The following is a 101,717-nucleotide window of genomic DNA, read 5'->3' as shown; positions in this document are numbered from 1 at the left end:
CTTTTTCCCTTGAATTTTTATGACTTTTGTCTCATTTTACAACATTCTCGTAAAATGACTTTTCATACCATTACAGCGTTTTTCTTCATATGACTTAATTCTTTCAACTAACAAACTTTTTTTTTTTCCTCATATAATTGACGTTCTTGCAACTTTAGGACTTTATTTTAGTAATATGACAACTTTTAAGGCACCTTTTCTTTCCCCTAACTTTGCAACTCTATTAATATTACATCTTTATTCTTGTAAAATTGTGACTTCCCTAAGATATGACTGCCTTTTTTTCTTGTAATATGACTTTTTATTTTAACTTGACTTGTTCCCCCAAATTTTGCAACTTTATTCTCATGAAATTTCGACTTTATTCTCGTTTTAATACTCTGACTTTTAACTTGACTTTATTTTTGTAACTATATGACTTTTTCTTTTGACTTGACTTGTTTTCTCTTATTTGAACCTATATTATCCCTTTTCTCATAAATTATGCAAAGGAGTAAAAGTGAAAAAAAAAAAAGCAAAAACAGCAGATGTATGTACACATGCAACTTGGCTCATGTTTGTTCTTTATTATTGCGTGTGTGTTTGGCCTTCTTTGATACAGCTTTACCTGCGTATTTCCCTTTTCAACTATAATAATTTATCATTAAACAATGTAGAAATTCATAGCTGCTTGCAAAAAAATAGCAACAAAAAAGGGAAATTAATCTTGAATAACATTGGGGGGAAACACGTGGATGAAGACAAAAATATGGATAAAGGGCTTGATTGTCTTTTAAGCATTTGTTATAAATTAAGTAGTGCATCCATGTCAGAGGTCTCACACACATCAGCTTTGATCACATTTGGGACTCTTAAGAAGCTTATTAAAACTTCCCCAATTCGTGTTTTTTTTAATTATTATTATTTTTTAAATTTAATCTTCCATGTCCTTGATCAAAGTTTGAGTGTGAAAGCTCAGATGAAAAAAAGAAGAAGAAGAAGAGGAGGCTGCAGTCCTGCTTTGTCCGCCCGAGGTAGAAGAAGTGTCCCCCGGCCGCCTCTGACCCGCTCCTCCGGGGCCTGGAAGTCGGATCACAAAACCTGGAACTTCCACGCCGCCTGCTGCTCTTTGTAATCCAAACAATCCGTGTTGAAGTTGAGCTTCCATGTGGACGAAGCCGTCTGGTCCTTATAGTCCAGGCAGTCCGCGGTGCCTCCGTAGCCGTACGCCGATGCGGAGAGCGACGACGCCGGGCTCAGGTGGCTGGACACCCCGCCGCCGCCGCCGCCGCTCATGGGGCTCATGGCGGAGTTCAGCTGGTGGTGGTGGTGGTGGTGCATCGGCGAGAGGTACGAGCTGCAGTCCATGCCGGACAAGTAGGACGACGAGCCCGTGTAGCCCTGGTTGTAGCCCGATGTGACCTGCGTGTACGTCACCGGGTAGGAGCGCTGCATGCAGGAGGAAGCCGAGGAAGTGGCCATGGGGTCGGGTAGAGGCGAGATGGAAGCCGGGCTCCAGATGGACACCGGCGCCGCCGCGCTGCTCGCGGCCGGCAGAGAGGCGTTGGAGGGCGGCGTGAACTGGCCGCTCGCCCCGCTGTCCGAGCTGGCCTCCCGGACCGGGGAGGCTTTCTTTTTCACCGGCCTCGTGCTGGACGCTTTGCTCGGTGCTCCGCCTTGGCTCTGCTGGGCCTGTTGGCGGTGCTTGGCCCTGCGGTTTTTGAACCATACCTGGAAAACACGAAACCATCATAATCAATATATTACACGCCCCAATTTAAAGATGATGTGACAGCCAAAATCCACAAAATATCATGCAACAAATGTCTATTATGATGAAAAACATTAAAGCCAACTATAAAACAAGATTTAATTCACAAATACTCCGAAATTAAAATGTGTTGTATTTTATGTTTCATATATTTCAGCCATTTTACCCACCATTTTAAAGTCTGAATATGCATAATCTAAAAAGGTAAAAGCCAACCATGCAACCGCAAAACATTTAATACCCCCAAAAGTTACCCCGATGATGATAAATATTTGTTGCATGATGTTTTTCACATAAATCACTTTAAACCTCCCCCCTGCCAATCAAACCCATGTCAACCTCTGCATGTGTTACAGGTGCGTCTCATTAAATTACGATATCGTGAAGCACTTCCATTATTTCAGTAGTTCGTTTCAAAAGTTTTAACATGTAGCTTCTCTACACACACTGAAATATTCTTGATGATTTTGCTTAGCTTGCAGCTAACGAAGCGCCCAAATTCTACCATCCCACCAAATTAGAATATTACAGAAGAAACAAGAAAATGATCTTTGGCATAAATACGAGTTAGGAAATGACCTTGAATAATATATTCTGGTGTAGCCATAGACTTTTTAAACAAAAATGTAATTGAACAACTGAAATAAATGAACTTTAACATCATATTCTACTGTATTGAGGTGCACCCGAAGCTTAAGTTTTCTTGCTGCTCTCCCCCTCGCCTCACCTGCACTCTGGACTCTGGCAGGTTGATCTTCAGGGCCACCTCCTCCCTCATGAAGATGTCCGGGTAGCGGGTCTTGGTGAACAGGTTCTCCAGCACGTCCAGCTGGGCCCGGGTGAAGGTGGTCCTCTCCCGCCTCTGCTTCCTCGGCGTGCCTGCATGCACGCGCGAATGCATATTTACAACTGCAACATCGCATCGATTTTTTTTTGGTTCATTTTTTTTTTTTTTTTTTTTCTCTCTCCCCTAAATTGGTATTTATTTACCTTGGTATCCCACGGAAGGGTGCAGCAGGTCCACCCCAGGGGCGGACAAACTGAGTCCGTTGACCGTGTAGGGGGGCTGCTTCAAGTAGGACATCATGATGGCCACTGGTAACCCGGGGAGGGGAAAAAATACGATCGAACTTTTAAGAAATGTTCAATGCTGCTTTTTTATTTTTTAGTTCCAAGATGACGATGGAGGTGCAGCAACAGAAGAAGTGAGGGTCCCAAACGTGTGCAGGGGCTCTTAAACCCCTAGACCTCCCTCCCCTCCCTCTTTTCCCTCCCAGCTGTCCTGCGCTCAGTCTGTCTGTCTGCGTCCTCACCCCTCCCAAAACACACTCCTCTCCTAAAAACAAAACATTGTCGTTAAAAAATGCACCCCCACTCCCCCCTGGATCCCTCCCCCTCCTCATCAAGCATTAACATATATGCCCACAGGTTAGGCCGCAGCTGATTGGGGGGCCATTTGCAGGGACAAAGCCCACTGTTGACTGATAAGTAACGCTGATAACAATAAGAAGTTGCAAACAAAAGCCGCAAACTGAGCTGCGCCATTCAGATACAATGAAGACCCCCACCCCACTACGCCCCCCTATACCTCGAAATTTCTCTATTTGTTGGCATCAAAAGTCCCGCACATGTCAATGTGGGCCAATTTTGGGGGGCAATAATGAAGAAGCTGGGCTCATTCTGACATCATATCGACTCAAGGCAGCCAAACACCCCCCCTCCTTTACTCAATTGAACCCCCCCCCCCCCCTCCGAGACTCCTTCATCCTCCTCTCCTAATGAATTGCTCCCGGTAATTAGATTTGGAAGGTGAGACTATCGCAAAGTGTTGATTAGGAGGCAGCACTTAATCTCAATCCAAACAAACAGAGATTGACACTTTTTGTTGTTGTTTAAAAAAGTGCACATTGCAGTGGGAGAAGTTCTTTATCTCACTTACAAGCCAAATTCACATTCAATCCTATGTTTTATTTTGAGTACGTCTCGATGTTGTAGTGCTTTCATTTTCCCAGAAAAGCCGCTCCTTTTTAATGTTTGGAACGATTATAAAGCAATACAAATGAGTTATTGTGATTTTTTTTAAATCCAATTTATGTGAAATGCAATAGCTTAATAATAAGGCTCACGTTGCATGTATGAACAATTATATTTTATACACACATATACATTAGAATGTTTCACAACGATAAAACAAGCAATGTGCCTTATGGTTGCATAATGTGCAATAGTCAAATCAAATGACAAGAATCAGTCTGAGTGTGTAAAAATAATCAAACATTGTGCAATAGGCTGCCGTGCTTAATGTGGGAGTTTAAAAAAAATATTTCATGATTGGAAATAATTCCCATTTCATGATTAAAAATAAAATATTGACGTTTTATGCATACTTTTACCTGCAGAACACATACTGTGTATGTTTTTAGTTGTTGTTTTGGTGAATATTTGTGTATTTTTTTTAATAATAGAGCCAATAACGGACGCTGCAATCTGTCACTTTTTTGGTATTGTACCCTCACCCATACTGCCCCCCCCCCACTCCCCTCCTCCTAAACCACCGGTTGCTCCACATCCGTTCAATACTAATCATTATAAATACCAGTCTTTAATTATTATTGGCTTGCTGAAAGGAGCGCACTTTTTTTTTTTTTTTTTTTTTTTGGGCGTTAATCCGGGTGGCACGCGTTGGCTTGATGAGGGGGACGCCGTGCAGCTGAGTGGTGGCTGGGGGGCACGTGATATACAATACAGTATCTACAGTGGATAGAAAAGGTCTACACACCCCAAATGCCAGGTGTTTGTCATTAAAAAAAAAAAAAAAAAAGCTGAGCTGTAAAATATATCTAAAAATGTCAGGAAAAGCTTACTAGAACATCGGAACTTTATTTGAGGTGAATCAGAGGCACTTAAAATGGTGGCAGGTCTGTGTTGACTCCCATTTAATGTGAATTTGAATGTGATTGGTTGATTCTGAACATAGTCACATCCTCACTTATGACAGGGTGTGCACACTTGTGCAACCACATTAGCTCAACTTTATTTTCCTAACATGGTATAGTACTAAAATGGTATCAACTTTTTGTTTTCTTTTCTCCCCCAGTTGAGTCAGCAAGTTATACGTCACATTAATGGTGGATAAAGTTTTGAAATGATTGACTGTCTGATTCCTATCACAAAACCTGGCATTTGATAGGGGTGTGCAGACTTTTTATATTCACTGCATATGGATTTATATGCACAGTGAGCTATATATATATATATATATATATATATATATATATATATACTCTGCTTCCCTCATTTTTGCATCAGCACACCCCAAGACAAAGAGTGGCATTGTGTCGATCACACCAGCTGACTGCCAGACAGCACACACACCCAACCCCCCCCCCCCCCCACACACACACACACACACACACAAACACCCCCAATATGCACCATAACAACCGACACATGCACCGTTTTTTTTTTTTTTTTTTTTTTTTTTTTTTAAACCACTACTATTATGAATCTGTCTGCAAATACTCAGGGTCCTTTTATATAAATGTCTGTGTTTTGCAATTCCAACTATAGAGAACATTTTAAAACTAAAGTCCACCGGCCATAGAAGCACAAAAAGATCATTAAAAACGAATCAAAGGCTCACTTTGAAGGAGGAACAACTCTTCGCAACATTAAATGTAGTAGTACAAAAATAAAAATATGGATAGTTGGTGCTGATGAGTCGATCATATATGGCAGCAGAATTTAATATAGTTATATTTGTCGCCCCCCCCCCCCCCCCCCCCACAGATATTGATTATTAGTCTAATGCTTAACTGCCATTAATTATTATTTTTTTACTTTTACTCTTCACTGGTACAAAGTCACTTAACATCTCCTGATTGGTTCTTGTTTTTAATTACTCTGTAGCTGCTTTTTGCATGCACTGTAAAAACTTACTTTTGCCACTTGATTTTAATTAGCAGGGATTTAAATATATTTAAAAAAAATTAAAAGTCCAATACCTTGTTTGAATTGTCAATATTTTAAATATACATCATGTGTTCTAAATGTATTATAAAGATAGCCTATTATATACAATTAAATTTGATATTCAATATTATAGCTTGTTTGCTTTTTTTCTGCATTCAAATTTAAAAATGTTCTTTTCTAAATGTATTAAACATGCTTATCTTGCTTATCCTTCTCATTATTCAAAATATTTATTTACTATATTTGTAATTTTTTGTAGCTTGTTTATTTATTTTTCCAGTATTCTTTATTCTAAATTCTTTGTATTATTAAAATAGCCTAGACAAATTTGTGCTTGCGGTGCATGATTGAAAAGAGGTAAACTGACTTAATTTCCACCTCCTCGAAAATGATTAAATAATACTGTATATGTTTAACACATTTTAGTCGTGATGTATATGTTCAGACTAAGTAATTGCAAATGACTTTTTTTTTTCCAGTGTGGAATTTGTTGTTAGTGTTTTATAATTGTTATTTAAAACGATCAATGTACTATATTTCTATCTCTCACCCCCCCCCCCCCCCCCCCCCCCAAATCAAGGTCTACAATCTAACTGATTGTATCCCTATAATGAAGTCTAACTAGTCGTATTAGTTGTAGTAAACATGGGCGACATCCTGGTGCATGTATTCATGTGTTTTTATTTCAACTTGTGCTCCATTAAGCGCTTGAATGCCTTTTTGCCTGCAGGGGCGTCAACACTGCAAAGTTTCCGAAAAGAAACCACGCCTCCTCAATTAGCTCCCCGCGTGGACTCCGCCTTCCTCCGCCTTCCTCCTCCTCCTCCCCCACCCTCCTCATCCTCCACGCACACACTCACTGGAAAAGAAACAACTCCATTCAATTAGAACCAAATCAACTTTTACACTTACCTCAATGGTGATGCGTTCAAGGGCCTCCCCCTCTGGTTGCTGGATTCCAGTTTTCTGCCCGCTAAGCGGTTAGTGAGCACTTGACGATGCTGACTATTTATGCAGAGCCAAAGAGAGCGAGAGACTTTTCGGAGCCAATAGAAAAGCACCGTTAGCTTGATGATGCAATACCTTATTGACTATTGTCTACATTTAAATACAGAAATTCTGCCCTTTCTGCCAATTCTTCGTGTTTACAAAGTATTGATGGCTTGTTAACCATTTTTATATATATTTGTAATTATTAAAAAAAAACAACATAACTACTAAAAATGCCTTGACAAAATGAATTTTCGTCTTTCTTATTCAGCTTGTTAAACATCATCCTGACAGCTGTTTCTATTTTCACCCTCATTACAAAATTATAAACAGTATAAAAATACAGTTTACACCTCTTGTTTATATTGCAATATTAAAAATATATAATGTATATATTTGATATTTAATATTTATGGTAAATATAACAACTTACACTGTAAATCGAAACTAGTATCGTTTTTAATGTTAAATTGACTGGTTTAAAAGTACAATAACCAAATATATGATTTCCTATTAGCTTAGCATGTCAAAGGAATTTTGAAAATAAAACCTTTGACTAAAACTTCTGCCGACGTTAGTTTTTTAATTCCACATTGATATGCAGTATAGCTTTCAGGCAGGGGTGGGCAACCTATGGCACGTGGTCCATAAATACAGCCCTCCAGAGCATTTAATGCCATTTCAAAAACAAAGAAACTCAAATAAAAGAACATTTACGCCACAAATGCTTATCATATGTAATTATAAACATTATAGTTCAGTTGACCCCCTCTGTGCGTTGTGCTTATTTCCGTCTCCTTGTACCTGACCTGGGGTCATATTGATTATTGCCAATCAAAATGAACAGTTTTTGGTGTTTTTTTTTCCCCCCAGAATTTTGGTGCCCAGCCCCTCCCTCCATGTTCTCCGTGGCATCCTCCCCCAAAGGCGGACAGCAAAGCTCGGAAACAAGCTGTGCAGGTTTGAGAAGTAATTATTACGGATATTTTTTTTTAAGCCTCAAATCAACAGAAAACATTTTAACAACAGACACAGACTCATTGCGCTGTGTTCCATTACAGCCCCTTTAATGCGGGTAAACCTGAAAACATGAACTCCAGGATACCCTTTTTTTTATTTACTCCACCAGGGGGCGCAAATTTCCCTTACAAACACTAATGATTGACATGTCATGCCATTACAGTGGTAGCAATCCATTTTTTGGATTGCCCCCGAGCAATGCTGCCCTGTGCGGCCGCACATAACGCACGATGGCAGAAACTGCCACTGCTCACACATCTGAGACTTTTTATTTTTTTTGGACGTCCATGAGAGTTAACGCAGTCTAAAAGCAGTATTTATTTCGAATCATGTCCTAAAACAGCACTAACCAAAGAGCTGTCTTCCCTTCTGCTCCGTCAGCCATCTTGTCAGCTCCCCGCTGAGCGCTTTCATCTCCAGTTGTATTATATATAATTCATGGAGGGGGAAGAGAGCTCGCAGCGCCCGGGGGGAGCGTTTTTCAGCTAAACGGGCAGCCGCGCTTGTCAAAGAAAAGGTAAAAGATCTTGTTAACGCGTCTGTCTAACCTGCCTGCGAGCCAATTGACGGAGTCATGCTCTCAATCTCGGTAGATTCAAGGGACGGAGAGTGTACCTAATGAAGTGGCCAGGGTGTCGAGGTCAAATCGGTGACTCGGCCCACACGGTCGTTTCCATCTGTCCCACGCGTACAACTGTACGGCACATGAGTTTTCTGGTGCCGTCTGCACATGAGATGCGCACTGATAGATTTGTTGATAGTCATCAGGGCCGTGGCCGTATCGATAATGCCGCAAAAGAAACGACGCGAGCGCGCTTTTGGGTATTGATTTGTTTTGCGTTATTGGAAAGACTCTTAGACGGCAGCAGGGGTTTGAAAAAACAAATGAAGTCATTTTTTGGGGGCCATGGAAATCATGCAAGGAGCTAGCGTCTTTGCCAGTGGACACGTGATCAATAAGCTACACCAAATGCGCACTGCATTAAAAAGCTAGGTGACACTTAAAGATTAAATCACTGTAATAAATTGTCCCATGTCGTGTCCCGTTCCGGCATAAAAAACGCATACAGATCTACTATACTGCATGACTAGGACAGATTAATTGTAATACTTTAAAATGAATAGAATATATGAGAAAAATATAGTCTATATATTAATATCAGGTAAGGTTTAGGGAGTGTAACACTGTAAACAAATAGAGGACAGTGCAGCAAAGCCTCAGGCTGGTAAACATCACTTTCCTGAAAACAATCAAATATTTGATTGTACACACTGTTTTGTTTATTTTAGCATCTTTTATTTAGAGAATTGAATACCACAAATTTGCTTTCAAAATATAGATATATTTTATGCTATTAATAAAAACCAAGGTCCTGTACGGATCGAAGTGGGATTTTTTTTTGGGTGTACCGTTACACCCCTCGTGATTATATGGCAATGACGTACGGTACTAGTGAATGTCCTCTGTTTCTCCAGACTAGCATTTTTTTCCACATTTCGACTGAAACTAATGTTTTTTTTTTTGCTTTTGTTTTTTTAAAAACAAAGACATTTTGTGTTTTCAGCCAAAACCACACAATTCTTTGAACATTTCCCGTGACTTTATTGTATAAGCGCCCCCCCCCCCCGAAAGCCAACACCTCGCTAATGACGTTGTCAGCTAAAGACTTGCTAGCAAACTGTGAGGGATAATCTCATGCTGAGCGCTCGACGATAGATGCTAATTGTTGCTATCTGTTCAATTGTGACACACTGCTCCTCAAATGAGTTTTCTGTTACACCACTCACAAAAAGGTATTGGGCTTTCAAATATCAGGGTGAACCTAAGATGCACAATTGACCGTCTGTATTTGACCTTCTGTCACCCTTTGAAAGCACATATCCATCTGTTCAACATTTTAGTACTTTTTGCACAATTTGCTGTTCTCTAACAAGAAGCTGAAAAGCAAAATTCACAATAGGGGTTTGCTCCACGAATGGAACAATACTTAAAATATTTAATATTTCAATCCTGCTTCAAATGGAATTGGTATTTAAACAATCCTCGTCATCATGCTGACATCATGAGACCAAGAAGACCACTGACAGTTTATTAACAATTGCCCGCCATCAAAAAGGAATTGGAAACTGATTTTTCACAAAGTGTCATCAGCAGCTTGCAACAGAGAAACAGAGAGACTGGAAGAGTCACAGAAAGGCATTGTAGTGGACATCCTTGGAAATTTTCATGGGTCAACACCTGTTATGAATTTTGTTACAGAACAAGTTGAACAAAAAGTGCAAAATCATTAAACAGTTGCTCATGTGGGTTCAAAATTTTCATAAAGTCGAATTAAGTTCCTCTGTAAAGGTTATAGTGCATTTAAGGTTAATCCTGAAACTTCACCTGAAAACTGAATACAGTGGTACCCCAGCCCAATTTACGAGGTTCTTCTTCAAGTTCCATGCTGTCACGTAATTGTTTTGAACCCAGATTATCTAATTTATGCAGTAAATTCTCTGTTATCATGTTCTATAAAATACAGTGCTATTTCTCTGAAAAACATCAGGGGAAAAATGTGGTTTTCTGGGGCGCTAGAACTCATCCATGGCATTTTAATTCATTTCAAGTGTGAAAATGGATTTGACACAAGTAAATCGAGCTTGGTCATGAAAAAAATTTCACTGTAGGGTCAAGGTACCACTGTATCTCTTTTTGTCAGTTAGTATTTTGCACCTGTCTGACAGTATTTTTGCTTATTTCTGGATATCCACTCTCCAGTTTGCAGTTTAGCGGGGGGTTGCATTTCTTGTCCCTGCTGGTAGCTCGTTAACCCGCCCCCGCCCCCCGCTCTCTAGTGCAGGCCAAGCGAGGAGGCTTCATACCTGGGCGTCGGTCAGCAGGGACCAGCCCCCACCGGGAGCCCCGGAGCTCCCGGTGGGCTCGGGGAGGAGGCGAGGCGGGCCCAACAAAAACACAACCAGGCATCCGCACGGTAAACAGCCCACCTACTGGCTGCCAGCATCTGGGCTGCAGCACACACACGGTTGCCCATTCACATTCTGATGACGCTAAACAATGCGCCACAAACACCGAGTTTGTCTGCTTTCCCTTTTAAGAAAGATGAATTCAATGCCTGTATGAATTAAAAGTACAGTAAACCCTCAATACTACACTTCAAGTAATGCCCCCCCCCCCCCTTGCAGTGATGTTAGATACCTCATAATCAGAGATTTTAATTGGCCCAAAGCGAAGGTAGGGAGGAGTAATTGGTGCATAATGTTAGTTTTCCTGGCAGCCATATTCAGGTTTGTACTTTTTTTTTTTTTTTTTTTTTTTTTTTTTTAAGTGATACATAATTTCTTGCAAATTATTTTGTGGCGTTATAGCTCGTGGACCCCTGGGGCTCACCCTAACCCAGTTTGAGAACCACTGGACTGGAGTATAAAGTGAATCCATTTTCAATTGACTGCCACTGTTGTTACACTTTTCTTTCTTTTCTGGGTAAATTTGCTCTCTCCTCTCTCTCTCTCTTTGCTTCTGTTTTTTGTGTGTGTCTGCCTTCTTTTTATCCTTTTTAATTAGAGGGGCCTATTGGGCCACCGAACCAAGGACCTTAATCCCCAACTGACCAACAATGCAAAAAAGCCAGCCTTTGAACAGCCGACCTGCTACCCCCCTACCATCCTCCTCCTCTACCAATTGCTGCTCTGCTGGAACACTCCTCCACGGCTCCAACTGTCGGGAAAAGTAGCTTCTCTTCCTTCGTCGTCTCTTTTGAGGTATGGCACAAAGCAATTAAGTGCGTGAAAGAGCATTTCGAGGGCGCGCCAGGGTTCTGGTAAAGCTCTCAGTCCAAGTCTGAGGTCACCCAAGAAATTATGACCAAATATTTGAATGGCGAGGAGTGTCCCACATATTTCCGGATAAAGCATAACCGGCATTTATAATAGAAATGGCATTCCTTGAGCCTTGGCATATTTTATTTTTACTGTGGTGTTCCTCAGGAGTCAGTCCAAAGTCCCTTTTTGTTTACAGTATTTCTACCTGCTTCCTCTTTGATAAGTCAAACATACCTACTTGGCTTTACACTCTGCTCACTATTGACACTTTTCCATTGGCAAAACCAGGTAGTAAGAGGTACTATTTCTAGTACTTGGTCAATCGAGAGTCCAAGCATTCAATGCCAATGGGTGGTGTGATCGTTTGAGTAGCCGTCATTGTAACTTTTTTTGTTCAAAGGTCGTTGCTCCGCTAGAGAAGAAACACTTTTCCTCCGTACCATAGAGGTACTGTCCATTCTGCTCGCTGTTGAAAGGGTTGTACATATTCAAAAGGAGCATAGAGAAAAATCAGTCTGAAATGTACGCACAACCCCGAAGATAAAGATAAACTGGCAGAACTCAAATTGTTTTGAGTAATGAAATACATGTCAACATTGCTGATACTGTCTGGGTGACTCCACCTATCGAAGTACAAAATAATCCAATTATATATAAATATATATGTAATTTAATATTTTTCATCTATTTGACGTTCATGTACTATTTAAAAAGATAAATCAGAAGTGACTCACCAGTTACCAGGGCAAGTCACCAGCCTAGTAAGTTTAGTGTTTTCCACCACCTTGGATTCTTTTTTCACCATCTTGACAGTCATCCAAATTGGGCACCGTACAAAAGTCTTCATGTGTGCGCGACACTCTGACAAAATGGGGTTTTGTGGTCATGAATGCTAATGATAACAATTCACCGCCTGAGCTAATTTTCCTGTAATTTTGCTGATTATCTGCCAACAACAAATTGCGGCGCACAATGGGTGCGCCGACACTTTCAACCTCACCACCCAAAATGTGGACAAAGACAAACCAATAACCAACCGCTTGTTTTTTTATTTGTTTTTTTTTTTATTAAACATTGGGAGTGCTGGCTCGACTCTCCCTCACGCCAAAATGCTTGCTAATCACAGCCACCAATATTTCCATAGCAAGCAATTAGCATCTCTCTTTCATGTGGCAAAATGGCTGAGGAGCGTCAGCACAGCTGCAAAACACGCACCGAGAATAAAAGAGCAATTAAGACGTCGGGTGAGCGGTGGACACAAGACGAGGCGGTCTGCAACCGTGTGATTTGCGGCTTGCCTGGCCCCGGTAATTAGCCCCGTCATTGTGAGATAATGGACTTGGCCGCTCTTCCTTCTTTTCCCCGACTCGGCCCACGAGGAGGTTGAGGGCCGCAAATGTGCTGCTTGGCATCTGACAGGAGACATGCCTGTTTTCAAACAAACAGATATTAAATAGGGGTGGGTCAAAATGTCGTCCGCTATGTCTCGTGATTGTTATCACTCGCAGTACCATATCGATGTTCAGTACTTCCAGAAAGTATTCAGAGAGCTTCACATTTTTTCACTTCTTTTAAGTCCACGGGAATAGAAACTCTAATTGTTTGTATCTTGCAACCTTAGGTAGGTGCAGCTCCTCTTTGTTGCTACTGCCTGCTAGCACAATGAATACATGTTTAAGTAGTTATTTTCAAATTGTATTTATTTATTTGCTTTTTGTCTACCTACTCCAAGTTTCCCTTCCTCACTTACATATTCCTACTGAATTTCTTCCACTGCAGGGGGGTCTGTGGTTTACAATGCCGTTTTTTTTTTTTAACTAGGTTAGATGAATATCATTCCTAAATTTCCACTCTTGTGGTTTATCAGCGTTTTAGTGAACCCTGAATCGTAAGCTTTGGCTAAATCTATGTAATACGGGTAATTCGATGAAGCAGTTTTTTCCTGCAGTGAGGCAAAATCCTGTTGACTATTCAGGGATTGAATCATCCAACGGTAATGCCATTAGACCAGTGCCACGGATTCCTCGGCAAATGCTGTTTAATTGCCAGTAACCAGCCATTGTCTGGTGACGGCTACACACTACGCAAGTGGCGGCGACGGCGGGATGTGTATGTTGGGGTGGTGGTGTTGGGAGCGGAATGTGTGTGGAAAAAGATGGCCCCTTCGGCTTGAGCCAATCGCCATTGAGACACAGATTTATGATGGGGCTGGCAAAGTAGCAGAGGCACTGGCTTAACCAAAGTCTTCAAGAGTCTAAATGCAGAGTTACTCTTAGGCCTTTTATCACGGGATTTGCACGACAATGCGATTTCGAAAGGGGGGGGTGGGTTGTCTATTCAAGATTTTTTTTTCCCCCTTCGTATTTGATGGTTTGCAAGGATCAAGCCTCGTCTCTCACGTTTATTAGGGCGCAAAGCGACTGTTGCTGTTGTAATCGCCATGTTTATATTTGGCTTTAAGTCGAGAAATCTCCCGCCACAATAGCCCGATGAATGAAAAGTGTTGGAGCCTTTTGTCAATAAAACTGATTGCGTCCTTTTACTGGTCGATCAAAATGGTGTCAGTTTAATGAGAGTTTGAAACCGAGGCCTGCAGTGGAGGACGCAGATTGGAAGTGAGAGGTGTGTCGGTCCTCCATTGTGACGGGCTGGCCGGGAGACGGCCGATGCTGCCAGGACAGACGCTGATTGGCTTTGACAGCGTGGCGAAGCTTTTCTTTTTGGTCTTTTTTTTAATTTCCAAAAAGTAAAAAAAAAAGCCTTTTTTTTTTTTTTTTTTTTAATATGAAGTACCCCAGCGCTCCATTCACTCCCCCACTGCTTCTGTTGTGCTCGCTTCTTTTTGTTCCACTGGGGTTTTATGAAAAAAAAGCAGTGGGCTATTTTTGCTTTGTTTCTGTAGATTCAAAACTCAATGACTTTTTGTTCATGCTAATGAGGTCAAACATATCCATCTCTAAAGACGACGTTTTAAAAGTCCTTACAGCCTGAGGCGACCATCACATTTAGGCCTTGTGTCACCTTTCAATTGTTTTTGGTAACTTCCCTAGAAAGAGTCAACAAAGTAAAGCCCTGGATGTTTTGGCTCCGATTGTGAGGACCCAGGTATAGATACAAGAGACCGACTGGGGGGGAAAGGCTACTGGTCGGGCAGGGTTGAAACGATTCCGGTGCCGAGTCCAGGCAGGCGGGAAACGAGATCTGAAGCAGGTGTGGAAGGAATGAGGACAGGAGGCAAGCTGAGAATAAAAATGAAATCGGGGCCGAATTAGCGGTCAGGAATTCAGACTTGAAATCTTCTTGGTGGCTGGTTGCAACAAACTTGATGAGTGGTATCGATCTGGTTGATGTGGTTGAGTCCAAGACTGGAATCCACTGCTTTAGACCAAAATGGCTCCAAACCTGTTCAATTTCAGGCATGGGTCCTTTTTCGTGTGTCCTGTTATGATCGATGTTTCTGCCCAATTTCATGTCAATCAGTGAAACTGGCATCATTGGCTAAATGTTTTCTTAATTTTTTTTCTTACACTTTGGCCGAGAGGTGAGGTAAACCTTGAAGTGGTCGGCAGCCAATTGCAGGACAATTTAATCTTCAATTCTTTGAATTTTTACATGTCAAAGTAAAATATCAATTTGCAGCTTATAAAACATGGCAAGGTTTGCAGAAAGATGTTTTATCGCACACGTGCTAAAAGCTCAGCGAAACATAAACAGAAGGCACAACTATGTCATAGGAAGCCATTAATAAGTGCACATGTACGAGCCTGATTCAGACATCAACAAATCCACTTAAATGTGGTATATAAAGGCTTTGAAACAATATCATTTATGTTCCGGAGGATAAATCTCATTTGTTGTGTCTTTGTCAAATCCCTTTGCTGTAAAATTTGAACATAGACAACAAAGATACTTTAACCTTTAGCGCTTAGCATAAATGTTTGCTAACCTTGGTCAAAAATCTATGTGCCAACATCCTCAAATGCTGCTATCAATTAGATTTGACATCTCTTTCATGTCCTTTTGTGCATAGACACTGTGTATATTCATGGATTTGAGTATTTTAGGGATTAACGTGAGAAGGCCAGGAGTCAATGAAAAGACTTTTGGGGTGCGAGCGAGCGCCATGTAGACTCGGCTAAGCTAACTGACCATTTCCTCCTCTGAACTGCAAAGGGGTATTTGTTTTCCAGGCCAGAAGGCACAATTTGGTATGATTCAAAATGTGTTTCAATCCAAGTTGAATAACAAACAGTGCGGGATTCCTGGAGTAAAATGTTTCTATGAAGGAGGATACGGGTGGTAGGTGGAGTATCTTTTTTTTACGGAGCGATTAATCTGCGGTGCCAGGCACCCGAGGAGAGCGCCAACCTCTCGACGGGCTTTTAACGGCGGGGCTAATGACGAGTTTGATATGTACCTTTATCGCCATGCCCTTCGATGATTGCACCGTTTCATTAGACATGTCTGCCTCATATCTCACTTTGCACCAGAGCAAACTGTGAAGGGATTAATTTTATGATAGACCCCCTACCTTCCCCTTGCCTCCCTCCCCTCCCCTCAGCTCCCAGCTCCTCGCCAGGCACCCGGGAGGAATAGCGCCTTTGTCGCCCTGCCGTTTTTTCTGAGTTGAGGAACAAGAGGAGTTTAATCCTCATTGTCCGGGAGACCGCTGAGGGTGAGAGGGGGTCCTGCGGCTGTAAAATGATCCAACTGGCCTCGGCTAATCCCCTGCTAACCACCCCCCCCCCACCCCACCCCCTCACTCCTGGCCCTGACCCCCCTCCCGGCCTCAATTCATGCACTACTGCCACAGTGTCAGCCTCCAAATGATGCTCAAATGTCGCTTTTAGGACCAAAAATAAGAGCAGCAAGATTGAAAATGTATGAGGATGAGAAAGTGAGGATAGACAGTTCCATTAGAAAAACAATTAACAGGCCCTTTGAACCCACCTTTTTGTGACAAATGCCTTAAAATAATCATCAAACGTTGACGTTGTTCTCTGCTTACATTAGATGGCACAGACAAAAAAAAAAAGATTTGCACTGAAGCATCACCAGTCTGTCTACGACAGGGATGGACAACTTAAATGACGCATTTGATATTAGATTTTTCATCAGCGCTACCTGGGGGCCTCATAGGAACACGCACTTCCTCACCAGATGTATGAAAAAAATTGACATTTTAAATATGGACAAAATATGTGCATGTCTGTTGTTGTTATTTATTTATTTTTTTTTAAATCAAACCAATGGACATCAGAATTTATGCACAAATGCATGTATGAAAGAGCCACTCTTCAACAACAAAGTGTATGAAACGAACAGAAAATAATCACATACTGTGTCCCATCCCAGTGCAAAGGCCTCTTGTGCATTCATTTTAACCTTCAAAGATGGCGCAAAACAGCTGAACTGCAAACCCACATTAAGAACTCATGTTGTGTATTTTTTCACAAAAATCAACTTACTCAAAATTTTAATATCATACTTTTTGTCCCGCGTGCAAATTTTTACCTCAATAAAATGTTTGAAAACAAACAATTATATAAGATTAAATGGAAATGTATTGTAATAAAAGTTGAACAGCTGCTGTGCTGGATTCAAAAACGTTATTTGCCACTGTCACATTTTCAACATTTAATTAAGAGATTCTTTCATGTGCCACTAGAGGGTGCCCACAATACCATTAGTGATGCGAGTAGTACAGTAGCACAGTATTGTCTACACTTACGTAGACAATAAGCTAATACATTTTGAGTTATATTTTTTTAATAAATAATGCACATTAAGACTTTCGTCAGTTCAGTATTGCTATGTATGGTAGGTTCTTCATCATTGTTAAAATATTAGGCTATTACCATATCGTGGGTTAGCTATGCGCTAAGTGGTTTTAGGGCCGTATACGTTTAAGTGGGATTTAACTTAATCGACCGCATGCCGGCTTAATCGAGAACAAACTCACTGTGGGGATCCTGATCTGTCAACCGCTACGATAGTGCGTAGACAACCCGACAGAGAAACCCCACTCTTTCAAATTGTTTCATCGTGTCCAGTGTTTCGGGAATGGCTTAATCACACCGAGTGGTTCTACTGACATTTATAAAAAAAAAAAAAAAAAAACATCTGTGCGGCACGATTAGCGAAAAGAAAGCGACAAAAAGCATAAATCGGCCACTAGACGACTTCTCATAAGAGAGGCGGGATTATTAGGCGGCCGGATGTCTCATTGACGTTAAGTCTTTCCCCGCACTAGACAGATGCCTCGCCGATCTTTTTGCTGTCCTCTCCTTTCCTCTCTCTCTCTCTCTTTCTGAGTGACAGCTCAATGGCTGCCTCTCTGAGGCTTATCAAGCCTCAGCAGATGGTTGACTTGGATCGCTGTTCATACTGCATGATCCGCGACGGCGATAAACGCCGTAACGGGGTTGGCTGCGATGGAGAATGGATGGTTCCGTGGTTCCCCCTTTCTTCCTCTTCTCCTCTTTTTCCCTTCTTCCCTCCCCCAGCCTCCCGTTCCCACCTGGATCTTCGAGCTCTCGGTCGTCTTCGTCCTCCACCTTAAGCTCTTCTGTCCTCCGCCGGGCTGGCGCCGGTCTAAAGGGCCCGAGGAACCCCTCGCTCACTCAGGGGTCCTCCAGCCATGCCAGAGAGGCCCCAGTTCTCCTCTCGGCAAAGGTCAAATCCAGTCTCGTCATCCCTCTCGTCCGACCAGTGTTCCGTGCCATGTCATCCTCACACTCTACCCTCGTCATTCTTTTTCGTGAACTGATGTTTAAGCCTCACTTATAACCATTTTATGTACACTTCACTTTCTTGGATGGCTCATTTAATGCCCCTTTTAGTCCCACCAAGGATCAAAACCAAAAGATGAGAGACTGATGAGAGAAGATGGAGTTTTGGTTAAACAGTTTTGAAATCTGAACAAAACTGAGGGATCCCAGACCGGATGTGTCAGCAGGCTCACAATGCTGTTTCCTTAGCAACTTGGCATGGGTTTCCAGATTTATGCTTTTCACTGCAGTGCCATCTGCTGGATCCGGAGGGGCACTGCCCCGCTTTGCCCCCGCATGCGAAACCGTCCAATTCGCTCTTTTTTGGGCCGTCTTCTGGCAACCGCTGCAGTGCACCTGCATCCTTCCATCCATGCAGCCTGACCCGCTTTTTGTTCTGGTCTCGCCCCCTCACTTCAGTCCCTAATTAAGCCAACAGAAACTAATTAAATGCAGCTCTCGTGGACTAGACGCCAGGCCTGGACAGAAAGAGACTAGGAGAAGGACACAAGGACAAAGTATGGAGAGGGTGAGGGGGGCAAGAGCGGGGTATTAGGGTATGTTATGACCTTCACTGCTTGTTTTTTTCTAAGGTATTTTGGATTCTGGGCTACATTTGAGTGCCGACCGAGCTCTGTAATCACCAGCACAGCAGTCACATGACACAACTGACCCCCTGGAGATATTTGGAAAGTGAGGTTGTGTGGGGGGGGGGGGGGGGGAAGGTACAGCGGGGGCAGAATAGAATGGTGAGCGTATTTAAACACAGCCAAGTGTCTGTGCTGGAGAGTCCCCGGCAAAAGCTGGCGAGAACTGATGGAGAAAGTCATTAAGAGAAGCCTGTTCAAGTAGATAGGCCCCGAAAGGAGATTTGAAGAGGGGGAACTGATTGCGCTTGTCTCAATGCGACTCTTCACCAGTTCTCAGCACCTCGAGGCTTAGAGAGCGCTTTCAAAAGGAGCTCTGCACACTGCACAGCTCCAGCTGGAGACGCCTCTTGTGGGTGTGCTCGAGAAAAATGTAGATCTACATCCTTCTATCTTCTTTATCAATTCATTTGAACTGTCAGAACCATATTTGGAATACCCAAAATGTGCAATCATTTTGATGAAATATATATATACTATTGAATGAGTTATCAAGTAGAACATAATAGGCCTTCATTAGTCCCGCAATGATGAAAATGAAAATTTTTTTTTTCCCAGTGGTAAAGTGGATAGTAGCACCAATATGAATTTTTTTAATTCACATATAAAATGATATACAAAAAATGTCTGTTTATTTGCTGTTATATTTTTACATATAAAAATCTGATTAGTATTAACTTAAATATAATTTTATATTTCTAATGTATATTTTCATTGAAAAAATGGACCGATAATGATCAATCGAGGGGAAAGCCGTTTTCCCCTATTTTATTTTGAATTCATTTTTTTCCCATTTATCATATATTTTCTATTGTTAATATTAAAATAGATACGATTCGTCCATCTTCTGCACTGCTTGTCCTGAATAGTCATATACATTATTATTGTTACCATAACATAACTTACAAATAAATATTTAAAAAATTACATAACATACTGTACTTGGACTGTCCTTGTGTCACCTCTTCACAGGGTCGGTTACAAATATATATAATAATACAAAACGGCGACACCTTTGGATGGAATTGTGGTACTGCTACAAGAGTGGGACGATAAAATGTAATCGGGCGCACTCTGCTGGACGTTGCAGAAATTACAAGTCTTTCCTTCGAGACGTTCCCTTCAAACCTCTCTCTATTCAGCAATTGAATCACCTAATTTGAATGATTGGATCACATAATTATTGGTAAATGTAAGGGTTTATTTTTAGTGAATCGTTAGTAAATGTTGGGCCCCGTGTCGGAGAGCCAGGGGGCCCCCCAAATGGTCAGGGCCCCTTGGCAGTGTCAAGTTTTGACACCCAGTTCGACGCCCCCTCCCAAATACTAATAATAGATATAATAATGAATAAGCGTAAAAATGATAACATTCAAAACATCAACAAGTGTCAACATACTCATATCACATGACATTCACCATTTTTTTTCACAACACAAACACCTGAATTCCAATACATAATATATTGCTCAGTTATTTAAAATCAAGTATGAATTTCCATAAAGGAGAGAAACTGATCACTCTCGATAAACAGTCAGCTTCCAAGTTCTTCTTTGCTTTTCCATGCCGGATTTGAAATCGTAGCTCCCGTAGAATTCAAATTCACACACACACACAAAAAGCACTAACGCAAAAAAAAAAAGGGGGTCCGAATGTTTTCTGTTTGGAGAATCAATTTCACTCCAACAACCCACTAATTCTATCAAAATAAGAGCTGAACTTAAGTGCAACTTAAACCTAATTGAAAATATTTTTTGGGAGCCACTATAAAAGAGGGAGAGACAAGACAATGGTGGAACTTAGCTGGGCGTTCATTAAAATGCCCCCAAAATAAACCGCTTCACACTACAACACCCAAATTATAGCGACATACCACCAAGTGAGCAGCCAATATATCCTCACTCAGCCAGTCTGCTTGATTGTCGCCAGATGCGCCTGGTTTGTTGTTTACAAATCTTCAATAAAATAAAACACACGTATTTATGTTGGAAGTTATTTTTCAAAAGAGGGTGGGAAGTGGCTTTCGCAAGCGTTTTACGACACTGTCGTTAAACGTCACGGTGCGGCAGTTTTGCAATGGCCTTTGCTGCGACAGCACTTTGCGGCAGCAGGGAGAGCTCGAGGAGAAAGCAAGCCAATAACGTCGCCACTTCGCGAGCCCCTTTTCGCCTCGATAATCCGCCGATTTTCGCCACTTTGGGCGCAGCGACACCCGCGGCCTTGTCGTATCCCCGCTTGACGTCGTGAATGAGCTTGCGTCCGACGTTCCCCAAGCGCGAATCGCCACCTTGATGCGGTGGGATGGCCACAGTGCCGCCTGGGCCTAGTAGCGCACTGGCCGCATCCCCGGCTGAGAGTCCACCTTTCCCCGGGGCCGGGGGCGAGGACGGAGGGCCGCGTCGCGCCGTGGAGGACCCCGCGTCGGGGAAGACGCTCGCCGAAGTCAAGCAGCCGGATAAGAGGAGGAAGAAGAAAAACATGCTCACTCGAGCTAGCCCGCCGGCGTTGCACCTCAAAATGCCGACCGGGGAGCAGCAGCAGCTCAACGGCTTGGCCGGTAGCCCCGTCGAGGAGCCGGGGGGACGTGACAATCCGAGACCGCCAGCGGACGACTGTGACAGCGACAGCGGCGGCGACGACGGCGGGACCCCGGCCGCTCCGAACAACACGGAGCACAGCCAACGCGAAGGCCCCCGCTCCAAAAACGGCCGCCGCTCGCCGCTGGTTAACAATAGCGTGAACGGGATGCCGGCCCGGACAAGAACTTCCGAGATCCCCGGCGACACGGAGCAGCCCCGACCCCGACCCCAGCCCCAGCTCCAGCCGCCCGCGGAGGAGCTTGCCCGGCTAGAGCTGGGCGGCTCGCCCGAGGAGGACAGCCACGACATTTGTTATGTGCGCTACGAGTCCGAGCTGCAGATGCCTTGGATCATGAGACTCATCACCAAGGACTTGTCTGAGCCTTACTCCATTTACACCTACAGGTACTTCATCCACAACTGGCCGCAGCTCTGCTTCCTGGTGAGTGTCAACACGCCCCCGGCCCAAAGTGCACCACACCTCATCCTCGACCTCACTTGTGACAGACGCCATGACTTGCTGTTCGAGCGCCTGCTTTATGTATTATTGTGCTCCCCAGGTGGCTCTAAAGTGCTGCGGGAGCGACATATTTCAATGACTTTTTATTTTTATTTTTTTGCATTCTAAATACCAAACCTGTACTTCACCTCAGTTCAAAGTTCTACTTACTATACAATTCATCTGGGCGCTGTTCGTGATCCCCAAGAAAACCCAGTCACATATCAAGTACAGCAAATGTGGAATCGCTTTTCAAACATCTGTTTTGTTGTACGATTCACGAGTGTCAAATATTCATCTGCGAGGTGTTTGTGGGCCACCAGAGACCCTCAAGTCAAGTGAATGCACAAAATGTCTTCAAAATAGCTGCATTTATTGCACCATTGACTTTTGTGGTCCACAAGTGACACATTTCAAGTACTTTTTGTGAATAGTAAATCCTCAACGTGTCGTGATCCTTGTTTCCATAATGCCTTTTAAAGCAGTTGTATTTATCTCCCCGTGATTTATCTTTGCGGTTTTTGCTCCAAAGTGCTCTGCAAGTGGTTACATTTAGTGACACATTCTACGTACTAACAAGCTTTAGTGCTCTCAGTTTTGTGTCTTTCGTCACTGTTTACCTTTTTGGCTTATCGCTGGAACTTGTTTTTGCTTAAGTGGGGAAGCCCTATGGTGTACCCTGTCCATCGGCATTTGTCATTGCGAGAATTCGCTCCTCTGACCCAACCAGTTTGACCACAATGTAACAGCGTGCCGGGCGCTCTGGTCCACACCGAGCTCCCTGACAACATGGACGTCTGCTTGCCGCTTCTAAATACAAAACGCGGCCACATTTATCCACTCACAGTTGCCGGCGGGTGTCAAACTCATTTTTGCCACCGGCCACGTCGTCGTCAAAGTTTCTCTCAGGGGCCCTTATGACCGTGATGACCATATTAACGTACAGTGGGGGGGGGTGGTCAGGGTTCTGAGGTTTGACTTGCGTGATTGTGTTTCTGCAGGCCATGGTGGAGCAGGAGTGCGTCGGCGCCATCGTGTGTAAGCTGGATATGCACAAGAAGATGTTCCGGCGCGGTTACATCGCCATGCTGGCCGTCGACTCCAAACACAGAAGGAAAAGCATCGGTAGGGGGGGGGGGGGGGGGGGGGATGAGTCTCTCTTTGTCGCACTTACTAAAACAGGGTCTTTACGCGGAGGTTCTGTTCCTAACCCAAATTTGTACTAAAGTGGTACAGCGCCGTGTACTATCAATAAGCAACGCTAACACAGTAGTAAAGTCATACTTACAGTCAATATTCGTACACAAGCCGAAAGACGCTGTAGTCTATCACCAACCAACGCAGTAATGCTCGTCATAATTACTGTAGAAACTTGTATGAAAAGCAAATTGTAGATATTCATATAAAACAATCCAATTTAGGGGCAATTTAGAGTCTCCAATTAATGCATGTTTTTGGGATGTGGGAGGAAACCGGAGTGCCCGGAGAAAACCCACGCAGGCACGGGGACAACATGCAAACTCCACACAGGCGGGGCCGGGGATTGAACCCGGGTCCTCAGAACTGTGAGGCTGACGCGCTAACCAGTCATCCACCGTGCCGCTCATGTCAGACAGTGAGGTTAAAAAAAAAAAAAAAAGTATTTTTATGTAGTGTATGTAAACATCTGGTTTCAGCTGTATGTCCCGCGGTAGTATTTTTCCATGGAATGAATGGCAATTTTCTCTTATCTTTTCTCCATGTATTTATAAAACGCATTTTTTTAATGGAAAACAATCAAATGACTCAAAGATAAATACAAATATATACTATCCTCACCGCTGTCTAGTTCAACTCCACGGAGTGTGGCATATTATCGCATATTGTAAACCATGTTAAAGACGGTTGTGCGTGATGTGCAGACGGCGTCTTTAGCGATGATTAGCGCCACATTGGACTCGGACGCAACATTGCGAAGTGGCCACATCGCTGTCAATATTTGTGTTTCTTGCATCGGGTTGTTCGACACGCCATGCCTTTGCTCCGCCCAGGCCGCCTCGTTTCTCACCGTCTCGCCGCATTTCTCCGTAAATGTCGAGTGTGTCCAGTGCATGTTCCCTTGAGATTAGCTGCGTTCTCCATCTTGTGTCGTCAGGTACTAATCTGGTGAAGAAGGCCATCTACGCTATGGTGGAGGGAGACTGCGACGAGGTAATCACGCGCTAAGAAAATCGACCCCCTTCTTTCATTTTGTCATCCCCATGCAAAAAATAAAATAAATAAATAAACTAAAAAATCTCCTGCCGGTTTCCGCCGCAGGTGGTCCTGGAGACGGAGATCACCAACAAGTCGGCGTTGAAGCTGTACGAGAACTTAGGCTTTGTGCGGGACAAGCGGCTCTTCAGATACTACCTGAACGGCGTGGACGCACTGAGGCTCAAACTGTGGCTACGCTGAGAGGGTCGGAGATGGAGGAAGGGGGGGTGGGGGGGGTCGACAGACTATCAAGCCTGCCTGCCTCATTTCACTCTTTACACACACACACACAACCAGTATGCACATGTATATGCATCCATACACACACACGCGCACACACATTATTCTTGCCCTCTAGACGTTTCCATGAAGGCACCTCTTTCTCCCATTATGATAAAAAGATTGAAGGGTGCTGGTGGGTGTGAGGGTCTCAGGATGACCTCGATGACGTTTTTCGGCCTTCAGACTTTGGGTAAGGACGCATGGACGGAAGAAAAACAAGTAAGCGAGGGGCCTAAAAGACCCCCAAACTTAATGGTGGAGTTTATTTTTGTGTTTCTTTTTTAAATTCCTTGGAGGGGGCCATGACTGCATATTTGCGTGTGTGTTTGACTGCCTCCGTTTGTGTGTGTGTGCGTGCCAGCGCCCCATGTTTGTCATCAGTTCCCCGTTTGTCCACTTGGTGGTGCTGTTTCTGCCGCACACACCTCCAAGGACTGAAGCCTGTTTCAAGACGTGTTTATTTTATCTGCGTGTCCCAAATCACTCCGCGAGCACCTCAAACATCACCTCCATCTTTTTTTTGTATTTTATTTTTTTGTCCCCAAGCTTAAGTGTTCCTCAAAATCATCCCAGCGAACTGTGAATTAGGATGGTTATTTTTTTTATTTTATTTTTTTCTCTCCAGATTTTCAGACAAATTCCCGCCATGTCCCTCACATCCAAATTCACTGCCAAACCCCTCATGCCCCTCACCCAAAAAGGAGATAACGACAACTAGACCGACAAGCAATAGCACGTAGACCTCCGCCAAGGCCGAACGATTAGTAAAAACGGGATCAAATTGTATAACTATGCAGACACACACACATTTGTCTTCAAAATGTGTGGGTTATTTGCTGTGAAATTATGGAAAATGTATTTGGAAAAAATCCAGGATCTGTTTAAAAATGTTTAATGCATGTTCCGCCCACTAACGAGTTGTTTTAAGCATTTTTGTTGTTGTTTCAATTCCAGCTGACAAACGTACATACATCCTTCGCGGAGGTGGTTTTTGCTTTTGGCCTGGCGATGCCGTTTGCGCTCATCTGCCGTGTTCTGCGTCACAAATCTTTGTTTACGTTCATCTCAGTGCTAAAACAAAAAAATAATTGGAAACCTTATAACAGTTCATACAGTTGCGGTATTTTGTTTTACTTTGTTTTCTTAAAAAGAACAAATGTCAGATGCACTTGTTTGGAAATTGTTGTGCGCGTGTCCTGTTTTGACTTCTCTGTGGATTTCTTTCGATTTTTTTTTCTTTTTTTTTTTTCTACTTAACTCCAAAAAACCAGCTACGCACAAAAAATGAACTTTTTCCTTTGCGTTTCCGCTCGATGGAAGGAAAACACAATTTAATTTTTGTTGAAAAGTCAATTCAAAATGTAATCGCAACTCACAACTACAATTAGGCCCATGCTGAAAAGATTATAATAAAACTATAAGACTAGTCGGAATTACTAAAATAAAACATGAGAAATAATGGAATTTCAACTGACTAAAGTATATGACAAGATATTTACAAACATAATTAGATATTACAAGTTTATTCTAGACTTTAAGGAACAATGCAGCTTTTTTGTATTTGGCATAATTTTAAAATAGTTGTGATTTTATGAAAAAGCCACAATATTACAAGGGAGGGAATCCTCTATTTTTCTGTGCCGCACAATTTATTGAATACATTTAGAACAACATGATTTAACAACTTTGTAACATCATGACATCTTTTACAATTTCGTCGCAAATTTGAGAAATTAGTTCGAATTACAAATGATTTGGCCATTCCAAAACATCACTCATTAATATTATGTACCGTTGCTGGTAAAAATAAAACTTTCTTTCCTCTTAACTTTACGACTTATCTCGCAAATTCCACATTTGTTCTTTACTGCTTGACTCGCTTTTGCCTCCGTCGATTTTTGGAAACTTGCGGTTCGTCGGAATATGTAAATGTCCTATGTGCTTTTATCATTGCAATATGCTGCCAAAAGTCACGTGACATTAGAACGATGGGGTAAAAAATCGTAATGACACTTTTTTGCGTACACGATTACGTGTGTGCTGTTTTTTTTGTTTAGTTTTGTTTTTTGACTGCGGAACAGTAGTGTTACTATGTTGACGGTGCTATTTGAACCGTTTTCCGTACGTCGATTTGGACGATAAGATGGATTCCGTTAAAACGCGCAACTATTCCCTGACTTGTCATAATGTTGTGAACCAGGCAGTGCTGTTGTCTTTTTTAAAAAGAGCATTACAGCCTGAGCACATCTGACTGAAAGGGCTTTGTCATCTTTATCGTTTTAAAAAAAAAAAAAAAAAAAAGCCACCCACTTTCTTAAAAGTCCTTTGTCCTCACTGGTGCCATCCATGGAACACACAAAAACATCCTCCGCCATCCGTGCTGGATTGGGGGGAAAAAAAGGCAAAAAATCTCATTTGTTTTTCTGCATTGATGACTTTTTTTAGCAACAACCCCTCCACCCCCGGCATTCACCATCCTGCCCCCCCCCACCCCCACCCCACCCCTTTGGATTTGGATCTGGAAAATGCCCGATAGCTTTTATTTAATGTGGAGAAGAGAGCGAAAACAAACAAAAAAGAACACAGAAATAAATTATTAGATTTTTTTAATGCTGTACACCGGACTGGTCTGTTTTATTTTACATGAGTCACACTCCATTAGATTTTCTGAAATACTTTTATTTGAGAAAACACACAAAAGGCAAAATGTGTCCTGTTTTTTTTTTTTTTTTTGTACCGTAAAACTTTTATTGCGTTAACGCCTGCAGTTCAATATTGAACATACAAAAAATATAAATCTAATCTAATGAGAATAATCCCCCCAAAAAAGTCAGCTCAAGAACTGCATCTCATTAGATTAGATATGGGGGTGTACCTAATAATGTGTCCGATGAGTGTACAGTATATTGACTGACTGCTATTGCAGGTGTAAACAAAATGGCTCCCAACTTAGTAAAAGATTGAATTTCCTTTTTAAAATAACAGTAATTCGTTCTTACCTAAAAAATAATAACAACAGTAACAAACAACACCAAAGGTTAGTCCAATGCTAGTCAATGCTTGTTGCTAGTCCAATGTTTTGTTTTTACGCTACATTTGTTTGACGCTAACAAAACAACACTCACATTTAATCCATACATAGATGCAGACAATGTGTACGAAAGGCTTCAATTACAAAAAGAAAAATACTTTGTTTTAGGAAAGATAACTCGTCACTTTGATGAAACTAGGCTAGCCCTGTTAGCATCTTAGCAAGTCTAATACAAAAGTATTCAAAAGGCAACATAACCAGTGGTGTTCGCAAATGTTATAAATACAAAATTATTTAGTTTGTTAAATCGGGGTTCCACTGTATGCCTTAAAATATGTGAACAGATTTGTTCACTTTTTTTTTTTTTTTTTTTTTTTAATAAACAGAGTCGCAATGGAAAGGAAGCTGTTTTTCACATCAGTGATTTGCTTTCAAGGAAGCTAGTCCTGTTAGCATTTTAGCTAGCCTAGCTTGACGTGTAAACAGCTTGCTTGGTTCTGTTCAAAAGGTAACAATCCAACTCGTGGTGCTCTTGAATGTTATACATTTTTTTTAAAGTACTTAATCCTAATCACCGTTCTCAGTGAAGATGTTGAGCTTGTTTTTACGTATTTGGACATAGCAAGGCTAGCTGTGTGGCTAAGCTAACTGGCAGACATTAGTGTCTCATTATGCTCTCTCGTCCCTATTCCTTAAAATAAGTGTGATACATAAATACATTTGTATTTACATTAATACATTTACAAGTAATATATTGTATTTAGATTTTGTAACTTTTTCTATTTTATGTGATAAGTGCATCAGAGAGACATTTTTAAACATGTAATAAATTCCCACATGAGATTGTCCGGCAGTATAAAGCGGTCTGATGTGATGGCAAACTGATGTGGTTGTCATGGCGACATTGATTGGTAGAGTCTTTTGGATCAGAACTCGTCCTCGGAGCTGTCCGCCAGCAGCATGGCCTGATCCTGCCGACCGATGCACGTCTCACCTGGTTGCTATGGGTAACACAATTCATAGGGATTCATCATTACCTGTGCCGCATTGTTATTAGATGGTTGGTTAGTAGCAGGATGATGTTTTTAAGGTTTTTTTTTTAGTTAATTTGAAAAAATAAAATGAGCACTCCATAAATTGCACCCAATATTGCCCCACTCCGGTCCTGTAGGGTGTGGTAAAGTGTGGTAAACTTGTTGACCCCCACCCCACAAAAAAAAAATGTCATGAAATTTACAAGTCCTTGTAAAGTAATTTTAGAGGGACATTAACAACTTGTTTTCTAAAGTCTTTTTCAGCTTTTTAGACAGTTATAACTGCATAAGAATATGACCTAATAATATCGACCGAATCTGAGGTTTTTGCATGATCCCGCTAACAAACACAAACGCTAACATCAAGATCCTTGGTGGAGGTAATAATGTTTGCGCACTGACCTCCGCGGGTCGGATCTTCCTCCGCTGGCCTTTGAAGCTGTTCCTCCTCCTACGCTGGATCCTCCTCACGCTGTAGAGGGCGCCCACGAGCAGCAGGGCCCCAGCCATGCCGACGGCCACCGGGGCCATCATGCCCGAAACGTAGCCCGCCTGCACCGTGGGGAAAGACGGCAAACAGGTCGGGAAAAAAAAAAGAAAGACTAAGTAAAGGACGAGGCCGATCAGGGGCATTAGTCTCACCTTTTCTCGGATCAGCGCCACCCAGCTGCGCACTGCAAGAAAGACTCGACTTTATTGACATTCTATTTAAAAAAAATAATAATCTAAACCATAAAAAAAGGGTGTTATCTTGTTACGTCCAAATAAAAAATAGTGTGCAGTATTTATTTTTATTTAGAAAAGCATATCTTTTCAATCTGGTTTTTCTTTATTTGTTTATTACAAAATGTAAAAATTTTTTTTTTTAAAAATCATATACATGTGCTAATACATTTAACATGTTTTACTTTGAAATGAGATTTAGTCATTTGGATTGAGGGTAAGCGGTAGAGAAAATGGATGGATGGATTTTAACGAGGAAAAGTACTTTTTTTAAAAATACAGTAAAGACATCATGAAATAGAACGTAAAGCATTAAACCATTTTTGTCACACTTTTGGTTTCATACTCCCTCAGCAGTAATATTAATAATTTGCTTGTTCATAGGAAATATGAAACTAGTGTGATAGCTTTGAACCTTACGTGTTTTGAAATCCCAAAATGCGGTGATGGTGATTGGTTTTCTTTTTTTTTTTTTTTCTTTTTTTTTTTTACATTTTATTGTTTTTTAGTTTAAGTTAAAAAAGAAATAGTGTGATATCCTATAATACACAAATTGTTGAAAATTTATTTTCTTCATCAAAATATAGTGAAATAACTAAATGTTTTAAGTTCAATTCTTTAAAACATTTCTGGTTTCAGGCCATGTTTATTTTGATTATTAAATAAAATTGACTTTAGGTCATTACATTTGGCTTAAAACTAAAAACTAAGAAAATGTCATCCCCTCCCAATGTGCCGATTACTGTTTCATACTCAGGCTCTGGTTGCGTTGCACCCAGACGGGAGGCGGTGGGATGAGGCTGTACGGCTGGCTCAGTCCGAGACATCTCCGTCGGGTCCTCGTCGCTCTCCTCGTCCTCCGGCGAGTCCTCGGAATTCTCGTCCTCGTCCGGATCGTCTGTGGAAAACCAAGCAAACAAGTTAAGTGACTTTTCGACATGCAGTTCAAAATGTAAAGCCACGCTACTTAAAGTTTGCCGTGTTTGGGAGTCACCTTCAGAGTCCGTCTCCTCTAAACCCGACTGGGGCTTGTGCACAGGTGGATTGGTTGCCATGACAACCGAAGCTCGTACAATGTCTGTGAGTTCTGAGGTCTGCACAGTGCCAAAACCTGTGCGTCATGAAACATCATGACATTAGCTCGTTTTTTTTTGTTTCTTTTTTACACCCTCTGAACAAGGTTATTTCTATGTTTTCATTTGTTTATTAGCTTAATTGCATTGCCATTTTTAATTGCTTTGCATATATTTTTTGTTTACATTTTGTTGTTATCTAGTATTAATTTATTTTTTTTATTCTATAATTTTTTTTGTTGATTTTATAATTAGATTTTCTTCATTTATTGCATTTCTATTCGTCCAGGATTAATTAAACAAATGTACACAATCAGCTTAATTTTATTTGATAGTTTTTACAAATATTTTTAATCCATTTCTATTTATCCAGAATACATTAATTGAATATTTTTTGTAGTTTTAATAGTTTGATTTCGGTCCATTTTTATTTACCCATAATTAATTTAAATTTTGCACTTTTGTTTATATTTTATTATTTTAAAAATGCCTATTATGTTTGTAGTTATCCAGTATTTAATCAATTTTTGTTTTACTTTATAGAATAGAATTGTATTACATATCACTCCATCCAGTATTATTAGTATTTTAATTTAATTTAAGTATACTTTATTACATTTGTATTTATCCAGTATTAATTTTAATTTGTTAGTCAAATGTTTTTTGTCACTTTAAGAAGGGTGTCATGGCAAATGTTTTCCACCAGAAGGCGCTCTAACTATTATTTGCCCCCAACATTAGTTTGACCAATCGTCTCCAAATTGGATGGACAAGTCTATCAGAACAGGGCGCAAGAAAAAGTCTCAAGGACCCAAGCCAGAAACTGAACGGGAAGTCAACCATTTTGGTTTGAAGCAGCCATTTTGAAAGCAATTTTTTTTTATCGGTCCCAAACCGACCTGAATGTCTGCTGGCATCCAGGTGCTCCACGTCCGGCGTCATCGGGGGCGGCGCGTGCGAAGGCTTGTCCGTCTCCGTGGCGAACGGCAGCTCCGGGTCCGCCTCCGACAGCGGCGCGCCTGCGCTTGCCGTGGCGGCGGCCGGGAGCTGAGCCGCGGATTCTTCCAGAGGCTCAAAGATGAGAGGCAGCGACTCGGACGACATGGTGCCCTCTGTAGTGTCGTCCGGGGACGGCGCCGTGTCTGCTGTCGGAAAACATTTCCACCTCAAAACACATTTACCGATACCAGTATGAGTACTCACCGATACCGCGAGTACTTTTGATACAAAACATTTAATATCATGACAGATAATTGTGAACAAAGACCATTCTTTCTTTCTGACGCACATGATGGTAAGCAGATATGTCAAACCGCAGCACTGTAGCGCCAACCACTGGCAAGGAGGACTCAATGTCGGATTCCCCCCCCTTGACGTATCGGTAGCAGGTATCGGCAGCCTTCACGAGTACCCGATTCGTTGAAATAAGGCCGACACCTGTCAAGTTTTTCTTGACAGTTTGGCCGTAATACGGCTTTGTAGAATTGAGTGATGACGCGGTCATCCAAAACAATTGTAACTCAGAAAGACGAGCGAGGAGCACACACCCAAAAGCGTGTGACACGACGAGCAATGTGGTTTTCGGGCGCCTTCTTTCCTTTCCTGCCTTCCCGTCGCTGTGCTTTGAACCCCGACGGGCACCCGCGGCGCACTAATTAACTTCTATTCCTGTCTGGAGTTTGCCCCAAAAAAAAAGAAGTGGAAAACGGATCACACACTGACTGACATGCAGGCAGGGAGTGTTAAACAGCCTTGTCTTTCTCCAGGTAACAAAGTACAAATATTTTCTTACTGCCTTTAAGTTTGTTCAGTTATCTGTACTTGGCTGAGTATTTCTTTTTCTCACCACTTTTTGCTTTCACTCCCTACATTCAAAAACAGATACCTGTACTTTCTCCTGCTCGCTTTGACGAGGAATCCCAAAACGCAATTATATCAAATCTTTGTGCTCCTCAGTATCAATTTTTAGGATTTAGAATTGAATATTTTCCTCCCAGCATGTAATCTTTCAGCGGTCACGGTGTTGCTAGTGTGGGTCACGGCAGAACATGGTGATCTCAACCCAGACGGATCACAAAAGCTTTCGCCGACAACGCTCCTGACTGTCATACCAAGAGAAATAGTCAAATAATAATAATAAAGCTAAAATACAGTTACACTACTCAGTCTTTCCCAGTGATACTGTCACCCAGTGGCGTTTTATAGGTATTACTTTGTCTGAATGATTGTATTATACTGCCCCCGGTGGCCAGGTCGTGCACACCAAGAAGGAGCCGCAATGAATTCATCGTGATGCACAAACTGTTGAATTCCTTTTTGAAAAAACACATTACAAAATGACTGTTGCATTACTGTATATAATGGAATTTATTTTATTCAATTGAAAATTCTGATTTAGCCATAGCGTAGAAGTGCGCTGAATCATCCCGAGAGCTGTTTCTAATATTTTGACCATTTCCACAGCCACAATAAATGGGTAGAAAAAGACTTTTTCCACACTTACCTCCGCTGGGCCCGGGGGCCTCGGTCCACAGGCTCTCCACGCCGTCCTCTTTGGGCATGGTGTCGACGCCCATGTCGGGTAAGAAGGGTTCGGGCGGCGCGGGCATGACGGGGCCTTCGCGTTCCCACGGCGACGACGCCGTGGAGGTCCGAGAGGGGAGAGAGACCGGCGTGGGGGTGCGACTGGATGGATTTAGAGCCCCAGTGGTGGAAGACCACCTTGCGTCTTCATGCAGCGAGGTGCTTACGTCATCCATCATGTCTCTCGGAGTCCTCCAGAACTTTTTGGGCTCAGATTCTGCATCAGGACTTTCCCGATTTTGCATCAACATCCTCCAGGGTCTGCGTCCGAGCGAGCCTGCAGCCTTCCTTCTGGATCTCCAGGACCGCATTTCCACACGCGCACAGGCAAACTCCGGCCAGGAGGAGGCGATGGAGCGCGTCAGACGTCAACATCTTCTGTCTGCTCTCAGCGCCTGCACATGAAGAAGCGCAGAAGGAGTGAATCTAAACCGAGAAGAATCACACTCCGAGTACGAGTACCACTGGAGAAATGCTGGCTCCCTCTAGCGGTATGCCAAAGAATCACCTTTTCTTTTCTTTTTTTTTTTTTTTTAAATCCAGTCCAGTACAATTTTTACTCTTCATGTTCACTATATTATATACTTTTCAAGTACAATGGACCCTGAATATTTGCATTTGTTTTCATGGTAATTATAATGAGTGTCAACTATTTGCCGATTTTGGCTGTTCGCATTCGGGCCCAATCTACAGTTTAGTTGTATTTAACTTTTAAATCTCTAAGTGTTTAACTTAAAAAAAATATATATATATATATATATTTTTTTTTTACTTTTATGTGCAATACATTTTTATTTGATTCATTTAAATGTTATTTTTTTTCTGCTATATTTAAGCATAGTATTAGTTTATACTATGCACCAAGTAAAGTGACTTACGATATTAAATAGCGCCCACTTTGTATTCATAAAACCTCTGTCGTTTTTGGTAAACGCTGGCCTATTATGTTGCTTTATTTTAATGTTGGTCTTTAATGTACAACAATCACAATAAAACGGGGGAAAAATGAAGACACCTAAAAATAGCACTTATTCTCCCCTTTTGCAAGGGTAAATACATGCAAAATGTCGTATAAATACAACTAAACATGTGCAAAATGCTATTTTTTTGTATGGCGATAATCTCCGGATTCGATGTGTCATGGTTACCAAATCCGAGCTGAGTCACTGTAAGCATCACCAAGCACAAATCCTCAAACAGCAATCAAAGAAGAGAATAAGAATGAAATACAAAATAGCCCCCTTTCCCCGGCTGAAGGCTTGAGGTATGCAGAGTAAACAACTCCACACTGCGCTGTGGAACCACTCGAATCGCACTATACACGTTAAATATAGATTTGCGCATTTTGTGCTATCTGGAGCACAAAAATGACACACACAAAAAGAAGAGTGTACTTACCTTGAAGAGTGCATGATGGATCGCAGAGGATGCAAAGATTGCGACGAGAATGAGGGGTTCCTATGCTGATGGGTCATGAAGAGAGAAGAAAAAGGAGAGGGGAGGTTCGGTTTTGTTGTTGTTTTTGTTCCAGCCTCAGACCTCCTCAAGTGCGCCCACCAGTGTCTCCAATGGCGCCCTAAATCAGCCCGAGATGATGGAAGCTGTCATTCACAGCCTTTTTTGAACGGTAAATTGGACTTAAATGCTTGATTCGCGATGAAATAAATGACCACATGATATAGTGTTCACAGTGTGGAATCATTTATCTATCACGTGTTTTCTTTTTTCCCCCTCCTATGCATTTATTTCCGCACATGCTACCAGTCACCACTCCAGTCCGGTAGGTGGCAGTACCACGTCAATTTGCCAAAGATAAAATTGTGCAATTTGCTTCCGCGTTTATATTCTAAAATATCTATAAATATGGATGTATTTATTAATTATCGTGTTAATATATTGAATCCGTAACCTAATTCAATATCTTACTTTTTTGATAATTCAATAGTTTACGTTTTTGATGGCTATTTTTTCACGGCGTTTTGAACAAGCGCCTTGCCGTGACGTCATCACGACAACCAGCAAATCTATAAATAGAAAAACATTTAAAGGAATATATCTATACAGTAATACTACTGTTATGTTACTTAATTACCAAAAACGATGGAAACGCCGTTTAGTTTTTAAATTAGGTTAAATGCTAATTCGTAATCCTGCCCTGCGATTGGCTGGTTCGCGTAATGGATGGGTTGATGGCGAATTCGTTATCCGAAATGACCACATTATTTTACGATTAAAATACCCATAAATATGCCTTTAAACATTAATGCGTGATCATATTTAAAAATCTGGCGACTAAATAAATAGTTTGGGATTTTGATGACTATTTTTGGATGGATTGACAGAGTTTTTATTTGTCGCATTTTACTCAGGCGTCTTTGCGTGACGTCATTGTGCCTCAAACCCCAACCCAGCCCAAACCGGAACTCGAGAGATTTTGTTTTGGTTCCTTACAATAATGCGAAAAGACGCCAAAATCGACGACGCCAATTAAAGCGACTATAATAAAATTGACGACTTTAAAATGCCCTTATTTGATGGTCTCGGTAGTGGAGCAGAGAAGACCGCCATCGTCATCGATCTGGGAACGGCGTACACAAAGTGAGTGTTAATCTTTATTATTCGGCTAGCTGACACTGCTAACGTCCTAGTGGTCGGTAAATGACGTGTTTTTTTTAATGTCGGCTACAGTGAACATAATATTTAGCTTTTATTACTATGTACAACGGTCACGTCAGTAAATAAAGCTGACAAGCCAATGGTAATTTGTCGTTGGAGCTAACAACAGATTAGATGCCATTAGCAGGAAAATCTAAACCCCAATTCCGTACATTTTAATACGTTTTTAAATGCAGTTGCATTATAGAAATGTGTATTTTAGTTCTAGTGTCACTTAAGTCTTACGTCGTGAAAAAAAATATTATTACGTTGGTGATAAGTAAATGAAGATCTGTTGGAGAAAAGCCACTTGAGGCATATGTCTCAAATCGGATTAATCTAACTTTAACTCCTCCCCGTCTTCACCAAGATAATTTTCTCATTTGAATCTCTTTAAAGCTTTTTATACGGGCCCCGTCTTGTAAATGCAATCCAATCCAAAAAGTTAACTCCGATCTTAACGCAGCTGATTATTGAAATGTTTTTACTTTCTATTATTAGTTAGTCCAACAGGGGTGACATGAATCAAGCATGACAACCTTCCTTAAGGCAAATCACATGAAGCAGAAAACAAACAAAGATGTCTTTGTCCCACCAGGGCTACTTATTTTGCTGTAGAGCGTTATTCCACTGATTTCATTTTGCATTATTATTATTTTTTCCATTCCAGATGCGGCTTTGCAGGGGAAACGGGGCCCAGGTTCATCATTCCGAGCGAGATCCGCAAGCCGGGACAGCAGCAGGTAAGACGCGTATCTGCTGCCATTTATCAATTTTCTGTAGGTCTTGTCCTTATTGGATATCGTAAATCAACTATTCACACTCACATGGAATGTAAGAGGAAGCCAGAGTACCTGGAGAAAACCCACGCAAGCACGGGAAGAACCCCAAAAACATACATCCAACTTCTCAATAAAAATGTCTATAGAGTGCCAGCCAGGCTCCAGGCCACCTGTGACTCTAAGGAGAATAAGTGATATAAAAAATGGATGGATATTGTACTGACCAGCCAGGTTCTTTGTCATTTCCTGTTCTGTGGTGCCATCATCCTCCAAAAAGCCAAAGGTTAACAACCAAACACTTAGTTTATTCTGTTAGATGCTTACTCAGCTGAAGTCTGGTGTGATTGGCTGACATGTCGCATTGTTTCCCTTTCAGGCAACCAAAGTGGTGCAGTACAACATCAACACAGAAGAGCTGTATGTAATCCTAAAAGAGTTTATCCACACTCTGTACTTCAGGTAATGTACTGTGTTCTTTTGTTATTGAGGGCGGAAAAAAAACAAGTTAGTAAACATCTGAAACTTTTTTGTCAATGTTTCCAATCATCAGACATCTGCTGGTGAACCCTCGCGACAGAAGAGTGGTCATTATCGAGTCCATCCTCTGTCCATCTCACTTCAGGGAGACGCTCACCAAGGTTTTCTTCAAACAGTTTGAGGTACAACTTTATGGAAATTTGTTGTAGTAACCTGACAACCTTTCTCCGCTTTATTTACTATTATTATTATTATATATATTTATATTTATTTATTTATTTTGCCAGGTGCCCTCTGTGCTGTTTGCACCGAGTCACCTCATGGCCATCATGACGTTAGGCATCAACTCGGCCCTGGTGATGGACTGTGGCCACACTGAGACGCTGGTGTTGCCCGTATCCTTCCATTTAAAGAGAATTCTAAAGTTTGGGACTTATGCATGTATGCAAACCTCTTAACGCCACCGTCAGGTGTATGAGTGCACTCTGATCCTGCCAGCTTGGGAGGCTTTGCCTTTGGGTGGAAAAGCCATCCACAAGTGAGAAGCTTTTATGGACTGTACAAATGACATCATTCTCTATGTAACACACATAAGAATTGATCATATAGTTTACATATGTTTGTGTTTATTTTAGAGAATTAGACGGACTTCTTGTGGAACAGTGCACCGTGGACACGGACACCACCACTGGACAAAGTGTACCCGCCGTCATCGGTATAAAAGACTGTTTTAATAGCCCATTTCACAGCGAGATCTGGCATTTATCCCCCTGCGCCTTTGAAACAGAACCACCAGAAGGCCGAAACAAACTGTGTGCAACAGCAACATGGGGAAAAAGCAGCAAAATGCTGCGACTGCAGTGTGAAAGGGGCTTTTTACTACCTCAGAAGGTGTAAAACAAGGGGTTGAATTTATTCCTCTGGTTGGAAGCCTTCTCCATTTATACAGAACACTGACACGGAAAAAGGACTAAAAGCACCTTTTACATGTACAGTGGTGCCTTGAGATACGAGTGACCCGACTTGAGTTTTTTTTATTTATTTTTTTGTAAAAACCGTTGTTCGGACACTCTTTTTTGCTTCGACTTGCGAGCAGGAATTTGAGACGCGAGCGAACGCTGTATGGTGGCAGTGAACTCAACTCATTTCACAACATGCAGCAGTTTGGCAGGTAGAGGACATTTCTTCGAAAAAGAGGCTTTTAACTGTTTATTGCCACTTCCAGTTGAAGTTTACTGTCAAACTAAACATAAAACAGAGAGAAATACACGTGTATTTAAAGCAAACTCATAGCATTGGCTTTAAGTATACTAGGTTAATGCTAACACATAATGGGAAAAGCTATAGACAGGCTAACGGGTAACATCAGAGTGGCGGTGTTAGAACGCTGCAAGCAATATATATTTGAACACAAATAGTGCAGCAACACATGTAGACAGACAGTACTACACCACCCACATGCATGTATTATTTATCCTCTGCAAAAAAAAATAATTTAGCTGCAGTTACCGAGTCACTGTCTGCGTCAGTATTATACTGCCCCCCCCAGTGGCCAAGTTGCACACACTAGAAAGAGCCGCATTACAATAGTTTGTTTTTGGCGGGGGTCAACTGGAACGGATCAATGGCATTTCCTTTCATTCCAATTGGGAAAGATGATTTCCGTTAGTTTTTTGTGTTACGAGCGTGGTCACGGAATGATTTTCTCTTATCTCAAGGCACCGCTGTTGCGCGAAAGGGGCCGGTTACGACCCCTGAAGCCGTAAAAAGTGTGTTCATCCTATCGCTGTAATTTTTACTGAGCATTTATCCAATACAGTGTCATTCCTATTCCCTTTCTCCCTCAGGCACCATTCCAGAGGAGACTGTGGAGGACATTAAAGGTGGGTCAGAACAAACGTCTCTAATTCCCCTCTATGAAAATGAATTTTTAGTTTTGTTTTGTTTTTTTAAATACACCAATGTTGTTTGACGCAGTGAGAACGTGCTTCGTCAGCGACCTGCAGAGAGGCCTCAAGCTGCAGGCGGCCAAGTTCAACATGGACGGTTCCGCTGAGGTGAGGAAGATGTGAGAACACGTCACGAAAACACCCAAGTACAACGTCGTCGTCGTCTTCTGTTTACGTTCGTAGCGCCCGGCTCCGCCTCCAGATGTCGACTATCCTCTGGATGGCGAGAAAATCCTGCACATCAAAGGATCAATCAGGTGAAAACAGTAGACATGGCGACGCGCTAACTTTGTCAGTCTGTGGAACCTCACACTATTCACTTTCCACCTGTCTGTTTTGTAGCCATATACACATTTAACAATATTTACAATGAGCTGTGGGGATGTAGCTGTCAACTTCACTCGATCACACTTCCTATCAATGTGAGTTGTAGCAATATACATCATAAATAAAATGTAATGTGTTCTTCGGATCCAGCCTTATCGACATGCTAACTTTGTTGACCTGGGGAACCTCACTTGATACATTTTCCATCACTGTGTTGTAGCTGTATACACTTTGTCAACTTTGCCAGCCTCGGGAACCTCACTCCATCCACTTCCCATCAGCCTGTTGTAGCAGCTATACAGTGGACCCCCGCATACTCGCGGTTCGGCCGGCACCTGCAGATTTCTTTCCAATTGATCTTTTTTCCGCTTTTTTTTCGGAGGGGGTGAACCCCGAAAACACTCATTGGTCCCTTATCCATGGGGAACCTCACTCCATCCACTTCTTTTGCAGGGACTCTGTGATGGAGATTCTGTTTGAGCAGGACAACGAGGAGAAGAGTGTGGCCTCACTCATACTCGACGCCCTGGTGAAGGTACGCCGAGAGAAAAAAACTCTTTTTCTCGAGTTGCATGGTTGCAGCTAATTAACGAGCCCCGCAGAGCTTTAACACCCTTTTGCGGGATACGTCGCTCTTCCAAGTGTACAAAGGGGGAAGCGGTTGGATTCGTAATGTTGTTTCCATGGTGATAGGCGGCTTTCTGTAGGGCTTTTGTCACAACACGGGGAGTTGAAGTAGGCTAGACTAATTAATTGTGTTGCTGTGGAGTCACATAAGGGCTCTGTAAAAGTGTCTAAAATGTCGAAAATGCGGTTTATACAGAACAGCGGTGCAGAAAAAGGTACACAATTGCCATTTTTACAAGCAGTGCGGAAGGAGCTTGTTACTACAGCTGAAACCAGAAAATTGACTCCGCGCCACCTTAATTTGATTGCTCATATGCTCATTTTACTATTATGTCAAACATTTTTCTCTTGGGCCGTCACAATATAAACGGTAATTCCCTCTTGTGTTGGTTTAGTGCCCCATCGACACGCGCAAAGTGTTGTCGGAGAACCTGGTGGTGATCGGCGGCACGGCCTTGCTGCCGGGCTTCCCGCACCGGCTGCTGGCCGAGATCCGGCAGCTGGTGGAGAAGCCCAAGTACCGCGACGTGCTGGCCAGCAAGAGCTTCCGCCTGCACTCGCCGCCCGCCAAGCCCAACTGCACCGCCTGGCTCGGAGGTAGGAAATGCTCTATCTTGACTCGCTTTTTCTAATAAAATTGCATTTTAAGCTTGGTTCATTTCCACTAGGCGCCATCTTCGGTGCGCTGCAGGACATCTTGGGCAGCAGGTCGGTGTCCCGTGACTATTACAACCAGACGGGGCGTATACCGGACTGGTGCTGCCTGAGTACGCCGCCGCCCGAGTCGCTGTACGAACCCGGCAAGACGCCGCCTCCGCTCATGAAGAGAGCCTTCTCCACCGAGAAGTAGAACACGTACGCCGCCAAAACAATTGTGCTCCCTCGTAGACCGGCAGTCCTGGTATCTTGGAACATTTCCACACCGATCATGTGTTAGTGGGCACGTCCGCTTCATATTTGAGGTCCTACCAAAATGCCAGTGTTAAAATACAAAAGAGGCTTTTTTTTAATTTTTTTTTTTTTTTAATTTTTTTTTGGAGGGGTGGAAAAAAGGTTACGTTTATTTATTATTGGGACAGGTGGTGTCTGTCCAAGTCCTCAAATAAAGGCTTCCTACACATACGCACGCACATTTGTGTTCTCAGTAATTCTAGCTGCTGCTAGCCCAATCTTAAAATTGAGGATATTCTGGTAGAAAAATTTGTTAGCACTTCAAATTTAACCACAATAAATCTGTGTTCAACCCTTACGAGTTAAGTCGTATTTTTGTGTGTGCGCAAGTGTAACATTCGCAAGCCCTTAAACATGGTGGATACACCAGCGAGGCAAAGGAGACAGGCGCCTTCATCCATCTTTGTTATGGTGACAGCAGAGGCCGTTCTCGGGAGCACAGCGGCCCAATTAGGCGACATGCCTTGAAAACGCATCTGGACGCTCATAATTAATGGACGCGCTGCCTGCAGCACATCTTTTCAAATGATAAGCCATACAAAAATCCAGAACCCCTGTGGAAACATAGCAAAACTGCAGCTGTTTTTGGTTGTTTTGGGGGGTTTCCCCCCACCCGTTATGGATCCAAATAAGTAAAAAAATAAACTTTTTTTTACTGGTACATAGAAAATGGTGGTGTGATCTGAGATGCCCCTGTTGTGGCATTGTTAACAAAAATGTACAGGTGCAGTTAGAGGACGCCAGAGGGCGCTATTTCCCTTCGGTTCCTCTCAGCTGAGAGTTTGGTTACGTCTGCACCAGTAAGTAGGATCATGTTTCCAGTTGGTACATTGGTGAAACTACGGAATGTTCGTGCTTTCTTTGTCCCCACATTGAAGCTGGTGGGACTTTCCATAGCATTAGTGATCCTCTGGGGGGAAGGAAACAAGTTGAGTAATTAATATGGCAGGAAACCCTCAAACATAGTGTGTTCCACCATGTTGTTTATACAGCAGAAAGAGTATCTGCAGTGTAAAAGGTGCTTGTTACTACCTCAGAAGCCAGAAGATTGCCATGTGGACTTCTTTCTATCTTCTATCTGTTTCCATAGGAAAATGCGGGCTTTCCAGGTAGCACAAAAAGAGCTTGCTACGACCCATGAAACTGGGAAATTGCCATGTGCCATCTCTCCACAATGTTGTTCCTCCAGCACAGTGACATGGACACTTAACTTTCCCCATATTCTTATAATACTTAATATTTGGGCCGGGGCTATCATTGATTTTGCATAATACCAATACAAAACATGCATGTGAGGTGCTGGTATTTTTTTGGAGCTTTTTGGGTTACCATCCTCACATTCTCCACTGTTATATCTGTGACTGAATGTGAGTGGCTTCAGAAGGTGGGCTTGGTGAGTGATTTGCTGATTTGATCAGCTCGGGTGTGAATGTTCAACCACATAGCTTAATGCTAATGCTAATGTTGCGATGCTATAACACTTTAAGCAACAGATTGAACACAAACAGTGCAGCAACACATATTGACAGACAATAGAACACTACTCAGCCATATATTATTTGTCCTCTGCGAAGAATGACGAATAATAGTGTAACACTGATGAGCTGCGAGGAGCTGGTGTATTCATCTGTCTGTCTTATACCGCCCCCAAGTGGCCAAAGCGGGCACAATGGCCTTTCAATTGATGCAGTGTGACAAAAACGGTTAAATTTTAATGTAATTATGTCACTACTGTATATTTCTATGAAGTGCAATATTATGGAATGCTATTTTTTTCTATCTTTTTCTAATAAAAAAAAAAAGTAAAAGAGTAGTTCAAATGCAGGTTTGAACCGGTTGTACAAAAGGGTCTTGTTACCACCCATGAAGCCGGAAAAATGGAAAAGGTTGACACAGCATATTGCCCTGAATTGATTAGATTGTATTGTGACTCTTACCTGGGTTGTATTTTAATGATTGACTTGCACTTTTACTGGCCCAAGTTGAGCACGTGAGGACTTTTTGTCCCGAGCCTGCCTGCCTGGCTGCAGCCTCCCACTCGAGATAATAGCGGCTCAGGTTAGCTGCGGGACAAGCGGGCCTATTACGTAATCGACACGACAGCGGCTTCCCCGATGGTGGAGGAGATATGCTCGCGTTGCACAGGACGCCGTCTGAACACCGTGTACTCGGTCCGCCTCACATCGGGTACCAGTCACGTTTTTCAGCTGCTGGCCAATCAGGAGCTCGGAACACGACAGTGTGGGCGGACTCCTATGGTGACGCCAGCACGACTCAGAAGGAAGCCGCGCCCCGTTTTTCCAAATATGGCAAACTCGTCTGTGTCTTGTTTCCTACTTTAGAGGCGTTCTGACCAAATCGCTGCAACAGCGACATTTGTCGATGCTTTATTTTTTTTTAAATGACGTTTGAGGGACATTAAATGATAGTTTACGGCGTCCGTCGGCGATTGGTGCCGCCGTGCTTCACATGTGAGTGAGAGGTGGGAGGAGGGGCCTCCGTGTCTCGTGTACTGTACCGTGGAAAGGCGAGTTCTGGCCGCCAGCCACACACGGGAAAGCATCCGCCCGACGACCGACGCTGCTCACCGGAACCCTCTGCCGTCGTCCTCCTTTCTCTCTCTCTCTCTCTCTCTCTCTCTCTCTCACTTTCGTCAAAACGGAGCCAGAAAGTAAGCTAAACGTTTTCTTTTCCATTCGTTGTTTTGTGTGTGTTCCGTTTCTCTTTGTCGTCAATTTAGCGGCTAGCTAACAACAGTGCTAACCCTGATGATTTGGTGCTTGCACAGTTGGAGGCCTGTGCGTTGTATTTTGACGTCTCGAAGCCTTGGAATCAACTTACGTTGTTCTTAAAATCGTTGTTCTTGAATGCGATTATGTAGTTATGTCTACATAATCTGAACACTTTCCCCGAACAAATAGTCCGTGGAGAGTTTGTCATTCACACTGCGATGTGCTGCTTTTAAAGAGAGGACTTGTGGTGTTTTCATACATTTGATCGTTGAATGTTTGTGTGTGTGTGTGCAAGTCAAAGGTGGTTAAGATGATGGGCGAACAAGCAATTAAATAGGAGAATCACCATTTTTTTTGCAGACTATTAGGCATGTAGTCATCCAGACAAAAAATTAATAAAATACAAATAAAATGCCTTAGAAAACCTTGGTTGAACATAACACAAGTGGGTCGTCATATTGGATCATTTACAAATTTCAAAATTTGTTTTGCCAAATTAACTGTTTAATTCCTAACATATACACCACAGTATCGCCTCAAAACTGTTAAATATCATACGAAGCTTATTTTACAGGTGTAAGACAAATGGTCGCTGTATCCGCCTCACAGTTCTGAGGTTGCGGTTTGGAATGCAGGTGCCGGCTTCCTGTGTCGAGCTTTCATGTTAGTTAGTCGAGCTGAGGATTCTCGCTTTTCTGTATCCAGTTGGATGGCAGCCGGTAGACACTTATCTCGCGCCCAAAAGAATGCTCCGATACTACGTCACCGATACCACTTTAGCAGCCTGACATGTACGTCGTGGGCAGGTGGAGCAGGACCCGTGTCAGCCGCGTGGAGATAAACAGCTGAATGAAATTAGTTTCTGCGCATCCCTACTGCGCAGTACTTGTTGGACTGCAACAACTGAACCCAGTGGCAAACGTTCCGGAATTCCCTTACCCGCAGCTGCTGTGCCGCTTCTTTTATGGCTCTACCTAAAAAAAAAAGATTTGTCATCATCGTCTCTGTTCTATGTTTGTGTAAAAGATCTGAAGTTAAAATAATGTTAAAGTCTACATGATCTTGTGTATTGATTTCCAGATTTGCCCTCTGATCAGCTGATGTAGTTGCCGGTAGTCCATCTCGTCGGCAGCAACCGGAAAGCGAGGAGATGAGCTCCAAGCGGAAGGCGGAAAGTGAATCGCGCGCCGCCAACAGGCCGCGCGTCATGAAGGCTCACAGCGAGTCCCGAGCAGACTCAGAAAGAGACTCCGGATTCTCAGGTTCGCCCTTCAACTTTGAACAGCCGTCACGCCTCTTGTGCTTTGAATGCGCGTCCAATCTATCGCGCTCCCTCTTCTTTGACGGCGTCTTCAGATGCGAGCTCGGAGCACACCGGCACCATGGACAACACCGACTCTGAGGACTCGCCGCGGCCTTTCTTGCGGCCGGGCGCCCGAAGGTCTGCTTCCGGGCAGCTGGCTGTGGTCGGGGGCTCCTACTCCAGCATGTCCCCAATGATCATCATGAACAACGTGCTTCTGAAACAGGTAGGAGCGCACTGCACAAACTATAAAAATATTGGACATGAATTTTGTGGAAGAATCCAAAATATTGGGCAAACAAACACGTATAATACATATGAGTAGTATTATAAAAATATAAGAGCAAACAATATTTGAAACTTTAGCCAATATTACAAAACAATACAAAAATATTAAGCACAAAATTCACAAACACTAGAATAAAATTAGTTCATAAAGTATTGACCATTTTTTTGGGACAAAATAATATCAGCAAGATTGTACGAAAACTGAAAAACTTTGGACAAAAATCTTCTACAATTATACATCTAAGACTTAAAAGTGCCACGATGATAAATACAACAATAATAGATAAAAAATAAAAAAACTATTATAAAAAGTAAGAGAGTAGAAGCTAAAGCAATAATTTTTCTGAAGGAAAACAAAAAGAATCATGCAAAAATTATAAAATGAGACAAATCTAAAATATAAAAAGGTATTGCACAAAAAAATCTATAAATAGGTGATGAAGTATAATGTTAGAGAAAAATAGAATTTTTGTATGAAATCGTACAAAAAAGATACAAAGATACAACAATATTCGATGAAAAATACAAAAATATTGGATGAAAAATATTATAAAAATAGATGATTAGGAGAAAAAAAATATTCCAATGATTAACCAACATTACTACAAAACAATACAAAAATGTTAGACAAAAAAGTATCCAGAAATATGATTGATTGCGTTGCTCTTTATGGCGCCATCACATTCACGTTGATGGTGTTATCTCAGCAGCCTGGAGAAACCCCCCCGGCCATGAAGCCCTGGAGCTTCAGTCCCGCCGTGGAAGTGGTTCAGCCGGTGGTCCGGCAGCCTCAGGTGGTCTTCCTGCAGCCCGTCGTCTCCCGCCAAGCTTCCAAGGAGGCCTCTCGACACAGGCGCCCCAGGAAGTATCTTCCCATCCTCAAGTCCTACCCCAAGATCGCACCGCATCCCGGCGACACTTTCCTCCTCGGGGAGGGGAACCGCCTCCTCCTCCTCCTCCTCCTCTTCTTCTTCCTTCTCTTCTTCCTCGGCGTCAGGGTCTCAGAGGGAGCACGGTCCAAGAGAGAAGCGGCAGAAGAGCCAGAGCCATACCCCCGTTCTCTCCGCAACCCCCGACAACACGCGCCCGCCGCAGACCCGACTCCCTCAAATCGCCAGCGAGGCGCCTTCGCCGGCCGGCGGCCAATCAGAAGTCTCCCCGTCTTTCTCCTCCCGCCCTCCCAGCCGCGCTAGCAGCCCGACGCTCCCGGACGACGCCTCGCCGGGCGAACACGAGGGCGGCGACGACGGTAGCGCCGACATGAGGCGCAAGCGCTTCTGCAACACGTACAACATCCTGAGCAAATCGGGCCTCCTGGACATCACGCTACGCACAAAGGAGCTCCTGCGCCAGAACCGCCGCACGCAGATGGACCTGGACCGCCTCAGGGAGCACACCGATCTCTTCCTGCAGGCACTGCGCAGTGGCGACAACGGCACCTGCGTCAAGCTTCACGCCAGCCTTCAGGAGGAAGACGGGAAGCCGCCGGCGCTCACCGGCTTGAAGGACGATTAGCCCCCGACTGAGAGCATTTAGAACGGGAAGGCCGTAGCCGGGACTTGTTGAGGAGGGCGGCGAGGGCTTGGGAGACAGATGGAGCGAGAGTAACGTGGCCCACATGAGACTCCCACTCAAAGCCTGGCTTGGGCCATTTGACCTACATTTTTACCCGCCCCCCCCTCGCTGGAGGCGTTTTGGTTGGTCCAACGCTCACTGCGCTCTTTTTACTCCTGCACAAATACCATGTTGTCATTTACTGTCAGATTTGGAATGGAAAGATTTTACACAACGATTTCTAATAGAAATTTTCTCGTAGAAATTGAAAATCCAGCCATTATTTTCTATTCTCGCCTGTCAATCACAAGACTGACACATAGAGACCCGTCACTATTCACGTTATGTCAAGGCAATCGTACTTACATGAAACGAACAATTAAATAAGTCATAATTCATAATTAAAACATCATTATATTACACTTCATCATAGCACACAGGCATGTTCACTTAACAGGCGCAGTTTGTTGCGGTTACGACGTCCGCCATGACGCACATTGGTATCGAATCGTAGAGAGGCGTAGAGGCCGCTATTATTTGGGGAAAAACAGTCAACGGGAGTTCGGTGAATTGCCCCCCCGGGCAAAGAAACCGAGCCCAGCCAGGAATAACGAAAGTTGTCGCCCCCCCCAAGAGGTTTATACTGAACTGGCTGTCAGTTGGCACCAAATCGATACTGTTAAATGGCCTGAGCACAATAGTAGTGGATATGTTTTCAGCGGGGAAAGGAGGATAGGTTCCCTCCCAAAAATCAGCAGATGTTGAACCGTGTTGGGGGTTCACATTTCCTTGACAGAACCAACACAAACTCCACATAAAAAAAACTGCCCCGGTTGCAATGATATCGAACCCTGGACCTCCTCGCTGCGAAGGCACCATTGCTCACCGCTAAACCACTTTGACAGGCCTGGCTGGATGTGTGATGGTCCCCACTTTGCTTCGCCTCCAAATTCAAAGGAGATTATTATTAGATTATCCCACTTGTGGCCGATGCTGACTTTTGATTGGCCGGGCAGACTTCAGTTACGGATCACGTGACCGTCGAGCTTTCGGCCAACGTACCGCAAGTGTCTTCTTTTTGTTTCACGCTGCACGCGAGGGACGTTGCCAACGGCCGCCCGTCGATTCCGGCTTCCTGTTAGCGTAGCGGTTTCTCGTTGTCTTTCATGTCGACCTTTTTTGTGTACTTTTTTTTTTACAATTGTGGTGCGTTTAAGCACTTTGCACCATCCTGAGCAGACTAAAACAAGGTAGCTAATGCTAATCAACACACACCCTGAACCACTATGCTTTTAATTATCTTGTTTGTTCTGTATCAAGTACCCCAAAAAATACTTGAAATGGCTCACTAAAATGAGGGATTGTGTACTTTATATTTTCAGTTGTGACTTCAGGATGTCGAATGTGAGACGTTTGGGTTCCGCCAATGTGAATTTGCTCTTAAAACACATTCACTGCCATTGACGGCTTTTGTAGTCAAATATCCATGTTAACTGGTCTTCAACTGTTGCACTGGAGTCTTCTTAATGGGTCTTAAGAGTGCGTTAAGCCGCTTTTGATTGTGCTTTGTCGGCCTGTCTGTTTTTTAGTTTGTTCTTCTTTAATTGTCTCTGCGTTCTGTCGGCCATCTGTCGCTTCTTCTTCTTTAATTGTCTCTGCGTTCTGTCGGCCATCTGTCGCCAGTGTTTGTGTCAAAAAAGTACCCTCCTAATGTTACTCTTTGCTTTGTGATCCTTTTGGTGGGCAGTTTGACAAAAAAAAACTAAACAACGGGGTTGTGCACACGATCGAATATGTTTGACCAAGTCCACGGCTCTTTTGTGTGAGACAGAGCATGAGAGCGTGAGTGAGTGAATGTGTGGTTAAGTGTGTGTGTGTAGTGTTTGAGCGCATGGAAGTGAGACTGTATTCATGCAAGAGTACATGAGAGCGTGTGATAGCATGCGAGTGAACGTGTGTGTTAGTGCGTGTGTGACAGTGACTGCAAATGTGAGAGTGTGTGTCAACGATGTTCAACCCTGCAGCTGATTAGGCCAACCTGAACGTGACACCCGCTGTATTTATGAAAGACTTTTTGTGTGAGACCAAAACAAGTGTCCCCTGCCTCTCCCCCTTAAGTATGTATTTTATTTTATTTCATTATTATTATAATTTTTTTTACAAGCAGCCTTATCGTTATTTGATTTTTCATTGTTACTCTTAAGATGAGGAAGGTCACGCCCTCTATTGACAGGGGCAGAACAGAAGTATGTTTGTGCCCTTCAGTGATGAAATAAAAAAATAAAATAAAATAAAAAACTTGTTGGAAATCAGTCACACTAAATGGTATGCTATGGTAGCGTTTTAGCGGACACAAGAAGAGTAGCTATGTTTTGTGTACAGTAGAGAGAGCAAATGTCATCATGCATAATTTTTGCTATGCTTAAAAGTTGGACAAATGCGAATGTAAATTAGAGACTGAATGAGACTTCTATTGCAAAAAGGCAGCCACTTTCTTCTGGGATCAACACGAGTAGGATATCATTTCAGCTGGTTTTTATTATTATTTTTTTTTTTTATTTAGTGTGTACGAGCGATGACGTCTGACTCTTATTTTTGTATGTTATCTCATTGCTTGTGTAATAAATGTAAGGCCCAAAACAAACAGCGTGTCGTGTCCGTTCTTTGTCACAAGATGGCGGCGGTGATCAGCGTGGATGAGTTTGAGCAATTTGGACGAAGAGGCGTTCTTGTCAGGTTCGTCCTTCCGAGACGCCGTAGTGCGGCGCCGCTAGCCTATCTGCTAGCACTATTAGCTTAGCACTCTTTTTAGGACATAATAAAACGAGTGTTTTCTAGCACCGTGTCTACTCAACGCCGCTTTTTACAAGGTAAAAACCTGACTTTTTTTCTGGTGGTTTTTTTAATACACTGCTTGAATAGTTTGTGTTAAAGCAGCTGCTATGTAGCGAGTTAGCTCGCGGTTAGCAACACCAGCTACCCAACAGTTCTAATGTTATGCACTAATGCCTATTTTTTTTTTGTTTTTTTTGTTAGCGTTGTCGTTGTACTGTTGTTACATTTCTAATAATAAATTATTATGTTAACATAGGTGACATGTTATCTGACTGTTTTACCGCTTCAGCTCGGACCATGTTTCCGACTCCAAGATGACCACAAACTTATGACCGACACTTAACCTCACTTTTAGCTGCTTCAGGTTAGTCCATCACTTTCTTGCTCTCTTATGCGTGTCCAAAATGTCCCTGCTGTCTGGTTTCCAGGTGACACCCAGGGAGACTCATGCTTTCCGATGAACTCGACTCCAAACCAGAGGTAACGGACAGCAACTTACCACTGATACCTTGATAATGCAACCCTGACATTATAATGGGTATATAATGCATTTTTCCTTTTCAAAAGCCAAAACCGTTCCCAAGTGTCTTAATAACATCCCTGGGACCAGTGCTGTTATGATACCAACATTCTGAACCCCCCCTGGTATTTGCAGCAGGTTTTATTGTGGCGCCTGTCAAGGGACCCAAAGATGTTTGACAAAAACTCATGGGGTCAATTTAAATGTTGAGAATGTTCGACGCGCCATGTTTTGTAGAGGAGTGGTTACCATTGGCCACCAGCCTTTTGCTGACAGAAAGCAGCACGATGATGGAAGATTCCGTTAGAGAGCAGGGTGCTAAACATCTCAAGATAATGCAGAGAAACGTCTTAAATCACTAATGGCAGTGGTGGACGTTAACGCCAGTTGCTAACAGCTAGTTGCTCAATGTAAGGTACAATAAGTGCCCAACTAAAGCTAAAGGGTTGTTGGCAATTCATTTTTAAAACAAATATATATATCATATTAATATAATATTTATATCACAGTGTCAAAAACCTAATAAGAAGGCTAATGGGAAAGTAGTAATAGCGTCCGTAAAGACAGCATTTCTTTTTTTTATTAGGTGGACGCAGCAGTTCATGTAGTAAGCTATACTGTACTGGCTTTATGTGCCGCATAGATGCGTTGCCAAACACAAATAATAATAATTTTTAAAAAGTCACGTTACTCTAATATGGAACACTGTAATAGCGATATTGTGTCGTCCTCACAGCTGCTGGTGCAGTTTGTCCAGAACGCGTCCATCCCGCTGGTCCAGGGTTTGGAGGACCCCGAGCCCAAACACCCCTGCCTGCCGCTGCTGACCCCCGTCGGCGGCTCTCTGTGCGGACACCTGCACCTCACAGGTCACTAGACGCTACTTGAGTTGTGCAAATATTTTGAAAATCATACTTTTAGATAATATTAATATTACATGGTCATTTTTTAATGTATATTCTCTACAAACAGTACCGCTTAACATTCTATATTACTGTCGAATGTACTGTTATGGCATATTTTCATTTTTTTGGGTCTAAAAGACAAATACTTTTTCCTTTATTTTTGTTTTTTGGGGAAAGAAAATACATTTGGTGGAAAAACAAACATCTTTATTTAATCTAGGCAAAAACAAATAAATTTTCTTTGCCTGAAAAACAAAAGTATCTTTTAACGCAAAAAAACTTTTTTAATCTGAAAAAAAATATATATATAATTTTAGTTTTTAGTTTTCCCTGAAACAGAAAAGAAAATTATCTGGGAAAAAATAGATTCTCTTTATTTTTTATCCTAAAAATGACAATATATTATTTTTTTCAGATAAAAATAATAATTTGTTTTCTGGTCAGATGGCACGCTGAGCCCCCCACCAGAGAGTTCCTCGTCGCTGTCAGAGCTGGGTGTCGCCTCGGAACGGAGCCCGCTGGCGCTGCAGCAGACGCACGTCGCCCACCCGGGGGGCTCGCCCAGCCCACCAGCCATCCTCCATGACCTGCAGCAGTCGGACGGCACCTCTTACGTCCTGCTCAACCTGGCCAAGGGTACGACACACCACAACCTCGTCACACCGCTTGTTCTAATGACCTACTTTGTGCCTGAAGACACAAACGTTGATTGTGTTCATTTAATATGATGAAACTGTCTCTAATTTCAATAAATTATAAATTTAATTATAATAAATAATTACAAAATATTATGAAATATTTACATAAACTGTTAATATATTATTCATTGTATTTAAAATAATCAGAATTATTTCATTCCAAAAATATTGCATTGAAAATCTGAAATGGTTTCTAATAATTTATGAAAAAATATAACAGAATGTTAGAATTTGCTATTTTAATCTAAAAATATTGAAATGTTTCTCATTCGCATTACAAACTATATTTAATTCAAAAATGTTATTTAAAACCGTTTCTCATTGTATTACAGAATAGTAATGTTAGAAACTCTTGAAAACTTTATGAAAATTCAAAAATTTAGTTTATGACCAAAATATAAACTACTACAAACTTCATATTTTATAAAACCAATGTATAGGAAAAAGAATATATAAAAAAAAGTCTGAATCTTATTTTTTAAAATATTCCCAAACTGCAGCTGCTTCTAATATTAGCTTATAAAACTGCGTGTCAGAGATGTTTTAATTTAGCGTATCGGCGCAGGCATCACGGCCTCGGCGGAGTCGCTCATCTTCGCCGCGGACGGAACCTGCGATGACGAAGACGTCTCGTCGGGGGACTACGGCCTGGACGGCAGCGCCCCGTGGTATCTGCGGGTACAGGAGCTGGCCCACGACAGCCTGATCGCAGCCACGCGGGCGCAGCTGGCGCGGGACGCCAAGGCCAGTCAGGACGCCAGAGCGGCTGCCAACGGTAACGCTGCCGCTTTTTATTTTTGTCTTTTTGCGGAACTCTCTCACCTCCTTAATCATTCGTTTAGTCTCCTCTCCGAGCTGAAACCACATTAATTTACTATTTAAAAAAAAATAAATAATCTATACGCTCAGAACCTCAATTTCTGGGATGTGTTTTTGGGGGAGATAAAGCCTGGTTTCTTGTGTGCGGCCATCTTGCAAATGGGGGTTGGCCCAGTTGTTGCACTGATGAATAAGAAAAAAAAGCCGAGGACAATAACGGTCTGCCCCCTATATGTCAAAATTGGAACTAAAGCTTGATTTAGACCAGTATCATCTGAAAGATAGGCCTTTTCATCTATTAATGTCTGCACCTTATTTAAGAATGACAAAAATGGATTGTGCCCACTTGAGTTCAGAGCAGCAATTTTTTTTTTTTTGTTCTTTCATTTGGTGTGCTTAATTTTCTTAGGTACTTTTGTCCAGGTCCTTTTAAATGTGTCAGCCAAGTCAAAGGTAAATTTCTGTCACCCTCTAGTGTCAGACAAAGGTTCTAGCTTAAAAAATAAGTAAAAAAAAAAAAAGGGAGAATCTTAGATTTATAGCACTTGTATAATCTATTGTAGTAGGGCTGCAACTGATTATTTTTCATAATTTTTTGGGATTAATCAGAAAAATAATTTTTACATTTCCATTGTTTTATTCAAAAACAGTACATTATTTCGAATTGATAGTGCAGAAAATGCACAAACATAAAATTATTATGATTCAATTATTGGTTTAGCCCGCAATATGTCAGAAAATAGGGGAAAACTGTTGATGATGATTGTTTTTCAAAGTAAAAGCAGATGTTTGCAAATGTCTTATTTTCATCAACCACAAAGATAATCAGTCCGCTTTCATCGTGCACAACAGACGTCTGAGAATATTCATGGCTGAAATTCTGAGGATTTGGTTGTGGAGTTTAAAGTTTTTGCTTCATCGATTAATTGTTGCACCGACCGCTAAATGTATTTTGCAGCGGTGTACAAGTGCAGTGCATAATACTGAGAGTTGCTCCTAATATTGTAGTTGCCTTGTTGAGCGCTACAACCACATGCAAACTACAAGCACACAAATAAACACTGTTAAATGAATACCTCCAAACAAACTTTTTGTCCAGCACTTGTATTGAATGTAATTAGCAGCGTTAGCTAATTGAGTGTCGACTGGCCGTTTTCTGGGTAACAGTATCCGTGACGTAACGCAGAGGTAAAAATTAGAAGGGGAAAGCCGACTTCAAGACGCACACTTTACTTGAAAGACGGAGACCTGAGCAGAATGAGGTCAGAGCTGAGATGAAGTGGAAAGCGTAATCAGCGACGACTCCAACACTTTTCAACGCCTCTCATCGCCAGTCTGAAGATCAGACCCAATTTGTAGGGCCGTCTGCATGCTTGCCACATCTTCATCGAGAGTTAAAAAAAAAAAAAAAAAGTGTGTGTCCTGCGGCGTGTTGCTGAGATCAGGACCTGGAAGATAAATATTTACAAGTGACACTGAAGGTCCTGCGGATCATCTTTGAACTCCCCGTGAGGTTCGGAAAGTGCTCTTGGCTTAGTTGTGTTTATGTAAAAAAAAAAAAAAAAAAAAGTTAGGAACAGGGGTCCTCAAACTTTTGGGGTCCAGTAATTTGCTTACAGGGACACATTTTTTTTTCAAGGACCCCCCTCATAATCCTAACGCTAAGTAAACATAACTATCACGTGTACCTCTCTAAATGCCATAGTAATTCAAAGTTGCCTATTTTTGATGAATAAGTCACTTATTTTAAAGTAACCCCCACGAGAAAGGAGGTTTTACTGCAAAGCATAAAAACAACAGACGACTTGGGGACAGACATTTGTGAAAAAATATGAAATTGCCCATACTTGGACATATGCGGTTTCTGCCGGACAGTGATGAAGTTTATGTAGGTGTGCATTTTTTATTTTTTTAAATGGTACGGCATAAAAATATACTGCAACTGATTATGCGGACCACCCAGTAATGGCTCGCGTACCCCTGGGGGAACGGGGACCCCATTTTAAGAAGCGGTGGTTTAGAAGCATCACTTTTGTCCTCAGGCTCAATCAGTTTTATGTCCTTGACGGTGAGTCACGCCGCCGCCATTTACTCGTACTACTCGTCAAATTGCAGCATTGTACTTTCTCGAATGAAGAAATGCGGTCTCGAGCGGATGACGCACCCGCTGACTGACGGCCTTGTCCGTTGCCTAGGCGACCACACGCACGGCTCGCTGTCGGAAGGCGACGAGCGAGAGGTGACGGCGCCGCCGCCGGTGGTGCCGCCACCGTCGCCTCGGAGCGGGCGCCCCCTCGCCGCCAGGCAGATCCTCCGTTGCTCTTTTGAGGGCTGCTGCAGGACCTTCACCTGGCCCGCTCACCTCAAGTATCACCTCAAAACACACAGGTGACTCGGGAGACAACATGGCTTCCTTTTTAAAGAGTTTGAAAATGGATGAGATGACAAAAAGTTAAATTTTGAGCTTTGACCCATAGGAAATAATGGGGGGAAAAAAAGTTTATCCTTCACGGCCACACGGTGGACTACTGTGAATATTGCCAAGTAAAACAATTCAGGTGCAAAAGTTCTGTTTTAGCATTCTTAGTTGTCCTGCAAGAAAGTACTGTAAAAGCAAAACATTGAAGAGGGACAGCTGACTACGGTGAAAACCTTTTCCAATAAGTGTCGCTAAAATTAAAAGCTGCAGCAAACACCCAAGATTCATTTTTTTATGCTCACTAACTTGAGTATTACATGATGTCGTGCGCAGACGGTAAGATTAATCATAACTTTTATTATGACGGGTGGTTTTGTGACTTTAGCAGAATTTTTTTTTTTTTTTTAATTACGAATGTGAGGTTTGCACTGTGTAGGCAGTGTCATTGTCTTTTAAAAAATAGCTCTATATATTAGTGTCTATATGTATAATAAAATAGAAATACATGTATTTGTCAATCATCAATCAAAACATTTAATATATTACCAATGAGAATTATGAATTTTACAGCTTTGTGATGTAATGAGTGTCCTATTATCATTTAAAATGTATCAATTTATATATTACTAGGAACATATCATTCATTAATAATTCTAATAATTAGGAATTGTATGACTTCAGAAGTTTCCAAACTATAGTGAGTCACCTTTAAAAAATAGCTTTTGGGGGGACAAAATAATGCTTCATTAAAAACATAAAAAGTTAGAAATGGATGTTATTTTTAAAGTATACTTTATGTCAATTTTAAAAATGTTACTTCTCTTTACGGGAACCAAAAAATGGAACAATAAAAGTAAAAATAAAATTAGGGGGGAAATGAGCCCCCTTCGCCTCAGTTTTGTTTCAACAGCTTGGACGAGAAATAAAACTGTGCTTATCGTTATGCTTTTGCACCAACCACAACACAATAAACGAAGCAATGTTTTGTAAATTGTCCAATATGTATTTAGCGGCCCGTGTGCGGCATTGAAAGACCTCACGCAGCCACTACAGAACAGTTTAGCCGTGTATTGACAGGCTGCTTTACATTACACTTGCTGCAAGGACGTGTTGGGCTCAAAATGGAGTCTGTCTTGTCGCTCATCGTTTTTGTTGTCGTTTGTTGTGTCAGGAACGACCGCATGTACTGCTGCGCGGCGGAGGGCTGCGGTAAGAGCTTCTACGTGCTGCAGCGTCTTCAGGTCCACATGAGGACGCACAGCGGTGACAAGCCTTTTGTATGCAAGGAGAGCAACTGCGGAAAGAAGTTCACCACGGCCGGAAACCTCAAAAACCACAAACGCGTACACACCGGTAAGCAAACACGCACGCGTGCTCGGCTAGATCGGGGATGATTGCCTCGCCGGGAATGAGATGTGACCGGTCAGCGGCTTTGGTGCTGCGACCGCTCATATTTTATTCAGTGTCACCTTCAGGTTATTTAACGGCGTGTTCCGGTCCATTTCCTCATGCCAGAGCCAGATTAACATAGCAGTCAATGTGCGCTGTTGAAACGCACACAATTTAGCACCATAAAAGGGGAAAGTGGTAACTTAAATGTTTCCCCCCCCCCACAAGAAACATTAAATTTCACCCACACAAGCAAACAATGTTGCCTTGAGAACAGGCCGCCAGCTCAATGCTAATATATAATAGAAAATGTCATTGACATGCTAGCGGTTGCGGTTGTCACGGTTTTAGAACCCTTTAAGCAATGGGTATTTGAACACAAAAGGTGGCGCAACATGTGGACAGATATAATACTCACAGGCATATATTCTATATTGTTAATTTAAATGAGTAATATTACAGCATCTTACCGTATCACTTACAGAGTAGGACTATATTCTTTGTTTGTGTTGGCACACCAGGAGCAGCGCAATGAAATGAATTGCAGCATTAAATCATGATGCACAAACTGTTTATTGCTTTACATTCTATTTGTAAAAGTACAATATTAAAAAATTATACACACACATATATATATATATATGTGTTTGTGTCTGTAGTGGGAGGCTGTAACGGATAAATGGTATTTCCATTCATTTCAATAGTGACTTGTGATGCAAGTGTTTAGTTCTAAGCATGGTCATGCAATTAATTACACTTATATCAAGGCACCACTGTACTTTATTTCTTCTTGACACTTCGTGTAATATTAACTTGTGTGTGTGTTTAGGAGAAAAGCCTTTCGTGTGTGAAGCAGATGGTTGTGGGCGCTCCTTTGCCGAATATTCCAGTCTGAGAAAACACATGCTCGTACATTCTGGTAAGTGAATGAGTGGCACCTATGCACTTCTACACTTTTTCTTTAGACTGTCAACAATACTTGCACTACACATCCTATCCCCCCCCCAATATGTATATGTGAGAGAGTGACTTTTTGCCTATATCGCGCGTGTGATCCAGGTGAGAAGCCTCACCACTGTGGGATCTGCGGGAAGACGTTCTCTCAGTCCGGAAGCAGGAACGTCCACATAAAGAGACGTCACGGGGAGGAGGGCCTCGCAGCAGAATGCAGGGAAACGGGTATTTACACACACACACAACAGGAAATGTACACAGGAAGGCCTGAAGGTTTAACCCAGAAACTTCTATGAGTTAACCACTAGCCCACCTCGCTACCCCCAAAAATGTTTGAAAAAAACATTCAGCTGCACTTCCTGAAAATGGTCACCGGAAACCTGGAGGTTTTAACCCAGAACTCCCTGACAGTGACGCACACATGCTTACCCCGAGTTCACCACGTTTAAGATAAATGGAAACCCATAATATTGTACTTTATAAAGACATACAGTAAGGACATAATTAAATAGAATGTGAAGAAATTAAACTTTTGCTTCAGTTCAATAGACTTTGTGGTGTGTGCGCCATGGCCATCAGGGGGCAGTATAACAGACATACTGGATAGTCTCCGTTCCTCAGTTTGCCAATAATATTAGCTGTTCTTCGTAGAAAAGAACATATCCCTGTGAAAACGTGACCACCAAAAGCGTAATGTGAAGGGTTGACTTTCTTTTGTGTGACAGGAGAGGCTTTGACGCGCAGCAGCCTTCTGGAGGCCGACGGTGACGACGGTAGTGGTGGCCTGGTCGCCATGGCCACCGGTGTGGAGGCTGTCAATCTCCATCACGCCATGCTCAGGTCACCAGGTAGGCAGACTGATGTTTTTATTATTATTATTATTAGATAGTGTTTTTTGTACAAGTACTTACATTTGAGGTCAAGGGGAAGTTTTTCTGTAAAGTGTGCAAGCTTGCGTCAAAGAAGTCCTTGACATGACGATTTACAATTCCGCTGGTTATCGTCCCTTCAGGGCCGGCAGATTCTGTGAGCGTTCTCTCCCCTCCACACCAACTGGTCACCATGACGACAGAGGGCGCCCCCTACGGAGACGTGGTAGCGCTGCTGTAGAAACGAGTGGAAATACAACTTGAGACTCTTGTACATATTCAATAAGGAGGATGATGTTTTATTTTTTTGAATAGGTGTCAAAGGTTAACATTTGTATAAATAAAAGTCCCAAAGAAGATATAAGACGGGTTTATGAAAAATAACATTTTTTTGTTACCTCTCCAAACATGTCAATGTCATTACACGCGCCTCCTCATCGTCCTCTATGATGTAAGTGGAGGTTTTCAAAGTGAGCCAAGGTGGCGCCCAGAGCCCAACTTGCCTCCATGTTGTTCACTTTCTTGCTCAACTAGCAACAAAACGGACAACAAAATTCAAATGCCTTTTTGTATTTATTCAAATAAAAAGCAAACAAAAACAAAGGTGTTTGTGGTTTGATTATGCAAGGTTGACTTATCTGAACAGCGTTTTAGAAGTGCTACTGCTATTTTGTTCATCAGCTTGAGCTTCCAACCTGAACCCTAACCCAAAGTAGGGTTTCAAATTGTAATTTAATAATAAAAAAATATTTGATTGTCATCTGCTTGTTATTTTAGCATGATCAATCTATTTGCTGGCGTACAGAGGCACATGACGGGAAGTCTGACAAACAGATCGTGCAAGTAAAATTAGTAGCAGGCGGAAAGCAGAAGAAAACTCCTCAAGGAAAAGTAATAAGTATGTTGCATTAAAACTATGACAAGAACAATTTATGTATAAGTAAATGTAATGGAGTAACCTCTGCTAAGGAGTCACTTATTAGTATTATTTTTTAAAAATGTTTTTTGTTTTATTTACCGAGTGTTGTTGAAAACGACGGTCTTTTGTAAAGTGCGCGCTGTGACGCTCACCCGCAGCGGCGCGTCGTCCCTGAAGCCGAGGCCGTCCGTCAGCAGGCAGCTGATGTACGTCAAATCCAGACACAGGAAAGGATTGACGGGAAAAACTGCTTCACTCGTCTCCTTGCACACTGAAGAACGCACACCATCGGGATGACATCACTTATTTGATGATGACTGTGACGTCATCTCACCCTCCTCGGCGCTCCTCGTGAAGTCTCGGACCCTCAGCCTTCATCCATGGACCTCGTCTGTAAAGGAAGGAGGTGCCCACTCGCCATAATCAGAATCAAAATTTAATAACAGTGATGGAGTGTGTGTACCGATGAGGTGTGCGTCCACAGCGCGGTCAAAGTAGAAGGAGAATGCGTAGAAAAGAGTCTTTTGCGCTTCAAGATGAGGACGATGATGACGAAGTGGTTGACAAATGATCCCTTTGACTGTCTTCAACACATTCTCATAACATGCCTTGTAACCGGATGCACCTGAACACAACATTCATTAATCGATACATTCATTATTATTATTATTTTTTTAAATTTGGTTTGTTTGTTTTGATTGAACTTGCCTTCTGGGTCCCCGCTCACTTGGTAAGTTTCTTCCCCAAAGCTCCACTCGCCCCGGAACTTTTTGGGCAGACATGGACTTTTGAAAACTGGACCTGACACAGCTGTGGGAGAGAAAACAGGCACACTCACGCACACCCATGTACCGTAACTTCTTGTGTATAATATGATTTTTTTTCCTCCCAAATTTATCAAGTCAATAGAGTGTATAAGGAAAATGTGTGGGTGAGGGTGGAGGAATTCACATTGTATCAACATATTTTGGGACTTAGGGGTTGTGGAAAAAGGTCTACATTTCATTCCAATATGATATACAATGTCTAATGTTAGAAATGTATATCTAATATTGTACATTTTCTTGGTGGTCACCAAGGGTGCGTTTGGAAATTCAATCTGAAATCATTTAGAATTTGCGAACGGTCCCGGGTGTAGAATAACAGCGAGTGGTTTTGAACGCATCGCGCTGCTCAGTTTTTGGGAAATGGAGGGAGAAACGGAGACTGGCAGAGTGAGCACGCTAACTGTCGCATTCGCTACGTTTTGTTCTGTTGCTTCTGGCGTCGGCTAAGGCCCATGGTAGATGTGTTTTGTTGTTTCACAATAAAGCCCAAGATAATTGCACCAGCAACTGCCGAGGTCACTCAAGACGCTGTAGTACTATTAAAATGTTATACTAACAATATCATTGAGGATTGATTTGAGTCAATCGCCTTTTGTTTGTTCTTTGTTCTACTCGAGTAGAAAGTAATGGTGAGGAAGCGACACGAACGTTAGTGCATTCGCACAGAGCAGCATATTTCTTTGAAAAAAATAAATAAATAAAATACAGATCATACTTTGTTTTGAGCATGGATAACAGTGAATCTATGGTGCATATCATACACTGGTAGAAGGGAATTCCTGATTTTTTTTGACATTTGCTCATGCACATGTTGAAAATGAATAAATAGGCAGTACTATGAGCACGCAGCGTGGAGAGTCGCGCTGACATCAGTCCGTTGCCAAGGTAACTGCAGGACAACAAGGCGCGATTGTTAACAACAACAAGCAGGGTCACGATGAGCCAGGAAGAACGCATGACTCAACAAAAAAAATGATTCAATTGACATTTTCAAAGTGTTTGTGATCCAAATACTCGCCAGTGACATTTAGAACTGTCAATGTATTGTCACAGTCAAAACTATTGCATTGTTTTATGACTCATCATGGTGGTGTTTACCTGTGAGTGTACAATTCAAAGGAAGAGTTGAACACATCCACTGTGACGACATCGTCGTCCGGCGCCGCTTTCTCAACACTGCAGTCCTACGCACACGTCACAGTGCACAAGTTAACTTTAACAGAGGACATGCTTGTTTTAGTTATTTGCTTGTCGTGCATAATGTCATATGAGACGTCCGTTTAGTCAGTATCAAATTGCCTCTTCTTCTTTTTGTTTATTTTTTTATATTAGTTTACTGTTATGGTCTAAGTTTTTGCTTTTTGCCCAAAATTGTACATCTATTTTTTCAAACATTTTTCTTTTTTAATCTAATATTTAAAAAACATTTATTCTAACATATGTGCATTTTTCATATAATACTTTTTTTTTTCCTCTAGTATCTTTGCATTTTTGATCAGGTACTTCTGTATTTATAACTTTTTGGTATTTTGTCTTTTCCCTAAAATATTATATATATATATATCCAATGTTTTTTTAAATATATGTTTGGGCTGAGATTTCTTTTTTTTTGCCTAAAATGTTCCATCTATTTTCCTCAAATATTTGTAAATTAGGCATCTAATATTTTGGTATTTTCTTCTAATATCGTTTTTTATATAACAGTTTGGTATTTATTCGAGTATGTTTGTATTTTTCATCTAATAGTGCTGTATGTCTTCAAACATTTGCGTATTTTCTTCAAATATTTGTGTATTTTTCCTTAAATATTTTTTTCAAAATAATTTCGTCTAGTATTTTTCTTTTTTATCTAATCTACAATTTTTTACAGCATACATTTAAATGTTATATTGAATATTCTTTTTGAATTTGTGGTCAAATATTTACACGTGATTTTCTAATATTTCTTCTGAAAATATATCCTTCAATTCATTTTTATTTTAAAAGCTTTTTTGCATTTTTTTAAATCAGTCAAACAATTGTGTTCTTGTTTTTCAACCATTTGTGTATTTTTCCTCAAATATTTTTTGTGATTTTATTTTCCTATTTTTGTCATACTATTAATATTTGTTGTCTAGTATTTAGAAATATTTTTGGCAATATTTTGAGCGCTATTGCTTTGGACCTAACGGTTGGACATGTGCCGCTCACTCCCGTTAGCAAATCCCTGACAATTGAATACAGTTGAATTTCCAGCCGCGACTTCAAATTGTCAATTACTGTGCTTCAATCGAAACCCAGAAGACGCCCGTTGGGCCGACGCATTTGACAGACAGCTCGCTTACTGTGAGTTTGGGCAGGAAGGTAATCTGCGTGGATGCTCCCCCTAAATCCAAGATTCCTACCGTCTGCTTGTTGTGCGCGTGAAGGTGACCTGAAAACACGTTTGCTCCATTAGATGTTCTCTTCAAAGGACACACACGAGCCAAAAATATCAACTCCCAGCAGACAGGCTGCGGTAGAACGCACCTGACAGGAAGTTCACAGTTATCCATGCAAGGATTCCTACATTTGAAAACATTTGCGAAAAGATGTGACCAATCAATAAAAATGTCTTCACTTGAAATGAATGTTCACTGCGCCGTAACCTTCGCTTGTGCCGTCCATGATGCCCACGCTGTTATATGGCACCAAGAATGGCGAGTCGTCAAACACGCGCTGAACCTTGAGGAGGAGGAGGAAGAAGAAGGGGGGGGGGGGGGGGGGGGGGGAGTCCTGATTGCAATGTTATCCGGCGTATTGGCAGCTCATCCACCAGTGGGATTCATTCATTCCCAGTGAGGGGGAGGATTAATAAAGCATCTTTCCAGGCTGCCCCCGAGGCCGCCCATTACTATTCATGGCCTGCTCACGTGACTCTGACAACACCTGCAAGCCACTCTTTGCTCACTTCGCACGCCGAACGTGTCCAAATCACGAGCTCAGTCGTCCAACTGAAATCGGAAGCAGCTCATCTACACTCACTGGTTTATTTGTGCTTTTTTTTTTTCAAACTCTTTGTGTATTTAGCTATTTTTTTTCACTCATTAGTTTTGTTTAATATGTGTGCATTTTCAACTATTTGTGTATATTACTAATATGTTCACATTTTTGTCATATTTTTGCATGTGTTCTGATATTTTTTGCCAATATTTTTTCAAAGACATTTGTTTTGAAATTGTTTTCATTTTATTTTGCCTCCTTCCATATTTTTTTTCTGCGATTTTGGATTTTTCCCTCCATCTGTTACTTTTGTATTTTCTTAAAATATGTGTATTTTGATCTAGTATTTTTTTCTGTTTTGTAATTTTTCTCCATATAAAATGTTATTGCCATATAACATTTGTTTTATTTTGTCCAATATTAATGTTTCATCCATTATTTTGGGTGTACATTTTTGTCATATCTATTTTTTTGTTCTTTTACCCCTTAAAACTTTACATTTTTTGTCAAATATTTTTGTATTTTCTTCTAGCATTGAGATTTCTATAATGTGTTTTTGTCAAAATAGTCTTGTTTTTCTACTATTTTTGACAATTATCTTTTTCCATTTTTGCTCATGTTTGTGTATTTGTCACTGCTGTACCTGCTTCTCCAATTTTAAATGTTTGACATATTAATTCAAGTTGATTTGTTTGCCTCTATATGGCGACCAGTTCGAGGTGTAATTAACCTGTTTGCCCAAAGTCAGCTGGGATATGCTCCAGCTCACCTGTGACGCTCGTAAGGCTAAGAGGTGCAGAAAGTGGATGGAAACTGCTTATTAACAAAACAAAACAAATTTAAAAAAATCAATGAATTACTAAGTTCCCCATGAGGTAGCACAACCACTCCAAAAAAGGATGGTTAGTGGGAGCTTTGCTAGTGGATGTCGACATCACCTGACGTAGGAGAGCTTGGGCTTTGTCGGCAGACATCAATCGAAGTCCGGCCGTGGCTCTCAGCAGCACCGGAGCGCTTTCCCACCGCTGACGCGGGACCGCGCTCTCGGCCACCTTCAGCAGCGTCCTCACGGACTGCGCGGCCTTCACAAACCACACACACTCACGACCCAAACCGGGCAAGAACGCTCAGGAATTTCGCATCCGACCGTCCACTCACCGTCTCAGGAGAGTGGATGTGCGCCGACAGACCAGGCCTCAGCGAGTGGAACGTCTCATTGTCCAACACGGGGAGCGCATCTAAGACAAACAACATATACGTCAGTAGAAGAGCAAGTCTACGGCAAAGAAGAATGTCAGACGCATACTGTATGTGACGATGCTACGAAACAGTGCAGAAGGCAGCCCTGCTAACAGGGAGATTTTTTCATTGTATATTTATTAAAAAAAATAATTATTTTTTTTTTATTTATCTATAGTATTTTAGAATATCAATGTATTTTTCATGTCGTGGTTTGTATTTTTATGTATTTTTGTATTTGTTTGGACTATTTTGTTTAGTTACCTCTAACATTTGTGTATTTGTATAGATTTTGTACCTTTTACTAGATTTTTCTATTTTCTGTCTAATCGTTTGGTTTTTTTTCAATGTTGTATTTTTTAAATATTTAGTTTTTTAAATTTTTTATAATTTCCAATATTTTTGGTTTTCTGAAAATGTTTTATTGTCTGTTGAATTCCCCCCCCCATTTTTGTAGTTTTACTAATATCTTTTGTATTTTCTTCTAATACACTGTTTGGAGTTTTTGTATCTCTTCCACATTTTTGTCCAATCCAAACATTTTTTTTTAACATTTATATACATATTTTTATTTTCTTTTCAAATACCTAAATATTTTTCATCTGATATTTTTGTCATGTTATTGTAGTATTTTCTTCAAATACTTGTGTATGTTTAACACAATAATTTTCTATTTTGGTCGTAGTATTTTTGCGTTTTTCCAAATATCTGCGTGCAGTTTATCTAATTTGGTATTTTGGTCGTAATATTTGTGAGGTTTTTTTTGTATATTTATCCTTTTTTATATTTAGGGTGCATTCGGTGCATGTGCAGTGATGCACTTGTCGGCGGAAGCTGCTTGCGTGTGAATGCTAAGAGGTTATATGTTTTTCAAATATCTGTGTACTTTTCATCAAATGCTTGTATTTTTGTCACAGTATTTAATTGGTTTCCCAAATAACCGTATATGTCATCATATTTTTAAATTATATTTGTATTTTCTTGAATAATTTGATTATTTTTCATCTAATAGTTGCGTGTGTTAAAATGCGGATTTTAGAATTGGGCGCCTTCACAGAGGTGATAAGCTGTTCGAGGACCTGCGTGGGCGTGAACGAAGGCGTAGACGTGGATCCGCGTCCCCGTACTGCCGGCGTCAAACATCACAGCGTAGGAGACGCGGCTACGGTCGGCCGGTCGGGGTAGGACGGCAGACAGCGGGACGCCGCCGCAGACGTCCGTCCCCTCTGCGAGCCGAGCCCCGACGGCGACCACCAATTCGACCAGCAGCGGGAGCAGCTTCATCTTCACTCTGAGGGACGAGGACCAGAAGTGGGTAGTAACATTTCATTTTGGAAATCCGTTACAATTTGCCTAACTTTATGGATAAGTTGTACTTGTCAGAGTACTTTTAATGAGGACAGTCTAAAACGCTTTAACGTAAGCGTAAGTAAGCGAAATCATAAAAATGATTACCCCAGTATCGTGGCTTTTGTGCCCCTTAAACCTTTTTCTCATTAAGCAATTTTAAGCTTTTTCTATATAGTGAGTGCCTACGGAGAGGAAAAGGCTTAATGTGCACAGAATCTGTAACATTGGGATTATCTTTCTGATATTTTCAGTGGTTTAAATGGGCAGAATACATTTTGGTGACGATCGATCGCAGTTTTGGGACATTAGGCGACGTTAAGCTTTTTCACATTAAGCCTTTTAGACTGCCCCATTTCAATGCAACAACTTCAGCATTTGGCAAAACAGGTCGAAGCAATTGTTTCCTGTTCATGTCTCCGGATTGACCCTGGTACTGATCATTTATATATCCACTTGTTCATTTGGGGAAAATAACTGATTCTAACCAGAAAGAAATATAAAAATAGTTTTTAATAGGATCTAAAATGAAAGACAATGTCTTAATTGACCCTGGGACCAATCATTTTGTATTTCCTCTCATTCCTATGGGGAAACAAAATATTTTAAATAGGAGGGATAAAACATGTATATTGGAATAATAAGGCAAAGGGTACGCTGAACAAATTAGTGGGTAAAGGCTGCTTAATACTATATTGAAATTGGTAGAGTAAATAAGTAAAAGTAAATTGATTTAGCTGGTAACGCTCATCAGTCAGCTTTTATTTATCTACAAACACGGCATTAGTTCAACCTAGTTCCACACACTACATTTATGTCCTCCAATTAAGCAACAAAGAAGGGAAACGTATCTCCTATTTCAACAGTCGACTATGTTCTTTTTCCAGCTTTTCGTTAGCCAGTGTCATTACGCGACATGCGAGCTCACGAAAACACGTCAAACCAAACCAAAGATTATAAATCACCACAAAAACGAACTCTGTCGAATATCCTCAACCGTTTCGAAACATGTCAAAAGAAAAAAAAAACTGTGATTAAGTAAAAATGTAAGAGGAGAAACACGTCTGGGTCTCACCATCACGTTTATCTGACGGCTATCGGCTAGCATAGCTGTGACGTCAACTTCCCTCGACGTACATCGTCATGTAAATTCACAAAAACTACTTCATGTACAAAAAACAACAACAACCTTCATCATAATGACAAAGCTGTCATTAAAAAAAAAAAAAACCTTAACCATCGTTTAAAAACTACAATCTTGGCTTGAAACCATTATTTTCAAAAACGTTTCAAGCTTCAAATGCCAACGTGAAACCTTGACTATGGCTTTAATCCTTACTTTGAAACTCTAAATGTTCAATGAAACCCTACTTTGCAACCTTAACTCTTGCTTAATTGATACTTGTCTTAGTCCCGTTGAATAAAATGCAACGTGTTTTACATTTGTGCTACATATTGTAACAGGGCAGCACGGTGTACAAGTGGATAGCACATCTGCCTCACAGTTTGGAGGTTTTGGGTTCGAATCACCTGCCATTCTAATCATTTTGTAATCACAATCTAATGTCAATAACCTGTCTTTAACGGAAAATTAACTAATGAAGACGGGGCAATGTCAGCACAGATTAGCGTTTGGCTGTTGAATGAAGGCTTTCCAAGCAGAAACAGACAACACATCAATAATAACAAGTGTACCGCTGCAATTTATTGCCATTGAACCTCAACCTGACAAAGAGCAGGCAGCGTTGGGCCTTATACAGGGTATACAAAGTATGCATTGGGCCTTATACAGGGTATACAAAGTATCACAGATGAAGGTATGTTATCACATTTCGCTCGGGAAAACAAGTACACTTACAGTACATACAGAGCATTTGGTGCACGTGCAGCGAAGCACTCGTCGGCGGAAGACGTCTCGTCTGACTGCTCAGAGGTTAATCTCGATCTTTTTGATCGCTCCTGCGGGCTTAAAAGGAACGAAAGCAAACAGATCACGAAAAGGATTAAACTCGTCGCACAGGATCGATGAGGACCGACAACACTTTGTCTGTTGGAGGCGCGTGGATGACGACTTGTTCATTTACCAGCCCTTTAATAAACCTACCTATTAAATCAGTTTTCTACATAAAAAAAAAAAAAAATAGCAGCCTTCCTCCATTCCCCCGTCATGTTGTTTTTTTAAGGCACACGTCAAAGTCAATGAAGGCGTCGCTGGATGTTTAGCGTCCCATGGTCGGCATGGTGACAGCCGGGCTCGTGACGGTGGCGTCCTCGGCTTTCCACTGCGACGTCACGGTCTTGATCTGCGTGTAGAACTGGATGCCCTACGTGAAGAAACAAAAAAACGCACAACAACACGGTTTGTGTCGATCAACCTACTTTTTGATAGTGAACGTGCCATTTTGAAGCTTTTCCGACCTGTTTGCCGTAGAAGTTGGTGTCTCCCCTGAAGGAGCCCCGGGAGCCGGTGAAGGAGAACATGGGCAAGGGGACGGGAATGGGAACGTTCACGCCAATCTGCAGAAAACCACAAAAGGTTGGCACCAAATCAGTCATGCAGACAAAGTTGATCGGCCTCAAGCTTTTTAAACACCTAAATGCTGTGGTAAATTATTCAGCTATATAATTATAAATAGGATTATTGGTATGTAAGTACATCTTGTCCTATTTTATTTCATTTAACAATCACATATGGAGAAAAAACCTTAAATATAAAATACCATAATAAAAACTATTTTTAAAATTGATTTTCTTACTTATTTTACTTGACGTATATTGTTAATATTTGCGATTTTTAATTGCCCATTTATGTAAAAAGAATTTTTTTTTTTAAAGATTTATCCATTTTTAATTAATACATTAAAAAAGACAATTTAAATATTTTTATCATTTTAAAATTTATTTCAAAATGTTTAGGTGGATTATTTTCTCAAATGTATTTATATTACTATTAAATTTACTTTAGGTTCATTGTTAATATGTATTAGTTTAACCATCAGTTAAAACAATAAAAACAGTTATTTTCCATTATAACATGTAAGAAAAGAGGAAACAAACAAATTATGCATTTACAAAATGGAAACAGTAAAATGTACAAAAAGTTCATAATTCCAGGTGGTTTGTTTTCTGAAATAATTGACCAATTGTATATTAGCTAAAAAAATTAAAAAAAAAAGTAACATTTATTAAAAGAAAACAACAAAAAAAAACAATGAAATCATTTTTTTGGTTTGGTTTATTTTACTTAATGTATACTGTAATATAGATGAATTATTATTATTATTATTTGAAAGAGTAAAGGAAAAAGTCAATTGAAATGCACAATAAAAGCTTACCCTCAATTAGCACCTGGTGCTCACGGCAACTGGGTAATAAATGTCCCTGCCCTTATGAGCGCATCTCAATGTCCTACATACTACCACAGACTCTCACGGCTGCTCAATGGCCATCTCACCTGGCCCACGTCCACCTCGTGCGTGTATTTGCGCGCCGTGGCGCCGTTGGAGGTGAAGATGGCCGTGCCGTTGCCGTAAGGGTTGTTGTTGATCAGGGCTATGGCCTCGTCCAGGTCGTCAGCCTCCAGGACCACCAACACCGGCCCGAAAATCTCCTCCTTGTAGCATGTCATGTCCGGCTGGAGACGTCATTACACATAATAAATATGAACTCTTCGCCTCCAGCTGCTTGAAAGTTCAAACTTTTTACACTTGGGTGAAAGCGTAAAGAAGTATTTTATCGGCTCCCTCGGGATATGAGCTCAGCGGGGGACACAAGACTTAACAGCTGTGGCAACTCGCTACAGTGCGGCAGAACATTCTTTTATTATAGACTCGGATGGTGTCTGTGAATAAATACCCTACCCGCAGGAAAAAACAAGCAACCGTTCAAGTGTTAGGATGGTTTTCTTCGTAATGATGCGATTTGTGCAAATATGTCTATAGTCACCCTACATTTCATTTTAGCAAAGTATAAAAATTGCTTCTATGTCAGGGGTAGGAAAAGTATAGCCCCTGAGCCCTTACAATTACATATATTATCGAGTCCTGTAATATGTTTAATTCATTTAAGGTTCGTTTCTTAAAAATGTATTTAGCCACTATATATTTAATTGTCATTCATTTATCTCATTAAATAATTGGTTGATAATTTGTATATAATAAAACAAATAAATAGTACTTGTTTCACCAAATACATGGTAAATTAATTCATGAATACTTTGATCAAATAATTGTTAAATTACTTCTTATACTTCAATTCTTAATAGTGAATATTTTATTATCAAAAGCGTTTCACATCATCCATCATACAACTTCCTGTCAAAATGGACGCAAAGAAAGAGGTTGTGATGGTTGCCTCACCGTTACGTTGCCCAAGATGGTGGGTCCCACAAAGTTGCCGTTCTCGTACGCTTTGACGTGGACGTTCCTGCCGTCCAGCAGCAACTTGGCGCCCTCGCTGACGCCGCTCTGGATCAGAGACTCCACGCGGGCCTTCGCCTCGGGTGAGATGAGCGGGCCCACGTCGGCGCCCGGCTGATCGCCTTGACATTGTTCGTCGTGAATCAACAATTCATCGGTAACGCTAAGCGAGGGCGATGAGTTTACCTGCATTGACGCGGAGCGATTTGGAGCGCTCCACCAGCTCCGGGAGCCACTCGCGAGACTCGCCCACAAAGATGGCGGTGGAGAGAGCCATGCAGCGCTGGCCGGCCGCTCCGAAAGCCGCGCCCACCAGCTGGTTGATGGTGTTCTCCTTGTTGGCGTCGGGCATTACCACGCCGTGGTTTTTGGCGCCCTGCGTAGATGACAACATAGTAAACGCTGTAATGTGCTTTCAGAATTTCTTTCAGGTGTGATTTACAGTGTATATATTTTATAAATATAATAACAAGGAATCATCAAATACAAGAAAACTTTAAATAAAATGAAAAACAAATGGTCGCATTTCAAGTTTAAATTTTGGCATTTAGGCTACGGCGTACGTACCATGTTGGACTGCACCCTCTTCCCGTTCTTGGAGCCTCTCTCGTAGATGTATTCTCCCGCCTGGTTGGACCCCACGAAGCTGATGGCTTTGATGGCGGGGTGGTCGCAGATGAAGTTGACGGCTGCGTTAAAACCACACACAAAGGTTTGAAGTCCTCCTTCGAATAGACGCCGCGCCCGGATTATTTAGGGGACTGGCCTGCGTGCTGCCCGTGGATGATGTTGAGCGTGCCGTCGGGCGCGCCGGCGTCCTGCAGCATCTTGGCCAGCAGCACGGTGCATCCGGGCACGCGCTCCGACGGCTTCATCAGGTAAGTGTTGCCGCACACCATGCCGATGGGGAACATCCACAGCGGGATCATGGCGGGGAAGTTGAAGGGGGCGATGCCGGCGCACACGCCGATGGGCAGGCGGTAGGTGTACGTGTCCATGTCCTTGGTAATGGACGGAAGCGTCTCGCCCAGCATCAGCGATGTGATGCTGCAGGCGTGCTCCACCACCTCTGCCAAGGGACAGCAACAAACTCACGTCATGCTTAAAACAGACAACAGACGGCCGCCGAGGTTTAAACACTGACAAACAGTTGGCACCATTTCCGTACTTTTCCTCTATTTTGTGGTTAAGCTCCTATTATGGCTGGGTGGAAGATGGGCGGAGCAAAACAAAAACAATTCAAATAACTCATCTAAGTCAACTTCAAAAATAGTTCGACACATAACTTCTGCCTCGAAGTTCCGCCGGGACAAAATAAAAAGTTCCACCCGGAACCATGTTTCCCCGTTTCACACGGACATCTACTGCAGACAGATGCAGTGTTGGGCCAATGATAAACTTTGCCAAAAACCACAAAGGAGTGTCTGGAAGTGATTTTTAGCACACGCTTAGATGTGTAATGTAAATATAAAATGATAAGTATGAGTGCACTAAATGGTAGTTATCGTTTTTTTTTTTACCTGAAATCGTAATCGCTAGCGTGGTAATGCTAATCGCAATTGCTAACCGTTAAGCATTGAGCTATCTCAAATTCTGTTCAACAATTTTATACCATACTCTCTCCACCAACATATGCAGTTTAAGGATTGAAGTCCATCCCTAATAAATGAGGATACAATGCATGTTAGTCGTAAAATAGATATGCATAGTTTATTAACAGTCGGGGGACTCATTATTTGATTATTCAATCAATAGACAATAGGCGAATCGATTCTAAAAACATTGTATAGTGACAGCCCTAGATCCTACAGTACGCCAATATGACCCCAACTGATGCAGCAATTCAAACTGAATTCTTTCATAAACTAAACTGATTATTTTTATACATTTTGTTGCACAATTTTGTAGATATTCTCTCTTTTTTTAATTTAACAGCCACATCAAAGGCATGTTGTCTGCCTTTTTCATTTTTGAGTATCTTGATTAGGTGTTCAATGTCAAAAATTTGGATATGCGCATTTGACTTTATAACAAGTTGGCCGAGTCATCCTGCGTTCCATTTAGCGTCCTAGCTAGCCACATTAGCTGAAGCCACGTTTCACAGCGGACGAGCTTGCGATTACATTCAGCGGCGGATTTCTGTTCCCGTCATCAGAAAAAAAAGAGCGAGACAGAGAGAGGGAGAGCAAAATTGTGTTTTTATCGCGGCCCATTAACCGGCCAGCAGCGATCAATCCAGAGACGACGCACATAAAAAGCTCACTGGGACGCTTCGGAAGCCTTGCGCCGCAATCCACTGTGCAGTTGCCTTTACTGGAAACACACACATGAACACCGGAAAGTCAAGAAAAAAACACCCCGGGGGAACTTTTAAATTGATCAATAACATTTCATTTCCACCACTTTTATTTTGCCATTTTGGGTATTTTGTCAATATGCAAACTGTCATTTGACAGTTTGCCCCCCCAAGTTTGATAATCGTCGATTGCCATCTGTTGGTTTGGCATGCACCTTTGCCAGCCTTTTTATTGTTTCTAATAACTATGTATAAATTGTGATATTAGAGATGAATTTAACTGAGTCCTTGAATTGCCCATGTTTTAAATGAGACTATCTTTTTTAGGCTTCTAATTTTGCGAGATGTGAGATTTTAATTTTTTTTATTGCCTTGTTTCTTTAACTAATACATTACTATAATACATTATTGTTCATTTATATATTGAAACGTGACACATTTCACATTTGCCGCTCTTCATGCGCCTTTTCTGCAAATTACTTCCTTCGGGCTTCTGATTGGGTGGAATGGCCACAGGTTAATGTTTATCACATTTTCAGTTTCTATTTAGTTGTATAATCGATTCAAGTATGATATATGCACAATGAACTCCACTTCACTAATATTCCTTTTATCCTCGATTCACCCTTTCTGCAAATGACTTGCTTTGGGCTTCTGATTGGCTAGAACGACGTTACTATTTTACAGGTTGCCATTTTGTTTCTGTTTTTTTTTTTTCACCATTTATTCAAGTAGGACATATTCACAAGACCCTATTTGACTATTTTGACAGTATAGCAATAATAACTTAAACTTATATAGCGCTTCTCAAAACAATCCAAGATGCTTTTCGCAAATCAGAAATCAATAAACAATAGTCTCCTTTTCAGAAAACGACTTTCTTCAAGTTTCTGATTATTTTGAATGGCCTATCGAGCTTTGGCATGAACCTCACGAGGAGTTTCCATGAGGACAGACGTGTTGCTGATGTTTTTTTTTTGGTTTTGTTTTTACCCAGAAAAAAATTTTTTTTTGTTGTTGTTTTTTTTAATGTTTTTTGTAGAGGATTTTTAATGACAAACTCTCAAGACTTTTACTCACGCAGCCCTCGAAAAACGTCGCCTTCGGCATCTGCCAGAGTCTTGCCTTGTTCGAGCGTGATCATCTTGGCCAGCTCTTTCTACAATAAAATGTGTAAAAAAAGAAAAGGATAAGCACACATCCATACTTCCAGGTGTAAAACAGTTCTTACAATGTTGTCTTTGATGAGTTGTTGGTAGCGTAGGAAGATCTGCTGGCGGCTCAGGATGGACGTCTCCGACCAGGAGCGGAACGCGCGGGAGCAGGACTCCGCGGCCGCCAGCATCTCCGTCTGGGTGGCTTTGGGAACGCGGCCCACCACCTCATTAGTGGCCTGCGAGGGTGGCGGGGGGCAGAGACAGTCCGTTCAGACACGCTGACAGCGACCAATGCGGTGAAGTCGTTACTTCAGCTAATGCATTAACATTTACTGCAAAATGTATTTTCTGGTCCTTTACAACGTTGTAAATTGGACTAGCGTATTTACGAGCCATCATAAGCTTGCCAGAATGTTGCTGAGGCCTGGGACACCTCTTGTAGTACTTGTTTTATCTCCCCAAACTTCCTTTAATAGCAGAACAAAGCCAACGTATGAATCTATAAATACTCACAGGGTTGTGAATGTCGAGCCATTCCGACGTGTTGGACTCCACAAACTTTCCGTCGATGAACAGCTTGGTGGTGGGCTGCATAGGTCACACAAATACACAGTCACAGGAAGTACACGCTCAATGGATACTTTATTAGGCACCTTTATCTTTTTAAAGGCATTTTTTGTTTAAAATGGCCGTGGCACTTGTGTAGGTGAGCTCCGTTGGTGAATTTTATTTTAGCCAGCTTAGTCATCCATTTTCTGCTACCCCTCACGCTATCCAGCTGCCTTGTGTCAACCGTCGAGACCTTCAAGCTCCTGGGAATTAAAGTCTCTGAAGGACCTGAAGTGGGAGTTCAACATCAACTCCATCCTCAAAAAGGCCCAGCAGAGGATGCACGCCTGCCACGGGCAGCAGTTGAGGCAGTCCTACACAGCGGTCATCGAATCCCAGTCTGGTTTGGTGCTGCTACCAAAAAAGGACAAAACTCCGGCTGCAACGGACAATCAAAACTGCTGAAAAGCTTGTCGGTACCCCCCTACCCACCCTCGAGGACTTGCACGCTGCCAGAACTAAGACAAGAGCGTGCAAAATCCTCTCGGACCCTCCACATCCTGGTCACCAGCTCTTCCAGCTTCTTCCCTCAGGTAGGCGCTACCGATCAATGCAAACTAGAACTAGCAGACATTCCAACAGCTTCTTCCCTCTTGCCATTAACTTCTTCAACAGTAAACTTACAATTCCATTGCAACATGCTGCCAATTGGCCAATTATACATTACTGGTGCACTCACTCTAGTAGTCTCGCCACGCTGCATTATTTGCATATCTTGGGACTTGCTTGAAAAAAGAAGGATGAGAATTACACGTATGACTTACTCTCATCTCTGATAAAATGGAGGGATGGATGGATGGCTTTGTATTTTATTGACAAGTAATGCTGAACGAATGCTGTTCATTACCCCAAGATCAAAACAACCTAAGGATTGAAAGAGACTTGTACTCTTGTTCTGCTAAAAAAAAAAAATAGTACACTGGACGCTTCCATGTTAGCAAGCTATAGACCCATCTCAAATCTCCCTTTCATAGCCAAGATTGTTGAGAAAGTTATTTTTAAATCAACTCAGCAATTTCTTGAACTTAAATTTACTTTTTGACAAATTTCAATCAGGTTTCCGAACTCATCACAGTACAGAATCTGCTCTTATCAAAGTGCAAAATGATAAAAGATTGAATACTGACTCGGGAAAGGTGTCAATTCTGGTCTTGTTGGACCTCAGTGCGGCTTTTGATATGGTAGATCACAATATACTGCTGAACAGGTTGGAAACGTGGGTAGGACTAAATGGAACAGTCCTAAAATGGTTACCTGGAGGAAATGAGTTATTTTGTAACCATTGGAAGTGTTCAATCACATCGAATGGCAATTACCTATGGGGTCCCTCAAGGGTCAGTTCTTGGACCCCTCGTGTTCAGCCTGTGTATGCTACCCTTGGGTCAACTACATCAGAACTTTAATTTTGACTGTCATAGCTGTGCAGATGACACACAGTTACATCTAGCAGTGTCTCCAGATGACTACAGTTCAATTGAGGTGTTGTATCTAAAACAGATACATAACTGGAGGAGCCAAAATTTTCTTCAATTAAACCACAATAAAACTGAGATAATTGTTTTTGGCAATAACGAAAAGACGATTTCTGTTAGTAAAATACCTGGAGTCACTCTCTTTAAAAACTAAAGTCCAAGTCGGAAACCTTTTGAGTCCGACCTGACTTTCATCAATCATATCAAATCAATTACTAAAACTCTCTTCTACCATCTGAAGACTCGACTCCCTAAAAAGAGCATTAAACCGCTGCAGCTCATTCAGAATGCTGCAGCTCGGGTTCAGACCAGAACAAAAAGGTCAGAGCATACTACTCCAATTCTAAAATCTTTACAGTTTAGACCAGTTTAAAAACTTTTGTTTTCCCATGCTTTCTAGAGCATTTCCACTTTTAAATTATATTTCTTGCACTGTACGCTGTTTTAATTTTTTTTCCTTTTAATTGTTATTTTTCTCTTTGTTTTAAATGTTTATAAGCCGTTTTTCTCCCTCGTCTTTGTCTTGTGTATTTTTTAAAAAATGCTTTTAATCATGTAAAGCACATTGAGTTGCCTTGTGTATGAAATGCGCTATATAAATACATTTGCTTCGCTTTGTGACGTTGCCTCTGAACTCAGTGTGACGTTCACGTGTCGGGGAATTATAAAAGCGGCACAGTGCGGGAAGAACTCCTCTTACCACAGACGAGTAGCACATACGGCCCAGCTGCACGGCGGAAGTCTGGAAGGAATTAAAAGCACATTTATATTAACACTCCACTTGACTTTCTGGTTTACGGTAAGCAAATAAAAACGGGTTTCATGGAGCCACTTAAAACAAATTCAACAATCAACTTGAAAAACGGATTTATGCAAATGTGGATGAAATCTAGAACTGACTTAACCCGACCAAACAAGTGCCACGAGCAAACTGCAGCAGCAGTGCGTGCTAACAGCTAGCCACGTAGCTAGTTAGCTTCAACCCACTGGCCCATAAACGCGGTTTTTATGCTTTACCTTCTTCTTCAGCACGGAGCGGAGAATTTGTGCCATTGTGGAAAGTAATGTTACTCTTTTAGTCCTTCAAGCGACCCACCACAGAACGCCTATTTGCCGTCAGAACGTCCCCTGGCAAAAATACAGAAGGCGTGGGGGGCGGGCCTGGGAAGCTAATCGGCGATCTGTAAACCAATTGGAGCGCATAGGTAGAGGCCAAGTGTTAATCCATGTGATATGTGGATCGATTAAAAAAACCTCAGCAAGCGCAATCCTTGTTCGCTTCCTCGTTTAGGCGGGACGTTTAAACAGCGGACCAATCGGCTGATGGCATTCAACGGCCGTCCTAAATTCCCAGAAGGTGATTGGTTCCTGACACACCGACGCCTGAGTTGAACTTGTCTCTGGTTCAAACGTTTTGGGAACGTATGCGTAAAAAAAACATGTCAAAAGGTCCGTGCAACAACGTCAAACAAGTCCAGTGGGCATTTTGATTTTATAAAAGCGATTTTTTTAAAAACAACTTAAGCTCGGTTTGAGGCAAGCTAAGCGAAGAAAATCACGTTTGACTACCCGAGTGGTCAAGTGCCTGTTTCCATGGCAACATGGGTACACGCAACATGGAGTTCCTGCAGTGGAGTTGTGAGGATGTTGCGAGATGGATTGAGTCCATCGGATTTCCACAGTATAAAGTAGGTTGATATTGTAACGCGAGGTCGACACAACACGGGATTCAAACAATGGTGATGACAATCAATTGTTTTCTGTGGCAGCTGTGCTTCACCGAGAACTGTGTCACTGGCAGGAAGCTCATCTTTGTGGATTGCGCCCACATGCCAAGACTCGGAATCACAGATTTTAAACACATGCAGGTAGTCAAGGCTGCTCACAAGGCTTAAAATATACAAAACAAGGCTTTAAATACAAGACGAAAGGGATGTAAAGCGGCTGCGCTGCACGGATTACCCAATATATGCCATCTGCTAGTCCAAGGCTTGTTCTCCATGTCTGCCTTCATTTGAATGAATTAACAGTGTGCGCATTCAACGAGACGACAGACTCGCGCACGTTCATTGGCCGCTTAATTAGGTTACACTTACACAATGTATTACATTCACTTAGGCTTGATTCATCAATTACCCTTCTTGTAAAGGTGAATATGCTCACCAAAATATTCGGAACACCTCAGTGTGATGCAGTAAAACTACTCACGATTTGCAGCACTCGCTGTATAAAGTACAGCTTTACAGATGCCACATCTGTTGTGCTGTGTTTAAGGAAGTTTGTGTTTTGGGATGTTGCTGGTGTGGCTCTCGAAGGCGAGTCGGTGTCAAAACATTACCGACATGGCGGCATCGGTCACAGTAAAGGTCGTTTATTGGAGGTGCAGATTGTATAAATTTAGTCAATTAGGCGGCGGACGCTAGGTTACCATTATTATCAAGGTCGTGTCTATCAATGCACACAGCTCTTGTATTTTGGAGGTTGTTGTCAGCCCGTCGCCACAAATGCGAGGTAAACAAAAATAAAAAAGATGTTTTTCCCGCGTCTCTCGTGTCTTGAGATGACGGCTAAATTAGCTCAGCGCGTCTGCTCCAGTGTCTCAGCATCAAGGTGGAGGCAGATGTAAACAGATAATGAAGGACTATTTGCCTCAAGACGTTCACACACACACACACACACACACACACGCGCGCGCGCTCCTTCATCTTCCTCTCATAAGATGAAACTGCCTCAACTCTCAGGGAGACGAGAGCGCCAAACAACAAGTTAGACACTCCATCAAAGGACTCTGCCGTCGTCCTGTCTTAACCTTTACGTCACATCACCTGCTGTGCGCTCCGCAGGCCATCGCGGCGCGTGTGCGCGAGCTGCTGGGCATCGCCGAGGTCCTGTGGAGTCGCAGCGTCGCCGACCCGCCGCGGGACCTCGAGGGCCTCTTCCTGGAGATGAAGAGTCGCACGGGCGTGGAGACCGATCAGCTCACCCCTCAGCAGCTCCTGGAAGACATACGCCACTGACAAAGATGAAAGTCCACAGCCAGCTTGTGTTTATCGTGGCGGATATGTTCCACAGCCACGTGCGATCATAAAAAAATAAAATAAATCCACAATATTGAGAGACCGTGCATAGTTTTTAACACACTTTTTAAATGCATTGACTGTGTTTGGAATCTCTACTTGATATTGTGTGTGCAGAGGCGTGTCAATTGAATTTTCCTGCCCACCAACTGTACTCGGTGACTCACTCGCATGCGGGTTCTGACATTCACACCTCCCGCCCGCCCAGCACCTGCCTATTATAATTACAACATGCTCTATAATCAAATACATGAGATGTTGTTGGAAATAAACATGACTCGAGGGTCCCGCAGGGGGTTTTCAGCCGGCAGGTACGCCGTCGGTGTCCATTTCTCCACCTCGATAGGCTAATTATTGGACATTGAGGTAAGTGTTAGACTACCGCCATGATGTGTATCTTCCAAAGCCCCCCCAAAATATTCCTATGCTCGTAAAAGTAAAGAGTCGGGGGTACCAGCTCGGTGCCAACATTCCGTACTACAGGCCCAATGATGTTCTTTGCGGGAGCAGAAAAGCACTTGCGTTCGAGGGACGGAATGTTCCAAAGCCACGAGTACAGTCGAGTGTCGAGCGTATCGACGACTCGACTGAATTCTGGAATATTTTTCCATATCCGGAATTTGGACAAAGACGTTGTATCCTGAAAGGGGGGCAATGATTGGACTCAAAGCAACTGCGACCTTTTGCAGAAGCGAAGGGGTACGAAAAGTTGAGTGTACAAAAAGCCGAATATTGGGCGCTACCATCCCAAAGACAAACCACGGTATGCAGTGGTCAGTGACAAGATGACCAAACTAGTGTTCTTATTGATCCGCTGCGGCGTTTGGACCAAACTATTGATCAGGAATAGAAATCTTTCACTCTGACGACAAATTGCCGGGAGTGTGTGTGTATGTGTGTGTGCGTCAATGTTCATGAGGTAAAATGTTTTTTGTTTTGTTTTTTTTAAGCGCAAAGCTCCGGCCCAAGTGTCAAACACAGCCAGTGAGAGTCATTCTTTATTATTTTATTTCAGGTTTTGACCATATGGAGTCAGTCACCTACCTGACTATATGTGCTTCAAATTTAGTTGCAAACGGGAGAAAATCTCAGAGGAGGAAGTCTTGGAAGCAAAAAATTCCCCCTCAACCTTTGCACCACACCAAAATGGCGGACTTCCTGTGTCTTTTCAGCCATGTTTTTTTTTTTTTTTTTTTTCTTGTGGGGTCTATTCGTGATAAACACGCCTACCACACTGACCTGGACAACATCTGAGAACTGCGATCCCTTCTCAAGGCCCCAAATAAATAGTTTTTTTTTTTTTTTTTCTTTTCCTCGCTTCTCGACCAGGTGATGTCGTTCATTTTCCAGAACTCTTTTGTGATTAAGGGCTTTATAAATAAGCCCGACTTTGACTCGACTTGACGGTATGTAATGCGAATTGGGTGTTGAGTGCCAACGGATCCGCAGGGGAGCTTTAAGTTTCAGCACAGTCGACATTTATTCAACGGCTGACTTGCGCTGTACAGATGCAAGACCAGCCGGAAATAAGAATAACATCAGAATGAGCATCATCAGATATTTGGTCACATCCTACTGAATGAATGAGGCCTCCCTCGAAACTACACAATCTGCATTTGCACATCTGTTTAAGATACCTGCTTGCTAATCGGGCTCGTTCGCGCTTTAGCAGGAGTTAGTCCAAGCCTGCAATTGGCTGCTTCAAATCAGAACGGAGGACTTTTTGTTCATTTTCAGACTTGAGACTTGAGACTTGTTTTGTGCGTCCACCCAATTTCTCGTCGATGAGCAGAACAGGTGCGAAGGGGCTGAATTTGTCTAAATGTCCCAGGGGGGGGCGCTGCTGAGCGACCTTTGGTGTGAAAGCCGTCGATTTTAGGCAAGGGGAATGTGACGCATGCTGCATATTGTGTCGCGCGTGCGGTCTCTCACTCTCGGCGTGTGCATGAATAAATGATGACGCCGGGCACGCACGCACGCGCGCGCGCGTGCCTCGCATCTGTCCGCGCACACAAACGCGCTCTGTGCAGCCGCCATTGCAATTCCGAGCACAAGCGCCAGTGGAAGCGGCGAGCGAGAGGATGCGTGCGGATGTATGACGGCTGCAACCTCGCAGGCGATCTGGATTAGGAAAGAGAGCGAGGACGAGCGAGAGGAATTATAGGAACATCTGGCCGCAGTCACTCGCGGAAACTGTTCGAAAACGCAGCCTCCTCCTCCTCCTCTCTCTCTCTCTCTCTCCCCACGTTTTTTTTTTTTTTTTTTTGGGGGGGGGGGGGGGGGGGTCGAGGAGGGGTGAGACTGCCTTCCCCCGAGCGATGCTCACTCCTCCCCGGCGCGGCGGATCCCCTCTTCTTCCTCCCTCCTTGAAGGGCATCGACGGGGCTGCCAAGGCCGGCCACATGTTACCGGAAGCCAGGCGAACGTGTGCGGGACACTTGAATTAATTCGCTCCCTTTATTCCCTCCTCCTCCTCCTCCTCCTTCTCCTCCTCCTCCTCCTCCTTCTTCTTCTTCTTCTTCTTCCGAGGCGGAGATGCTGGTCTTCTCCCTTTGACTGTGGGGCTGGATGTGTCCTCCACAAGGTAAAAGGAAATCTCCCCATCGCTGTCATTGAACTCTTGTGATGGGCACCGGGGCGGTGGTGGTGTTTTAATGAACTTGAGGTGTGTACTCGCATGCAGCACTCCTTGCAAGGTCAGAAAATAAGATATACATTGGAGTTTTTGGCACACATTGGCGATCGGCCGGCGCTATAATTCACATGAGATGTCTGCCGCGATGGCTGTTTTATTGCCTCTGCCCCGAGGATGCGCCGATAGCCGCCGCTGATGAAGCTTCTCCTTCCTGTTGCCGCTCTCAAGTGATTTAAACGGAATGACATGCAGATGACACTTCGCTCACTCGCAAGGTGTGATGGCGTCTAACCCGAGCAAAGCGAACGGGCGCGTGCAAAGGCTGCTCAATGTTTTTTGTTTTTTTTTAATACAGAATAAGGTGTTTGATGCAGTTCTAAAAAAAAAAAAAAAAACATACAAAATGTTCATCATGTATAAAGGGCGGCACGGGCAGAGGTTACCCAACTGCAAAAGGGGTGGAGGCCTTTGTTGGTGGTCAAAAGCAACTGGAGTCTAAAACTACATCTGAAAAAAGGTCGAGCATGGAGAAGAGAGTAAGAAACGAGGCCTTCCACAACGCTGTGGAGTGACCGTGTGTCAGAATCCACTGGAACGTTAACCGCTGCTTAAGATGGCATCGTCGCAAAGCCTACGATCGTCTTTAACACTGCGCAGGGAACTTTGCACTGAACAAATAAGCGGTGTGGCACCCTGGTGCATAAACGCAGACGCACGCAGCATTGTGGAGCGAACGCATGTCAGAATTTACTGGAAAAGACACAGTCTCCACAGAAATCATCTTTAGGACTGCACAGGAGCTCCACAGCGAACAAATAAGCAGAGTATAGCTCCCTGGAACATAAACAAAGAATCACGCAACACTGTGGAGCGGCCACATGTCAGAATCCCCCATATATTGTCTTTAATGCTGCGTTGGGACACGATTAAGAACATCCAGTAAGACTCCCCCCCCCCCCCCCCCCCACTCCGGGAACCTAGACATGGACGCACACAACATTGTGGAGCGACCACACATCACAATCCCACATATATTGTCTTTAAGAGTGAGCTGAAAACTCACTTTCAACATGCTCTCAGAGTCAATATTGAAAAAATAAGTGGCGTAACCGTTTGAGACGTATACATGGACACGCGCAACATCGTGGAGCGGCCACACATCACAATCCCACATATATTGTCTTTAAGAGTGAGCAGAGGACTCATTTTCAATATGCTCTCAGACTCAATATTGAAAAAATAAGTGACGTAACCGCTTGAGACGTATACATGGACGCGCGCAACATCGTGGAGCGGCCACACATCACAATCCCACATATATTGTCTTTAAGAGTGAGCAGAGGACTCATTTTCAATATGCTCTCAGACTCAATATTGAAAAAATAAGTGACGTAACCGCTTGAGACGTATACATGGACGCGCGCAACATTGTGGAGCGGCCACTTCGGAATCTACGGGAACGCTACTCGTCGCTAGAGATGCGGTTCTTGCATAGCCTTAGATCATCATTAAGACTGTGTAGGGAACTTGTTGCAGTCTCCACACTCCGGGACGGTTTACGTGCTTTGGTAGGTGCTGCTGTTTTGGTTAGCGACTCGAACCCGCAGTTGAAAGAGGCACCCGAGGGACATTAAAAGTGTCAGAGACAGTTCCCACACGGCCTAAGGTCATCTTTAATACTGCTCAGGGGAACAACGCACACTGCGAGATTGTTGACATGCCTCAGTAGGGGCTGCTGGTTCGGTTAGCAACAGGTCTAATTACAGTTACAAGCCGTTTTTTGATTTTCCCCCTGCTAGAGGTGCTATTTGGATGATAACGCATCCAGCCACTAATTGGGGCGCGGCGTCTGTTAGGCCACTATGTGATGAAACACGGTAATCAACACGCTTCATCATATTTTTACATAAATTAAGTACGGTGTCTCCTCGCCTCATGTCAAGCGTGAGTCATCACGTGGTTTATTATTCCCGAGGGCCCGCGGGAATCCTTTGAAGCGACGTGCGGGTCCGCCACGCCTCGTTTTTGTTCTCCCTCTCAAATGTTCCACTTTCAGACAGGTGAGGGCTTGACCACACTTCATTTTCAATGACCCACATTTGGGGCTGGCGGGCACCAAGGCCTGTTGTCTGTCGCACAGGAGGACGCCCGCTTCCCCTTGGTGTCCCGTCAATGCGAAGAAAGATTCTTCATCCTTTTCACTTGTCACTTTTTGCCTCTAAAAAGACGTGCAATGACAATTGTGTTTTGATATGTTTATGTATATTTTTTTGTCAGCTTTAACTGAAGGGACTTCAGGAACGGCGCTCAGAATTTAGGAATTGCAACCATTTTATGCAAACCTCCCCAAAAAATAAAAATGGATGACTTCATGTTCAATTTTGGCCATGAGCCCTTGAGACTTTTTGGTGTGTCCTATTATGATTGAAATGTCCAACCAAATTTGTGTCGAGTGGTGAAACGGATGTCAGAGGATGGTGTGTGTGTCGTCCCCCCCCCCCCCCCCCCCCCCCCCCAGGGGCTGATAGTGAGCGAATTAAATTATGTAGTTTGCTTTTTTTTTTTTATTGCACTTGTCACCACAAGGTGGGGGAGTCTCTAATTGAGTAAGTCGACCTATACCTTTAGATCTCTCCAGGGTCTTGTGTTCATCATCCAGAACATGTTTGATCAAGATATGACCTTGTGGAGGCGAGTTATTAGCGTTTACGTTTTCATGGCGAACCCTCAAAATGATCATCCAACTTTGATGCCAAGCTTCGCCCACATTAGATGGCGCATGCAAAAAAAGGTTTGCAGTTTATTGTCAGCCATCTGTCTAGTGTACCTGCTTCCAATTGGGGCTCGTTTGAGTGCATTACCTGCGAGGGATCCTTGAAACCAAAATGGCCAACTTCCTGTTCTATTGTTAGAATATCTACGATTATCCTGTTCTATCAGTGATTGTCGCGAATTTAGAAACATCGCTTATTTGAACACAAATGGCGGAGCAACACGTGTAGACAGATGCTAGAACAATATATATTCTTTATTCTCTACAAAACAAAAAAAGATTAATATTACAGCATCTTACGGAGTTACACACAGTAGTAGGAGAAGAAGAAGTACTGTTCTTCTTCATATGTCTCTCAATGACTGTCTTATGCTGCTTCCAGTGGCTAAGGCGGGCGGACCAGGAGTAGCACAAAGAATTGGATTGGAGCGTTAAATCATGATGCACAAATTGTTATTTTGTTATTACTCAATGTTTGTATAAACTTCAACTGGCTGGAGGCTGGAACAGATTAATGGCAATTCCATTCATTTCAAAGCGTAAAGATGATTGGGGTGTGTTTTGAGTTACGAGCTTGGTCGCGGAAGGAATTAAACTCGTATCTCAAGGCACTACTATCGACGATTAGCCCCCCACCCCCCCAACCCCTCCCCGTCCTCGTTGTGCCGCAAAAGGCAACAAAGGCAAGCTGTTCCGGGCTTTTTTGTCTGCGCGCAACGTGGGAAGGGATTGAACTTATTTAAATTTCACTCCTTCTATACATAAAATCCTCCACACAGCACGCCTGCCAGGAATTAAACGGGCGAACGAGAACGCGTATCCCGTATTGATATTCCGGAGTGCTATTCAAGGTTTCTCTGAGAGAAAATCCCAGGTCATAAGCCCCCTCCCCTCGCATCAGGGGTGCGATCGCACGAGAGCGGCGGCGGAATGCAGATGAGTGTTTAAGATTCGTCTCCTGCCTATTCCAGACCGCTAGACGTCGGAAAATATGAGGAGGGTTGCGCGTTCGTTTGTTCCTCGTCCAGCCTATCCGGCCTCTCGCTTTCCCGCTCGGATGCCGTGCGAAAGGAAACACTGGCAAAATGGCAGGGGAGGCTTGTAGATGCTGATGAACAGCACTTCTCGTGATGCGCCGGGGTGTGCTTAGTGTGACGCGCACGCACATGCGCGCACATGCAGAGGTCGATACCTTGACGTCCGGTCAAAGCAGAGAAGTCGCAGGTGCCTCAGAAATCGCAGATGAGATGCCGTCCCTAACCTGAAGTGCAAAGAGAAAAGAAAACAAACAAGTTTGGTGTTGCATTGCAGCATGTCACCGCAATCCCAAAATATCGTGGAGGACTGTACCATTTGGATTTTTGAGTGGTTGAAACAACAAAAAAGTAAAAAAAAAAAAAAAAAAAAAAAAAGTGGTACACCGCATTTTTCACGTTTGTTTGACATCAGGCTACTTTCGGATTCGTCGAGAAAAAGACGAGGAGTAGACGCGAAGACCCTAACATTTGCATTCTGTTGTTTGGGGGAACAGTTCGTTGCTAAATGCCTAAAAGTAAAAGTACCCCGTTTATCATGACAAACAGTGAAAAGAACAAATAATAGCAGCATTTATTTCCAAATTCCTACCAAATTTTAATGGGGTTTTTCTTGGCAAATGTGCCAAGTCCAGTTTTTGTCGTTTGCATGTAATTAGGCTACATTGTATTTCACGGAGAATGACGTAAGCGGTGTGCAATAGCCCGAAAGGATTCTACCCCTGGCATTCTACGGCAGGGGGGCATCATGACTCGGAACAACTACAAGCAAATATTTTTGTCCAGATACATTAAATCTTTATGGATTTTTCCTTGGCAAACGTGCCAACCCTTTATACATCTACTCGGTCGGTTAATTAGTTGTTGTTGTTTTTTGGCAATTCTGCCAAGGGCGATCAAAACAATACCTGCAGGCTTGGCCAGCTAACAATAAGAAATTGATGCACAGGTAGCATCAGCAGCATTAGCGTCAACGGCTGCCTCTCACCCTTAGCATCCCGAAAATGTTCAGGGGCTTTAAAGCAGAACCTCGTTTGTTATCCGTGACTAAATTGTCCGGGTGCTCTCTCCTCTGGGGATTCTTTGTTATAAATGTCATTAGGTGATCTTGAAAATGAGACCCCAACCCCGGCCCCCTACTTCCCCTGATTGGATCTCACTTCCCCCTCACCCTCCCCTTAATGTGACGTTTTCAGCGTTGCCATGGCATCGCGGCTGTCACCCAAGAGTTATCGCGTTCGGAGGAGCGTCACAGCGCATACGGAAGTGTTAGTCGGGCGGACGACGCCGCATCCATGTTGGGTCACTTTCATAAACTGCTTCTCCGGAGCCATTTTACAGACACCTTGCCGTTTGAGTTCTTTTTTTCACGCATACCTACAATCGGGCCAAATTGTACCACTTGTCCTCCCGTTCTGAGCCAGCAAAGGCCTGATCGTCGGATGCTTTGAAAGGATTATCACCCATATCGGTAATCAAGCCAAATTTTAGCATTTTCTCTTGCTTCCGATCAAAGTCAGCAAAGGTCTTTGAAAGATTACCCTGAGCAAATATCCTGTGCTATGCCATGCTTTCAGCGAGGCGCTCACATACCGCCAATTCGATCGAATTTAAGCATTTTCTTCTCTTGCAGCCAACGCTAGCAGAGACCTGATACTCAGTCTCTAAAAGATGATCCTAAGTGATTCTCCTGTGGTGTGGCGTAAGCACATGCTGCTAATTGGACCAAATTTGAGCCTGTTCCCACCTTACGGTCCAAGTCAGCAAAGGCCCTACATTGGGAGTTTCTAAAAGATGATCGTGAATGATTATCCTGCGGTGTGAGGTGTGTTAGGAGTCATTTGGGGGCAGACACACGTAAATGTTGAATCTGTTCAATATATACGATAGCAAATCCTTATGTGTGTGGTGAAGACAGAGCATTCGGGCCTTTGCTGGCTTTGATCGCAAGGCAAGAGAATTATTAAATTTGGCCAAATTGTTTAGGGTGCAAAGCATGTATTAGCTTCTAAATGCGTAAGAGTCCTCGAGGAAAAAGCCTTGGCAATGGCGTTCGCTTCGGATTTGCAACTGGAGATATTGAACAGGTTCAACATTTACGATTGTCGGCCTGACCGGTTTCCAAGCAGACTGGGAAGGGGGAAAAAAGAAAAGAAAAGAAATCATTCTTAACCCCAACTCAGGATAATCTTACAGAGACCACACCACAGAGTCAAGAACACACTTGCCCTTTTTTTTCCCCCTTGGTCTCACATAAAAAAATAATTAAGATGTGAAAAATGTATGCACTTCGCTTTCTCTTCTTTTTGGCAATCCCTTTTTGCCTCGCGTGGCCTTTCCAACGATTCCCCCTGACGAGAAGCGGGCTTGCCGAGGCGTTGTAGACACAAGTTGCAGCGCTGGAAAATATTTCTCCCGTGTCCCGGTCGTGACGAGAGTCACGCTACGCTGGGCTTCTTCTTCTCGGAGAAGGCCGCCCCTGAGAGAGCATCGATAGCCTCTGCTGCCGTACACCGCTGCGATGCTGCAGTCGTCTGTTTTCATAGCCGGGGACGGTTGTGTGGCGAGCTGCCGCTATTCCTCTATTAGGCAGCGATCCACCCACTGGCGCGCACGTGTGGGCGTGCGCTGTCAGTCTGTTGTGTTCTGCGGGCGCGCAAAGACAAGCTGGGTGGTAGTAAAGCAACATGTGATTGACTGGGCAGGAGATGACGCTCAGCGCGGCGTTTTTTTTTTTTTTTTTGGCATATCCGTGGTGAAATGAGCCCTGGCAATGTGCAAGATAATGACTTTCCAGCGGTGGTGTGACATTTAAAAGATGAAGTGCGTGATTGATGAGTACGTTGATTGATTATCTGCTTATTTGTTCGTGTACCTGATGAGTGCAACCTGTTATGCAAATCCCAGTGGAACGCCTGTAATTAAATGCAAATTAGGGGGGACGGTGGTGGATATTTCCTGTCCTCTTTCGGCGGCGTGGGGGGTTACAGCGGCAACCATTCACGTCACGTTCAGCAAAAAATGTCTGTGGGATGGGGCAGAGAGCGAGCAAGTGGGGGGGGGGGAACCAATCTCCACACAGTGAATCAATATCACGTCTTGAGCGCAATTTGAGCCTGAAAGTTGCAGGTCGCCTCTGCCTCATTGCACATCCGCAGAGGCCTCGTCGGTCAGCCTCAGAGCGGCAGACAACGCGGACGCGCACACAACATAAACAGCTCGGATCTTCATTAACGACAACATACACATCATCAGGGTCAACGTCGAACTAAGCTCCGCATTAACGAGAACATTTACCCCTCAGATCCTCATTAGCAGCATCCATCTTCTCGATGTCAATGTAGACTTTAGCGCTTGCTTAAGGAGTACGTACACATCATCGACATGAACTTCTATACCTCAGATCCTCATCAAAGTGAACCGAGACACCTCCACTCTGCGTACGACTAGAACGAGATGATCGTTCAATCTTGGCAGACGTTGTAATACAATAGAAAGTATGCTTCGGTCTCTCCGGGTTGACTCTCCACTGACGGTTTACCTTGACGAGCTTTTTAATTTCTCAGCCACAAACATTTAGCGCTTCTCAAATGTTTTGTTCCCGATCCTCGCGTGAGATCACGAGCACGAAAGCGATGATGTTTCTGGCATCGCGTTAGATTACAGCTCTTAGGAATACTTTGTTACTGTACTTAAGTAGAACGTTTGCGTCAACGTGTATGTGGCGCAAATGCGAGGTGCAGTTAGCTAGCTCGCGACAGTGCCCTGGAAAATGCATCTTCCTTTAGAGTGCCTCGTTGTCAACTGTGAGTGCGCCCGTCTTTTTTTTTTTTACACAAGTACTTGCACTTAAGTATAGAGTGTGTCTGGTATGACCCAAAGACGAATTGATGACATGATAAGTGATCGTCAGCATGTTGCGATTTCTGGAAACATGAACGGAATGACATTTCGAGCTTTCTCTTTTCAACGACACGACAGCATGTCTCAATATTCGCACGTCATGATAATTTGTGTGTGGGACTCGGTGAGGGTGTCTCCTCCCTCCACCTTGATCAGCGGTACTCATAAGAAATATTCCCAGCTCGCTGCGACAATATCATTTCGCCGTTACCATTGTCATCATCCTGGCGGGTTTCAAATCTGACCTCTTTCTGTCCTACATTCTCATCGCCTGTCAAAGTGTAACCGCGGTCGCTGAAACCCGACCCCCCCCTCCCCTCCCGAAACGCCGCCGTTCCATCTGATGTTTTCTTCCCGCACCGACTGTCGAGGTTATTAGACACGTGTTGGCTTTTGGAATCACGGCGGTATTCATTTCATAAGGCTCCGTGCTGAGGCCAGACTTTTATCCACGCTGTCAAGACGGAGTGCCGACAATGGAGGCATTACGAGGAAACCACCTTGCCATAACTATAAATCAGACCTTTCTCGTCTGTATTTAAAGGTTAGTCTGTAGATTTCTACTGCAGTTGTGGGTTAGGGATCTCTTGTTCTCAGTGTTTGATTGGATTGGGCTTCAGTTTGGTGGAATATCAGACAGAAAAATTACTCCAAATTTCAGCTCTTGACAGTTGCTACACGATCTCCACTTAACGCTCCATCCCCTCTGACAAGTTATCGGGATTCATCAAATGGATCTCTCCTTATCCCTCATCTCAACTGTGTCATAAGTAAGAGTCGCGAGAGAGAAAAAGAAAAAAAAAAAAAAAAATCAATGCGGAGGCAGAGCACATCGTCGCAGAGCCGCTGAGCCCAATCATCCTGTCCTTTTGGCCGCATGATCCCGGCAGATAACCGTCTAATTCTGATCGGGCCCTCGGATGGACACTTCAGACTTTCATCCCTGTGTACGCAAACATAAAAGCGGCGGCATTAGCAAATCAGAAAAGCGGGACTGGCGTTCCCAGGCCGGTTTCGAGACATAAGCCCCTTTCGAATTGCACGTCAATGCCTTTTTTTGGTTTTTTCCCCTGTGAAAAGTACTGCCACAGAATCGGTAGTATCAGAGGCCTAAAAGAGTGGGACAGCGGCTGTGTGAAATTACAGAATTTGACCCAAAAAAAACCAACTTCCACATGGACTGGAAGCATATAGCGGAGCAAAATGCTATGAAATGAAGAGAATAGACTGCTGAGAATAAATTAATACAATTTCATGGAACAAATGTTCGAGTTTAGCTTGTATACGCAGGTCTTGTTGGCCCTGGCAACCCACCAGTGGGCAAATTAAAGGTTTAAAAAAAAATCGTGCTAAACGTTTCCAAAAACCATACAACACAAAGCAGTCATGGGGGTCTCTGAAGTCCACAGGTGACTAATTAGTTCCACGTCTAATTTGCACGGTGTTCGTTGTTTGCTGACCTCCTGCGTGCAATTTGGCCACAGTGCTGAGCCAATGATTCTATTTACAATCCACTTGTAAAGCGCTTCGGGCTCAAAACGTCTCCGTCTTGAAGGGAGCGAATTCCCCCAGCAAGACAAATGAATGTTTAATAGCGATGACAGCGCTGCGCAGTCTCTGCTCGATAAACCATTTCCTTCTATCTGTTTCTTGCTGTCTTATCTTTGCAGGCATAACCACGTGAATGACAAGTCCAATGGAGAACCTTCTGCTTTATCTGATGGTCCTCTGTGCGGCTGTCAAGCCCCACAAGGTTCAAGTCTGTCCTAAGCGTTGCGTGTGCCAGGTGCTCAACCCCAATTTGGCCACACTGTGCGACAAAAAGGGGCTCCTGTTCGTGCCCCCCAACATCGACCGGCACACGGTGGAAATGCGCCTGGGGGATAACTTTGTCACCAGCGTCAAGCGCAAGGACTTCGCCAACATGACCAAGCTGGTGGACCTGACGCTTTCCCGCAACACCATCGGGACCATCGTGCCGCACGCCTTTAAGGATCTGGAGAACCTGCGGGCGCTCCACCTGGACAGCAACCGGCTGACGCGCATCACCAACGACACCTTCAGCGGCATGTCCAAGCTGCACCACCTCATCCTCAACAACAACCAGCTCACCCACATCCAGATCGGCGCCTTCAACGACCTGACGGCACTGGAGGAGCTCGACCTGTCCTACAACAACCTGGAAAGCGTTCCCTGGGTGGCCATCCAGAGAATGTCCAGCCTCCACACCCTCAACCTGGACCACAACATGCTCAGCTACATCCCCGAGGGGACCTTCTCGGGCCTGCAGAAGCTCAAGAGGCTGGACGTGACCTCCAACAAGCTCCAGAAGCTACCCCCCGACCCCATATTCCAGAGGTGAGCGCAAGTCATAAGTAAGTCTCAAGTTTTAACCTTCAAGTTTCAAGCAAAGTCCCAAGTTAGCGTGGCAAAAACCAAACAATCCAAGTAGAGTTTCAAGCAAGTCGAGCCAAGTCATTACTTGGGTTAAGCAGGTCAAAAATCAAGTGAAACATCTTGCTCGGTCACATTTAACCAGGGGTGGGTAGTAACGTGCTACACTTACTTGAGTATCGTTTTGGGAAAAACTGTACTTGTCAGAGTTGTTTCATTGCAACATGAGTCACACAGAGTTTTAGAAGACGATCACATGTTCACTACTATTACAGTACAAGGAAATAACTCACTAACAACTAACATTAACGATAAAACGTACTTGGCTGAGACTGTTTATGTACAATTGCCTTTCGGCATGGCGGGAAGTTACTCTGTACTTTATTATTATGATTTTTTTTTTTTTTTTTTTTTTTTTTACTGATTACTTATTTATTCGTATTCAAGTAATTATTTGGAGGACGGCCGTAATTCTTATAGTTTTCTGAATTAAAAGCATTCATACCAGAGTACAATTTTTGGCTACTCTACCCAATTCTGGTCACAACATATATTCGCACATTAGCGCCAGTACTTTTGCACTCAGTAACTGCTCTCACACATTCACAAATCACAATGACAGTTTTTAAATAGTCCAACATTGTATTGTAGTCTGCTTCTCTTTTTGTCAGTTAAACACAGAATAAAGTTAACATAGCTTAGCTGTCTCTGTGGGTTTTATAGTGTGAAGTATAGTGAAGTTAGATGTTATAGTTGTTGTGTCTTTTACCTTCTTTTATCTCATCGCAAACATAATCCTTTGATTCGAATCCAAATGTAATAATCTTTGACACTCCGTGATACTGCACGCTGTATCGTAGCCTACCGGTGGGGTGCTCGGTTTGTACACACACACAAAAAAAAAATAACTTTTGCTTTCTAAAACAAAACAAATTGCACAATAAGTCAAAAATGGCCATTCTGTCAAATATGTATCAAGTCGAGTCTCATGTATACAAAGTCAAAGTTAAATCAAGTCTTTCATCGGTTTTAGCCAAGCAATTTGCAATAAGCCCTAAAATTGTCAGCTTGAGTCTGATTTGACCTCTTCCACTTTCCAAAGAGCGGGGGTCCTGGCCACCTCTGGGATCATGGAGCCCACGTCGTTCGCGTTGAGCTTCGGCGGGAACCCGCTGCGGTGCAACTGCGAGCTGCTCTGGCTGCGGAGGTTGCGACGCGAGGACGACCTGGAGACCTGCGCTTCGCCTCAACACCTCGCCGGACGCTATTTCTGGACCGTGTCGGAAGAGGAGTTCCTGTGCGAGCCTCCTCTCATCACCAGGCACTCTCAGGTGTGACCCCCAAAATTCTCAGTTAATCCGCTGTAGCCTCATATCAAATATCCCACTTGGAAGACATTTAAAGCTCACAGGACTTCCCTGCGCCTTTCAGCTAAAGGGATATTGTAAAATACGTATACTGTAGACAAACTTTACCTAAAGCGGGTTATCTATATATTGATCATTTCGCCAAATTTGAGCATTTTGCCCTCCCTTGCCATCACTTAGCCAAGGCCTAATTATCAGATTTCTCTCCAAGATGATACTGAGTGATTATCCTGTGGTGTGGGGTACACAATAGATAATGTACCTGTATACTGTACCAACAATGTAGCTAAATATGAGCATTTTCCTTGCAATCAAAAGTCAGCAAAGGCCCGATTCTTTTGAAGGATTCTGCAGTGGTGTCGGGGTTCTACTACTACTACTACTACTTTTTCTACGACTTCCACTCAGTCTTCTTCACAGGTCAGGTACTACGATACATACAGCATTGTTATGCGTGTGCTGTGTCGTGTTAGTCAACTTGAGTACACCGCACACGAGAAGAGCAGAAAATCACTCTCACATCTTAAAAATTAGTATGTGTGCTGTAACCCGCTTGTGGGGGAAATTGTAATAAACTATTTGCCGTATTGTGCTTGAGCTCCCATTACGGCGACGAGGTCTAGATAAACATCCAAATAAAACAATCCGATCGAGTCCGCGCGGAGCGACAATCAGCCGTATCTCACGGTTCTTTTACGTCACGGCGGACATTTATCGTTCACACGCGTTTGCCGCCGCATCGACGGCCCCTCCGGCGCGCTAATTCACCGTTACGACCGTGATCGATAGTCGATTACATTTACAGGGAATAGAGCTGTAAAAAGCCCAAAAGTGGTCAATATATCAGCCCGGTGTTGTTGCAGGAGCTGCGGGCCCTGGAGGGTCAGAGCGTGACGCTACGGTGTAAGGCTCGGGGGGACCCGGACCCCATCATCCACTGGATCGCCCCCGACGGACGCCTGATGTCTAACTCGTCAAGAGCCTCCGTGCACGCCGACGGCACTCTGGACATCTTCATCAGTACAGTCAAGGACTCGGGTTGGTTTGGAACGTCCATCGGGTTTTTAATGAAGCTAAGCTATTAAAAAATACACCACTGCATACTATAACAAGCATAAATAATACAACAAAATAAATACAAAATGATGGAAAGGTGAACAATATTATAATAAGAGATAAAAAAGTTGAATTAATTTGAATAACTGAATAATTTTTTTCATGTGGAAAATGTGAACTTATGGGAAAAGTGGAAATCTGTGGAATGGTATAGTAGTAGCCTGAATGGTGTGAATGAGCTGGCGATCTTGACGGTGGATTTAGTTGATGAACGTGGATGTTTTGGAAGGTCAAAAAAGATAACAGAAGAAGAAGAATAGTAAAAATATATATATTTTTTTAGTGCAGGATAACTTATCATCATACAAACAGTGAATATCTCCTAGAACTGAGCCTCGTGATCCTATTTTCCACACAGACTAATTTGATACAGCTACTGTGTTGGATCTCATTAGCATGTGCTAAATTGTGACTCACGAATTTATGTATTTTGACATTTATTTTCACATCACTCAGCTTCCATCTTCGAGAACATGTTGAAATATATTTTGAGCTGGATGAGAAAAATGACCGGTGCTCTTTTTCTCCAACTAAAAGTCAAAGCATGGCTTGCCAAGGGTGAGATACATTTTAGCTTCCTCGTTAGCATACCAGACAAAACTAATAGGCTTGTAAACAGATTGAACCTTCGGTGTTTATGTGGTAAAGCATTTTTTACGACCTGTGTTGATATTTGGAGTTGGATGATAAAACAAATGCGTCTTCCGACGGCTGCTCAGGTTAGTTATGTTTTAGCTTCCGTGTTCGTGTGCCAGATACGAATAGTGCACTTGTAAACACACGAGTGAAACTCACCGTTGACATCATACCGTTGTTGTTTGCGTGGTAAAAACAGTTCCAGCTTCAAGGACACGTTGAAAGCTTTTGAGTTGGTTGAAAAGAAAGAAAGGAACAAAAAAAAAAAGATAATTTCCAGTAAAAGTGAAACCACAGCTTGCAGTGGGGTTGCTATCGTTTAGCTTCCTTACGAGCATACCAGAAAATAATACTATGCCTGCAAAACAAGCAAATGTTGATTAGGTGGTCAAACAGTTTAAATGGTGTTTAAATGCTTCAATAAGAGTGTTTTGTATTCGCACCATTAAATGTCACTTCCAACTACTTTCACAGGTTAGCTCTGTATTAGCCTCCTTAGTAGCGTGCTACACAAGCATATTCTGCTCTTAAACACATGGAACGTTCGTTGTTTATGCGGTACATACAAATTTAAGAGCCTGTTTAAAGGGTTTAAGCGTTTCAATATTTTGATTTTGGTGAGAAAAATAAAACGTTTTCCTCAACTACATGTGAAATGCAGAAAGAAAGAAAAAAAAAAAAGGCTAAAAATATTTATTGACTTGGCGCTCAGTGTTCTTACACGTAGCGTCTGAGATGTAGTGCCATTAAATAGTCCACTTAACAAGTGCTGCTCAGCTCTTTATTACCTTTGGAATGTTCAACCTTTGCTGCATTTGTGCTAAATGAAGCTCGCTGTAAATACGTTTAAATGTAGCCGTAATGGACCTAAACAGTGTTGTTTTAAACGCACATAAACGCATTTCTATTCTGACGATTAGAAAAGGGGAGGGATATCTTTGGTGCTCAAGGGCCAATTATTTTAACAAAATAATTCAGAATAAAATAATTCATTTCTATACATTATTTATAATTGTGTTTGGTTGTAATTTTGAAACATTTATATTTTATATATATTTTTCCAATTAACAAAATAATGAAATAATAAAAACAAATACATAAAAATGTATGGGAATTAACCAATTATAGGGGGACAAAATTGCTAAAGTAATATTGCAGAACTCTTGATCATGTAAATACTCGGCGGACTGGATTAAAGAATGGAGCAGTCTGTATTTTGCCCATCCCGGATTATATTGTTGCCCCCGGTTTTTGTAGATTATCAAAAAAGAAGCAATGGCACTAATCCAATGATTTGACCTCCTTCCAGGTTCCTTTACTTGCGTGGCGTCCAACCCGGCCGGCGAAGCCCAGCAGAAGGTGCACCTGGTCATCGCAAAGCTGCCGCACATCATCAACAGCACGGCCGCCGACCAGGAACCCGACCCGGGGTCTTCGGACATCGCCACGGTGACTAAAACGGGGGCCGAGGCTCCGGGCGGCGGGGTGCCCCCGGGGAACGCCAAGACCGGCCAGGAGAAGAAAGTGGTCATAGCCGAGGCCACGTCCACCTCGGCCATGGTCCACTTCAACTTCCAGAGGAACATTCCCGGCATCCGCATGTTTCAGATCCAGTACAACGGGACCTACGATGACTCGCTGGTGTACAGGTAAGGATGAACGGACGAAATTTGGGAACCTGTGGCAGCACGGTGGAATAGTGGTTCTTGCGTCTGCCTCACAATCAGGAGATCCAAGCTTGAATATTAGCTGGAGTTTGGGGTTCTTGTGTTTTCCTACATTCCCCAAACACGATTGCTTCATTGAAGACTCAAAATTAGCCGTCAGTGTGATTGCGAGTGTGAATGGCTGTTTGACTATATGTGATTGGATTGCGGGTGATCTGGAGCCTATTTCATCTGACATGGGCCCAGAGGCGGGTTACACCCTGACTGGTCACAAGTCAATTGCAGGGCACGTATAGACAAACAACCCTTCACACCTATGGACAATTTAGTTTCTTCATTTTAGCCTCACGTGCATGTTTTTGGAATGTGGGAAGTGGGACTACCCAGAGAAAACACGCAAACTCCACACAGGTAGTCCGGAACCGAGAGCTGAACCCAGAACCTTTGACGAGCTTCGCGCCCCGCCTCAAACCAAACTTGTTCACGTCTTAATTTAAGACGACCTCAAGCGCATTATTAAGACTGCCACAACCCTCGTTTTACCGACTCAGGGCACTTAAATCCCTCGGGGTATTTGGTTCTCCCGGGGTGGGACTGGACTGTCTTTGTAATTATTTGCGGTGTCCATTAATCCCATCAGGAGTACTAATGCACCGCATCCGACTTCTCATTCTTCAACTCTTAATCCCCTTTTGCCGGAGTGTACCATTTACTGCCTTGATAATGCTTAATCAACAAAAAAAAAAAAAAAAAAAATGTCAGCATTAAGCTGAAGATGAAAGCGCCGTCAACCCAGTCGGTGTTTGGCAAAAGAAAATTCAAAAAAAATCCCAGGCGTCTTTCATCTTTTTCACTCCCTTCTTACACGCTCATCACCAGGACATGATAGGATGGGGACAAAAATGTTGCAGTCAACGGCGTGTTATCGGCGACAAGCCGCAATGCAGGAAGACAGAAAGAGAAACAGAAGCCTTGATCGTGAACCTTTCATCGCAAAAGACACCGCCCAGAATGAATGAAATGTCACCGGCGATTAAATGCAGACACGTCTCAAATGGATCCCCGGAGACGGCCGACTGTCAAAGACCAAACAATCGACGGCGTAATCTGATGAGCCGCTAATCCAGGGATGGGCAAATTTGAGGGACATTTGCTTTTGATACGGGACAGATTGGCCAGGTCAGTCCCATATAAAGTTAAAAGAAACCATTAATAGATCAATTGTTTTGTTTTAACAATGAAATAGTCAATGCAGTTTTAAATGTCATTATTTATTATTGATTTAATTGTAATTATGTACCCAAGGTAAAATTGCTTATTTCACTATTTTGGGTGTTTTATTGTTAACAGTAAATGGATTAACAAATTGTTTAATTAGCTTAATGAAGAAAAAAAAAATCTAAAGCAAAAATGGATGAATACATTTTAATTATGGACAAACATATTACATTTTATTAATAGCCCATTTAATGCTCATTTTTTTATTTCATTATTTAATATTGTAATTAATAACCAATTGTTAATTTTACTTTTTTTAAAGTCATATTATTTATCAATCAATAAATTAACAATATATTTCAAGAATAAATGAATTAAAAATGAATGAATACATTTTAATTAACAAAATAAATGCAACAAATATTAGTTTATTTAACAAAATAATGTATGCTCATTTTAATGTTTTATTTATTTTTGATTTTATTATAATTATTAATTATAATAAAATGTCAATTATTTCCTAGCATTTTTATTGTATTATTCTTTTGTTATTTGAAGTGAATAAATCAACAAAATGTTGAATAAGACAAATGAAAAAATACATACAAATTAAAATACATTTAAATGAACCAGTAAGCAATTAAACTATTTACTAAAATGAAAAATGTTGACTGTACATGTAAAATTGTTTATTTTACTTTTTTTTTTTTTTTTAACAGTTGAGAATAAATTAATTAATACATTAAAAAAATGAATAAGAATAAATACGTTTTGCGAACCAATTTGAGGAGAAAATAGACTAAATGAATGAAACAATGATATTACAGGACTCTTGATCACGTAAATGCTCGGTGGGTCTCATTAAAGAATTGAGCGCGTTGGTCGCGGGCCATACTTTGGCCACCTCTGCTTTAATCTAATCCCATCCGCCTCTTTCCAGAATGATCCCGCCGACCAGCGAGAGCATCCTGGTCAACAACCTGGCGGCGGGGACGCAGTACGACCTGTGCGTGCTGGCCATATACGACGACCAGGTCACCTCGTTGACCGCCACCCGGGTCATCGGCTGCGTTCACTTCACCACCGAGCCGCAGTACCTGAGGTGCCATTTCATGCAGTCTCAGTTCCTGGGCGGGACCATTGTGGTCATCATCGGAGGGATTATCGTGGCCTCGGTGCTGGCGTTTATCATTTTTCTCATTGTGCGCTACCGGGTGTGCAACCAGGGAGACGCAGATAAGGTGAGTCTAGCGCAGTGGTGGGTCATGCATTTGGTACGTGGGCCTTAATCCACCTCACTATCACAAACCATGAATACCATACAAAAATTATATACCATTATAACAGTCTTTCAATCTGCTAGCTTAATGCTAACGCTAAATAGCATCTATATTGTTGTGCTATAACCTATTAAGGAACGTATTGAACATAAACAGTACAGCAACACATGGAGAAAGACAATATTGCAGTCCTCATTGTCATATATTCTTTATCCTTTGCAAAGAACAACTAATATTAGTGCCGTACTGATGAGCTGGAGGAGTTGAGACGTCTCAATGAAAAGTATATCCGTATGTCTGTCTTATACTGCCCCCAGGTGGCCAAGGCGGGCACCCCAGAAAGAGCAGCACAATGGCCATTCAATTGATGCAGTGTGACAAAAAATGGTTTAATTCTTTTTAATTATGTAATTACTGTATGTTTTTATAAATTACGATACCTTCTTCCCAACAGGCTCTGGAGATGGGCGACATTTGTGCCCTGAGCAGCGACGGTCAACTTCAGGGCTGCGGACTCCCCAAATCTCTGTCCAAGCAGATCTTGCGTCCGGAGAAGAACGACAAGGAGTGTCTGCGAGTCGCTCTACCGGCCCTGGAGCCGGCCAAGCAGCGTGCGCCCGCCGTGATCGGCGCCGCCAAACCCTCCCTACCCGACTGCACCGTGTCCACCTCGGCCGCCAGCCACAGTTGGCACCCGGCTTCCCCGGGCGCCTCAAGGGTAAAGCGTGCCGTCGCCCTGTCGAAAACCTCAGACGTCTGGCGGGCCGAGGCGCAAGCGGACGTCGAACTCAACAACGTCAACCGCAATAACTCCTCAGAGGCGAAGATGCCGCCCGTGGTACCCCGCGGCCAACCGGCCAAATGGACTGCAGCTCCCAGGGTCCCGCGGGCGCGGCAGGCCCCTCGCCAGTACATGACCGTACCCGCGGGGGGCGTCAGGGTCAACCGCAGACACTCCCTCAACGCGGACTCGTCCAGGGAGCGCTTGTACGTGGCCTACCCCAAAACGGGGGCCAGCCTGCGCTCCAAGCGAAGCCTGTCCATGAGCGGCGAGCTACCGCAACTTCACAGCGCCACAAACATTCAGCGGGCCCGCGCCAAGCTGTGCCACTCCGAATGGCTCCTGGAGAGCACCTTATGATTCGGAGTTTACCGACTTATTTTTGCTGAACTGGATTTGCGGCTTGCCCGCCCGCCGAAGAACCGCCCGGCTCGTTGGCAGCGGTGGCGCTCGGCCGCTCGAGGGGGTTTGAAGGTCCGCCTCGCAAATCAAAGGGAATACAAGCGGGTTTACGGAGCCGCCTTTTGTTTTCTACGCTATAACCAATCGACGTGTTCTTCACAAGCGGACCACGAGAAGCACAACGTGTATAAAACGAGCTGCTGTACAAATGTTTTCCAAAGCGTATATCTCAAGGAGACTACGGAAGCCGTTGAAGCATTTATTACATATCCTTGACATCCAGCTTAAAGTCCATGTACTAGTGTTCTCTTTGTTGTCATTAGTAGTACAAATTTGGCATACTAGTAGGACAACTAAATGTAAGTAGTAAGGCAAAAACTGAAAATTAGTGTGCTACTAGTCACATAAAATTCTACTGGTAAACACCTAGGGCTTCAGTAGTTTTCCTAGTAGCACACAGATGTCAACTAGTGCACAATTTTACCTCGCTGGTAGCATGTAGTTGTCATAAGAGTATAAAATGTCATGTAGTAGTGGAAAAAAAACAAAAACATTACTAGTAAGACAGTCTTTCTATTAGTGTGCTGAATTGTCTTACTAATGAGGACAATGAGCGTACTAGTACACGGACCTGAAGCTGGAGAGCAAGGATATGGAATCAATTCCCAAACGGCTTTCCATCGGCGACCCTTATTGTCATTCCGAACGCAGTAACCCGGACACTCTGTACGATAAAGACAGACGAGGACTCGCCTCTGAGTGACCTTGGCGCCGTTTTCTTTTTTGTGCGTGTGAAGATAATGAATGTGCTTTTACATCCCAGACGCAGCACAATGCAGCATTTCTTTTGTTGTTGTTGTTGTTGTTGTTGTTGTTTTGGTGGCACAAAGTTGACTCAGGCTGATACTGCCCTCCGGTTTGAATCAATCAAATCACTTTTATCGCATAATGACGTAAAGACCCGACAAGCACGGTGACATTACGCCGAGATGGGTTCCGGATGAATGAAGACATTTCGATGCTTCCCTCCAACACCCCCACTGATTCTTTTTTTCTTTCTGAACGTATTACCACGCTGCTGTAAATGAACTTGTAAGAGGAACAAGCAGAAGTGGGAATCGGGAGAGGGTGTGAGCTCTTGATTTTGCTGTTGTTTCTGTTTGATGTTTAACAGTATAAATAAAGCAGTGATACAAGGGACATTTCACACGGGATGTCCAGTACTACAGTACTATGCGTTTTACGTTGTTTTGCTTTTGGAAAAAAAAAAAGAGAGAGAGAGAGAGAGAGAGAGAAAAAAAGATGTTGGTTTTCTGGAGCAGTTTTCCGCTGTCAGTGGCGATCTGACTCGGGTTTGGCCCAACGGGTGTGTTGGCGGGATGGCTGCGTCTGTTACATAAGCAGCAGCACGTAATCATGTCAACACGGCAAAATTTCAATTCATGTGAAGAACGTGAGTCAGTGCTTTGTGAAGTTTTGTTAAAAAAAAAAAAAAAAATTAAAAAAAATGTCAATAGCTGGATTATTGCGCAATTGACAATACATGGAAGTGAGCATTCTTCAGGTGAGATTTAGAGGTTAGGACTCAGATTAGGGTTTATTTTCAATGACCGACGGGGCCGAGAGCGACTCGACCATTGCGAAAAAATGAGCATTGGCGACTCTTTGGCGCACACCGAGCGATTGAGCACCGCACGTCTACCGATGCGCTGCACCGGAAAGACTGCAACCTTGTATCGGGTTTTGAGGCTCCATGTACAGTATGATGCACCGTAGTATTTTTTTCATTGAACCACAAAAACATGGCACGACTGTCAAAGGAGAAGCAAAAGAGCCACAAAGAAGAGGAAACGGGTGAGATATTTTGAGGTTGCTGGCAATGATGTCACTTTTTTGGGGGGGGGACAAAAACTGTATGAAAACTGGGGCAGAATTTGAATGAAAAAAAAATGGTCGAAAACCAAAACATGAAACTAGAGCATATGAAAACTGAGGTTCCACTGTATAGTTGAATTCGATTGTAAAAGACTAGCTATAGTGTAGATTGTATTAGTTGCTTTAAACCGGGAAATATTGTTTGTGACAGCTCATGTGCACTTTTGATTGGCTTTTACGTCTGCGATGTTGCG

At 42.7% G+C, this 101,717-nt stretch overlaps 10 protein-coding genes across 20 annotated transcripts; 6 read left to right on the top strand and 4 right to left on the bottom strand.

Moving 5' to 3' along the window:
* Positions 1-1,071: 1,071 nt before the first annotated feature.
* On the bottom strand, positions 1,072-2,837 carry LOC133416975 (homeobox protein OTX2-like). 2 transcript variants are annotated; one of them, XM_061704365.1, is made up of 3 exons: positions 2,735-2,837; positions 2,478-2,647; positions 1,072-1,710 (listed from the first exon to the last, which is right to left on the bottom strand). In XM_061704365.1, exons 1-3 carry the CDS (start codon positions 2,835-2,837, stop codon positions 1,072-1,074), a joined length of 912 nt encoding a protein of 303 aa, XP_061560349.1. The 2 variants fall into 2 exon arrangements, with proteins under 2 accessions (XP_061560349.1, XP_061560350.1); XM_061704366.1 differs by having other exon boundaries at positions 2,478-2,629; positions 2,741-2,837.
* Positions 2,838-21,075: 18,238 nt separating this feature from the next.
* Positions 21,076-25,775, top strand: naa30 (N-alpha-acetyltransferase 30, NatC catalytic subunit). Its single transcript, XM_061704825.1, has 4 exons — positions 21,076-21,989; positions 23,048-23,171; positions 24,181-24,236; positions 24,345-25,775. Exons 1-4 carry the CDS (start codon positions 21,270-21,272, stop codon positions 24,480-24,482), a joined length of 1,038 nt encoding a protein of 345 aa, XP_061560809.1. The 5' UTR covers positions 21,076-21,269; the 3' UTR covers positions 24,483-25,775.
* Positions 25,776-28,504: 2,729 nt separating this feature from the next.
* LOC133417229 (cell surface glycoprotein 1-like) lies at positions 28,505-34,775 on the bottom strand. 4 transcript variants are annotated; one of them, XM_061704826.1, is made up of 8 exons: positions 34,406-34,775; positions 32,928-33,402; positions 31,324-31,569; positions 30,346-30,462; positions 30,105-30,249; positions 29,271-29,302; positions 29,031-29,180; positions 28,505-28,595 (listed from the first exon to the last, which is right to left on the bottom strand). In XM_061704826.1, exons 2-7 carry the CDS (start codon positions 33,316-33,318, stop codon positions 29,080-29,082), a joined length of 1,032 nt encoding a protein of 343 aa, XP_061560810.1. In that variant the 5' UTR covers positions 33,319-33,402; positions 34,406-34,775; the 3' UTR covers positions 28,505-28,595; positions 29,031-29,079. The 4 variants fall into 4 exon arrangements, with proteins under 4 accessions (XP_061560810.1, XP_061560811.1, XP_061560813.1 ...); XM_061704827.1 differs by having other exon boundaries at positions 31,324-31,566; XM_061704829.1 differs by lacking the exon at positions 30,346-30,462.
* Positions 34,776-35,414: 639 nt separating this feature from the next.
* actr10 (actin related protein 10) lies at positions 35,415-41,062 on the top strand. The gene is made up of 13 exons (XM_061704217.1): positions 35,415-35,605; positions 36,333-36,405; positions 36,821-36,903; positions 36,995-37,103; positions 37,209-37,316; positions 37,392-37,459; positions 37,557-37,636; positions 38,769-38,804; positions 38,899-38,978; positions 39,054-39,127; positions 39,651-39,732; positions 40,220-40,421; positions 40,493-41,062. Exons 1-13 carry the CDS (start codon positions 35,529-35,531, stop codon positions 40,672-40,674), a joined length of 1,254 nt encoding a protein of 417 aa, XP_061560201.1. The 5' UTR covers positions 35,415-35,528; the 3' UTR covers positions 40,675-41,062.
* A 2,032-nt stretch (positions 41,063-43,094) lies between these two features.
* Positions 43,095-49,280, top strand: LOC133417333 (CLOCK-interacting pacemaker-like). Its single transcript, XM_061705031.1, is given in 5 exon segments — positions 43,095-43,446; positions 44,588-44,769; positions 44,864-45,036; positions 45,809-46,018; positions 46,020-49,280. Coding segments are annotated over 4 exon segments (1,089 nt in total). The 5' UTR covers positions 43,095-43,446; positions 44,588-44,657; the 3' UTR covers positions 46,614-49,280.
* Positions 49,281-49,394: 114 nt separating this feature from the next.
* Positions 49,395-58,771, top strand: znf410 (zinc finger protein 410). Of its 4 annotated transcripts, none has more exons than XM_061703694.1 (12): positions 49,395-49,522; positions 49,777-49,851; positions 49,916-49,967; positions 50,744-50,876; positions 51,357-51,548; positions 52,176-52,385; positions 54,625-54,817; positions 56,020-56,201; positions 57,067-57,156; positions 57,297-57,416; positions 57,917-58,039; positions 58,204-58,771. In XM_061703694.1, the coding sequence occupies exons 3-12, from the start codon at positions 49,935-49,937 to the stop codon at positions 58,299-58,301; spliced, it is 1,374 nt and encodes a 457-aa protein (XP_061559678.1). In that variant the 5' UTR covers positions 49,395-49,522; positions 49,777-49,851; positions 49,916-49,934; the 3' UTR covers positions 58,302-58,771. The 4 variants fall into 4 exon arrangements, with proteins under 4 accessions (XP_061559678.1, XP_061559679.1, XP_061559680.1 ...); XM_061703695.1 differs by having other exon boundaries at positions 49,744-49,851; XM_061703696.1 differs by lacking the exon at positions 49,777-49,851.
* On the bottom strand, positions 56,798-67,297 carry LOC133416688 (ectonucleoside triphosphate diphosphohydrolase 5-like). 2 transcript variants are annotated; one of them, XM_061703700.1, is made up of 15 exons: positions 67,212-67,297; positions 65,086-65,297; positions 63,926-64,005; positions 63,706-63,849; positions 62,434-62,509; positions 62,315-62,350; positions 62,131-62,219; positions 60,905-60,990; positions 60,643-60,695; positions 59,688-59,789; positions 59,443-59,604; positions 59,314-59,370; positions 59,132-59,250; positions 58,459-58,590; positions 56,798-58,295 (listed from the first exon to the last, which is right to left on the bottom strand). In XM_061703700.1, exons 2-12 carry the CDS (start codon positions 65,288-65,290, stop codon positions 59,354-59,356), a joined length of 1,050 nt encoding a protein of 349 aa, XP_061559684.1. In that variant the 5' UTR covers positions 65,291-65,297; positions 67,212-67,297; the 3' UTR covers positions 56,798-58,295; positions 58,459-58,590; positions 59,132-59,250; positions 59,314-59,353. The 2 variants fall into 2 exon arrangements, with proteins under 2 accessions (XP_061559684.1, XP_061559683.1); XM_061703699.1 differs by having other exon boundaries at positions 59,314-59,604.
* Positions 67,039-76,507, bottom strand: LOC133416685 (methylmalonate-semialdehyde/malonate-semialdehyde dehydrogenase [acylating], mitochondrial-like). 2 transcript variants are annotated; one of them, XR_009770263.1, is made up of 13 exons: positions 76,323-76,507; positions 76,006-76,047; positions 73,738-73,812; positions 73,299-73,460; positions 73,148-73,226; positions 70,538-70,840; positions 70,339-70,460; positions 69,958-70,147; positions 69,712-69,893; positions 68,808-68,987; positions 67,772-67,870; positions 67,458-67,677; positions 67,039-67,319 (listed from the first exon to the last, which is right to left on the bottom strand). XR_009770263.1 is itself a non-coding variant. In XM_061703693.1 (12 exons), exons 1-12 carry the CDS (start codon positions 76,356-76,358, stop codon positions 67,573-67,575), a joined length of 1,575 nt encoding a protein of 524 aa, XP_061559677.1. In that variant the 5' UTR covers positions 76,359-76,507; the 3' UTR covers positions 67,039-67,572. The 2 variants fall into 2 exon arrangements, 1 of the variants encoding a protein (XP_061559677.1); XM_061703693.1 differs by having other exon boundaries at positions 67,039-67,677.
* On the top strand, positions 73,706-78,406 carry LOC133416689 (sterile alpha motif domain-containing protein 15-like). 2 transcript variants are annotated; one of them, XR_009770264.1, is made up of 2 exons: positions 73,706-74,366; positions 78,149-78,406. XR_009770264.1 is itself a non-coding variant. In XM_061703701.1 (2 exons), exons 1-2 carry the CDS (start codon positions 76,907-76,909, stop codon positions 78,320-78,322), a joined length of 261 nt encoding a protein of 86 aa, XP_061559685.1. In that variant the 5' UTR covers positions 76,117-76,906; the 3' UTR covers positions 78,323-78,406. The 2 variants fall into 2 exon arrangements, 1 of the variants encoding a protein (XP_061559685.1); XM_061703701.1 differs by lacking the exon at positions 73,706-74,366 and adding an exon at positions 76,117-76,993.
* Positions 78,407-80,709: 2,303 nt separating this feature from the next.
* lrfn5b (leucine rich repeat and fibronectin type III domain containing 5b) lies at positions 80,710-100,809 on the top strand. Its single transcript, XM_061704967.1, has 7 exons — positions 80,710-80,966; positions 90,398-91,085; positions 92,224-92,452; positions 93,352-93,526; positions 95,550-95,889; positions 98,066-98,366; positions 98,860-100,809. The coding sequence occupies exons 2-7, from the start codon at positions 90,412-90,414 to the stop codon at positions 99,544-99,546; spliced, it is 2,406 nt and encodes an 801-aa protein (XP_061560951.1). The 5' UTR covers positions 80,710-80,966; positions 90,398-90,411; the 3' UTR covers positions 99,547-100,809.
* The last annotated feature ends 908 nt before the right edge of the window (positions 100,810-101,717 follow it).

Source organism: Phycodurus eques, chromosome 18 (assembly GCF_024500275.1).
Source record: "Phycodurus eques isolate BA_2022a chromosome 18, UOR_Pequ_1.1, whole genome shotgun sequence".
NCBI lineage: Eukaryota > Metazoa > Chordata > Actinopteri > Syngnathiformes > Syngnathidae > Phycodurus > Phycodurus eques.
The sequence above is the reverse complement of the archived record's forward strand: the minus strand, read 5'-3'. Positions and strand labels throughout refer to the sequence as shown.

Coding starts and splice junctions, on each gene's coding strand:
- LOC133416975 (XM_061704365.1), bottom strand. CDS start 2,837: ATGATGTCCTACTTGAAGCAGCCCCCCTACACGGTCAACGGACTCAGT. Junction 2,648..2,734: donor CGTGGGATACCAAGGTAAAT/AAATACCAATTT, acceptor TTGTAAATATGC/ATTCGCGCGTGCATGCAGGC. Junction 1,711..2,477: donor TGCCAGAGTCCAGAGTGCAG/GTGAGGCGAGGG, acceptor CGTGTTTTCCAG/GTATGGTTCAAAAACCGCAG.
- naa30 (XM_061704825.1), top strand. CDS start 21,270: ATGGCCACAGTGCCGCCTGGGCCTAGTAGCGCACTGGCCGCATCCCCG. Junction 21,990..23,047: donor GGCCGCAGCTCTGCTTCCTG/GTGAGTGTCAAC, acceptor GTGTTTCTGCAG/GCCATGGTGGAGCAGGAGTG. Junction 24,237..24,344: donor TGGAGGGAGACTGCGACGAG/GTAATCACGCGC, acceptor TTTCCGCCGCAG/GTGGTCCTGGAGACGGAGAT.
- LOC133417229 (XM_061704826.1), bottom strand. CDS start 33,318: ATGCGGTCCTGGAGATCCAGAAGGAAGGCTGCAGGCTCGCTCGGACGC. Junction 30,463..31,323: donor GGATGCCAGCAGACATTCAG/GTCGGTTTGGGA, acceptor CATGACGCACAG/GTTTTGGCACTGTGCAGACC. Junction 29,181..29,270: donor TGGCGCTGATCCGAGAAAAG/GTGAGACTAATG, acceptor CCCACGGTGCAG/GCGGGCTACGTTTCGGGCAT.
- actr10 (XM_061704217.1), top strand. CDS start 35,529: ATGCCCTTATTTGATGGTCTCGGTAGTGGAGCAGAGAAGACCGCCATC. Junction 37,104..37,208: donor TTTTCTTCAAACAGTTTGAG/GTACAACTTTAT, acceptor TTATTTTGCCAG/GTGCCCTCTGTGCTGTTTGC. Junction 37,637..38,768: donor AAGTGTACCCGCCGTCATCG/GTATAAAAGACT, acceptor TTTCTCCCTCAG/GCACCATTCCAGAGGAGACT.
- znf410 (XM_061703696.1), top strand. CDS start 49,935: ATGCTTTCCGATGAACTCGACTCCAAACCAGAG. Junction 54,818..56,019: donor TATCACCTCAAAACACACAG/GTGACTCGGGAG, acceptor TTGTTGTGTCAG/GAACGACCGCATGTACTGCT. Junction 56,202..57,066: donor CCACAAACGCGTACACACCG/GTAAGCAAACAC, acceptor GTGTGTGTTTAG/GAGAAAAGCCTTTCGTGTGT.
- LOC133416688 (XM_061703699.1), bottom strand. CDS start 65,290: ATGAAGCTGCTCCCGCTGCTGGTCGAATTGGTGGTCGCCGTCGGGGCT. Junction 60,696..60,904: donor TTTGAATTGTACACTCACAG/GTAAACACCACC, acceptor GTTGTCCTGCAG/TTACCTTGGCAACGGACTGA. Junction 59,605..59,687: donor AGTGAGCGGGGACCCAGAAG/GCAAGTTCAATC, acceptor TGTTGTGTTCAG/GTGCATCCGGTTACAAGGCA.
- LOC133416685 (XM_061703693.1), bottom strand. CDS start 76,358: ATGGCACAAATTCTCCGCTCCGTGCTGAAGAAGAAG. Junction 73,227..73,298: donor AACTCATCAAAGACAACATT/GTAAGAACTGTT, acceptor ATTTTATTGTAG/AAAGAGCTGGCCAAGATGAT. Junction 70,148..70,338: donor AGAGGGTGCAGTCCAACATG/GTACGTACGCCG, acceptor TCATCTACGCAG/GGCGCCAAAAACCACGGCGT.
- LOC133416689 (XM_061703701.1), top strand. CDS start 76,907: ATGGGTACACGCAACATGGAGTTCCTGCAGTGGAGTTGTGAGGATGTT. Junction 76,994..78,148: donor TCGGATTTCCACAGTATAAA/GTAGGTTGATAT, acceptor TGCGCTCCGCAG/GCCATCGCGGCGCGTGTGCG.
- lrfn5b (XM_061704967.1), top strand. CDS start 90,412: ATGACAAGTCCAATGGAGAACCTTCTGCTTTATCTGATGGTCCTCTGT. Junction 95,890..98,065: donor GATGACTCGCTGGTGTACAG/GTAAGGATGAAC, acceptor GCCTCTTTCCAG/AATGATCCCGCCGACCAGCG. Junction 98,367..98,859: donor ACCAGGGAGACGCAGATAAG/GTGAGTCTAGCG, acceptor TCTTCCCAACAG/GCTCTGGAGATGGGCGACAT.